Genomic DNA, 141,917 nt, shown 5'->3' on the forward strand with positions numbered 1-141,917 from the left:
GTGTTATGATATAAACATACCTTTCCAAAAAACAAATCTGATTATTTTTTTATTTTTTCTCCCGTTTTTCCACTATTGGCATATTATAAAGCAAATCCTTCCTTCAAAGTTAGTTGTATTTTGTCGGTCTGCAGCAAAACATTTGCGCTGTATGCTGAAATTCTATGTCAGTTTAAGGTGGGTACTGTAAGGATCTTAAAATGACTGATTTTGAATATGCACATAAGCCAGAAAAATTAAAACTAGAAATGTAAACCAGATGTGATACCAGTTAGAAAAGGTCAGGGTCATTGTCCTGGTTTTGGATGGATAGCATCTATCACACGTTAAAAGTCATTTGAGTCAAACTCATAAGGTCAAACTCCTTGCAACTCAAATGCATCAAAAGCTACAATATATTGCCAAAAGTATTCACTCACCTAGCTTGATTAATGAACTTAAGCGACATCCCGTTCCTAATATGGTTCAATACGACATTGCTCCCCCCTTTGCCGCTATAGCGGCTTCATCTCTTCTGTCCAAAGGATCTGGGGTTAGGGTTAGAAGTAGATTTGTGAGGTCAGACACTGATGTTGGGCGAGAAGGTCTGGCTCAGTCTCCCGTCTAATTCATCCCACAGGTGATCTATCAGGTTGATTTCAGGACTCTGAACAGGACTGTCAAGGTCATCCACACCAAACTCTCCTCCAGGTTTTTATGGACCTTGCTTTTTGGTCTGGTTCTCAGCCATGTTGGAAGAGGAAGAGAACATCTCCAAACTTCCCATAAAGTTGGGAGCATGGAGTTGTCCAAAATTTCTTGGTCTGCTGAAACATTAAGAGGTCCTTTCACTGGAACTAAGGGGCAAAGTCCAGCTCCTGAAATCAACCCCACATCAGAACCCCCACTCCCCCCTCAACCAAACTCTACACTTGGCATTGTACAGTCAGACTATTACTGTTCTAACAGCCACCAAACTCAGACTCATCCATCAGATTGGCAGGAGAAAAGTGATTCATCACTGAGAACGTACCTCTACTGCTCTAGAGTCATGCTTCACACGGCTGCATCTGAGACTTTGCTTTGCTCTGGGTGATGTATGGCTCGGATGCAGCTGTTCAGCCATGGAAACTCATTCAATGAAGCTGCCCTCTGTTCTTGACCTGATCTAAAGGTCACATGAAGTCTGGAGTGATTGACTGCAGAAAGTTGGTGATCTCCCCTAATATCGAAAATTATCAACAAATTCAAAACATATTTTAAGTGCAGCCCTGGCCATTTCGTGCTGTTGCTTACCGACTGAATTCAAACTCAACACTTCAACCAACTTTTTACCAGAACTGCAAGTTTTTACAAAAGAAAAAAGAGCGCGTGCCCTCTGAACTCTGTGAAGGGGGTGGAGCTTGGTGATGGCGCCTTCCTGGGTCTGTTTGTGATTGGGTAGGAGGAGGTAATGACTGTAATATTAATCTAAATGGCTAGAATGCATAAGAAAAGAAAACTTATTCTACTGAACTTTTATTGACCCTTTTTTTCTATCATCAATATACATCTATTGATTGATATATATCGTTATTGAGTTATCGTCCAGCCCTAATCTCCACACACTATGCACCTCAGCATCTACTGCCCCACTCAGTCAGTTTACATGTCCTGCCACTTCGTAGCTGAACTGCTCTCATTTCCAATCACTTATACTCTGTCATAATGCCACTGACAGCTGACTGGGGGATATTTAGGAGCAACTGGATTTGTTGCACAGGTGGCATCCTGTCACAGAATCACGCTGGAGTTCACTGAGCTCCTGAGAACGACCCACTCTTTCACAAATGTTTGTAGAAACAGTCTGCAGCCTAGGGGCTTGGTTTTGATTGTTGGGATGGGTGAGATAATACCTTTGACAATATGGTGAAAGTCAAAATCTGTAAAGCCGCTTGCCTACCATTACTATTACACGTGTGGATCGTATCTCTTTAATCACCATTAATTGGCAAAAATATGCAGTTAGAATTTCAAATCATGAGCTTGTATTTAAACTGCCGATTACACATATCTACAAAACTGGATATGAGGATGTATCCCTTGTCTTTAAAGAAAGTTTTTCTAGTACTAAGGCCTCCTCAATCTTGAAATGGAAATTTACATTAGGCAATATAAAACTAGACCAAAACTCAAACAAAAGTTCTCCTGGATCATTCTATACAGTATTTCATTCAACAACAATATTAACCAAGTAAGGAAAGTATCTTTTTGTGTATTTGGTTAAACATCTAAAGAAAATGTCAAAGAAGAAGAAAGAGCGCCAATAGGGATAATTGTAAAAAGATACTGAACATTAGGAGGTGTTTTACTGACAGTCACTGAAGACCATATGCACAGGATTGATCAGATCAGCACCAGAGTATGGTAGTATTGTGTATAACTCATCTTCAAATACATCTTTAGAAAAAATACATAACATTTAATACCAGGCACTGAGAATTATTACTGGAATATCTAAGAAAACACGTACAGCATCTTTAATGGTGGAAATGGGAGAACCACCATTAAACCATGAAAAGGGATCAGGTTTAAATTATTGGGCAAATTTAAAAGGGGACGAATAACATTATCCACTGCAAGAAGTGCTGAAAGCAAGCCAGGAAAAATACAAAAAAAAAAAAAAAAAAAATAAAATACAAAAAGGTTTGGTTGGAATAACAGCTCAATTGTACCATTTCTGATCATACATCCATGGTTACTTACAGAGCCAACAGTAGATCTGGAAAAGAAGGAATAAAAATATTTTGGATTCAAATACAGTCATAGTTAATATCATGGGTATGTTAAAATATATACAGATGCGTCAAAGAATGTAGCAGATCAGATTGATGTAACACATTGTTCCTGAATTTGGAGAGAAAGTAGGGTAAAGGATAAATCATCAATAATTTATCAGTTTACACGGGAGAAATGGTAGCAATACTATTAACTATTCAGTGGATTGAAGATAATCAGCCATTAAATACTGTATTTAGATACCAGTTCATCATTACTTAATATCAAAAACAGTTGTTACGAAAGCAGACCTGAATTCTTGATAGAAATACGACATTGTTTAGAATCAAAATAATTGGATTAGTTGTTATATTTGCAAGGATACCTTTTCATATTGGCTTTAGGGGGCATGCCAGCGCTGCAAAGAAGGCTACAACAGACATTTTAGTTAAAATAGACATCAAGTTCAGTCAAGCAGAAATAAAAAGTATCATAAAGAAGAGAATGAGGGAAAGATGGCAAAAACAGCTGGGAAGAAGAAAGAACATGCAGATTACAGAATTCAGCAGAGAACTGGAGGGGAGAAATTGTATCATGTCCCAGATTTGGAAACACAGGATTAAACATAATTTACACCAAATTTAGCAGGGGGCCAGGGTGGGGCCAGTGTTTTTTCATGGGGGCACAGAATAAAAGACTGGGGGGGAAAATAAACAGGTGAATATTATATTGTTTAATATATTAAGTGAGCCAAAGAGCCAACTGTGGTTCTTGAACAGCAGGTTGCAGACCCCTGATCCTACCTCAATACAGCTGAAGCTAAATTTGAAACAGCTTAATTTATGACTTATTGTTAGAGTAAAACTGTAAAGGTTAAAATACAATTGGTCCAAGTGACCAATCAGTTAAGGTATCTTTCTCAGCATAGATCTTCGTAAGAAATGTATTTAATATCATGTCTTTAGTACGGGGGCCATAACAAGGCCAGGACCAGTTCTACAGGGGCGCTGGCCCCTGTTGGCCCCTGTCTAAAACCGCCCCTGTTTGACAGAACGTGTTTTCTTTTGTGCGTTTTGTTTTTAGCAACATTCCAGTTCACACTCCGTACCAGCTGGTGGCGGTAATGCGTACTTTTAGTTTTTTGCAAACCGCCTAAAACCTTATAATAGAAGAAGTAGAATCCGAGGCTGACGTTTCCGTGGCAAACACCCAATCAGAATCACTTTACCCGATTTTCGAAAATTCAACCGCCATGATTGTTGCGTTTGTGTTTTAGGCTGCGTTCAGTCCGTCCGTTAGGTCCGGGCTGCTTTTAAGTAGCTGGTTAGAAAAGAAAAGGCGACTTTAGTGCATTGTTCTCAGGGAGGAAATTGGGTAAAGTATTACTTTACTGTGTTTATTGTTTGTCGACGGCTGTTTAAGGTTTAGGAAGTTCGCTGTGGTTTGTTTTGAGAAATCTGGCCGGACTGAGCCGCTCAGCTACTTTTAGGTTATTCAGGGTAGCTGTGGTGGTTCAACATAGCGAAAATAACTACAGGCAGCTCCGCTGGCTAGTTTTTATTCTGCTTTATGTTTGTTTACATGTATGTTTACCTATGGCAGCAGGTTTAAGTGAGTTTTATTGCATGTGGGGCGTTTGAGTGATCTGCACTAACTTCCTGTTTAGTTTTGTATTCACTTATGTTTGTTGTTGTTTTATTTTTATTTTTTTACTAAACTACAGGCTTGGATTTTACCTGCTGAATTTTTGCGTTATAGCTATAGGTTACCTGTAGGTTGATACATATATTGTTGATACAATATATCTTCCCTTTTTTATGTACTGACTTCGTAGTATTTCCCCCTGGATTTAACACCAGAATCAACCCTTTACTGAATAGATTTCCATTTGCTTTCACACTTTCATGCCTTACTGTAGGGATCATATCAGACTGTGTTTTGGTTCCCCCCTCCCCTCCCCTCCCCTCCCCTGGTATTTCTTGCTCATTGCATCGTTGGGGAAATGTTTTCTTTATTTTCCACTTGTCACTGGACTCCTCCCAACTGTGGGAATGTAACTGTCAGGGCTTGTTGTGATGTTGGAATGTTTTTCTTGTGTAACTTGAGGTTTTTGTTTTTAAATTGGGGTAAAGATAAGTCAATGCTTTATTTATTAATAATACAAATTTAAATTTACTTGAATTAGTCAAATGGCGAAATAGCTTTTGATCTAACAATGACAAAGTTAACCCAGGTAATAGATTGTTGATTAATACAAAATCAGATAAATAGCGGTTTAATTCTTAGTTTCTATGCTTTCCTGAATTTATTGAAATTTTATTTTTATTTTTTAGAATCCTAAAAAAAATATTTGTTTTTATATTGTTTATCTAGCACTCATTCCTCAAAAAATAGAATCTCAAGCCACTTCACTATAGTCTGTCCAATCGTACAGTTCGATTCAAAGGGAATTACAGACTTTCCACTCATCGTAGTTACAAAACAAAACGCAGTCAGATTTATAATTCAGTTACATAGTGTTTTTTTACTGACTTGCAGCAATTCCTCATACGCAGGATGCATGCAGTAACAGTGGAGAGGAAAACTCCCCTTTAACAGGGTTAAACACTGAAAGACAGGCCCGTGAATGCATTCATCTAATGGTTTTTCCTTTATCCAGCCATCTACCTATCCATTTTTTTTGTCTATTTAGTCCATGTTCCACATACTGTGTACCAGTTGTTCATTGCAGTTTAACATTTCTTTAACATTCATGGAAGCTGAGAGTTTTACACATGTTCTGTTTTATTTACTTCAGATACATCAACATGGAGTCCAAGTTTGCTGACCTGCGATGGCGGGACGCAAGTGTGTCGATGCTTAGGGTAAAGCAGTCCCGCAGGAGGTCTCAGTCCCAAAAGGAGAACCGAGAACGGATGGTGAACACTCGCAGGCAGCTGGGTAAACTCCAAGAACTGGAGCTCTCTTCCCTGGACGCCTCCATGGTTACCACCAATCTGTCAACTATTCAGGAGAAGACGCAGATCAATGCTAAAGCTGCTAAAAGTAAGACCAAATGTTTCAACAGTTGGCCATCTCTAGAGAGATTAGCCCCTCTTCCATTAAAAGCCCCAGGCTTTGTATGACCCTGGTAAACTAAAGCCTGGGGGCTTTTGGGTTTTCCTGTTTCTATTAGCTAGGGGCCATTTATGTAAATCAACTCAAATGACATAAGGGACGTTGTGATGAAACACTGCAGAGATGTGGATGGGAGACTAGACTGATCTTTAGAGTGCTATGAGTGTAATTTTTCCTCTGCCATACCTGGAACAATTGAGGGTGGTTTTTAAGTATAGTATCGTGGAGTTTTGATCACAGCAAAATTATTTGTATGTAAGTTAAAGCATAGCCTTTAACTTACGGCTCTCCCAGAGTGAGGTCGTCTCCTCCTCTTTGTCACAGAAAGCGAGCCTGAACACAAACACACACACAGTGACGAAACCATTTATAATTAACTCAAAATGCTGAAGACATCCTGCCAACATTTTCACATTTGATCTGTTATATGCAGATATTCCCCACTACTGTATATTTCAGACCATAAGGCACTCCTAAATGCTTAATTTTCTCAAAAATTGATGGTGTGCCTTATAATCTAGGGGGTGTTATCTATGATTACTTTATCTATTAGTAAATACTTGACTGATTGGATTTTTTTTTTGCAGGCCTCTTTAACACTAATTTGTGCTTTACAAACTTGTTCTCCCACAGCTACAGCACTAGATAGGCTGAAACGGCTTCAGAGCTGGAAAGAGCAGAAGGCTCTGAAGAAGGAGAAGGAAAGACGAGAAAAGGAGTCTAAAGGAGTTTTTAAGATTGGGCTCTATCAACCAAAGGACTCGTTTACGTTTGCTCCGCTGCCTGTGGTTCCACCAGCCTCATCGAGACCTAAGGAGGTGCTGATCTCCCTATTCTGAACCTATTTGGGTTGTTTTTTTATTTGATGAGCTGAGCAAAATAACTTTTGTGCATGTCTTTTGAAGAGAATAACTCATGTACCCAATGATGGTTATCTTTCAGAATAAGGGGAATACGGCTCCACTCCAGAACACCAGAGTCACACGATCCATGAAACAGGCCAGGCAGGAACCACAGAAGGTAAACAGTCATTTTCTCATGTTCATCCTTTATACATTAAATGAAACATGATGCATGTTTTATTGATCATCTTTTGCTAATATTCACGCAGCCTGTGGTGATACATCCAAATACTCGGGCAAACAAAGGTAAATTAGGTGCAAGCACCTCTTTTTTTTAAAATATCATCCTTTATCATCCAAAAATGTCAGTGTCTTTGTAGTAGACACATTGTAGAGTTATTGTAGTACTTTTACTTAGTAATTAAGTTCAAAAAGTGACTCAGTGTATAGACTGTTATGCATGGAGTGATGTATTTTTGGTTAGTTCAAAAACTAGATCAATGAAAGGAATTTTATGAAGAGATGTCCTCCTGTAAAAAATCACGTGGGACTCTGCTGACGTTCTTTAGTAACAAAAGCTCGTCGTTATAGCTGCCGCTGTGGAGAGCTGCATCCAATCATATTAAGGGAACCCTGCGAGAAAAAGGTACACAAACCACAGGGATAACTGCAGCCTTAAGATTTAGGGTGAAGCAAAGTTTATTCACAAGTTTTGGGGAGATTCACAGGGCATACACTGGTTTCTGGAGGTACCCGAGACATGGACTACATCTGTCGCGTTCCTTCTGTTGGGCCACTCCTCAACTGGGGATGGTATCACAAGTGTTTTATTTGGAGAAAATGAGGGTTTGCTTTGTATTTGGAAATCAAGGTCCCAGAGTATGGAGGAATTGTGGTGTTTGGTCCAGCTTTCTGAAACACAGGGACTGATGAGACTGCATTTCCCAGCATTCATAGTAGTGCCAGATACTCTGCTGACGTGCCAATAAGGAAGCACTCTTTATGTGTAAATGTTTGTGAACTTGCTGGTCAAGCAGAGATTTTTCATCATTTGCAGAAGTTTAGAAAATATTTAAGATTATTGTTGATGTTTCCAGTGATTTACAGCCAGAACCTGAAACCCTTTGCAGTCCCAGCTCTGTAGAATCTAAACCTAGAGACAAGTCTCTGATTCCATTGTCAAAGTGGTCCTCCAATGCAGAAGAAGATGCTGCACCCAGATCATTGCGCTGCAAGCTACCTAGCTGTGTACCAGGAAGAGCTTCTATGCACACTCCAGTCCTTTGACCTACTGGACTCCGTACTTAGAGAACTAGCGCTGAAGCTATATCAAATAATTTTAGTCCCTCCATTTCTAAAAATCCTCGATGCAAATTATCTGCCTCGAGTTTTCGTTATTGTTGAACTATTCAGAACACAATCTTCCAGCCAGCTGGTTTGTGTGTGTAGCACGTCACTCTCACTTCTGCTAATGATGGCCTGTGCAGCTGAAAGGTCGATGCCAAATGCATGAAGCCCACAGAAACACTGGAATAACCTCAAACTTTACGGAAAAGAAAACATGCCGTAGTGTGCGTACTGCAAAACCGAAAAGTCATCCCATAATAGCACAGCCGCTCTACTGCAACACCTGAGCAGGAAGCTCCTGCCGCTGCCCCCAGTGTCGATATTGTTTCAGTCGTGTGGTGGACGAGACTTTGAAGCTGCGACCAAGTATGGAGTCCATGTACTGTCCAGAAAATGCTTTTCAGACCGCTAATATATCCATTTCTGGTTGTCATGTGTTTTTTGATTAAATGCATTACATTTTGGGTATTGTTGTCATCTTTAAATTGGAAGGTTGTGGGTTTGATTCCAACTTTTATCAGCCCCATCATCCCGTACATTTGGTCAAGGAGCTTTGGGCCAACTGGCCCAGTGGGCAGAGTAGTCATCTAGGTTTGATATCAGCTTTCCCCTGTCATGTGTCAATTTGCCTTTGGGCAAGGCACTCAACCCCAGGTTGCCTATCTGCATATAGGTGTATGAATGTGTGCGATTGTGGCGATAGTCTAAAGCGCTGTAAATGATCAGTATGACTAGAAAAGTGCTATAAAAACTCACTCCATTTACTTAAAATATATCACTGTGCAAAATTAATCTAAGAACTTTATTGATCAGATTACTCTTTCATGATATTTTAATTTTAGATGCACATGAAGAGTTAACTGACAACCTAACTTTCCCTTTCTTCCCTTTTAGTCCAACCTCCTGCTGAAAGATTAACTAGGAGTCGTGCAGCTCCTGTCACACTTGCACCAGCTTCCACCAGGACCGGTGCAGGTAACGCGTCGCACATTATATGACCTCAGCAGCAGCTATTGTGTTTCCGTATTAGCATCTCAATCAGTGCCTGTGTGTCAGGCTATCCTGCTCCATCAGGGCCAGGCGGACGAGCTTTATCAAGCAGATCAGCCAACAGGCCTCCTGTTACGAGACCTCCTTTGGCGAAAGACAATCCTAAGGCCAAATGTGCAGGTACACGTTACACAATCACAGGCTCTCTAGCTGGTTGGTACAGGGTCAGTTTGCTTTTAGATATTTCCTATAAAAAAGTTTGCTCTAGGAAACTAAAAATCGGTTAAATCGGCCTCTTTTCAGATGTGAGAACCACAAGGAGCAGAACTGGTGTCAGCCTCCTGTCTGCCCCTGCTGGAGGAGTAAGGAACTGTAAAGGTACATCATATTTTGCCCCATGGATCTGACCTGTATAAAGACTGATTAACAGGTTTTATTTAGTATAAATTCTTGGATTTACATCTCTGCAGCTCCTAGCATCACAGCCCAGCCAGATGACCACAAGGTCAGTGTTTTCTGTCAGTGTCTCGTAACGCAGGGTTACGTTGGGGTCAAAGTTTGAGAAACAATCATTTTTATTTTTGCAGGATATTGAGCTCATGGAGCCTCAGGTCCAGGAACCAGAGAAAAGAATTTGTCCTCCAAGCCCAACTCGTTGTCCTGAGAAGAAGGACATGGTGGTTAACCAGGCTGAACAGGAAGCTGACCCTGCTGTGGATTCTTCTTCATTCGCTCCACAAGGCTTTGTCTTTCAGGCCCCTGCTGGCTTGTTGTCCTACAAGCTGGAGCCTTTCACCCCTCGTTCAGCAGATGCCTTCCTCACACCAAGGTATTCCACCACCGTGGGGGTGCGGGGTCATGGGATGCCCACTAAATCAGGATTAACATCTGCATGTGATGTTGGTACCATTAGAAAAACTGGGATGCTTTTTTTTTTTTTTTTTTTTTCCTTATAGAAATTGAGTTTTCATTTGTCAACTTGTTCTAATCTAAGCGTTGTGCTGTGATTGTTTCCACCCAGTTCCAGTTTCAATCTTCCACCAGCCCCAGTATTCAGTGGTGAGCCTCCAGCTAAGCCCAGTCCCACAAAGACTCCTCGCTGCTCTCCTCTTCATGCCTCTCCAACGTTTGCCCCTTCAACCTCAGGCAGTCCCCAGGAATCCAAGCACGATGTTCCTTACTTCAGGTAGCGCTGGTTTCAAATTCAAATCTTTACATCGCTATCTTCTCCGTAGCGTGGCTGAGAAAATGAAAGGAGTTCTTTGTGGTTTGTTCAGATCAACAGTCTCCAATGAGACAGAGCGACTAACAAATCTCTGCCTGAACTGGGAATCCAAAGTGGAGGATGAGTCCATCCCAGAAGAGAGTGAGTGTCAGCTATTCACCAGAAGGGATATGGAGAACTTTGATTAACAGAACCATTTTCGCTCAGTGCCATTATTACTCTTGTGTGATAGTGAGAGACCAAATGCGCACAGCAATCGGCCAAGCAAGGCTGCTGATGAAGAAGCGTTTCAAGCAGTTCAGTGGTCTGGTGGATGACTGCGAACTGGGCCGTGGGGAGAAGATCACCACCTGCACCGACTTGCAGGGTTTCTGGGACATGGTTTATTTCCAGGTACCGGTCATTTGATAGAGACAAACTGGTTTCTGATTCAAAACAGCATCATAACGACACGTGTGGTACTTTTCAGGTGGAAGACGTCAACAGGAGGTTTGAATCTCTCAAAGAAGCAGAGGGCCGAGGCTGGGTGGAGGAACTTAAACGCCCACCACAACAGAGGAAAGTGATCAAGGTGAAAAGGCTTGAGTAACTTCAATGAAAGTAACAGTTCTGTAGTGAATGTTCACCAATATCAGTGTTTCCCCTACTATTCAACAAGGGGGGCTTGGAGTCCCCCCTGAACATGAGAAAATCCTCGTTATCTGATGCTGTAGCGCACATATTCTCTAGTTACTGTGTGAAAATAGGAAGTACCAATCTGGTGGCTTCACAGCGACTCCTTCTAACAGAGGGCTATTAGCACTCCAGTGTATAATATAGCTCAGTGGTAAACTGCCACTCCCGCCAGGGGAGAGAGCGCTCAGAGTCGCAACATAATTTTACCGTCCAGGGTAAATATTTCTGCGTTTAGTAAATGGACCCCATAAATGGATCAGAAACAGATCTCAAATGTACCATATTTTCGGACTGTAAGGCACATATAAAATTCTTTTTTTAAAATTGATGCTGCAATTTATAATCCAGTGGGTCTTATATATGATTACCATTTTGCTTACTGACCGATTTGATGTGGTACAATACGCAAAAAAATTCTGTTAAAATATGCAAGTACGACTGCGGAGCGGCTTCGTTGCTTACCAGAGCATTACGGTACACTGTGTCACTACCTGATCGGACCCCTGAGCTGTCTACAAGACGGCCTGACTGTAATGTTAAAACTAGAAGTGTAATCATATAAAGGCCTCCACATGCTCAGGTGTACATCACTCCGCGGAGGTCCGCGCGTACTCTGCACGAACTCTGCGCATTCAGGTACATGCAGAACTCAATTTTTACAACTGCGTGTGCAGTGTCAGACTATAAACTTCTCAGAGGCAAGAGGTTTTTACATCAAACTGTTTTATATGTGACACCAAGCTTGATACACTGAGCTGCTCCAAGCAGGCAATTGCAAGGACAGACACAGCATCACAGTCCCCTCTCTGTTCTCCCTGACAGGTGGGAGCCTGCTGGAAAAGAAACTCTAGGCTCTAGGAGCTCAGCTAGCTAATCACACATTTTACCATCTATTCCACCATTTCATCCCACTGGCAGAAAGTGTGGGAATTGTAGGAATTTATCACAAGAAATGTAGGCAACAGTACGCTGAACTATGAAGGGTAAAACATCCACGTAGAGTCAGAGTGGAGTCCACCAAGCTCACAGTAAGAGGACAGTACACCTGAGTATGTGGGAGTCTTTAGGCAGCCTGGAGAACGCACTAGCAACAATAAACCTGGTAAGTTAATTATATATTAAAGTTATGTTAATTTTGGCTATATGTTAGAAACAGAGCACTGTAGTCCAACTACTCCATCCTCCCGACAGAGATGGATAGAGAGCGGTGGACGTGGAGGGGTGGAGTGATGTTACACACTTGGAAAGAATATTTAGCGAGCCTTATAGTCCAGTGTGCCTTGTGGTCCAAAAAAATGGTATTCAAAGGATAAAACAAACACCTTTCAGCGCTTATGTTTAGCTTCCTTCTAATCAGCTTCTGCTGACTTCATCTTTAAACCACTCAGATGGTGAAAGGTGTTGTTTCCACCACCTGGTAACTCCTGGGTATGAATGGGAAACTGTCAGCTATTCACTTAAAAGCTTGGAAGTACAAAACCAACTGTAAACCTGACCTGTGCATTTGTGTCTGTTTCTGTTTTGTGTTCATTTGCATGTTTGGTATAGAAGGTTAGGGCTAAACCAGTGGAAATCTTAATTTTTCCTCTTATTTATTGTTCAGAAAACTTCAGCAGCTCCTGCCAAGCCAACAGGGAACAAGGCTGCAGCCAAATCTCGCCTGGCTGCTGTAAAAGCAGCAATGAGAGCCCAGCAGCAGGCAGCTGAGGCCAAGAAAGCAGGGAAGGATGAAGCCAACACTGACGACGCTGGTAGCAGTCAGCAGCCACAAGCAGAAGGTCCAACTGTTGTCTTTGATGGAGGTTTCTTCCAGGTGGAGAGCCCAGCAAAACCATCAAGTGAGTGACAAATAAAGCTTCACTTTATAGTTCCTTCTTTTGACTCCTCTTTACAGCCGGTGTACATGTGTGTTTTCAGTACGGCGATCCAGCTGCCTAACTCCTGCTGCCCCGCCCCGCGCTTCTCCTCAGGGAAGTTACCTCACGCCCAGAAGAGTCACTCGGCGGTCGCTTGCATTGGCCCAGACGTGTGTTCACGCTAACGCTTCCCCTGCTCAGCCTGGCCTCTCTGCTGGAAAACCCCCCCTCGCTGTAGAGAAAACCCCAGGACCAAAGTCCCAGCGAGGCACTCCTCAGGCCTCGCAGAAGAAGAATGACGCGGTGAAGCTCTCTCTGTGTTTCTCTGCGGTGGAAGAAGTTCTTTCAGACGAGGCCCAGTCAGGCCAAAGTCCCAAACATGCAGAAAGTTTCCCTAAGCTGGAAGAAGCTGCCTTTGCTGCTGAATTGGGCGCACACAAGCATGAGCTTCCAACTATTTCTGTAGAAAAGATGGACTTCAGACCATCTGAAGACATGGGGGATGTTTCACCAAGACTGTCCCAGACACCGTGCAAAACTCCTGCTCCAGTCCAGCTGACTCCTCAGCCTCCATCAGCCCTGAGTTTCACTCTGTCCCCCTGTGGATCTCCTGCTGAGCTGGTCCCCATGGAGGCCCAGCGGTCTGTCTCTCCCGCATCAGATGGGTCGGCCATTGAGGTACGATCCAGTTCTTCCTGTATTTATGAAGTCCTGTTCATAAACCCGAGTCTGAGAAGACTCACTGATAATTCTTTACCTGCAGGAACTTCCTGGTTTGGACTTTGAGCGTTATCTCCAGCCGTCACAGAGGTGTAGTCTGTCACCGGGGGACACTGTTGCTATGGAGATGTTGCCATCTGAGGGAGCAGATGTGGAGATGGAGAGTCCTAGAGGACAACCTGAAGAGCTGCTGACTCATCTGGAGCCAGGTTTGGAAAATGACTGAAAGATCACAGCATGACCACCAGCTGGTTAAAGCTTCACTAAGCAGGAATCCACCTCCATGCCCCCCAACTTTTACTTTGGCTTATAACCACAAACTTAAATGTCAGGTATCTATTTGTAGAAACAAAACTCAACCTCAAATAAATTTAAAACCAAAACCAGAGTTTGTGGTTTTAACACGAAAAAAATTGGGCTGTATGAAGACTAAATGTTTGATATTTAATCATAATTCCTGCTTATTGCTGCCTTTCTGATTGCTTTGGGGAAACAGTTTGTTCACGTTTTTGCTCATTTGTCATCACAGCACTGTCAACGGTGTCTTCGGTGTTTACTCCTCAGTCACCACAGGTTACTTTTTTCCCTTTTTTCTTTTCTATAGGAAACAAAATACTAACTTAAATCAACACACAACAGTTCTTAATGGTTTAGTTATGACTAATTCTTTCAAGCGTTTGTTTTTCTTTAGTTTAAACACATTTGGTTTATGTTTAGGTCCAGACGGCAGAGTCAGCCCTGCTTCTCTTCACCCCGGCCCTGAAGGACAGGATACGCCAGTCCACCTGTCCGAATGATCTGATGGTCTTCACCCCTCCTAACCTATAGAGTATTTCTGGAACCGTTCAGTTTGGATTTGTAAAAACATGTCAAATGTCTGTAAAAATATGTGCTTTTAGATATACCCATTTTAAAATCAGTAGAAAATCTCAGTTCAGTTTTACAAAGAACTTCTAATTAAAGTTTGATTTGCGAAAAGTCTCTGGTCTTAATACTTAGTATAAAATATGCAATATATGCTTTTCCTGACTTTATTGGGCTGGTTTTCATACAGTGGGCTGTTTATGGAATGATCAGAAGCTTTTGTTGTGTTAAACTTTATGACACAGACTCAGACACACTTTAATAATCCCAGGGGGAAATTGTTATGCAACCAGTTTCAAAGAAAACTAGAATTATTTAGTTGACTAACATTTTCAAAGACATTTTAATGAAGGGAAAAGTGTGGATGCAAATGCCTTTATTCCCTGAATAGAAGAGAATTGATTAGGATTTAGTGACATCTAGCTGCACAGTTGTGAAAGGTCAAGTATAAAAATAAGTCAAAGCTTGGTTTATTCTGAGCTGATTCAGAAACATGGTGCAACTGTGTCATTGCCACATTTTAAAACTAGATTTTCCACACTTTTAGATGGGTTCAATGTTAGGTTTTCTTTCTTGTCTTGCTGTACACACTAAGAAAGCGTCTCCACCTGTTATGCCTTGTATTCATACCTTCTCATCTGCAACTTCAAAAATGTTTCACTGGAGTTTTATGAAGGAAAAACAACGTAATGAAGAGAAATTGCATGCGTTTTTGCAAGCAAACCATGACTGCATTTGTTACACTACATGAAAGAACACATGAATAAGCCTTGATTTAAACTTTTCAATGCTAGCTGCATGTTTAAAGACATAAGCCCACCTTCCAGACACATTTTAAAAGATCTCACCAAAGTGGGAGTTTCCAACAGACATGAGCAGTGGGAACTCATGGGGAAAAGGTGATGGGCTAATAGTTAAAACTAAACTGTTCTCATGGTTTGAGTTTGTGTGGGATCAGGGATAGTACCTTTAGAACAAGGGAGATGATTGTAGATTTCAGGAGAAACGGGCCACCCCTGAGCATCCTTTTCATCAGACGGTTGTACAACAACAGTGTCTTCAGTCAGAAGCTTCTCCAGAACCGCTGGGAGACAGACCTCTACCTACCTGCTGCCATCAGCATCTACAACAACTGGTTGAAGAAACCCCCATGAGTTACACCAGAGTTTAATTTCCCTCTGGGATTATTAAAGTATTTATCAGAATCAGAAATACTTTAATAATCCCAGATTATTAAAGGGGATTATTTATTTTTAAAGGGGAAATTATTTTCGTTACACACTCCAGATATACAAACATAGATATAGATAGATCTAAAAAAAATAGTGATAATAATAATGTGCAAAAGAATGAATAAATGTCCATTTTGAGTCAGAATTACAGAGGGGGTGTCTGAATCTCTGAGGGAGGCGTTGTAGAGATTGATTACCACAGGTAGAAATGATTTCCTGTGGTGCATCTGGGTGAGAGGAGTCTTCTGCTGAAGGAGCTCCTCTGCTGGGTCAGTGTGTCATGCAGAGGGTGTGAGACATTGTCTAAGATGGACTTAAGCCTGGACAGCATCCTCCTCTCTGCCACGGTCGTCAGTGTCCAGCTCCCCCACAACATCACCGGCCCTCCTGATCAATTTGTTCAGTCTGTTGTCCTCAACCCACAGCCCACTGCCCCAGCATGTGACAGCAAAGAAGGTCGTGCTGGCCACAACAGACTCATAAAACATCCTCAGCATCGTCCCACAGATGTTAAAGGACCTCAGCCTCCTCAGAAAAAAGAGTCGGCTTTGGCCCTTTTTGTAGACCGCCTCTGTGTTTCTAGTCCAGTCCAGCTTATTATTAAAGTACACTCCCAGGTACTTCTACTCCTCCACAGTGTCCACAGGGACCCCCTGGATGGAAACAGGGGTCACAGGTGTTTTTGTCCTCCTCAGATCCACTATTAGCTCCTTAGTCTTTGTCACGTTGAGCTGCAGATGGTTCAGCTCACTCCAAGTGACAAGGTTGCCCACCACAGTCCTATATTCACTCTCATCACCCTTTTCAATGCAGCCAACTATTGCTGAGTCATCAGAAAACTTCTGAAGGTGGCAGGATTCAGTGCAGTAGTTGAAGTCTGAGGTGAAGAGGGTGAAGAGGAAGGGGGAGAGGACAGTCCCCTGAGGGGCCCCAGTGTTGCTGACCACCCTGTCAGACACACAGTTCTGTAGGCGTACATACTGTGGTCTGCCTGTCAGGTAATCAACAATCCAGGACACCATGGGGGCCTCCACCTGCATCGCCGTCATCTTCTCACCCAGTAGAGCTGCGGATGATGAAGGGATGAATATGAAGGCACTGGCCGGGTAATTCAGGAGTGAAGAACTGAGTTCTGCGAAGTGCTCTAACTCCCAGCGGGCGGTTGGATACAGATGAGTTACGGTTCAGGACTCTTTCAAGGCTTGGCGAGTCGTGCAGTTGAAGTCTGATGCCCTGCGTCTTGCACAGAAGCCACTTCCCAGACGGGGGCTGAGAGTTGGCGAGCTGCACACAGTGGATCACCTGAATGGGTCTACCACGGGCTTGAGCTTGCCCATGTACTAGCCTCCTCAAGGTCAGGCGTGAAGGACACTTTTTAACTGAATATAGTGGTGCTCCTTGCTTCTGGAGGGAAAGTGACCTGAACATGTTTCATCTGGTGAGTGACATCTGGTAGTTTCCCCATGGAACTGTTCTGAGGTGGAGGATTTTCCCCCTCCCAATGCGGGTCTACGGTGACAAAAGCATGTATTGTTTAACCCAATAGAAAAATTCAACTTCATTATCCACCGTTCAACCTCAAGAGGGCAGCAATAACACAGTTTGAAGACCAGTATTGCAGAACTAATTTCACATAATTTTTTTTTGAAAAATAAATAAAAATCCACATCAAAATACAACCCTTAAGCTTAGGTTTTATAGTATATCCGCAAAAAAAAAAAAAAAGGTTTATTTTGAGTTGCACTTTAAGGTCAAGCTGCTAAAAGCTTTACAACAGTCTGAAGTCTTGCAGCCTCTGACAGCTTTTCCTCCAGGCTTACCCTAAATTTAGCACAGTCTATCTTCCAATCAACTCTGACCAGCTCTGCTGTCCCTGCAGAAGAGAAGCATCCCTGCAGCATCATGTTTTTAGGTGGCGATGTGTGTGAAGGGTATTTTCTGATTTACTTATTTTTTTGTCTCATCTAACCAGAGCACCTGCTTCCACCTGTTTGCTGAGTCCCCTAAATGGTTTGTTATGTCAAACTGCAGACAGGACTACTGACGTCTTTCTCCTCACACCTTCATAAAGATGGATTTGTGGATACCAGACTGATGTCATGGCAACAGGTTCTGTAACCTCAGCTCTGGATCTCTGCAGGTCTTCTTGGAAGCTTCTGGGATTAATGCTCACCTCGTCTGTCAGTTCAGGTGGACAACCTGTTCCCGGCAGATAAGTTTAGCACACACACCACATTTTTAGATTTTTGTCTTGTCATGCACTTTTATGTCTTGAAAAAACTGTCATTGTTTTCCTTTCCATTCACAATTACACACTCTTTTATAAACTTAATGAAACTTTGAATTCCTTTTTGAGAACAAATCCAGGTAGTTTAAACATTAACCCATGATGCCTGAGGACAAAGTTAACTTTACTCAGATTTATTTGCCCATCAGAGTTTTTATTAAGCCGGACAGATCAAATAGAAAAAACTCTCAGATTGAGTTTTCTCTACATTGAAATTCTTTGCCATCTTGAACCTCCTGGGTGATCTCCATTTGCCTCGTAACCAACCAGTGATGGTCAACGGCCGGGAAGAAGCAGTCGTTAAAAAACCGTTGGACAGCCAGGCTCCTGCTCTGTACTTGATGGTCTCTAGGCCCTGTTCCGCTTATACTGACATCTTCATGCTCCTGGAAGTTCTCTAGAAAAATAAATAAAATAAAAAATAGATGTAATTAGAGCAAAGCTTTGCTGGTCTGAGTTAAAAGCATCTCTCAGATTTCCGAGGCAATCACAAACACCTCAGACATGGATTTAAAACAGTTTATAAAGGGTTTTTCACACAAACCCCAACCAGTTGTCATTTTTACTCTGACTACAACCTGTATAACACATTATAAACAGTTTCAAAATAACATAGTGTAGGAAGAAATGAACGAGTGCAGTCAACACAACTAAAACAAGCCAAACCTGCAAGCTGTGGCGACATTAGGTCTTGATTTTGGACTTCTTCATCCCCCACATCCTGCACATTTCCTTTCTGTAACAGCACATGGTTAGTTAGCTTATGTTTTATACTGATGCTAGACAAGAGTATTCTTAAAGATAATTCTCAGTGGGAGTTTATTTTACAAACAAATATACCCAGGGAAAAAAAAGGAGGGTGTCAACTTTTAAGTCTAATGGCCTGGGTAGCACCTTTTGTTGTTTCCGAATTAAATCAGGTAGATTGGAGTTTCTGACCTCCTCCACCTGTTTCTCATATGCTTCCACGTCAGGGGAGTTCTCTGTAGTGGCGCTGTGAGACGTGATCTGGACCAGACCCTGCCCCAGAGCATCAGGAACCTGCTGAAACTTTAGTTCTGCACAGCCCAGAAGTACCTCAAAGAATTCCAGGAACACCATCTATAATAGGGATCAGCACAAACCATTAGTGAAATCTACTGGTTAGAAATGCAAAGCTAATCCCGTTTTGCTCATTTTAAAATCCCTCCACTGTCTCTGGGAATTGACGGATGAGTTCATGCAGAGGCAGACCTCCAGCTCCACGCAGGACGGCTGCTTGGTGCAGCCTCCGTTCTCTGCGGTGATGAGCTCCAGTAAACTCGCTGTGGTCAGCTGATGATCAAACAGTCTGAGATCCTGGGAAGGAAAGAATACATCCGTTAACCCATTGCCTTCAACATGTCAGTGACTTTGTAGGGTAGACGCTAGTGGGATTAGCTACTGCTGAGGACAGTGGGTTTCCCCCCATTTTAACTCATGGGACCCTCTTATGTATTTCATTGGGAGTTTATGTTAAAAAGACAAATCACTGGTAAGTTGAAGGAAAAAATGCTGTTCAGATTTCTCTACAACTGGAAATTTAAAGTGTCAGGTTCATTTTTATTCAGCTCCTCTACTTCGATAAGTCTGAATAAAATCAAGTTCAACTACAATGATGCCTTTTAGAAGACTCCTAATGAGTAAATAATGAAGGCCTTAGGTTTGATAAAGAACATCAGCGAACAAACAGCATCATGAGGACCAAGGAACACAGCAGGCATGCCTGGCAGAAAGTTGTAAAGTTTTAAAAAGGGTTAGGTTAGAAAACAACAGAACATCTCATAGAGCTCTGTTCAATTTAGCATCTGAAAATGGAATGAGTATGTCACAGACATAAAGACATGGCCATCCACCTAAACTAAGGGAGGTTCAGAGAAGCAGTCCAGTCTAACCCTGGAGGAGCTGCAGAGACCCACAGGTGGAGAATCTGTAGGCAGGACAACTATCAGTTATGCACTTTACGTGGTCTTCATAAAAGAGTGGCAGGAAGAAAGCCTTCGCTAAAAGAAGAGAAGTCCCATTTGCAGTTTCCAACAAGCCATCTAGAAAAAACCAGCAACCACATGGGAGGAGGTGCTGTGTTGGACTAAAAAATAGATTTTGGCCTACAGGCGAAACACTGCACATCACTCTGAACAAAACTGTATGGGCTTCTCTTTGTCAGAATCAAGAGAAATACTTAGAGGTGATGGGGATGAAGCTAAATACAGAGCAATCCTGAAGGAAAACAGGCTGCGAGAGACCAACACGATAACAACCTAACCATCCAGACAGAGCTACGATGGGACGCTTTAGATCACAGCATGCTCATTTGTAAGAACCAATGAGTCAAAGCACAAAACTTAATCTGTGGCTAGATTTAAAAATCTACATTTCCAGGCGCTCTCCATCCAATCTGACGAAGTTTAAGCTGTTTGGCAAGGACGAGCAGACAAACATGTCAGTCTCTAGATCTGTGAAGCTGGTAGAGGCCTATCCCAAAAGACTGGCAGCAGAAGGCGGTTCTTCAGAGTGTAGACTCAGGGGTTCATCATAAAACTCCACACCACATTTGTCTGGTCTTTTAAAACAAAGTTTGAAAAGCCAGTTTCATTTCCCTTAGCATAACCCACTACTTTGTTTTGTTTTATCACACAAAATCTCAGTGAAACATATTTAATATTTCAATCATTAATACACTGAAACTGGGAAACTGGGTGAAATGTGAAGTGTTCAGTGTTTGTTAGCATGCAGCTTGTGGCACCTTGAACATCCACAGCAGCTGTCTGCAGGTCATGGATGGAAGGTCTCTGTGGGCTCCGTAGAGCCTGCAGAAATGATCAAAGATCTCCCAGCACCTCTTTGCCTTCTTCAAAGCCTCTGCTGTTAAATCTGGCCGCCTGAACAGGAAACCTGGATTAAAGCAGCTGTAGTTATAAATTCAGCTCAAAACTACACAATACTACAGTTAACATGCTTTTATCAGTGTGTAGGCAGATGTTGTCTATCCATTATTATTTTACCTATATTCAATAAATATGTTTAATAATTTGTTTTTTTATGTATTCTAATAAAACATTTAATTTGCACAGTTAATATTAACAAATTCAATATATACATATTAAAACAATGTTGATAAATAATACGCACTCTAAAAGGAGTCAAAAGCATGTCTAATTTTATATTTGTGCATACTTGTTTGGACATACTTTATGACTTTTTTTTTCTTGTTTAGACCCCAAAAAGTATTCATACACTTATCAATCCCCGGTATGATGTTTGGATTTTTTTCTATGAAATATAATCAGAATCAGAATCGGAAATACTTTAATAATCCCAGAGGGAAATTGTTGTTTCAGTACAATCGCCATAACATAACAACTATTCTATAGGAGATAAAAACAAAACAAAACAAGGACACATAAAAGATCAATTACATAAAACATATTTTAATGGTCCATTTATATAAATATATGATAATTTTCTTTTATATTTCTTTATTTTATTTCCCTGGTAAATGTTGTACTGCAACTATAAGTCTGCCCTTGTATAAATCGCCCTTGCACTGGTTGCTCTGTATAAAGTAAAGTCAGTACCTTTCACATTTCTCGCATTTGGAAGGATGTCATCCGTCATCAATCTGGACAGGCAGGCAGCCAGGCAATGCTTCTGTGACCTGTAAATAGAGAAGGAGCTGGGTTCCTCTTTTTATTTGTTTGATTATCATGCCTGCTTTATTTTTGGAAGAAAAAAACCTGGTTATTTTATTTTAATTTTAGACAATTGTATTAGAACATCTGCAATTAGTTTTCCAAACCCAGTTAGATCATAATAACATTTTATTGTCCTTAAGAGAAGAAATTCATTATTTTATAATTCTTTTCTAAAATATTTATACCCCTCAAAGTTTTGAACACAGTAAAGTTGCATAAGAAGCTGCTCTGGGGGGATTAAGGCGGGACATACAGCTGTGAGGAAAGCATGAGCTGCTGAGCTCACAGCTGAACCAAAACAAACAGGAGGACGCGTAGCTGCTGCAGTCACATCTGTTTAGTCAGAATCAATCATTTTATCTTTGAATGAAGAACAGCAAGAATAGCTTTGTGCATTTTTGAATGGCAGACAGGTGGGCTCTAGGTGTCACTTCACCCAATCAGCTCGGAAACTGCTGCCGAATGTCCCTCCTTTCCCTGAATGGATCCAATGGGAGCAGACCCAGATTGATAATGTATAGTGCTACACATTATCATTCTGGCTTGTCGGGTTAACAGAATACTACATTTATAGGAAAACTAATACTTCACATCACCACATTATTCCACAGTAACAGGTGGTGGTGGCAGCATCATGCTGTGGGGATGCTCTTCTTTGAGCAGGGACAGGGAAGCATAAAATCTTGAAAATCACTTCACAAGTACGTACTACATTTTGTTGGTCTATTACATAAATTCTGAATAAAACACAATAATGCCAAATACTTTTGCAATGCACTATATCTAGCAGAAGAGATTCCTTCCTTACGCCATATCTTTCCTGTAGATGTAATAGGCCACGATTACCAGACCTGTGAGAAACTCGTGAAGCTGCATGGATGTGAAAGGAGAGTGCACCTCTGTTAAACCTGCCTCTTCTGCAACACAGAATGAAAACACTAATACAATAACGCCTAAACATCTGTTGTAGTTTGTCGGTCCTGTAAATAACAGCGTGCTTCACCTCGGATGAAACGGTCCAGCTGTGCCAGTGTAACGCCGTGATGGTGGACTTTGCAGTCTTTGAGCAGACGCCAGAACTGCAGGCGGGACAGCAGGAAGATGTTGTCAGGAGGATAGGACCGGCCGAGTCTGCTGTAGAAACCAAATATGAGCCTCAGCTCCAAGTGTTGGCTCAGCACCGCACACTCCACCTGGTGACACGGCAGCCACAGCGTCAGGGAGGGGAGACGGGGAAAAGAAGTTGCAGAGCAGAGTTCAGGATGACGCCTGCGACAGCTGACCTGCTTGCGCTCAGTCTCTCGGTCTCTCTCTGGGATCTTGTCCAGGATACCTTCAATGTTGAGGGCCATGTGAGGTCCTATTATAGAGGAGTCGCTCTCCAACAAAGGAGGGGCCCCTGTAATGATCATTTTAAACAGTAAAAATTCTGAAACGTATTTTGAATGTGCATTTAAATGAGCTACTTATTTACCAAGAGGTGTTGGAGCTCTGTCTTCATTCAAGCTGGCTATCAACAGATCGTCATCAAACTCGCATTCAAATACACGGCCACTCCTGGCAGTGAGTTTGCCCTGAAATCCGAACAGTGCACACGTTTTTAGTATTTGCATTAAAGCATAAATCTTAAGAATTCCTTAGTGATAAAAACTGTTCCTAATAGATTTCCACAGACTGAACAAGATAGTTTCTTCTAACATATTTCTATGTATAGACATGGACAAATGTACTGGCAGCTCTGGTAGTTATGTGTAAGCCTTAAATTCACCTATTCCAGTAGCATAATCTGACATGGTTACGTTCGATCTATTCAGAGGGGGAAAACCCATTGAAAGAAATAACTGTATAATTAGTGTCACTTTCTACAATCCAACCGAACAGAGCTTAGTCTTGTCCTGTAAAATGTCACAAAGCTTTCAGCACACAGAAAGTGATCTCTGACTGTTCTGTTCAATTCAATTTCTATTCCATTTTATTTATATAGCACCAATTCGCAATGCATCTCATCTCAAGGCATTTTACAAAGGCAAATTCAATCATATCATTCAGACATATTGGACAAAGAGTCTCCTATCTAAGGAAACCCATCAGGTTGCATCAAGTCTTGACAAGCAGCATTCACTCCTCCTGAAAGAGGAGGGAGTTGGTTCCACAGGAGAGGAGCCTGATAGCTAAAGGATCTGCCTCCCATTCTACTTTTAGAGACTCTAGGAACCAGCAGCAGACCTGCGGTCTGAGAGCGAAGTGCTCTGTTAGGAACATACGGGGTAATCAGAGCTCTGATATATGATGGAGCTTGATTATTAAGGGCTTTATACGTGAGAAGGAGTATTTTAAATGAAGCCAATGAAGGGAAGCTACAATAGGAGAAATTGTCTTTTTAATTTTCATCAGAAATGCATGCTGCAACATTTTGGATCAACTAAAGGCTTCAAAACTGCATTTTGTGGACTTCCTGTTCATAAAGAATTACGATAGTCCAGCCTTGAAGTAACAAATGCATGGACTAGTTTTTCAGCATCACTCATGGACAAAAAAAATATTTTTAATTTTGGCAATATTCCGGAGATTAAAAAAGGAAACCCTGGATACATGGTCTTGGTAAAAAATAACATCAAGAGTTTTAACTTTATTACCAGAGGCCAATTAAATGCCATCCAGATTAAGTGATTTATTGAGAGGTTTATTTTCTGAGGACTTTGGTCCAAAGATTACAACTTCTGTCTTGTCAGAATTTAAAAGCAGAAACTTTAAAGTCATCCAGCTTTTGATGTCATCAAGACATGACTGTAGTCGAAGTAATTGATTGGATTCATCAGGATTTATGGATAAATATAGCTGAGTGTCATCAGCATAACAGTGGAAATTAATCCCATGCTGGCTTTCCACACAACCTCTTTACATTCTCCAGATTCATGTGCTCATCCATCAGGTTTTTCAGGAGTATTTATATATTTCTGGGGACTGAGATGTCCCAGGAAGAAAGTGAACTGTTTTTGTGTTGTGCTACAAACATATTATAACTACTATTATTTAGCATATCCATACCCTCACACATGCATGAACAGATTAGACCAGGTTGCTTGTGGAAAGTTTTCTCTGATTTGGTTTTCAAAGCTCAAAAATGCGTCCCAGACGGTAACAGAAAACAATCAGTTATTGGGGAGGCTAGGGTCCTTGACGGTCTTCTATGCCCTTGAGCAGCACCGTTGTCCATACGGACCTCAGGCCGGGGGGCTCGGTCCGAATGTTGCACTAAGCTGAACACACCACCCTCTGAAGAGGCATTCTGTCCTGCTTTGTGCTGCTACTGAAACTAACAGTGATGACCAGGCCTTCTTTGCGAGTGCTGTGGCGTGGCAGGTCAATGACAGGTCCTCTGAGGTGTGGACACCAAGGGATCTGAAGCAGTCCACACGTCACAAGTTGCTTCACGTACAAGTACAGCTCAAAAAAGTTTGAATGTCGTGAAAATGTTGGACATTTTTTTGTCAATCATGTCAGAAGCTGAAATTATTATAAAGATTCGTTGCAGATGGAGGGAACATTTTCAAGCCTTTCTTTGTTGTAATTTTGATGATGATGGCATACAGAGAATGAAAACCCAAAATAAAAGTTGGAAATATTCCACAGTATGTGTGCTGACTATACAAAACACTTCCTGAAATTAGTTACAAAAATACAGAAGTTTTTCCATGATATTCTAATTTCTTTGAGCTGCACTTGTATGTTCATTATTTATTTCATGCCAAATTCATCTGGGATGATCTTAGTCCCGCCTAGTCAAAGCACACGGTTCTGGTTGAAGTCCCCATCAAGCAGATCAAACGGCACATGTTTAAAGTTTGTGATGGTGGGATGGAAAATGCTTTTTTTCTGGAATCACTTCCAAAAAACTGGTTGGCATGTAGCGTTGAATGGTTGTTAGGGAGTCCTGGTGTCCTCATGACCATGGGTCTCTTTGCTGTGTTGTATTTAAACATGTAGACACCAAGAGGTCATGGATTGCTAAAAGACGCGAGGCCCCCCTGTTCAACTTAAAACAGTAGGGAATGTTGGGAGTACTTCATAATGCCAGTGAGAATAATTGGAATTGTTAACAACTATTATTTAATTATGAGATTATGCTACCTCAGAAAAATCTCAAGGTACTTTCTTTGTCTTTACCAGGGGTGCCAAAACATTTGCCAGTGCCTGTCTCTGATTTATTTCAAAGCTTCTGTTTTTCCCGGAAGGACACTACTGCATGACTGGCCAACCTGTCCGTGTTTTTTATCGCTCCTCCATTCTCCTGTGTAGGTCGCGCCACCAGCGTAGTAAAAGGTTCCTTTCCCGTGCCTCCGACCTTCAAAGAAATCGCCCTTGTACTGGTTGCTCTGAGCATACTGGGATCCATTAACTCGCTTCAAAAACCAGATATGTGTGCCCACACCATGCTGGAAGAAAAGTAGAGCCAGGGAGATTAGGAACTGAAACGTCAGTCGGGTTTAGATAAACATTGAACCTTGTAGCAAAATGACTGAAGTGTCCCATTAAAAAAGTGAACTGCAGATTATTTCCATGTCAGCTTTTAGAGGGACACCATCTAGCTCAGGGGTGTCAAACTCATTTCTATATAGGGCCACTTTGGCGTCATGAAGTCATTACAAGGGCCGGTTGCACGTGTGTAGACGATACTTTTCATTTCATAATTTCATTCCAGTTCACATAGAAGTATAAAAAATGCACAGTAACATAAAAGTAGCAACCTTAGGCCGTTTATACAGTTTATCTGCAAAAAACGTTGATATTGGGGTGAGTTACACTTACAGGAAGCACAGATTTAGCCATTTTATACACTTTCAAAGGATATATGCCTCTACTTTATTATTTTTGGCTCTTGAGGGCCGGATTATTTACCTTGACGGGCCGGATTTGGCCCGCGGGCCTTGAGTTTGACACCTGTGATCTAGCTACATGTGAGCTGGCAAAACAGTGTAACTTTCACACCTGTACTCCATGTTGCCAGTTCCCAACATACTGCTGTTCCACTTTCATCCAGGTCATCGTGCCGTCACCATGTCTCTGATTATTCCTCCACTCACCGGTGTAGACGTTCCCAGATGGGTACCTGCATAAGAAGACTTATCATCTCTGTAATATTAACTAGAAACTGAGCATTTGACCAACTTACCCCCTCTCTCCCCGTCCTTCTCTCTCGTTCATCACCCAGTCCCCTTCGTACCAAGAAGTCTTGTCCTCATTATAATAAACTGTACCCTAAATAAACAGAGAGTTTGGATCAAACTTCACATCCACCCACCATGGGGAGAAGTGCCAGGATAAATTTGAGCTTTTAATGTTTTAGGTGAAGTGTTTTGTTTTTACTTGAATTTGAATTTATTAATAACATTTTTACAAAATGAGGTTTCAATTGATTTTTAAAAACAAGAACTGGGAATACAAGTTTGAGTTTATTGAGGATTTTCTATGATCCAGAATTTCACACACAGACTCAGACCTGTACTTTATGCTTGGTCCATACATATTCAGTGGGTCTGAGATCATGGTCACTCCCAGAGGTGATTCCTAACCCCTATTGAAAAATAAAAACTTCTAGGAGTAGTTTTGCTGCTCAGTACTTTTTACTTCTACTTCAGTAATATCATTTGGAAGTATTTGCTACTATTACGACACTACAGTTTCTGGCTACTCTACCCACCTCTAGTTACTTTACTGAAAAAAGGAGAGAAAACAGGCACAGAGACACACTTACAGTTTGTATTAAAGTTGTCGTTTGTACCCGACCTTCATTGTTCTAATGTTGTTTTCTATCAGCTGAGCCTGCTGGGCCATTTGAAGGTCAAGAGGATGTATAGTAAACAGTAGACATCATCACTGGAAGTACTTTGCACTTTTCTAACCTTAAGTATTGCTCTCAAATGATTAATGTTGTAAAACAAAAAAGTGTTATTAGCAAATGTGTTTTTTCAGCTTGAATTTGTAATTTTGTGGGAATATAATTTATTTTTACTTGTTTTTCATTTTACACTTCGCTCCTTTTCACAAATTAAATCAGTTGTTTGGATGAATCCAGTCCAACATCCAGACAGTTAAAACTTGGGGCACAACTGGGCTTTCCAACGGCAGAATTGTGTCCAAAACACATCCAAACTTGCTCTAGAATGGATACGGTAGGTTAACTTCTTGAATGACCCCAACCTCAGCTGTACGGTCAGTATGAGGGGTCTGTTTAAAAGCCTGGTCTAAGCTGGGAAAGCAACTAATTTAAATAAGATGGAGAAATTCTGGGAAGAAGAGAGCTCAAATATCCAACCAGGACTGTGTCAGAAGTTTGATGATGGCTACAAAAGTGTATGAATTACTGGGAGTGTGCGTATAACTTTTAGCCTGTATCTATCATTCTGACCCTGTCTGGAGAAAACAAAATTAAAACGACGAACAATTACACAGTACAAAAGGTAAATGAGCAAATCCTACCTTTCCATGCCTCTTACCCCGGTGCCACTGGCCTCTGTAAGACACACCACTTTTGGCACATTTGTAGGTTCCCATCCCCTGTCTTATACCTCTGTAGACTTCCCCCACATAGGTGCTACCATCTGGCCACGTGAAGGTGCCCTGGCCCGTGGGCACATTCCACACAAACTCCCCCTGTCAGATTCAAAATTTTAACTCACTTGGACAATTCCATTTCCTCAGTGGAAATACAGCTATTGAATCCATGTGTTGGATACGCATTTAGAAACGTAATCATCACAGTAGTTGCCACAAGCACCACTGCTAATTCATCACTTTTAGCGACCCTACCTCATATTTCAAGCCGTCCGCCTGGGTGAAGGTGCCAGGTCCGTCCATGACGCCTTCTGAGAAATGTCCCTTCACAAAACAATTTTTATGCAAATATTTAATAAAATACTTCGGCTGCTTTCTGTGCCACGGATTTAAATGCCAAGCTCTCTGTGCATCGGTCAACTCACCTGGTACTCATGTCCTCCTTGAAAAGATGCAACACCTTCTCCATGAAACCGTCCGTCCCTGGTTGCTCCCTCATACCTGTCAACCAAAAACACACAATATTCTACTAGTATTCTGCAAATCAGTAATAATAATAATAATAACTAATAATGATAATAATAATATTCATAATAGGCACCAGCCCACAAGGGATACACGTGTTAGATAATGGATGGATAATAATAATAATAATAATAATAATAATAATAATAATAATAATAATAATAATAATAATAATAATAATAATAATAATAATAATAATAATAATAATAATAATCCTATCAAATTGAAAAAAAAAAAAACTTTACACGCAAAGTTTTTCCTTCATTTATGTTAAGTTTACAATCATTCAGGTTACGTTTGTATATTCAGACAGGTGATATCAGGAAGCTGATAAATGTCCTGGCTCCGGGTTTGCTCCTCAGAGTCTGAGCCCCCCTGCAGAGCTTCAGCGGCTCTTTCCGGCGAACTGAAGCGGCTTTCCGGTGAAGACCCGAAGCTTTCAGCGCCTCCCGGCTTCTCCTCCATGTCCGCGGCCGGAAACGTCTCCTCGTTGCCCCGTTCATTGCCGAGAAGCTCCGCGGCCGCCTTCATTTTCTCCCACCGGCGTTCGTTTTCCCTACGTAACCTAGGCAACAGGACGCATCTCCATGGTAACGGCGCAGGAAGCTTCTGGCTACGGCAGCTGAAGGCGGTCAGAAAAGTGCAGCAGCGTCTTTTACGATTAATGAGCGCTAAAATAAAGTTCTGTTTCAGAGATGAGACACGAGGACTTCCAGTCCCAGTCTGATGGAGAAGAGATCGGTCGGTGTCCTGAATCACTTAAATGTTTCTGACCATCAATCAAATGACAACATTAAACCCAGATAGAGTAAATAAAAAGGCAGTTTTCCATTGAAAGTTGAATTTATTTAGGAGCATAAGCTATTAAAACCATCCTGACTACCATAAACTTATAGAAGTAGACAGTGTGACACCCTTTGCAGCAACAGTTGCCAGTTTGTAAACACTAGCAATGGGTCACATTACTGTGGAGGGATTTTACTCATTCTTAGCAGAATTACTCAATCCAGCACCAACATTGATGTCATGTCATGTTTAATCCAGACTTTGACTAGGCCACACCGAAACCTTTGTTGTTGTTTTTTTCAAGCCATTCAGGGTTGGGTTTATGGGTGTGCTTTTGATCCAGGGTCCCACTGCACCAAGGGTACTTGAGCCCAACCCCTTGTAGATTTTGTTGTAAATTTGTCTCAAAGCAAACCAAACCAATGGGTTGTATGTACCATAAATTCTTGCTGTGGTATTCAACACAAGTCAAGGATAATTTTGAAAGCAGTTTGCCAACATCTAGCAGTATTTATCCCAAATTGTGACTAATTTAGCCAATTTGTATACTACTAAACATATTTATATCTTTTGTGGCTATATTCAAATAGGTATGGGGTCAGCCTAATGGCCGTCATTCTCCTTTGAGATGGTAAACTAGGGAGAAATATCAATGGTTCCATCAGTAGCAAGTCCTCCAGTTACTAAAGGGATAAACTGACCGCACTGGCAGCGTTCAACCCATCCCGTTACCACAGCCGTATTTAATGTTTAATGTGTGATGTTCATTATCTGAAATAACAAGAAACAACGTTATTCACCAAGTTTGTGGGTACAAACAAGGAATTTGACTTCAGATTCCAACGCTGGTATTGTGTCAAAAAAAGTAAGAGTAAGCAAAACAACAACTACAGTCTAGAACACAAAAAGACATTGTTCAGGGGAAAATAACGTAGAAACAGGACCAGTATGTCCATATATTTTTTAGGGTGTCTATGTTTTACACACTATCCAGTAAGTGGAACTTTCTCCCATGGATGCAGTCTCCTAGTGTCTTAATGCAAAAATGATGAACCCTAACCCAGGCCACCAGTGGCTTAGATGTTCTGCTTTTTTTTTGTTGTGAACCTGTGAATGAATTGGTTAAAGTTCTTTTTGAATTTTACTGGTAGGCCAACCACTCCTGGGAAAGTTCACCACAGCTACATCTTCTCTGTGGATAATTGCTGTCTCTGCGGTTTGCCAAGGTCCCCAAAGCCTTACTAATGACTCAGTCGCCCTTTTCAGACCTATTGATTTCAGTGACGTTGTTGTACATGCTTGAATTTCTTTAGATCAGGGTACGATTTGTTATGTAAATGAAATAATCCATTTACTGGCCTTGAGTTTATTCGGGTTATCTTTATTACTAAACTTACCGATAGTCTGAAACATTTAAGTGCTTGTAGAGCCTCCTTTAGCAGCAAAAACTTAAAGTAGATGGTTTTCTGTGTGAGGTTTTAGGTCTTACATTGGCGGGGAGGAATATTAGCCAACACTACTTTAGTTTGCATTGTGGTTTTAGCTAGCCTACTGTTGGTTAGATGCCCTCACATTTCCCCCCAGAATAACTTGGTACATAGAAGCATTCATGGTCAGCTCAATCACTGCAAGGTGTCTAGGTCCTGTTTGCCAGAATCCCAATCATCATCCTTCCTGACAGATGCCTTGGTGTACTGATATGCTTCATCTGGTTTTTATCAAACTCCTCTGCTTTGATCTCCCAAGATATATTCTTAATCTTAAAGCAAAGTTATGCTGCCATATTTTTTTCAGAGAAAAGAGGCTAGCTAGGCCCAGTTCCAATACTTCCAAAACTCACACTACACCCTACGTTCCTCTATGAAGTGCTTATTTGGTCGAAATGCACACAAGTGTTGGGAGTGTGCAGGTTACAAGCGTGCAAAAATGGTGGAATTGGGACAGTATAGATTATGTCGTCGACTTGCGCATCAATAATGGCTGGAACCATTATTTGTGCAAGAATCCAAAAAAGGTTTAAATATACAACAACTGGACTTCTATTCTGAAGCTGAAGACATTTCGCTTCCCATCCAGGAAGCTTTTTCAATTCATAATGTCTGGATTAGTGTAGAGCTCAAAGCTTTATAGCCCTGCTGGCGAGGCCTGGTTAGAGTGTGGCTTCACATGTAGATTCACCTGAAACTGATCCATGCTTTATGGAGAATAAAGTGCAGAAACCAAATTTTGAGGAGATCGGGAATGGCAGAGCAACAACATTTATTTTATTATTTATTTGCCACAAATAAAAAATTAAGGGAAAATACTATTAAAACACATACCCAGAATAAATCTAAAAGGGCTAAAAAAACAGTATTTGTTGTGTGTCTTCAATCAACGATAGCACCTTGTTATGACATTGTTTTCTTTTATTACAGACAATAAAGGAAACATAATAATAAAGACATTTGATATTCTTTCCTAAACATTTGTTTATTGTATTTTTACAACTTCATTAGCAGATGCTGTGAGGTAAAGAAAAGCAGAGCTGACAGGAAGCATAGTTGCTAGCTCACTTTTTTCGGAAACACAGCCATAAAACAAATTGACGTGCAAAATATAATTTCTGCATTCCTACATTTTAACTTGCATTCATCAAACAAATTCAACAAAGCAGACAGAATAAAATTAAACCAGCTGCTTATTATTTAGGGAACACTTTTTTACTTGGCATGGTCGTCAACTAGTCTCCCAAACAGATCTAGTATTTTATCTGCTTGCCTTAGAGAATTGTGCAGCTAGGCTCTGCTCATCGTTCTCTCGTTCCCACACCATTCCCTAAGGTCCTCTCTTGCACTTATATCACGCGTTCTCCTTCTTTCACCCACCCCCAATTCCATAATTTATATTATTTCAGTGCAAGATAAATACATATGTTAGTATTTAAACTGTAGTGTTTTATGCTTCCTTAAAATAAGCATTAAATTGGATTGGAAGTTCAAAATAATTTAATACATTCCTATAAAAGAAAAAAAGTAAAATTGTTATAAGCAAAAATAGCGATTGTATGCATTTTAAGAAACGTTAGCTGGACATCAGTCATGTATTTAAGGTGGCAGTACCATATTAAATGTAAAGGTCTTTTACATTCAAACCTAATTCACAACATAGTTGGCTGTTAAAATGTTATAGCTCGATCACCATAACCCCATTCTTTTCTTGAAAAATGCACGCTTGGCCTAAGTGTTGGCCGAGAGCGCAAAGAGGGTGGGTGAAATATCACTCCAGAGAATCGAGACAAACTGCTCAGGCGAATCCATCAGCGGGAAGGACAAAGTTGTGCGAGTATTGGGACTGGGCCATACTGGCAATCCTTTCCAACCACTCTGTTCAGTCTTTTACACGCTCCTGTCAATAACTTTAACACGCTAAGGCTTATATATCTGAGATGCAGCTCCAGATTCTATTTCATATCAGCATTTCTTCGTCTTACCTTGGGCATAATCTGCCCCATTCAATTGATAATCATCCAGAACGTTTTGCACTTGTGAATGATCACTCTCACTGAGGAATGACTAGGTTATTACCCTTTCAAGTTCAAAAGCACCTAGATACTCTCTCCGATCCTTCCTGTTGTCTCTCTGACAAGACACAGTCAGAAACACACACCTGTATTCACATTTTCTTTTAGCAAGAACAATACGTCGTCGTTGTGTCATCTCAGTTTAACAGAAACAGGATGCATGTCATTGCCAGGTACATTGTTTATTGGGTTTTATTTCTTTATATACAAAAATCAAACTATATCAACACTGGTCTTAAAAAAGAAAAAAATACCAGTAATTGAAACAATACAAAAAGTATGGGGGTAGTCTATGAAAGAACTGTTGGTTTAAAGTGAAAGTATCAGAAAGCTCTTGGTTTATGCATGGGCTCAGTCCTGTGAGATCATTTCCAGGTTGGCGAGGTGTCTCATGGTGGGCCTGCCATGAGGACAGTTCCATGGATGCTTAATCTCGCCCATGTGGGTCACGAGCTTCTTCATCTCGCTGACACTCAGAGCTGTGCCGATCATCACCTGCAGGTGGACACCAGCAGAAACAAAGAAACAGGGTTTTGACATGCACCTTTGGGAAAAATGTCAACTGTACACTGCAATATAAAAATAACATCTATAAAACCTTCAGCGAAGCTATGGTTTAACAAAAGCATTTTACAGCTCGAATCACTCTTGTCATATATCTAAAATGAACAGTTGTAGTGGCTATCTACATTATATGCCCAAAAGTATTTGTTCATCTGCCTTCCCACTTCCATTCTTAGTCTGCAGGGTTCAACGTTGTGTCGGCACACCCTTTTGCAGCTATGACATTTTTCCAGATGCACATTTGCCAGGTCAGGCGCTGACCACAGCAAACTCCCTAATCAATGTCTTTACGGGCTGTACTCTGTGCACTGGTGCATGGTCCTGCTGGAGCACGAAAGGGTGATTACCCCGGCGTGAAACTGTCCAAAAAGCTTAAACATTAAGGATTCATTTGCCTGGAACAAAGGGGCCAAGCCCAAATTCTCTAAAACAGCCTCAAAACACAGTGCCTTCTGCATTGAACTTTACACCAGAACATATGCAGTCAGACAAGTTCTGCTCTCCTGGCACATGTCAAAACCAGGCAGATCAAGTGGAAAGAGTCATCACTCCAGAGAATATATCACCGCTGCTCTAGGGTCCAGTGGCAGCTTGCTTCACACCACTGTACCCTCACTTGGCTTTGAAGGAGGTGACCTGTGGCTTGGAGGCAGCTGCTTGGCCGTAGTCACCCACTCCATGAAGCTCTATGCGCTCTGTTCTAAAAGCCACATGAAGTTTGGTGTTTGATGTTTTACACCTGTGGCCATGGAAATGATGGCTGAGCAAATCCTTTTGGCCATATATAGTATGTGTTTTAAACAATTTCAGCCTTACCATGAAATCAATTGAAAGTCTGTGACAGAAATTATTCACGTTTATACTTTTTCTTAAAATCTATGTTTACTGAAAATTAAATATAACTGTAAATGGCATTTTTTGGCTTTTTCTTAACAGGAAAATGATGAAAAAAAAGAGGAGCTTTGTGTTAAAAGTGAGCTGAACTCAACTGATTTCCGACACGCCCTGGAAGCAAACATCTGCCGGACTCTGGAGGGGCGGCACATGACGCCCGGGCTGTCACTCAACATGAAGATCAGCTCTTCAACGTCTCCAGGGCCGAAGGTCCAGTTTTTGCTGGTGGGCAAAGAGACCAGCTTCACTCTCTCCATCACCTGAGCTGAGGTAGTGAGACGACAGTAAGAATATGCAGAAAGAAGCGTTCCTGCCTGGAGATCCTTGACAACGGTCCTACCATCTTCATCGATCAGAAACTCAAAGCCATTCTTCTGGAAAATCTCAACGTTCTCTATGAGCACATTCTCGCTGACGGCGGTGAGGTGAAGCTTCTGTGGGCTGTAAGCGTAGAAGTGTAACACATTTATTAGACACTCTGGCTCCATTACTAAGTGCAGGGCAATACTTACACAATGAGTTTCTGTCCTTGGAGCACAGTGTGCTGCTGCAGCATCTCAAAGTTGTATTTCTCATCGGTTGCGTGCTGGTCAATCATGAAGATGTCCGACTTCAGTTTGGTAATGATGAAGCCCAGGTTAAACTGACCGATGATCTCCATTTCTTTAAACATTTCCTTACTAAGAGCACAAAAATAATGAACACCATTTTAGAAACTGCACACTACGCCCACTAGGTTCAGTCAGACCCTCGTAAAATATTCCTGTGTGTAAACAGTTTGCACGTTTTGTCATCATGTTACAACCACAAACTTTAATGTGTTTCATTAGACTCTTATGTGACAGACGAACACAAAGTGATGCATAACTGTGAAGTAATACAACAAGGATATGTTGTTTTCAAAAAATTTTTGCAAGTTAAAGAAAAAAATGCCGTGGTTCCCAAGCTCAGTGAGATTAAATTAGATTTATGATGGGGCTTTGACTAGGCCATTGTAAATCTTGAATAAGCTTAGATCTAAACCATTTGATTGTAGCTCTGCCTGTAAGTTTAAGGTTGTTGTCCTGTTGGAAGGTGAACCTCGGCCCAGCCTCAAGTCCTCTCCTGGCTTTAATAGGACTGCTTCTAGGATTTTCCTGCATCAACTCCCACCCATCATACCTTTAGCTCTGACAATCCTTCGTGATGCAGCAGATGAAGCCAATATTCCATAAAAATCTTTCATTTGATGGTACAAGTACTAAATCTGGCCCAAATGAAGTAGAGGGTCTATATATATATATTTTTTTTAAGAAAAGCATGTTACTTTACTGAAACTCCAAGATGGCCTCCAGGTTTTAAGATGGCTGTCTCGTAAAATAGGAAAAGATAGTATTCAGTGTAAAATGTGTATAAATAGAAACCTGCCATTGATCGAAACGTTATATAGAATGTATTTTGATGGGAAAGTTTTATTTTTGACATTATAGTAAAAAAAAGGGCCACCAGCTTTCAAGATGGTGGTCATTGCATCAATTAAAATAAGTACTTTTGGAGCTGTCTTGCAACATTGTTCACAAATGTGCTGCTTGTACAATCTTATGGAATATTGACTTAATCTGCTGTGCTAATTGTGCAAAATGCAAACTGAAGGTCCCGTGAGGTCTGGCTAGTCTTTAGGACGACCCTTCCACCAATTGCTCAGAGTCGTCAGCAGTTAAAATGTGGCTGCAAGACCGAATGCTGAAAGCGATGCAAATGCTATCGCCTCCGCCTCAGGTGTACATGGTTTGCTTGTCTGGTACAGTCATACAACTGCACGTTATTTTACATTATTCTCTAAATTAACTGCTGTTTTTTTTGACATGAACATTTTATCAGATGGTAAGGACTAGTTGCATACTTTTTAGGTTCTCATGAAGTGATTTTTGGTACACTGAACTTGAACATTTTGTTTTTATCTGAATATGCCTCATTATCTTTTAACAATTGCACAGTATTTTTCTTCTTCTGGTAAGTCTTTCGCTTCTGCTGTACAGCTAAACATGAAGTGGTGGTGTCTCCACCTCAAGAGTACCTGCTCCTACATGCTTGGTGAGCCTTCTACATGGATTGTGACAAACTGTTAATGGGCCTTATTATGGCTTTCTTGCCACAATAGCATTTTCGATAAAGGCCAGATTGGTGGAGTGCATAATTAATGGTGGTTCTGTCAACACATCCTCCTACCTGAGTAATCCTGCTTTAAACTGACCTGTATGCGGTGTTCCTTGGTCTTTACGACGCCGTTTGTTAATTAATGTTCTCTGACAAACGTCTGAGGCTTTAACAGAAGTCACACCATACTGCGGATTAGTAAATTTACCTAATCTCTCTCCGGAGCTCGTCCTCTGCACTTTGGTTTTCTCCTGGGTTGATCTTGGCCCTGAAGCGTCTGTAATGCAGCTTCTCCCCGGCCCTCTGTCTCTGCTGTTCCTGCAGCCTCTTCATGCTTGCTGTCAGGTCTTGCAGAGAGAAATGCAGAGGCATGGTCCTCCTCTGTATACAGACAGGGGCGTCCACCATGGAAGAAGGTGTTTCTGAGTCTTTTGAATGGGTGTCAGATATGTGTTCCGCAGTGAAATGTGGATCATCCGTTCTGGCTCTTTTAGCCTCAGGGCTAATATTAAAGTCCTGAACAGATGAAGATGCTTCTGTCTGTAACTCTAGCTCCTCAGGGGGATTTTGGCTTATAGATGAAACATTTTCTACGCTCTCAGAAGCTTTTTCAGAGGAGTCTGAATTCTGCAGACCTGGTGTTTCTACTGCAAAGTCACCACTGGGCACAGCACTGTCTTTATCAGACTCCTCATCCTTGACTGCCACCCCTCCAAACCTGAACGCATCGAGCACAGACCTTCCCTCTGTGCTGCGTTCAGGTGTGTCTGGTTTGGGTCGTACGGGCGACTTCACACATGGGGTGCTGGCAGGTTTAACAGAGTCCTTAAAGAAACACTGCAGTGTTTTCTGGCTCGGCCTGCTGCATGAACCTTTTTGCACGCTTGTCTTACTCCCAGAGGGGGCGCTGTTCTGGTTTGAAAAGGCAGCTTTAAGGGCGGCCAGGTTCATGGCTGGCTTTGGACTTGGAGTCACATGTCGGTTGTTTTCTACAGCTTCTGCCTTGTTTTCACCAGAAAAGAGAACTTCTTTAGATGCAGATGCTACAACAAGAGAGAAATATAAGAGAAACCTTCTGATTAAAAGAGGTAAGATAAAAAGAACACCAGAGAATTATGCAAAGCAGTGTTCTCACTCGGTGTTGGTGTGTAGTTCAGGCTGATCTTATTAACTCCACCTTCATACATAGCGATGAGAGAAGTCTTAAGGATGGCAAGTAAGAGTTTCTCCTCTTGTAGGAAAATCTGCCGTTTGTCAGGTGTTACATTCACATCCACACAGTCTGGAAACAAGCAACAAAACATTTACATTAGAGAAAAGAACCCACAGGGTTCCTTACACTTGCCTTAAATATTTTTAAAGATTCAGATTTCCAAAGTTCTCATTTCAATGGATGGATGGAAAATGAATGCACGGTTGAAATTCAAACAATACAAACATGTTTTATACTCCAAACTCAGCTAATTCTATTTAGGACAGTTCTTCAAATACCAGCCAAGGTGGACAAGCAACAATGTTCCAATAAAATCAACTGATTTAATCTAGGACTAATTAATAGTCTCAGTTCCTTTGAATATCCAGCTCAAAGATTTTCTCAGGCCAATTACCAAGCACAGAAACCACGTCTCTCTGTGGTTTTGTATTATCCACCAGGCCCTTACCACGAACATAGAAATGTACCGGTGGGTCCTAGAGTTTCTAAAAGTAGAATGAGAGGCAGGATGTTCTTTTATCAGGTTCCTCTCCTGTGGAACCAGATCTCTGCCTTTGTCTATTTTTCAGACTCAGATTAAAAGTTCCTTTCATGATAAATATTAAAATGAGAGAGGTTTCAGTTATCATATCTCTGTAGTTATGCAACTATAGGCTTAGGCCATTTTGTCACTCTGCTACTTTCTCCTACCGCTCTCCAATTATGCATAATATGCAGTTATTGCTGTCCTTAACTTTATGTTATCCTCTCTTTTTTTTTGGCTTCATTGCAGTTGTATCTGTTTAGCTGTAACGCTATAGTGAAGCGCACATTGGCTGAGCTACCACTGCTAATAACCTCATTTCCTGTTTATATCAGTAACACACATGACCCTGTCTTCCTGTGCTAAACCCAGTCTCTCTCCTTGATAGAGCTATTGCAGTAGCTATAGCCGACTAACTTTCCATCTCACAGATTTTACTACTGGCTCACAGCTGATTCGTTTGGCTGTGTGTCTCTTCTAGTTGAAGCCACTAAAAGGGTTACTGCTGATGTTAACTCTTTCCTTTTTCTACTCCTGAAACAGTGCTTAGGTGTTTTTTGTGTGCTGTTTTTTCAAATCCCTGATCAGTGGCAGCAGATTGCTGCTCACAGCGATGCAGGTTCTGCAGGAAGTTTATTCCTCTTAACAGGAAGTTTTCCTTCCCACTGTCGCCATATAAATGCATGATATCAAATATTGCTGTGAAGTGAACAACTCACTACACTGTCATTACACGTCGGTTCAGGTTGTTTGTTCTGAGTGATTGCTGCAAAGACATTGATTTTGGGTTTCTTTAGATAGAATAAAAATAAATCAATCAATCAAAACTCCATATAACCTGAACCTGCCTGCATTACTTTATCATTAGGATGGAAACGGAAGGTATGTAATTGACTTTATGACTGGTTTGAATTGACCACATGTTTCTAACTAAATAAGTTAGTCACTAATTGCGCAAGTTCTCTTAATTAGTAAAATTAGAAAGGTCTGTAATATTCACCATAGGTGCACTTCAACTATGAGAGACAAAATGAGAAATTCACAATGCAGGAATGTAAAAAAAAAATATTTGTGAATGATGGTGGAAAATACGTATTTGGTCACCCACAAACAAGCAAGATGTCTGTCCCTCACAGACTTGTAACTACTTCTCTAAGACGCTCTTCTGTCCTCCACCGTTACCTGCATTAATGGCACCTGCTTGAACTTGTTATCTGTATAAAAGACACCGGCCACAGCCTCAAACAGTCAGACTCCAAACAGTCAGACTCCAAACTCAACCATGGCCAAGACCAAAGAGCTGTTGAAGGACACCAGAAAGAAAATGGTAGACCTGCACCAGGCTGGGAAAAGTGAATCTACAATAGGCCAGCAGGTTGGTGTGAATAAATCAACTGTGGGAGCAACTGGAGGAAAATGGACGACATTCGAAATTAGGGCTGTACGATTTTGCCAGAATCTAAATTGCGATATATTTCAGCCATAATTGCGATTGTGTTTTAATTTTGACCTTTCTCTGTGCTAACCACAAGCAACAAAAATTACCTGTAGATAAAGATGTTTGTAAACAAGGACTATTTAAAATAAGAAATTTTGCTTTTTTTTTATTAATCACAATATTATTATTCAAGGAAATATCTTTTAACTGATTTGGACATCATCCTTGTTGAACATAAAGTGCAAAGTGAAACCAACAAACAAGTCTATGTATTAAACAGTGTGACTGGTACTTAATGTTATGGTGAGATTTGGTGAAAGTTTCTGGTTAAAAAAGTATGATTATATAAACTCTAAAACAAATAATAAAATTAGATTATCTCACTGCTGCAACTCTCTTCCCTTCCATGTAGAGGCAAACTCACTTTAAACATATCACCGACACCTAAAGGATATGGCTTATCCATGAATTATTACATAGCCAAACATGGCAGACCTCTGTGATTTGGAAATTGCTTTTTTTATATTGCGATTATATTGCAAATGCAATTAATTGTGAAGCCCTATTCAAGACCATTGATAGCCTCCCTCGATCTGGGGCCCCTTGCCAGATCTCATCCCGTGGGGTCAAAATAATCATGAGAACAGTGAACAAAAATCCCAGAACTACACAGAGGGACCTGATGAATGACCTATAGAGAGCTGGGACCAAAGTAACAAAGGCTACCATCAGTAACACACTAAGCCGTGAGGGACTCACATCCTGCAGTGCCAGGCGTGTCCCCCTGCTTCAGTCAGCACATGTTCAGGCACGTCTGAAGTCTGACAGAGAGTAAAGGATGATCCAGAAGAGGACTGGGAGAATATCATGTGATCAGATGAAACTAAAATAGAACATTTTGGCACAAACTCAACTCGTCGTGTTTGGCGGAAGAAGAATGCTGAGTCGCATCCCAAGAACACCGAACCTACTGTGAAGCATGGGGGGTGGAAACATCATGCTTTGGGGCTATTTTACTGCAAAGTGGACAGGACGACTGATCCGTCTTAAGGGAAGAATGAACGGGGCCATGTATCGTGAGATTTTAGGACAAAAGCTCCTTCCATCAGTGAGAGCATTAAAGACGGAAACTGGCTGGTGCTTCCAGCATGGCAGTGATACCAAACACATCGCTCAGGCAATGAAGGATTGCCTCCATATAAAGCATTTCAAGGTCCTGGAGTGGCCGAGCCAGTCTCCAGACCTCAACCCCATTGAAAATTTGTGGAGGGAGTTGAAAGTCTGTGTTGCCCAGCGATAGCCTCACAACATCACTGCTCAGGAGGAGATCTGCATGGAGGAATGGGCCAGAATACTTATTTTCTACCATAATTTACAAATTAATTCTTTAAAAATCCTATGATGAGATAGATTCATTGTTTTTTTTTTCTCATTGTGTCTCTCATAGATGAAGTGCACCCATGATGAAAATTACAGACCTCTCTCACAATCAGTAGCTGACTAAATACTTTTTTGGCCACCTGGACATTGAATTTGATTGTTTTCTTAAGTGCATCAAGATGACATTTGTTGTAAATCAGCAATCACCTAAAAAACTGAATTCATCTGAAAGACGTAAATAAAATTCCACACTTTTTCAGACTGGGTGGGAAGCCTAAATCCATCAATTCCTTCATACCTTCTCCTTAATTTGTGTATTTTCTCACCTGAGGCAACAGTTATGTTCAGGGCAATGAATGGATACTGGTGTCTGTTATACATGTGATAGACTTCATTCACAAGTTTGCTGACCTACAAGGTAAAAAAAATAAAAAATAGTCAGATGGAAAATACAGACTCAAATTAAACACAATCAACACAAATTACCTTAATGGGGTCACAGGGGCGGCTGTTGATGAAGAAGAACTGCCTATCTGAGACGCTTCGCCCCACGCCGTGGTCCCCAGTGGAAACAAAGCCTGTGATTCTGCCCAAAGCATTTGGATTTAAAGCAACAAGAAAATAAAAAAAGAGTAGTTATTTCATGAAACGATGGCACTCACGAAAACAGCGGTTTGGATAAATCTCCATCCTTAAGTCCATATTCTTCCATAATATTCTCTGCAGGAGATACTTGCTGGAAAGGCAGAAGACTCTGAAGCTGCAAGGCACAGAGCTACAATTAGTAGCAATAAAGAACATTTGCTTCTCAGATAGTTTGACAGTCTTAAAATTGGAGTAAGATCAAAAGAACAAGAAAATAGCTAGAACCTGTTTTGGTCCAAATATGGCTCCGATGTTGTCTCTCATACTTTGGCTGCCGCTGGTGCTGAGGACAGTGCTGCGCTTTCCCTGCCCGTTTTGGTTGGAGCAGGTAATACGCACGCCTGTAGAGATGATGCAGTAGGCCTGCAGCACGTGTAGCATTTTAGCATACTCCTGAAAACAGCAATAGATCATTTCAGATTAACGATACAGCCAAATAAATACAGCCAGCAGTGCATTTACTGGCACTCAGATAAAAGCAAATAATAATAATAATAATAATAATAATAATAATAATAATAATTGAAAGGCAGCATATAATAGTAATATAGAAATGAAGGATTTACTGATCTCAGGGTATAATGGGTAAAAATGTGTGATCAATTGCTATGGTTAATTTATTTTTATTACTGCACCTTTAAACAACCTAGAGCTGTATGTTTTGAATTGGCAGAGAAAATGTGTCAGAGAAGAGGGGGGCTCATTTTTCAACTTACTGTGTAGATGTGTTATATTTTCCTAGTTTATTGCACAAAACCTTTTTCTGTCAGCAGAGAACTGGACCGGCTGCAGGAATGAAAAGCAATCTGGTGATCTAAACGACTTTTCATGTTTTTAGCTACTTCAGGAATAAATGCTTTGATTTTCACTTAACTAAGTGGCATATAATTTCACATCTTGATGCAAACCCAGCTAGAAGCTCCTAATTGTTTCTACCATAGCAGAGCTTTTAAGTCTACCTGTATATCAGGTGAGAGTCCCTCTACCATGTTCCTCAGAGGACCCTGCTGACGCTTATTAGAGTAAACCTCCACCTCATTTCTTGCTGAGTGAATATAAGAATCAAGAGTTTTTAATGATGTAACCATATTGACATTTTTTATTTTTTGATTATCCATAACTTAAAATCAGCCCATTCTGGGTCAGCGTTCAGATTTTGCTGCTAATGCGCATGTAACCTTTTTTTTTCCCAGCCTTCTTCTTCTTCTTTTGACTCATTGTCAGGTTATGGTGGAGTGGGTAGGTATAATAAAGCGGTCAGTTTTGTTCAATTTTCCGATCAGCTTGTAGCCAGTGTCTAGCCAGCAGCCAGAGTAACGCAGTTTGGAATCCGACCAATCAAATTGCACGACAAAGGAGCCATAGGTCCATGGTGTTACTTACAATGGGAATGCTTTTTTTCTACCAAATCTGTGCCGCAGCTCTAGGGCCTGTTTGATAAACGTGAGAGCACACAGAGCTGGCATGAAAGCCGTAATTTGATCTGACGTTGGATCAAATTAAACAGTAAACCACAAAAATATACATCTAAAATAATCAACAATGCTGGGCTCTGGAAAGGGGGCATGGGGGGGGGGGGGGTGTCCTAAGACCTCCCAAGCACCCCTGTCCCACATACTATACGGGTTGTGGTAGACGATGGCAGGGTGCAGGAACGATCTTCTCTAGAAGTCAGTATTGCAGCGGCTCTGAAGAAGCGTCTGACTGAAAACATTTGGTCTTTGTAGGAGACAGGGTTTTTGATACATGCCTTTGGTGCTCGACTAGCTAACTGTTCCTTTAATCCAGGCCAACAACAACCCTAACAACTCTTCATTACAGAGGAGTGGACCAGTTTCGGTCCAATCTGCTGGCGTAATGGCTTTAACGACCGCCCATTACTAAGGGGTGGACCTGTTTCGGTTGAATTTGCATCTTATCTAAGCCATTACAAGGCCTTTGTTTGGTACTGGTATAAAGCTTGTTATTCCACATTACTCCAGACTTTTTGAGAAAGCTTCCTGGAGAGGAAGCGAAACGTCTTCACTACGGAAAACCAAAGTCCAGTTGCTTTGTTTTTAATTTTTTTGGAATGACCATGACCTGGATGACTGAGAATCTTCACCAGCGACTAGCTAACTAGCATTTTACCATCCCGCTTTTCCCCACTGGCAGAAAGTATGGGAATAATAGGAGTTTGTCACAAGAAACGTAGGCAACAGGTAGTATGTGGGAGCCTTAAGGGGGAGTTCTGCCACTCTAAATACGATGCTCATTTCAAGCATCACTATGCTGGCGTTTGCTTGTTGAGTCATAATGACCATAGTTGAAGGTTAAGGGACTAGGTTAGCTTGTGGACTAGGCTCTTTCTCCATCATGATTGACCGGGACCCCAATCCATCAATGAAACACTGCAAACGTGCACACACATCCTTGTTTAATGTACATAGTGAGGACAGAGGCTTGACTTCCATAGACAGCCATTCATTTTCAAGCCTTTCTATGACCTGACCCTGACCCTAACCGTTACCGGTTTATCCCTAACCTAAACCTAAATCAAACCTTAGTGCTAAATCTAGCCCAGAAACAAGTGAGATTTTATTCAGTCATAAAAATGAGCCAAAATGTTCTTGCTTAGCTGCAAGTTTTTAAAGATTTTTGTCAACCAAAAAATGTATATTGTCAGACAAGTGAGAGCAAAGCAAAGGTTTTACCAAACCAGACGCATTTACTTCTGTTTTAAATTTAATTGGTCATTAGTTTCTTATTGCGTAGTAAAATTCTGTATCTTTTTTTTCAGACTGATTGCTCTTTTTTCCTGAACTCCTATCATCCACCAGCAGATCAAGGCATGGCATAAAAATCTTTAAGAAGTGAAGCAAGATACTGGATAGTCTAAGATCTTTTTAAAACCTTCCTGGCTGATTTTATGACTCAAATACCCAACTGGTATCCTAATTTTCCATGATATTGATGATTATCAAACATATACATGTACTCTAGAACTAGAAAAAAAGAAAGAAATGTAGTTCCACTAAAATGCAAAAAAAAAAAAATTATAGTATACTTGTCATTTATTCCAGACCAGCAGCCAACTAATATTCCAACACAGTCAAAATCTATAAAATCCACAAAGATGGTTTCATTTCTGACCTTCTTGATATTACGCTGGAACTCCTTGTACCTAACAGGCAGAGTGTGAAAAAGCTGCTGCAGAGTGACCGTGGTGCCGGGCTGCCTTGGACAGGGGGACCGCTGCACCAGGTGGCCTTTGTGGTCAAACACCAATTTGGTGCCGACTTGGCTGGAACCATGGCACGTAACCACACTGAGATCACTGCAACCAGAAGTTGGGAAAAGAAATAGCTAATAATCTGGGTGTTACAGGCAGCTTTGTTAGGAGAATAACCACGAAGAGTGAGGAGTTTACCTTAGAGCGCACAAAGAGCTCAGGGCTTCACCCCGAAAGCCGAACGTTTCCACATGGATAAGATCTGAGAAATCCTTCAGCTTTGATGTGTGATGCTTTAGTGCTGAGGGACGGACAGAAGAGGAAGATATAATCTGATGTATACAGGGTTCCTACACAGAATGTCATACTTCGCCAAACTGTGGAGGTTTGGTTTTATAGATGGAACCTGGAGAAACCTTGATTGGGTAGGTGGGTGGGTGGATAAATGGATGAAACATTTAGAAAATGAGTAAGGGGAAAAAATCTCGAATTCCAAATATTTTCCCATAATTAATAATAATAATAATAATAATAATAATAATAATAATAATAATAATACATTTTATTTAACAGCACCTTTTTGGACACTCAAGGTCACTTTACAGAAAATAAAAATGAAAATACAAAAATACAAATACAGGAGCATAAAAACAGTTATGGGGAGGGACAAGAGCAGTGTATTTACAAATAAGCGAGCTGGAACAGATGGGTTTTGACTCTGGTTTTGAATAAGGGGAGAGAGTCAATACTGCGGAGGTCAGGGGGGAGGGAGTTCCAGAGCTGGGGAGCAGAGCGGCTGAAGGCTCTGCTCCCCAGCTGGGGGAGCAGAGCAGAGTCGAGCTGGGGGTACACTGAGGTGGATGGAGGAGGAGGATCTAAGGGAGCGGGAAGAGGTGGCGATGTAAAGGAGGTCTGACAGATATGGAGGAGCAAGGTTATGGATGGCTTTGAAAGTATATAGAAGGATTTTAAATCGTATTCTGTGGATAAGGACAGAGGCGGTGCGCGAGGTGAGGGAGGAACGGAGGCGGTTAATGTTGCGAAGGTGGAAGTATGCAGACCGGGTAATGTTATTTATGTCTGACTGAAAGGATAGGGAGGAGTCGAGGATGACACCCAGACTCTTGACCTGAGGGGAGGGAGAGACCAAGGAGTTGTCAATGGGTAGTGTCAGACTATTGATTTTGGATAGGGTGGATTTGGTGGCGACGAGGAGGAGTTGGGTTTTATCACTGTTTAGTTTAAGGAAGTTTGAGGTGAACCAGTCTTTAATTTCAAGTAAGCAGTTAGTAAGGGACAAGGGGGGGAGTGAGGAAGTGGGTTTACTGGATAAATAAAGCTGGGTGCCATCCGCGTAACAGTGAAAATGAACGTTGAATTTGCGAAAAATACTGCCAAGGGGAAGGAGGTAGGTGATGAAGAGGAGGGGGCCAAGAACTGAGCCTTGAGGGACACCAGTAGTGACAGGGGAAGGGTGCGATGTGAAAGATTTGACTTGAATACTTAGAAAATACTTTATACTTTTCGTGATTTTAATGGACTACACAGGAATTACGAAGATCCTACATACTGAGTCCTTCAAAGTTAGCCTCTTCGACTCCTCGCCCATTGTCAGACACTTCTATTTGTTCGGCACCACATTCCTTCAGCTTGACATCTGGAGCAAGGAGAAATGGGACGTTATGCAGGAAAGACAATCCAACTATAATATCTTAGTTTCTTAGCACTTTATCAATAATATCAGTACACAGTATTGCCAAAGGTATTTGCACGCACATCCAAATAATCAAAATAAGGTGTTAAAGTATAATAATTAAAAGGTGAACAAAAACATACATCTGTTAATACAAAGTGAGCTACATTTTATGCCGGATTTCATGTCTAAAGCCCTTAACATTAATACCCTGGTTCTATTCAGAAGTGCTCCATGTACCCTGCTTACCAACGCTGGTTGCTCCCGCATCGACGCTGTTCTCCACCAGCTCTTTGACAGCTGTGGCCAAACTCAGAACTACTTGTCCTGAGCAGATCTGGTGCACCGAGTGCTTGTCAATGGCCCTTATGGCTCCAGCAGACTCAGAAGTGCTGAGGGGGGGAAAAAAACAACATCATCAGAGTGCTGCAGGTCACGACTAAACTTTTTTTTTCTCATATAGAAGAAATCTTTATCTGTCATTGCAATTGTACATTCAAAATAAATTTGTCTTCTGCATTTAAACCACCCCTTAGGGAGCAGTGGGCAGCTATCGCAGGGCCCGGGGAGCAATCTGGGGCTAACGGTCTTGCTCAGGGACCCACAGTGGCAGTCTGCGGGGATCGAACCCCCCATACGGTTGACAGCTGGTAAAATCCAGAGAATAGACTCGTTTAACTTTTACTTTTTGTCACTGACGAAATAGAAAGATTAACGGTTTTACTCTGATCCTAAATACAATCCACTGCAACCAACTGCTTCAGAAGTCACCCGATTAATAAACAGAGTCCCGTTGTTTCCCCCTGCAGGCCCCCCTCTCAGGCAGAGAAGCAGCCAAGAAGATCACCGGTAACTTTTGATGAGCTGCAGAGATCTGTGGCTCAGGTTGGAGAATGTGTTGACAGGAAATCTTGTGCGCTCCATACATTTGGCCTCATCCAAGACTAGCAAGAAGAAGGCCATCGTTGGAAGAAGTCCCATTTGCCACAAGCCACGCAGGACACACAGACATGTGGAAGAAGGTAATGTGGTCCGATGAGGCCAAATTTCAACTCCATGCAAAACCCTTTGTGTGGAGGAGAACTAACACTGCAGATTACCCTGACCAGACACACCCCACAGAGAAATATGGTGGTGGCAATGCCTGCTTTGGACATGCTTTTCTTTACCAGGGACCAGTCCTGAAAGAGAGCGAGTTAGGGGCTGTGAGAGACTGGAGCCTGAGGAGGGGGCTCACCTTCTAGCAGGAAAATGAGCCCAAACATGCTCCTGGAATTAAAATGGAATGCCGATCAAAGCATAATCATGTGCAAGTATGGCCCAGTCAAAGTTCAAACCTAAATTCAATTGGGAATCTGTGGCAAGACTTGAAAATGGTTGTGTGAAGATGCTCTCCATCTAATCGGAGTGAACTCCAGGGTGGGTCTGTGATAGGATGCCACCTTCTGGTGGGGGGTTGTTTTTCAGAAGCTGATGTGCTCTGGTGCACTGACTGCACACCAGAGCACAAAGCAATCTCAATAAAGACAGGGATGAGAGAGTTTGCTGTGGATGACCTTGACTGTCCCCCATAGACTCCTGGCCTCAACCCGATGGAATATCCTTGGGATGAATTGGAGCAGGGACTGAGGGCCGGACCTTCCCGTCCCAACATCTGTGTCTGACCTCAAAAATGCGCTGAACAGCCTGCCCAGAAGCAATGAAGCTGTTATAGCTTCAAAGGGTGGACCAATATCAGACTGAACCCTATGGATTAATAATGGGATGTCACTTAAATTCATATAAGAGTCAAGGCAGGAGATCGAATACTTTTGCCAAGAGTGTATTTTGCAAAGAAAAAGGCAGAGATTTCCATCTAGGTATACAGCAGGCAGGGACACATGTAAGATATGCAGTGAGCATAGGTTCTGGTTTAAGTATCTAATTCTGAGGGTGAAGACAAATTCACCATCATTTTTAAGTTTTTCTCAGTAAAAATATAAAACTAAAGACAGCTTATTCTTTTTGTGCTACTTCTCAGTCATGACTAGTGGCGGCTCCAGAGATTTTTTTTCTGCAGGTGCTAATGGGGGGCTAAGTATTATACTGAGGGTGCCATGAAGGATAACTTATTTTCACATTTCTCAACACACACAGACAGAAGCGCAATCAAAGGTGCACCCAGAACTCTGACATCTGCAACAGTAACCTAGGATGTGTATAATAAATATGTGGTATTCTGATGCTCAATCACAGCATACAATGACTTCACTGTATTATTTCCCCCCTGATGCATCCATGGAAATTTAGGCAGAAAAAGAAAATCAATATTTGCACAACACAGTCCTTTCAAAACAGCACTTTAAATGGAAAAAGTTAAGTGCCAGTACTCCCTTAATGTCATACAAATATGATGGGTAATAGTTTTCATATAGATTTATCTATCAGTCTATAAATCAATAGTTTAACTGTACAGAAATTACAAAAAAAAAAAAAGAACAAGGCCAGTTCTAAATCAAATCCACAGGAGCCGAGTTCAAAGTGTCAAGAAGGCACTTTTATTAACTTCAAAGCTCATGGTGTTAATATGGACATGAAAAATAGCATCAAAAGCTAAAAATATAAAACAAACAATCCTTAAAAAGATAAAGAAGGGATAAGTTTCAGACTTAAGATTCCAATAAGCTTATTACTGTTACAGTTTCCTTCTGTAACATATATTTCTTCCCAGTATACCAGCAAACCCATGCCACCTGATAAACTTACCTTTCATCTGAAAATATGTAACTTCAAAAACTCAATATATTGACCAGCCATACAGTCTCTGCATACATATTTAAATATGTATTCATATTTAACATCAAATTTTCCATCACGTAACATGACCTGTATACTCATCAGGCCTGAACTTGTGTAGTCGACTGGAGCAGAACAAAAATAAGCTGTCCCCACTTCCATCACACAGGGATAGATATGGAGTTCAGCGTTCAACACCATCATCCCACAACATCTGGTGGGAAAACTGGAACATCTGGGCTTCAACACACCCCTACGAAACTTTAGGTTACTTTCGTAACCCCGGTTCTCTGAGTAGCATGAGTGAGTGTCTCACATTGGGAACGCCTTCAGCGTGACCTCATCAGAAGCTCCTTTTACATTACGCCAGCCAGGATTGGCTGGAAAATAAGCCTGTCAGTGTCAGAGAGGGTAGAGTCCCTCCCCCCCTATATAAGGGGCTGACACTGCACTGACAGTTATTCAAAAACAATCACCTCTTCCTCGCAACGTTAGAGCAAGGAGGGTGGTTTGGTGAGACACTCACTCATGCTACTCAGAGAACCGGGGTTACGAAAGTAACCTAAAGTTCTCTTTCATAGCATTCGTTTCGTGTCTCACATTGGGAACGAAAAATATTCTAACTCCCGTATTGCTCAGCAGATCCCACACTACGTGCCTGCTGTCTCCATCATAGCTTTTTTTTTTTTTTTTTTTTTTTACTTAGTGCTTGTTGTCACACTTAGAACTGAATGAGCCAGTGATGGAGCTGTGACATCAAGTTTGTAAAACCGAGTAAACGTGTGAGATGATGCCCAGCTTGCTGCAGCACAAATCTCCTGCAGGGGTACTCCTTTGAGTAGAGCCCATGAAGAGCTTAAACCCCTAGTAGAGTGGGCACGCAGGCCCTCTGGAGGCTGATGTCCTTTTGAGCTATATGCCAAAGAAATTGCATCAGTTATCCAATGCGCAAGCCGCTGTTTTGAAACAGCCTTTCCATAATGATTTTTAGCCCAGGAGACAAACAGCTGGTCACTTTTCCTGACCTGATTTGTTCTCTTCAGATAAATCTGTAAAGCTCGCACAGGACAGAGACTGTGTAGCCTCTCTTGTTCCTGTGATGAAAAAGGTGGAGGATGAAAAGCCATCAACTCAATGGGAGAGTATGACCCCAACACTTTAGGCTCAAAAGCTGGGTTGGGAAGTAAAACTACTTTGGTCCCGTTCGGAGAGAATTTCATGCAAGATGGATGCACTGATAAAGCGTGAATTTCACCCACGCGCTTTGCAGACACCAGTGCCATTAGAAGTGCTGTTTTTAGAGCTACTATCTTTAGTTCCACCTGATCCATTGGTTCAAAGGGTGTGGTTGTGAGAGCATCCAACACCAGGGGAAGATCCCACGATGGAGCGATGGGTCTGGAAACAGGGAGCTTTCTGCGAGCTCCCCGCATGAAGCGGCAGACCAAGGGGTGTTGGCCGACAGTTCTCCCCTCAAAGCCAACGTGGCAGGCTGAAATTGCTGCTAGATAGACCTTAATAGTGGAAAATGCTTTTCCTTTATCAATCAGGTTCTGTAGGAAGGTTAGAATCACAGCCACGGAACACTGAAAAGGTATTTCTTGTGTTTCCGAGCACCATTTTTCAAAAACCAACCATTTGTACCCGTACAGAGAGCGTGTTGCAGGAGCTCTAGCATCCTGTATCGTTTCGATAATATTTTGTGGGAGCCCTACGGACTGTAGGTTAAACCACTCACGGGCCAAGCCCATAGAGCCAGTCTTTCTGGGTGGGGGTGAAAAATCTGTCCCCGTGCCTGAGACAGCAGATCCCTGCGTGCAGGGAGCGGCCATGGCTCCTGCCAGAGGAGCTGTGTTATCTCTGCTAACCAATGTTTCGCTGGCCAATTGGGTGCAATGAGGATCATTGTCAGACCTTCTGCTCGTACCCTGGCTAGTGTAGGTGAGATGAGAGCTATTGGGGGAAACGCATACAGCAGAGTGCGAGGCCAGGGGTGGGCTAGTGCATCTACCCCCAGAGGTGGGTTCCGATCGTGCAGGGAGAAGAACATGGGACACTGATTGTTCTCTTGAGAAGCAAAAAGGTCCACGGATGGCTGACCGAACCTCTGCCAAACCATCCTCGCCACCTCTGGGTGGAGCTTCCACTCTGCATATGTGGGATTCCCCCTGGAGAGAAGATCTGCGCCGCAGTTCAACACTCCCGGGACATGAGTGGCCCTCAGAGACAGAAAATGTCTGCTGCTCCAAATGATTAGTTTGTGAGCCAGCGTGTGGAGCCTCAGTGATCTTAGCCCCCCCTGCCTGTTGATATAAGCCACCACTGTTGTGTTGTCTGATCTGATCAGCACATGGTGAGCTCTCAAAATGGGAAGAAAATGTTTTAATGCTAGGTGAACAGCCATGAGCTCCATGTAATTTATGTGCTCGGACTGCATCTTTGGACCCCAGGTTCCATTCACCATTTGCCGTTCGCATATACCTCCCCAGCCTGACAAGGAGGCATCTGTTGTGACAACTTTTCTGTTCTGCACAACTCTCATTGGGACCCCCTGAGTCAGTGCATCTCTGTTCCGCCATGGGCGCAGCGCTGCTGTGCAGGCTGCAGTAACTCTCAGCCTGCGCTGAGGAGTATGTGGCTTTAACCCTTGGGAGGCTACCCATCGCTGGATTCCTCTCATGTGGAGACGTCCCAGAGGGATTACCACTAATGCTGCGGCCATCAGTCCCAACAGTCTTCTGCAGAGTCTGAATGATACCAGGTTTCCTCTTTGAAACATGGACAAACAGTTGACCATTGCTTTCACTCTGTCCTCCGTTAGGCTTACTCTGGCATGGATTGAGTTCAGAGAGAGACCTATGAAGGATGTTCTCTGAGAGGGCAGCAGAGAACTCTTTTCCGGGTTTATTTTGAAACCCAGATCCATCAAGTGCTGTTTTATCACAGCTGTGTGTTGTGTGGCTTCCTGGTGGGACGACGAGGCAATCAGCCAGTCGTCTATGTAAGTTGCCACACGTATTCCACGCCTCCTGAGCGGACCCACCGCTGCCTCTGTGCACTTCACAAACACCCTCGGGCTCAGAGAGAGTCCGAAAGGGAGGACAAGGTATTCGTAAGAATTCCCTTGAAAAGCAAATCTGAGGTATTTTCTGTGTGGAGGGTAAATGGGGATGTGAAAATAAGCATCCTTGAGGTCGATAGATGTAAACCAATCGCCTGGACGCAGGAAGCGTAGCAGAGAAGCATGTGTCAGCATCTTGAATTTGTATCTTCTCAGATGCTTGTTCAACGCTCTGAGGTCTAAAATTGCACGCATTCCTCGGCCGCCTTTCTTCGGCACGAGGAAATAACGTGAATAAAAACCTTCGCTGCTGTGTTCTGGTTGAACCAGCCGTATCGCTCTCTTTTCCAATAACGAGGAAATCTCGTCCTGCAGGAACCGAGCGGCTTGTCCCTCTGCCCGTGACTGAATTATTCCTCTGAACCCTGGGGGAACTGCAGTGAATTGCAGTCTGTATCCCCTCCTGAGAGTTCTTAACACCCACTCTGAATTTGTGCATTTCGCCCAACGGTGGATTTTCACTGTCAGCTGGCTGACTGGCCAGTCTGATAGCGAGCCGAGAGCGCCCTCTTTGGGTGTAGGGTCGTAAACAACCCCGTACTGCACTGCGCATGCGCGAGGCGTCTGGTGCGCCGTAGGGCTGTTCACGTTGGGGATGCGTCTCACTTCCTCCGAAAAGGAAGGGACCAGATCCCCAAGTGAAATTTTGTGTTTGTTTTTCAACATTTTTGACTGCGCCCTTGGTTCTAGACCTGGATGCGCCAGTCTGCAAGCATTTATTTCTTCGGAACATGAAGATGTGCTTGTGACACATAATTGGGGTTCGCTCTGGATACCCCTGCCCTGAACAGAGTCTTTGGACTTCTTGGCGTGATGAGCGGAATGGAACGTCCCCTCGGCCATACGCTGTGTCAAGCTGAACTCTTTGAACAGGCTCAGGAACGGAGCCACGGAGGAGAGCGATCCCTGCTCGCTCTTTCCATCCAAGGCAGGTGTTAGGCCGGTCGCTTCCTCCTCCTCACCACCGTGGTGGAGGTGGGGGGTGGTTGGTCTGTGCGAGGACCTTCAGGCTTTTTCTGCCAGTGAGCCTTGGGGGCAGGCGTCTTCTGTGCGCCTTGCGGAGCTCCATGAGCCTTTGGGAGCTTTGGGATCCTGAAAGCAGGAGGAAAGCGGGCTGCTGCCTGGGCAAAGGTCTGGCGCTGGGGGGGCCGGGGCCGCAGTCCCAGTGGCAAACGTGCGTCTGGGAAGGCACAGCTTTAGGGCTTCGTCGTCCCTTTTCTTCTCCTCCCACCTCTTTTGCATCGAGGTTACCGCCTCTCCGAACAGCCCTTGGGGTGATATGGGTGTGTCCAGGAGGTCCTCCTTCTCCTTAGTCGCCAGAGTTGTGAGGTTCAGCCACCTGGCTCTCTCCTGCAGAACCATGAGTCCCATGGATCTGCCCATCGCCTGGATCGCTACCTTATGAAGCTGCAGGCAGTGATCGGTTATGACGCACACCTCCTCCCAAAGCGCAGCGTCTGGAGCGGCGGTCATTTGCTCTTCCAACTCTGCTTGATAGGCCATCAGCAGAGACGACGCATTCAGAGCGCGGACTGAGAGCGCGGCTGCCCTGTAGGACTTATCAGTCAGGCTCGACTGAAAGCGGTCCGCTCTTGACGGAAGGGCGGGGCCTCCGGCTGACATGGAGGTCTTCGGGTGCAGGTGCGTGGCGACGGCCGGCTCGACGGGTGGTATTTGGCGGAGGCCGCTATTTTCCATCCCGTCGCAATCCAGGACCGAACTGCCGGCCACTGGGTGCTTCTCCTTAAATGGCTTGCTGCGCCAGGAGACGGCCAATTCTTCCAGGAGCTCCGGGAAAATCGGTAGGAGCTGTCTGGATGTTTTGCGGGTCTTCGGCAGCCTTTTCCCGTCGAAACGGGAGCGGGGAGCTTCAGATTGGACCTCTGGCCACTGGATTTCAAGCTTTGCAGCGGCGCGTTTGCACACGTCGTGCAAGTCAAAATCCAGCTCCGATGAGGACCCGTCATGACCAGGTTGGCCAGAGCCCACGGGAGCGGGTTTTGCAACCCGCACCGGGGGCGCGGGAGATGGGTCATAGTCCTCATCGTTGTCCGAGAAGGGCAGCTCCGACTCCCAGTCAGAGAGCTCCTCGTCCCCTTCAGGCAGCAAGCCGAGCTGGCTTGAAGTGAGACCGAGCTCGGGCATTCCCTGTGGAAGTGGGTCCACGGCATCGAGGATTTCTCCCCAGCTTGGTCCGGCTTCTGGATCGGTGGAAAGAGGACCAGCCTGGTCGGCTGGTTCTTGAGCGGATGCTGTAGAAGCCATCACCGGGTCGTTAGCGGACATCGTCGATTGACGAGCCAAGCGGCGACGGAGAACCTTCAGGGAGAACCGGCTACAGTGCGAGCACTCCTCCGTGGACTCGAGGGCTGCCTGGGTGTGTTTCAGACCCAGACATACCACACATGAAAGGTGGGTATCCCAGCTCGAAATTTTATTGCCACACGGGCAAGTCCGTCCCTTTGGGCTCACCTCCGCTTTCGCAGGGGATTTAACGATCTCCATTATTTCAGGGAGATTCGTTGTAAGGCTACACAAAAATTAGCTTTTGACAGCTAGGCTAGCCAGGCGTGACTAGGATGGGGACGGCGTTTCGGCCACCCGGGGTGTAGCTCGAGAGTATTGCTACTCTGAACCGATCAACTTACAACCGTGAGGCGGTAGTTGACTTTGAGTATTGCTACTCGCGTAATGGTATTTCTACCAGGATAGCTTCACCGTGATACCGAACCCAACTCGGAGCAAAGCGCCCAGCGATCGAGCTTGCGCGTGGATCTACGGACAGTTAAGCTAGGCTCCAAGAAAAGGCGGGACAGTATCAGAGAGAGAGCTAATCGGGAACTTCTGCTCGTTGCGAGAAGAGGTTTTTGAATAACTGTCAGTGCAGTGTCAGCCCCTTATATAGGGGGGGAGGGACTCTACCCTCTCTGACACTGACAGGCTTATTTTCCAGCCAATCCTGGCTGGCGTAATGTAAAAGGAGCTTCTGATGAGGTCACGCTGAAGGCGTTCCCAATGTGAGACACGAAACGAATGCTATGAAAGAGAACTGGCTGCTAGACTTCCTCACCAACAGACCTCAGTCAGTCCGGGTCGGACAGAACACCTCTGATGTCATCACCCTCAGCACGGGCTCCCCTCAGGGCTGCGTCCTGAGCCCCCTGCTGTTCACCCTGATGACACACGACTGCGTCCCCAGGTTCACCACCAATCACATCGTGAAGTTTGCAGACGACACAACGGTGGTGGGCCTGATCAGAGACAGCAACGACCAGGACTACAGAGAGGAGGTGGAGCAGCTGGTGAGCTGGTGCAGAGACAACAGCCTGACCCTGAATGTGGAGCAGACGAAGGAGCTCATCGTCGACTTCAGGAAGAACCGCCCCCACCACGCTCCACTGCTCATCAACAGTTCAGCTGTGGAGGTGGTCAGCAGCACCAAATTCCTGGGGGTGCACATCACAGACAACCTCACCTGGACTGTGAACACCACGTCACTGGTGAAGAGGGCACAGAAGCGACTGTACTTTCTGCGGAGGATGAGGAGAGCGCGCCTGCCCCCGCCCATCCTCACGACCTTCTACAGAAGCACCATAGAGAGTATTCTGACCAGCTGTCTCTCTGTGTGGTGCAGAGGCTGCAGTGCCTCCGACTGGAAGAACGTGAGGAGAGTGGTGAGGACAGCAGAAGGGATCATCGGGGCTCCTCTTCAATCCATAAAAGACATTTCATCGCAGCGCTGTGTGTCTCGAGCCCGTAACATCATCAGGGACCCCTCACACCCCCACCATAGACTATTCTCCCTGCTGCCCTCTGGAAAGAGGTTCCGCAGCATCCGCTGCAGGTCCACTAGGTTCTGCAAAAGCTTTTTCCCTGCTGCCATCAGACTGTTGAACTGCTAAACTGCTGAAGTATAAAAACGGACTGTGTACCACACTCTACTCGCTGATTTGCACATTTGTATCGTATCCTGCAAAATTGCTGCTGCACCTTACCCAGAAACGTACTGCAAAACTGTTTACAATGCAAATGTCTACTTTTAAATCACTGCTGCACCTTACTGCATATTTGTTTACATTTGTTTTACATCGTTTACATTTCAACTGCCTACTGTTCACTGCTGCACTTATCCGGAAGTCAATTGAAATTTATCCTGTAAGGGACTGCGATTTATCACTGCACTTTATCCTGTACTGTAATTCACTGCAAGGTATCCTGTAGAGTCACTGCAATCTTTCTGAGCTGTGTGAAAACGAAATTTCGTTCTGTATGCACTCTGTGTATACAAAATGACAATAAAGAAAGTCTAAGTCTAAGTCTATAGCCCCCTGGGTCCGTGTACCTGGCGCCGCCACTGGTTAAGACACACTTTGTCGTGTTTCACTTCATTGTTGTAACGTCACCAAATGTCGAGTTCAAAGGGAGTAAATACTTTTGGAAAGCAGTAAAATGTTGACAGCATTGTTAATGTCCCCTCGGCTTCGGAGCACTTCATTTTTTGACTTTAAACACAAACTGACCATTGCTTCAAGTTATAACCGAACAATTATTCTGGTGGGGTAAAACTAAAATGAGACGCCTGTCTTACCAAACGTCGGACATCTTTCAACGGATTTTCACTCGATCCTTACTATCCACACAGCTTGTACTCGTAGCCTAAATGGACCAGCCCACGGGTGGATTATTATTCGCCATGCTCAGATGAAGGTGGCTTGCTTCCCTGCGTGATAAACACAAAAATGAAGCCCTCGCGCGCCGTTCACGCATGTTGTTCGTGAGCATTACTAACGCGCAACCTTGCGCAGCTAGTCAAAAGTAAAAATGTGTAAGAGTTAAGCTCTAAATAAAACAAATATAAATAAATGCAGTAGAACCCCAAGTATGAAACAAAAAATATGCATGGTGTGTTAGTTTTGTTAAAAAACTGTTTCCTAAATTTCTGTTGAATTTCATCACCTGAACGCGTCTAATGTTAGGGCTCATGTCAAAATATCTGACCTCGTAAAAAACGAAAACAATGTTATGTTCGCCAAATAATTTACAGCAATTATTTTACCGTATGTATTTATATATCTAATGAAATACCAACATCGTTAATATTTTATTGTTTCGCGCAATAACTGGGAATGAACAAACCGGTATATCAATGGAGTGCAGGAATTTCATCACGGTCCCTTAACCGGCTGTTCCTCAAACATGGCGGACACTCGGCAGGGAGTGTGAGGGACTTTACCAAAGCTTTAATTTCTGACAGCTTCTCGCCATGTATATGTTTTAAAAGCCTAAATCTACCCCTTAGTTAGCGACTAACATGAGGTTAGCTGCTGAGGATGTGGTAGCATTTTAGAAGAATGTGTTAACTGTATTATGCCGCGTTTAAAATGTACAGTTCTACAGCGGAAAACGGTCTGATGTGCTCGGAGGAATGTTCTGGCAGCGGCAGCAACCTGTTGGTTCACCTCAACCTCAGGGCTGACCGGAGCCAGCCGGGGGCGGAGAGCAGCGTTAGCGTGCTAAGTTTGGAGAGTGAAGAGGACGAAGACGTCCAGTTTGATAGTAAGCAGCTTTGCTTCTTTTGTCTGAATGTAAACATGAATTTCATTTCTACCGAACAGTTTGTGACACTTCCATTTTTTTTCCTATCCACTGTTAGAATAAAAATTCCAAAATGTTCATCGATGCAGCGTGTCCAGATCTCGCGAGGCTAAGTACAGCTCGTTCCATGGGGACATAACTGCGACCTTATTTGAGAATATGAATCAATGTACGACAGTGTGGCGGTGTCCAGTTTAAGTTATGTTGATATAACAAATGTTGGGGGAAATATTGGGTGCAATTTGTCCTGTTTTAATTTGCAGGGCTTGTTCTAATTGTAGAGAGGACCCCTTGATGTTGATGCACAACCTTCATGTTCAATTATTGTATTTTCTGATGTGCAAGCGCTCTAAAATACTTAATTGTAAGCTGAAATCTGATTCATGTAAGCTAATGCACTGATTGGTAAACCATTACATACTTTGCATAATCAACTGGTAATCTGATGTTTCTCTTAAAATAACAACAAAATAACAGACAACTGTCCAAAATAATATTATTCATGTCAAAGTAAATAAGTGACCTTGTCTTAGGTATAATCCAGGCTAGTTTGACTAATGTTGGTTTTATTTAAATAAAGTTGTGGGTATTGTACGTGTTTTCTGTGTCACTACCAGCTAGGCCTTCATGCAGCGCATTGTGCTGATTGTTTGCTCTCTTTGTCCACTCACTCCTAAGTAGTGTTATTAAGCTGTCGGTTTTTGTCTCATTTTCTGATGCACTTTGGCCTTTTTGTTATTCAGCGAAGGGTTAGGTTAAGGATCATAGGTTATTTCAAACTAACATCCCCACTGTTATAAAACACTTAGTGGTTTATAACTATTTCTGTGCTTCATTTGTATGCTTTATTTAAAGCATAAAAACAACTGTGGCTAAAATCACTTTATGGAGACCTCATTAAAATGAAACAATAAAATAAGCTATGAATATGAAGACCCTTAGTAATTTCCCCACTGAGGCACCCGTATGGGATTACTCTATCTATTCTATTCTTTCAGTTGTAAATACATTATTAAAAACATTTGTTGTTGTTGTTTTTTTTTTTAATACATATTAAACATATTAAAAAGGTATAGTAAAAATTAAAATCTTTCTGTCCATTCGCCCGCCCATCCATCTACGCATCCGGAACCGCGATATAGAAGCACACGTTAAAATAGGGCTGGACGATATAGAAAAAAAGCATATTGTTAAAATAAAAATCATATTGATCGATATTGATGATTATGAACAAATTCAAAACATGTATTAGAATTGCAGCCATGGCCATTTTATACTGTTGCTTATATTTATATACAGAACACACAAACACTAAATTCAAACTCAACCAACTTATTCAACCAATTTTTTAGCAAAACTGCACAAAACATTATGAAGAATGCGTTCTCTCTGAACTCTTTAAAGGGGGCGGGGCGTTCCTGCATCGTTCCTGCGTCTGTGATTGGCTGGGAGGATGTAATGACTGTAGTATTAACCTACATGGATAGAATGCAAAAAGAATGAAAACTGTTATTCTATTGAACTTTTTATTGACCCTTTTTTCTATCATCGATATAAATCTATCAATCGATATGAATTATCGTCCATCCCTACTTTAAAACAAACAACAATAGTATTAACAGCTTTACAGTGAACCAGCACACAAAAACTACACGGTGATGGATAAATGGAAAATGTCAATCCTAAAATATGCAATAAAATGGACCATATTCGATATATGCCACAAACAAGAATGGCGAAATCTGCTCGAAGAAACGCTGCTGAACATTAACGGTTCATTTATTGGTATTTCTGCGGCGCAGTGCTGCGGTTCTTTGTGAAGAAAAACCTCCAGCCGTTGCTTAACCTGTAGGAGCTCTAGAACATTGTTCTAATGGTTTTTAAACCGCTACTCTTTAAAAGCTTCGGATGTCTTGACACCACTGAGCTGCTTACGACTAATAATGTTAAAACTTCTAGAATATTCCGTTGACTGCTTCTAGTCAGAATTTAGTATTAACATGAATAAGTAGGAGTTTCTATAATTTATTTTATGCCCCCACCCTACACACACACACACACACACACACACACACACACACACACACACACACACACACACACACACATATATATCCTCCACGATGAGGCCCCTCCTTCCCGTTTTGGCAGGCGGATCTGCTCAGCTTACTCGTATGCGTGTTATGTGGAGGGGAGGGTGGGCTGGTCTCCGCTGGACATGGCAGATAAGCTCAGCTGCTCGGCGCACTCCCTGATGTATAAACAAGATGAGTTCATTTCATGTACCGCGGTCGAAGGGAATAATCTTTATTAAAGCTCGGGGCACGTAGCTTTCTGCCAAAGGGGCTTCCGTTCTCCAACATGGACCTCGGAGAAAGAAACATTGTTGAAATGATTGCAAAAGTAATTGAAGAAGGTATGTGGCTAAACCTGTACACGTTAGCAGTATTGTGGCGTATTCCAAATATTCAATGAGCTGTGTTTGTTGTTCGCTTTCTATTGGATCGTTACTTGTTTCATTCTGTGTGTTTTGTCTTTGCACGCTCAGCTTCAGATTCGGAGGGCAACCGTGAGCTGCTGATGGCCAGCAGGCATTACCCGTCCATCCAAGAGTTTGCCTCGGCCATCCCCAACCACCTTCTCCTCGGGTCGCTGCTCGAGCACCTGTGCTGCGTCTACGAGAGCAATCCGGCACGTTCGCGTATGCTGTTCAAAGGTAGCTGCCCAAAAGACCCTTTATGCTTTCTAAGCTGTTTGGACGCTTTTTTTATACTTAAGATATAAGAGGTATATCTTAAGTTGTCTATGCTTGTCTCTATACTACTCTGACAGTAATTGGCCAGCGTTTGGCAGCCATGAACCTGCTCTCACCTTTGGCCATAAGTGATGAATTCAGCACCATTAGACTCCAGCACAACCGGGCTTTCACTGAGCTACTCAATGCTGCCAGTTCCACGCTCTATCCACAGGTAGCTACGCATCACCTGTATAACCTACTCTGAGCTTTTTCACATTTTGCCTCATTGCAACAGTAGACTTTGTTGTGTTTTACTGGAAGTTTGATGTGATTGACCAACACAAAGTAGTGCAAGGATTAACCTGTTTTGTTTTTATTCATGCATTTAGAATTTTCAAGATAAAGAACATTGGGGACATTGGTGTTGGCGTGAAAAAAGAAGAAAACCTGTATATATGCATACATTCACATTCTAAAATTAAATTTCCACCTAGATTTACTCACAGTATGTTTTCCATACATCATAGTTTAAATCAATATTAATCGATATGAGGTGCGTACACAATCCCGGTATATACCTCTTTTCTCCAACTCAATTTTCATAGCAAATGTCTCTCCATACCATAGATTACTTCTACAGTTCAATGCCATTGGTCCAATGTCAGAGGGTCAATTTGCTGCCATTTTAGGGTTATAGCCTTTCTGCTACTGGCTAAAGAACCTTAAACAGATACTTATAGAGGACTGTTTCAGGCATCTTACCCAGGCTTAAAGCCACGGTTCCAATGGCCCGCCCGTTTTCTCCTGCCCGTCTCAGCTCCTCCCCGCACGGATTACTTTTGATTCCACCGGCCTATAAAGGCCTGGAAAAGAGGGAGACACCTTCATCGTTATAAATGAAACACAAATAAGAATAAAAAAATAAATAAATACATATTTCCTTTCTATACCTGTACATACAAGATTTGAATTCTGGGTCAATTCAGGCTCCTTGCCTGTTTCTTCAGGTCCATTTTCTTTAGTACCTTAAACCACTGTTTAAGAGCCAATGTTCTCCATTAAATCAAAATACTGTAACTACTTTCAGCTTGACTTTTATTTCCCATCATAAACTGTGTTGGAGTATCTATCTGTGTAATTTCCAGGGCTTTTAATTTGTCTTCATAATTTGGAGCAGTTTGAAACAGTTTACAGATAAAAACGAAAATAAAATTGAAATGCATTTTTATTCAGCACATCTGAGTCGATTGTTTGAAATACCACCATTTGGTTGCAGTTATACCTCCAAGTCTTTGGTGGCAGTAACATAGTTAAGTGTTTTTTTGTGTTGGTCGGTTGCATCGAACCCCTCTAAGATGCATTGAAGTCTTTGGTTGTAGCACGATTGATGTGGTACGGATGCTTCGTCCTGCCACTACAGCTGTTTAATGAAGTCATGGATAAGTAGTTTGACAGTGTGAGTGAACGTAATGGGATCTCGTTTGAACAAATGATCTAATTTGCTGTTTGGAATTGTTGCTTTGGGTTTGTTCGCAGGGCCAACAGTGTCTCGGCACAAATGCACACAATCCGGCTGCAAGGTAACGTGTCATTTAGTTGTTTCTGTTGTTTCTTTCTAAATAGTTTTTCTGCGTTCTAAAACGCTGATCTGAACACAGGCCCAAGGAGGGACTCTTTCAAGCACAGACGTCGCGATATCTCAGTGAGTTTGAAGAAGTCTGTCGGCTTGGAAAAGGATCATACGGAAATGTTTTTAAGGTGTTACACTGTTCAAAGCCATTATCATCTTCATTCTTTCCTGATTTTCTTGGTTTTTCATTCCATGTTGAGATTTCATTGATTTTAATATAACTGTGATTTCTGTAACATAATTCTGCAGGTTGTGAACAAACTAGATGGCCAGTACTATGCTGTGAAGAAAATTCTCATCAAAAGAGTCTCAAAGGAGGACTGCATGAAGGTTAGCTTCCCCATATTTAAATATATGATAACCTGAAACTGCAGATTTAAATGGCTGCCACAGCCCACTCACTTTTCTTAATTTATAATTGTAATCACTTCAGACACTGTCATATTAGCCTTGAAAACCAAAATTACAACAATAGCTCCTTTTTCTTGGCAAGCCCCAGGATTTAAAGCCCCAGGCTTTGGTTTCCCAGGGTAAACCTAAGTCTGGGGCTTTTAGGTTTGACATGTTTCCATTTTTTTTAGGCCGCTATTGTAAATCAGCCTAATGACGCATGGGGAAAACTGCAGTACTGCTACATCTCCTTAGCCCTATTCTGTTCTGCCCGCTCAGCTCCTCACCGCCAGGCTCCACTCAGCTGACTCAACTCTTCCTCAACTTTCTCTGCCTTTCTTGTCTAAAAACATTTAAAAACTACTTTTGGTATGATGAAGAGTATAAAAGGGATAGGTTTGTAAACCCATCTTGTTACTGCAGCTAACTACTCTAAGCGGCGGACTGTTTTGCCTTGCAGCACACAACCCCGCTCCTTAAACAAAGACCCAGACTTGTTGAAAAGTCCTACCCTCAGAATAGGAGCCTCCTTCTGTTAAAGTAAAGCCGGGGGAAACTGAAAGCTTTTGAAAGCGCCAGGATTTTCAGGTCTGATGGAAACGGGCCTATTATTTCAGGGCTCTTCTTGGAATACTGTGTTTCACTCAACAGAAAGTGATTTTACCTTCTGTTCTTTTGAAATCATCCCTGGTTTTGGGCTAGAGGTGGGCGATATGGACTTTAAATCTCATCACAATATATTGTGGTACTATTGTGATAATGATAAAAGTGATGAGAAAAGAGTAGGAAATCCATCTTAAGAAGTCTGGATGGGACTCAATCTAATAGGCAGGAGGAGCACTTAGAAGAAGCAACTATTCTTGACACATCTGGAAGTTCAGTCAGACATAAACAGTTGAACACGATTCAGATTTCTGAATTTCTGAATTTTATGTCTAATGGATCTTATCTTATTTGAAAAGAAACTCCTAAATGATCCACCACTACGTGTATTTGGAACTCGTGGAAACCCAGCCTGGCTACCGCATTAAAAAGATTGTTATGGATGTACGTAATTATTCTTGTCACGTTCAATCATGGCTGTAAAAGACAAGGTGGGGCTCCTCTAAAGAAACAGCCTGAGCTACAATGGAAGGATCTAGATCAAAGTATGTTCATGTGCTAGAGTGGCCTAGTCAAAGCTTAAACCTACATGCAATAAAAACATCTGTGACAGGAAGTCAGAATTAGTGCTTATGAGCGCTCCATCAGCTCAGACTGAACCATGTCTCCCTTTTCTTCCACTACACAATAATTCACTGCTTTGTCTGATTGTCACAAAATATCTAAAGAATCTTACTTGTATGGTTGAAACATGGCAAAATGGGTCTTCCTGGAAGGCCCTGTATGTATAAGTCCTTGTTTGTTTGTTTTAGTCTATTTCTTTCTCTTCTGCAGTGGGTGGATGAAGCTTTACTTTTGAAATTTTCAAAAGAAACATTTGAGTTTAAAACTGATCTATTGGTGACCCTCCAACTAACTGGGAACTGTTGTGTACTGTAGGTCCTCAGGGAAGTCAAAGTGTTATCCAGCCTGCAGCATGTAAATATTGTAGGATATCACACTGCATGGATGGAACATGTTCAGCCAGCGGCCCGTGAGTATTTAGCTTCTGTTTTAAAACAAGTTGACCCTTTTAAACAAGATTTAGAATAATCTGTCCAAAAAAACCCACCTTTGTTGCAGATCCCGAGTCGCAGCTTCCTGCTCTGGAATCCCCTGGACAAAAAGTCGGGTACGATTAAAGTATTCTTTAACCGCATTGGCCTGTGCTCGGTCTAACACTGCAACGCAGTCGCATATACTGCTAATCTGAATTCTTTCATTTACAGTTTTGATGACAGCCTTGACAATAGCAGCACCAGCTCTTCTATAGTTTTCCAAAGCCGCAGCCAAGCAGGGGCAGGCGCTGCGTCGAGTGCAAAAGGAGCCCCAGCAGAGCCCCAGCCTGTGAGGACTTTAGTGTCAAGACAAGACCGCCAGATAGTGTGTCCCAAGGCGGTTCAGCGCGTCCCCGAGAACTACGTCCCCTGTGTGTTCCTGGGACAGGGAGAGCACAGGAACAGCTCCAAGTGTCCCGCCATGGGATGGGACCGCTCGCCCATGTTAGACGAGGAGTCCAGCAGGAGCAGCATCGAGCTCAACAACAACTCTTGCCTTGATCAACAGTGGGCTGAACTACGCACCAGAAGACCCTCTAAAGACGTAGGTGTCTGAAAGGGAGACTATCACGTTTTCCCCTCTTTCCTCCAGCTAAACCTCAGTAAAAATCTGGACGCTGTTGTTTGTGGTTGCTGTGTGCGTGCAGGTTCAGTTCCACCTGATGCTCTACATCCAGATGCAGTTGTGTGAGCGCTCACTGAAGGACTGGATCTCTGAGAGGAACTCCAGGCCAAAAGAAGAACAGATCTCAGGCTGTAATTGTCTTAAAGCTTTTTCTGGTTCTTCTGCACTGTCATCCTGTCCCACTGCACACTCACTTTCATCGTTTGATGTAACAATTTAAATTAAGTTATCCATTTTTAAGCTTTTTATAAATTGGCATTTGGTAAATGAAATGGCTAATTTCAGTTGCGCTCTGGTACAGAAAGCGTTTAAAGGCGCATCTTTGTGTATTTCACAGCCCCTTATGATTGCGTTGATGCTGAACACACGCTGAACTTGCTCAGGAACATTCTCCAAGGGGTGGAGTACATTCACTCCAGAGGAATCATGCACAGAGACTTGAAGGTAACATTTTCCAGAGATTTCATGTATCAGCATGTTCAGTGTAAAACTTGGTTTCTACAGCTTGATCACTTGGTTGTGAAGTGGAAAGAAAACACTGCATGGAGGATTGGAAACAACGTGTATATATGTGTGTGCGTTTGTCTCCAGCTCCTCCACGACTCAACGCGCTGTTCAACCAAAACAACTGCAGTTTCTACCAGCTTTGTATATGCAGGCGCTGCAAATATTTGGCCGTTCCTCTTTGCAAAATAGCTTGAAGTTAGATTGGCTGGAGAGCCTGCATGGACATCAATCCCCTCTTTCCACAGGCTCCTGATTGTATTCAGGTTTAGACGTTTGCAGCGTTGTTCTAACTCATGAACTCTAATAGCCATTGTCCCTCTTGGTGCATGAATACGGTTGTTGTCCTGCAGGCAAACCTCCACCCCTGTATCAGGTCTTTTTTGCAGCCTCTAAAGGGTTTTCTTCCTGACTAGCCGTTATTTAGTCAGGAACATTCTTGTGATTTGTGGAGGGAACTACTAATAAGCCTGGTCAAATTCTCAGTTGTTCGGGTCTTGGCAACCACAAACAGCCTTAAATCGGAGGCAACTGGACTTTTGCTCGGTTTTTCTGAAGATATTTTGACACCTCAGGGCAAGCCGCCAGAATTGACAAAAACTCCTGGATCACTGTCAAAAAGTCTAGAGAAAAAGTGAGAAAAAGTCCAGTTGCCTCCGATTTAAGGCTGTTTGTGGAAAATACTGTTAGTTGTCCTGTAGATCATATTCTCCCACCTGAGCTGTGGATCTATGCAGCTCATCCAGAGTTACCCCTGGCCTCTTGGCTAATTCCTCCACTCTTCCTGGCTTGGCCTGTCAGGCAGACAGTCTTGTCTTGGCTGGTCTGCAGTTAGGCCATCCTCTTTCCTATGGTTGGTTGATGAATTAAACAGAGTTCTGACTTGTTTAAAACTTTTGATATTATCTTTTTATTTTTTTACCAAACCCTGCTTTAAACCTCTCCACATATTCCCCCCTGACCTTTCTGCTGTGTTCATTGTAGAGATGTCCCGATCCAGGTTTTTACACTTCCGATCCGATACCGATATTGTTTTTGGACTTCCGATCCGATACCGATACTGGCCGATACCAGCCTATCCGAGCATGTATTGAAGTTTAAGTTAAGGTATTTAGCCTTAGTTGTAAGACTCATGTTGAAAAGGGTTTTAGTACTCTTGATAACATCTTGCCAGCTGAATTAGGTGAGATTGAGTAAAACACAATGATTGGTAACAACAACAAACTTACCCGTTTATTAAGAGATAAACACAAACTGGACAAAATTATGAATAGCAATCTGAAATTGCACACTGAACAGTAAAACCATGAACAGTTAAAGGTGCAAGTATTACTGTAAGTTGTAATAAAAATGCAAAACAGACAAGAGTGGAAAATAGTCTATTAACTCAGAATCAGTACTCTACTCCTGAAAAAAAAACACTGCTTGAAAATAAATCAGTGCAAATAATATTGTGAACTATTACACAAAAATGCCTTATACTCCCCAATCTCCTCCACACCTAGTCTCCATCTACACACTCCCTTCAACTGTTTGCCCTGACTGCTGTCCAAGCATGATGGGGAGATTCTTTTTTACAAAGACGAGCATTTCACTCATCAATGATGAGTGAGACTGCGCTAAAAAGCCTTTCGCTTTCAACGCTGGTGCAATGAGCACTGAGGAACTTGGCTGCTGTTGCTTCCAGGGTGGGTAGTCGAGCCTGATTGTCTCTCCAGTAGTGAAAAGGATTGTTCTCACATCCAAGTGGAGGCTCACTGAGGTAGCTCTCCAACTTAAACAGTGCCCCTGGGGTGATCTGCTGCTCAGACGGACCTACTGTGCAGTTCTCCTCCAGTATCTCGTCAAAGTAGCAGCCCAGGCTGCTGGTTGAGCTTCCAGCCTGCATTCCTGGTGGTTGCTTTGCTGTCTCAGCTTCAGCCACACCTTCTCTAGAGGGCATGGTCTTCAGCTCTTGTTCCATTTTCCTCACCTCTACTTTTACTGCCTCCTTTGCCTGATCCGGGTTGGTAGCAGTGAAGAACCTTAACATTTGGATAAAATGTAATAAAGATGTATCAATTATTTTATATTGTTTCAGTCAGTGTCCACATATTAATGTTCAATTACAACAAGTAACACACAAAATAGATCACATAGATCAGACAACTGAACAATAATAACAATAATAATAATCAGCACTCGAGTTGTAAAAAAAGAATGGGGACAATGTTTTTTTTTTTTTTGGAAGAATTTATAGCCTAACTAATATATTCTATTAACCTAAAGCACTATGCCTGGTCTGGTTGTTCCATGTCAGGTACGCCATAGTTAGGGACAAATTTCCCACTGGCATCAGCTTCATAGTCATGGTAGGACACTTTATTAATAGATTTTACAGTGGAGAATCTTTTATTTAGAAATAAAATGACCACTGTAGAGTAAAATATTTTAATTATTGTACTATAGCTTGTAACTCACTCAAATAATAATAATAATAATAATAATAATAATAATAATAATAATAATAATAATAATAATAATAATAATAATAATAAACACTTACTTGTCTTTGTAGCGTGAATCCAGCATTGTTGCCACGGCATAGAGGGGTTTAGTTTCCATGTAGTTAAAACGCGTGTGCACAGCTTCCAGTAAGGGAGCCTTCATGGTTTGAAGCATGCTGTATCGTGGTTCCAGGTGTGGGATGGTGCGTCTAAAGCCCACTTTACTGACGAGAGATAATGGCTCGTCATCCAGAATTATTTCCTCAGCAATGACTCTTGTTATCCCCTGGGCTTTAGCACTATTAAGTGGCAGCATGTCACGCTTCCCAAATGTTTCTGCTAGAGTTAGTTGTGTAGGACCTTTCTTTTTCTTGTCGTCGGTTTTCTTTAGAAACTCTTGATGTTCTTTATGATGATATTTCGCTAGATGCTTGATCATTATTGTTGTGTTAAAATGTCTCACAGCCTTACCACCACGCTTGACTCTAATGTGGCATGTTTTACACTCCACCTCATCTTTTTCGTCGTGCAGGATAAAATAATCCCACATCGCTGACATTTTCCCCGTGTGTTGAAGGTGTTCTGGAAAATGCGGACCGGATTAGGGGAACACTGCCGCAAAATAGTGGAATGGATTGTTTCAATCGGCGTAACTGGAAAATACGGACCGGATTTCTTAAAAACTGGATCGGCAGTCTGGATCGGCATTTTTACATGCCTTGCCGATACGCATTTTTTTGCCAATATCGGCGTCCGATCCGATCCGTGGATCGGATCGGGACAAGCCTAGTTCATTGGTCTCTCCATGATGCTATTAGTTCTCTAATGTTCTCTAATAAACCTCAGAGGGCAGAAACCGAACATCTGGGATTAAATAACACACAGGAGGGCACTATTTACTAATCCAGGGACTTTGCACAGGTTTCTTTTTAGGTGTGTGAAAGGGTTAAGTAAAAGTTGAGTAGTTAGATAGTTAGATTCTGGTGGTAGTTAGAATCTAGTAGCAAAGCTTTACAAACCACCACTAATTCTCCCTCTACATGATTGGGTTGAGAACAACAGAGTCTTATTTTTCCCTCTCTGCAGCGTTCCTATGGAATGAACAACGCATGTTTGTTCATTCCTTATGATTGTGTTGTTTGAGAAGACCGAATCAGTCTGCCACAAAGCAAATGTTTTGGCTCTCCCACTGGTTAAAGACAAAGTTACACAAGCTTTCAGGAAGGGCTTTTCTGACTTCCTCCTTTCCTCCTCAGGTATATTCCAGATAAATATGAGTCTTGCAGATATGCTGAAGTGTCTTTGGCTGCAGAGTTAGGTTGAACAGCTGCTCCCTCTGTTTGAGGAGGTTGAGCTTCATCAGCAGAAATGGCTTCCTCGTATCCGGGCTGTGGTTCAGGAACAGGAACAGGAACAGGCAGTTCTCCCCCGCTAGGCTCAGCTCATTGACACTGGCTCTGTATCTCAGCAGCAGGTCCACCAGCTCCTCATGACCCAGGCTGCATGCTTGATGTAACGGGGACAGCCCAGCCTGGTTCCTGGTGCTTGGCTGAGCTCCGAGCTCCAGCAGCTCATAGATGCAGCTGATGTCTTCCTCTAGGATTTTAGTCGTCTTTGTCTTCACTGCAATTGCAGCAATGTGCAGAGGAGTGTTCCCAGAGTGCTGCATCCTCTTTAAAAAGAAAAGTTTCATTTATTATATGCTTTAAAATTACATTCTTTAAGATTTGGAGCAATTCTGCATTTTAAACAGAGGCGCAATACCAACCATGTTGACTTGAGCTCCCTGGCTGATCAAACATGCTGTTATAGCTGTATGTTTTAACGTGTGAACCGATGTTTGAGCTGAGTCCAGCATCAGCTCCTGCTGACAGAACACCCTACATGCTCTGTGCTCTTCTGTAAGAAGCAGCCAGGTGAAGGCAAAAGATGGAAATACATTTTTATGAGCTTAGAAATGGTTCTAAGCACAAACCCAGAAGGTTACTGCATTTTCTTATTAGGGTTTGACAGTCTTAAGGTGGTGCTTGATCATTTTAGTTTAGAAATGTTGCTCTCAGAGGAGATTTTTGGTGTTGCACTGACCATGTCGTCTATTCCTGCTACATCTTCAGCCATAACCGCAGAGTAAAATCCATTACTGGAAATCTTGATTACTTGACGTCTCCTGTCTTTGCTTTGCTCCTCACACATGGCAGGTTATTGTAGGTGTGTGCTGCTTTCAGTCAAGGACATGTCCAGTAGCTTACATCTAGTCATTCTGGTTTCAGGTGAATATAGAAATGATCACTTACTTCCTCCTTCCTGTGTTTATTTTTCACAAACTACTTCTGCTGCAGCGCCTAGGGCCATCATGTTCAGCCTTCCTGCCACCTCTGATGACTCCATGCTGCATTCAGGGCCTGGTATGGGGCCTCTGGAGGAGTTTCCCTGTGTTGCTTCACTTGCTTGTACTTTTTGGAGAGTAGTTGGAACAAGATGGTTTTACAGTAACAACTAATGTATAACATGAACTAATTAGTTTTATTTAAACCAGAAACAATTACTCCTACTGCTGCAAAAATAATTCAACATAATGTCTGTTATTATCTACACAATTTGTGTTGACAAATGGACTAAGGCAAAATTAAGGATAAACATCAAAATAATCAATACATTTAGTAAAACGGTCTTATTGGGCAGATGCATTGCTTCTAGCTGGACGACTTTTAAAACAATCAGCTGATTACAGTGGAGTGTGGGTGACTCCTTTGTTTTCACACCTAGCTGTCTGTGTGTCTGTCACTGATAGTGTTACATTTATAATAATGTTATTTATGACATTAATTTAGAGTTATTTTCAATACAAACACTGGCTAAAGCTAAACTATATAAAAAAGAAAAAGTGCTTATAGCACCGAATGATTGGCCTTTTTATTCCACTCTTTATAGAGAAACACAAGTATAATAAGCTAATACTAGCTGACGTCAAGCCAGCTTAATGTCTAGGGCTTTTTACACAAGCCCCTCTAAGTTTCTAACTGTACTTTAAAAGTAACTTAATGAGATGTTTGTGTGGCTCCCTATTAGTTTTCATAGGTTGTTACTGTTTTTCACAATGAGAAATATTACTAAACAGGCAAATTTGTCTTTGTTCTGTGGATTGTAAAAGCGTAGGAGCCTTTATTTTCATCCAGCTGACCAGCAGGGCCCAGTAGCAGTTAAAGGTGCAGTAATGTGTTGCTCTATACCAGGGGTCAGCAACTTTTAAACCAGTTTTTGCCTTTGGTCCAGCTAGGCAAAATTTGTTTAAAGCTACAAAAGCTGCATGACCCTTAGACAAAAAAATATTTTTACAATATTTGCTGTTTTTACTAATTAGAAATGTTTTTAGGTTTTAAAATGAATAAAATTATGAAACTTTTATATAATATGTAATTATTACATTTTCCTTAAAAAACATTCAAATGTGATTGGAAATGACATTTATAAAAGCAGTGAATTTTCAACCCTAAAATTACTTACACTATTAGCGTAAAATTGCTAAGACTAGCATTTATTTGTTACTTTTAATATTTGAAAACAGGGCTCATTTTTGGCCCATTATTAGGAGCCAGAATGGAGGATCTAAAGACCACTATGTGCAGACCGCTGCAGGTTGCAGACCCCTGCTCTGTGCTCTTTAGAGCTAGAGAACGTTTCTCTGGCCTGCTATGCCCTCTCTTGATAGCTGGAGCTGAGACACGCTTAGTTAGGATGGCATGAAACACTAAAAACAGTAGTTGTTTTTTCTGCTTGATGTGTTGGCAACAATTTCTAAAATGATTTTGTGTTAAAACAACTTCATTTTGATTTGGTTAAAATTGTGGACAATACTCTTGCTTGGGCACTAATGTTTTAAACTGGTTGAATTTAATGTACAGGTCTTTGAAAATATGAACTAATAGACTGTTACGGTTTAAAAAAATTGTTGAATTTTTTTCTGTCTGATCTTAATTTCAAAGGTCTACTACAATCACAATGAGTGACATAATCCCACTACTATTTCATTGTTTCTCAATCTTTTTGCTACATACCAGTGGCTACAATAAAAAAAAAAATCCATTTGGTAATATCTACCTCAAAAATTATATCTCACGTTTTCTTCCTAATCAATAAAAGCATCTTACATGTGGACAAATTATGCAAACTCAGCAGATAATGTGTGAAGAGCAGCACAGTTAAATGTTTTGCCCCTGTGCCGCACATGACAATGCAATATGTTCACCTGCCACTTCTTTATATTTCTCCACATTTAAAGCTCCTCTCACATTGAACTAATCCTAACAGGTTTTTCTTTTCTTTTCTTTTCTGTTTTTTTTTTTTTTGGTTGATCTATCCAGCCGAGGAATATATTCCTTCATGGTCATGAGTGCCATGTTCGAATTGGAGACTTTGGGTTGGCATGTAGGGACATGATAGTAGATGGCCATAAAAGAACAATTTCTCCTGGTGGTGGTAATTAAAAAATTCTTTATTACAATGCATTTTCATAACATACCACTAGATGCCGCAATTTACTCCAAGTGGCTGTTTGTGTGTTCTGCAGAGTCCACCCATACATCAGGAGTTGGCACATTTGTTTACGCTGCGCCAGAACAACTGAATGGCTCTCATTATGACTCAAAGGTAATTATAATTCAACAAATCAGCTTAAGTTATCATTCATTCAGACAGTATTTTTAGTGTTTTGATTAGATTGTTTTATGAATGGAAGTACTGTTATAGATCCCATTCTTCTCTGCCGGTTTTATTAATACTAAGAGTGTTAATGTTGCTCTTGCAGTCCGACATGTACAGCATTGGGGTTCTGGCTCTTGAGCTGTTCCAGCCTTTTGGGACCGAGATGGAGAGGGTCCGAACCCTCGGGGACCTGAGAGAAGGGAAAATTCCAGATTCCTTCCGCCACAGATGGCCAGTTCTCACTAAATACATCATAAAACTGACAAGTAAAGACCCCAGTCTTCGGCCAGCAGCCAGCCAGCTCCTAGGAAGTGACCTTTTCTCCAATAAAGACATGGTAGTTTGGGATAAATATTTGCATATATACATTGTTCAGTTAATTCTTCTTGAAGCATCCAGTCATAGTTTAGGATTACAGTGCATGTGCATACAATGAATGCGTTTAGTTTGAAGCAGGCTTGGGCCAGACTATTAAAGCTGCAGTAGGGAGTTTTGAGAAAACTGGACTGAGAATTTGAACAAGCACACCTTCCAGGTCCATCTGGTTGCTCTCTGCTGCCTACAGCCATCCCTCCACAGCAGAGCCTGTCATGCTGCTTCAATGTTTACCTCTCTTTGTTTTCTGAGCAGATGCCACTTCAGAAACTGTCAATTTTCCTGTAAAGCAAGTTGGTACTCCACCATTTCTCCTCACTACTGCAGCCCACTGTCAATCTTGAGCTTGAATGACGGCACCGATGTCTGGGGGAGGGATGTGCGTAGTATGTACACAAGTGATTGACACTGCTAACGACCAATCAGAGCCAGACATTCCTCCTGGCTCTGATTGTTTTTTTTTTTTCTGACCAAGGAGTGGTGTATTTCTGCAAGTGGCTGTAGGACCACTGGAAGGGGTTGATTTTGTTTTTCATAGATTATCCGTCTGATGTTTTAATGTCAGGATGTAGTTACAGTTTTAACTAATATGTAAAAAAAAAAAAAATAGTTATACAGTAGTTACCTACGGCAGCTTTAAGGTCTCCCAAAGTTTCAAAAAGTTATAATTCCAAAATGTCAGAAGATTCCCCTTTTAATGACATAGTGATCTGATCAGTTTACTCCAGCATACGAAGCTTAAAGTCATGCAGAATTACCCCTCCCCAAACTATTGCTGAACACTGAATATAAGCTGGCTGAAAGGCTACTGCACATTTCCCTCACAAAAAGACAGGTTCTTTGTTGTGTTTGGGATATTACTGGACATGCATGGAGTAGACACCAAGCTCTAAATCCGATCAACATCGCTTGCTGTACAAGAAAAAATAACCTACCATCAGCTTGTTGTTGATGTGTTTTTTAAAGAACAAATCTGTAAAACTGTTCTGCACAATAGGCATTACTACTACAAACTACTACATTTAGCATTTGTTTTGCTTGTACCCCAATTGTGTCTCAGTTAAGATGCGCTGAACGTAATGCTCCAGCATTACCTTCCTACAATTTTAGGCAAGGCAAGTTTATTTATAAAGCACTTTTGAGTAACAAGACAATTCCAAAATACAGTTGAAGCACCTAAGCCTAAAAAATCGTATCAACTAAACCAGGCTGCCCAAGACTTATTGAACGTGTGGAAAAAAATTTTGGCTCTCACTCCATATATATCCTGTGCATGTGCCACTGAAACAGTATTTACATAAATATCACAGCGTTAACCAAAACTATTTCTTGAATGACATTAGTTCTTCATTGATCAAGATTCACTCATTCTGTGTCTGCTTTACTTAAAACTCAAAGTACAGCTGACATAATGGACCTACTTTCTGAAAAATTTGCACTTGGACATTCTTAGGGCGTTGATATTGTATTGTCAAATGTTCACGGGATCTCTTAAATGTGTGGGTGTGGGTTGAAAAGGTGACGCCCTGGCAAAAGTAACAAAATGAGCAATCATATACTATTTTACACAGTTAAACATTATGAATTTCAAAGGTCAAGCCACAACCTGATTCTGCAAAGAATGTGCTTCATTTTCCTACGTTTAAATCTGCATGCCAGGTAAAGTTGAGAATCAAGAATTTTTTTGCAACTGCATGAACTGTTGACTTTTGTTTTTGAACTACATCATTTAGATAATGTTTCAATTTGTTTTAAATTTTTGTGTAAATACCATGAAAGCATTGTATTTATACCTGAGGGTTATTATGCTGGCCCAAGCCTAATTTACAAGTTCTCAACTGTGATCCAATAAAGTTGCCCTTGTGTTTGGACTGACGACACTTTATTGCTGAGGTTCATCTATTAACTACCAACCAGTTGTAATATGCATTTTCTCTCTTTTTCAGGTAATTGTTGGCTTACAGAAAAGAGTCGTAGAGCAGGAGGAGGAGATAGTGCAGCTGAGGATGCAGATCAGCCGGCTTCAGAACGCAAAAGTCACTGTTAGCTTCACTGAATCGGACAAGACCTGAGCCTAAAAAAACCCAACAGATTGTCCAAAGCTGCTTTTTTTGAGCCACCGTTTTACTTGATTTGACTTGGTACAAGTGACTGCATGTTTGAGTAATGTAATTGTCTTTTTCATCTAGATATGATAGTGTTTTTTTTTTTTTGTTTTTGTTTTGTTGTTTTTTTACATTGTTTTTATCCAGCTGCTAAATAAAACCTATTTGGAGGTTTGAAGACGCTGTTTGTGATATTTGATTACTGTGATTTTGGTTTTAAGCCTCATTGGAAAGTGTTTTCTATAACCCGAGTCGGCTTTCTGTCAATGTAAAACGTATTTTAATGCTATTTTTTTTTTCTCCAAAAAACATTTCTAAATATGGATTTTGGCGATCTCGTGGCTAAAGCGTCCCCGGTCCTACCACAAGGCTTTGAATGTTACAAAGGCTGAAGTTAATGTATGCGATCGTCGCTGAAAAGACGATTTCATCGTGTTTCTGCTTTGGTTCTGCTGACATATTGGTGTTTGTTGTACCTAATGGCTTGTGGCGTTGTAGTGCATAAGGCACAATAAGGTCAGAGTTAAGAACATGCGTCGGATATTTCCGAAACACGTTCCTCACGGATATGTGCCGTCTGGACCTATCACAGACGCCGTTTCATGGCAGGTACCCGGATGTAGCCGTGGGGCAATTAGCTACGTCATTGTTCACCGGCGGACACCCGCTGGAAATAAGAAATGGCTTTAAAACCGCTATTAAGGTGTTCGTAACAGACTCAAGGTGAGTGCTGATTTGTTTATGAGGTCAAACGTTAGCGCTGGAGGAAAGCTGAGGTACACCGGTTGGCCCAGACCGCTGGGATTCGCTGTAGTAGCCCGACACCGGTTCGGTCTGTCATGTCGGAGAGCGACGCAGTCGGCGTACTCAGCCGCCGGTGCGAAGCCCAACCTTTTGTATTACGCCGGTTTTTAAAGCCCACCGGGTTTAAAGCCCGTAGAGTTTAAAATGCTGGCCGCTAACTTCTTAACTCGCCGCTGCTCGGCTACGAGACTCCTCTTGGTGTTCGGCGACAACTGTGGCTGCTAGCTAGCCTACTCGTTAGCCGCATTAGCAGGGATTGTGCCGCCGCTACGAGTTCCATTCTTCGCCTCCTTTATGACGGCGGCAGCGGGTAGCCGGCTGTTCGTCGCGGCTCGGGCTTTTACCACTGTTTGCTCAAATGTTTGCGTTTTTATCTGGGCCCCACCTCTTGGTCAGACTTCGCCTTACTGCGTGTTCTGTTTCGGTTTTGAAGGCGCTGCGTATTAAAGGCCTCGCTACCGTCTGCTAGCCAATGTGAGGCGGTCTGTTGGAGCAGGTGGGAGGGGACAGCTGCAGTTTAACGTGCTTCTAACAAGGAAATGTTCCCTCCTGGGTTGGGTGACTCCAGTGGGAGTAGGGGGGCCTCGCTTTGCGCCACTAAGAGCAATATATGTCAAGTTTAGTAAGTTTGAACACGTAAATGGAGACTCATATTCACTTTCCGGTCTTGGATGTGCCAAACCTCCTAGATGCTTTTACACAAATTAGCCAAGTTGGATTTTGAATCCAGCTGCTCGACTCTTCTTTCTTTTTTTTTAATATGATGAACTAATCGGATATAATGACGCCGTTTTGAACGCGTAAATATCGAACAGTGTGAAAGCTGCTCAAGGATTAGAGGTGTTCAGGTTATATCCAATGCAGTTTTTTTCTTATAGGACCAACCTTAAGGGACTTAATTCTCTTATTTTCAAACTTCGTAGCGCCGGAGAGAAGCTCAGTGAACGCCTTCAATCACTGCAGCTCATTCTGTCTGAGCCATCGGTTTATTGTACACTGGCAGTTTGACAATGGCGCAATCTATTCAGCTCTCTAGACTTGGGCCAGAATAAAAAAGACCCTCTGAGAGAATCTTGTTGCTGGCTTTTAGTGTTGCCTTCAGCCCGGTTAGCCCACAGACAGACCCAGAAAACAGAGCAACCTGGGTTTACCTCCTGGGCGATTATTAGCAGAAATGATAATGGTGAGCAAAAAACACCAGCATCACAGTATTAGCACAAATTATTATAACAAAGTCAAAATAATATACCCTCTAGCTGCTTTAGTTTAAAACAGAAAAGCAAAAATCTTTGCACAGCTAAAACATTCTTGATCAGTGATTCTGTTATCTTTACCGCACGCTTTGATTTTCATATATAGGAATAAAGAATGCCCTTTTATTGTCCCACGGTGGGGAAACTCAGGTGTGCCAGCAGCAAAGTGAAAGGCACTTGGAAGCATGCAGATACACACAAAGGTAAAAAAAAAAAATATCTAAAAACTGAATAAGAGTGCAGCAAGGCCAAATTTAAAAGTCGAAGGAAAAAAAATACTGTGCTGCAGCATACTCGGATTAAAACAAAATGTCTTAGTTTGATTGGGAAAAAATATACAAAATGCTCATGCAGTCTTGAATAAGAAAGCATGTCAGATAGTGAGGTCATTAGTTCCCCCTATTCATTAATTGTAAACTGAGGACTCTATAAACTCACCAGTCTAAAGCATTTTGTTTAAGTCTTTCTTGTGCTGTGCCCATATAAATCTGACCCCCTCCTGCACCTTATTTAGAATTAATTAAAATTGTAAGAGCTGCACGGCAGAAAATGTAGAAGTTTTGAAACTGTAACCTTTTTTTAAAACGTTTGTTGTATTTTCATACCTGGAACCGGCCAGTGCCTTAGTCCCAGATGGAGGAATGTCGGGATTGCCGGCCACACATCCTCCAAATTCGTCTTGAATACAGTAACACCGCAGGGGTGTGCCTTCAGCCTCCTTTTGTTGTTTGGAAACAAAAGAAGATGCGTACCAGAGGCCCGTGCCTTATTTCTGACAGCACTTGTTCTCCCTCTTGCCCACAAGACTGAAGAACAGCTTTTAAACCGTTGTAAGCTTCCATGTACAACTCTACTTTTTTCCCAGTAAAAAAACAAACAAGTTCTGTTAAGGATCTATGTCTCTTTTGTTATCAATATCTTATGTAATTGTTTCTGAATTATTATTTTTTTGCAATAACAGCTGAACTGTTTCATTGTTTTTTAAAAACTATAAGATAAGCGTTGATTCTATAACATTGGTCTTATAAAGTTGCCCAGTTAGTTCTGAAGCTGACTCTGGTTGTGTGTTTCTCTTCCACTGCAGCTATGAACAATGACCATAGTTGACAGACTGTCAGAAAAATCTGACCACGAGTCAGTCGGATTTACCCGATCCTTCGCCAGCGGAGAAGTGGGGATGGACGGCAGCTGTTCCAGCAGCTGGGCGATGGGTCCCAGCATGCCCGGCGACTCTCCAAGGCTCAAGTCTTCAGGGGGCTGCCTGGGTCCGACCCCTGGTGCTGCTGTCTACAACGGCACCCCCCCTTCTGTGGACCGTCCCAAGGACCAAGGTACAGGACAAGACGTCAATCTGCTGCTGCTCTCTGTATGAAGGGTGACGAGACGTTTCATTGTTTGCTGGCCAGAGCTTCCCGTCTAATTCTACGCGGCTCCCCCTCAGAGCGAACACTCAGACGCTGCAAGGCCGACATACGTTGTCAGGCTGTACAAATACACAAGAGTTTTCCTGGTCAGAGTCCAAATGCTGACTTACAATGTTTATTTATTTTAATGCAGATGTACAAAAGCTATATTTCAGAAATGGGTGTCTAGGCATTGCTTTTACAAAAGTACAAAAAAAGAACAATAGGTTGTGTTATTAATCAGGAATCATTCCAAAGCTACTCGCTTATGAGGCTAATGTTATTCCACAGTGTTGGCCCATGTGTGACAATAGTTTTTTGTGGGCGTTTTGTTCTCCTGCTCTTTCATTCATCCAGTTACATAACCCAGCTAGTTTAAGCACAGCAGCACAATCAGCCACCTAAGCCTCTGATGCCGTCAGTGGATGGAGATAAAATTAGAAACAAAAGAAGCGTTTGTGATTTTAGCTCTTGTTGTGTTTGGCCAGTGATGAGCAGCGAAGACGGCATCGACTCGCCTCAGAAGGTCCTGTTTCCTGCAGAGCGGCTCAGTTTAAAGTGGATCCAGGTTCACCGCATTGGGGCCGGCCTGCAGAACATGGGGAACACATGCTTCCTCAACTCAGCCCTGCAGTGTCTCACCTACACTCCGCCGTTAGCCAACTTTATGCTGTCAAGGGAGCACTCTAAAACCTGTAAGTGTGTTGCATTAGTGGAACAAAATGATTCAAATGAATGAACTTGGTTTTCTTCAAGAATTAGGCTGCTATGGTGGGATTTATTTTTAATTTTTAATGAAGTTGTATTTATCAATGTTGCGTTCTTCATTTAGGTCATGAGCCAGGGTTCTGTATGATGTGCACCATGCAAAACCACATCATTCAGGTTTTTGCCAACTCTGGGAACGTCATTAAGCCCATCGGTGTCCTCAATGAGCTGAAAAGTAAGTAGATGTTTGTGGTGCTGAAACGGAAAAACTCAGACTTATTGTACAGATCAGTCTGATATGAGAGATAGGAGGCGCTGTTGGACTGCTCCCCTGTTTATTCATGAAGGGAAATTATATAACTTTAAACTTAACTTTTCAGTGCTTTGTTTAATCACTTCCTTGTGGATGATTATTTTTGTTTGCGGATTCAGGAATTGCAAAGCACTTCCGCTATGGAAGCCAGGAGGATGCACACGAGTTCCTGCGGTACACGGTGGACGCTATGCAAAAGTCCTGCTTACCTGGAACCAAGTGAGTTCCTGCTCTTAGTTGGCTAATTATAGAGTGCAGCAGTATTTTTAGACATCAGATGAAAAACAAATGAAATATATTAATGCTGTATTCTGTGTTCAGGTAAAGACACTATTTATAGATTTCCCTTTACTATTGAGGGAAATGTCTTAGGAAATATTTACAAATGCATTTTTGTTAAAGGTACCATGAGTCCAGATGGGTACTTTTAAATATTTCCATCAAGAGAGAGCTGCTCTTTACTCTATTACATTTGTTGCATTTCCTAAAGAATTATAAAAAGTAAAATTACACCTACCTAAATCAGATTTAAAATTTCACTTTATGAACTCCCTTTATAATTTCCCCAACCTATGAGCCATTTTTGTGAAAGTTATTTTGTCATATTTACAAGGTACCAATCCTGGGATGTGATTGTGTTGCTGGTTCATTTTGGTAAATTCAGACTCCAGATAGTTACATGTGGTTTATGAAGTTGCTGTTGTTAATTCTCCAAATTATTTCCAAACAACACGAAATGGGGAACCTTACTGGACCATGGTCTGCTGCGTATCAGCACTTTACTTGTCCAGAAGACATTCAGGAAACTTGGATCTATGTGGAGCTGTACTTCCGTAGCCACATTTTAAGCTTCTGTTTATTAAACGGACACTTCAGGTCTCAGCATTTAACTTCCACCTGTCTCTGTGTGACAGATTGGACAGGCAAACGCAGGCCACCACTTTCATCCATCAAGTATTTGGAGGGTACCTCAGGTCCAGAGGTAAGTTATTGAGGCTGGTTTGTTTTGTTGACATGTTGTTGTTCCTTGTCAGGGATTCTTAATTTTAATTTGATGTTATTGGTTCACTTTTTCAGTGAAATGTCTGAACTGCAAATCAGTTTCTGATACATTTGACCCTTTTCTGGATATCACTCTGGAAATTAAGGTAATTTGACCAAATTCTTTGTCAACTTTGACAACCAAGTCTGTAATAATTCATCATTGCTTTTGAGATGGAACCCATGAAATGTTTTTTTTTATATATGTTTTCTCTCCTTGTAGACGGCACCCAGTGTCTCCAAAGCTCTGGAGCAATTTGTCAAACCAGAACAGCTCGATGGTGAAAACGCCTACAAGTGCACCAAGTAATGCTGGAAGACAAAAAAAACCTTTCTGTATTTCTAGGTTTGTGTGTCTGTATGGTAGTTAAAAAAATAACCTCTTTTTTTTTTTTTTTCCAGGTGCAAAAAAATGGTAACGGCCTCAAAGAGATTCACAATCCACCGCAGTCCCAATGTGCTCACCCTCTCACTAAAACGATTTGCAAACTTCACTGGAGGAAAAATCACAAAGGTACGGTGATACCGGGATATTCTATCAGTTATAGTTCTGGTCTTTTAAAATCTTAGCGTCAGAATAACACCAGAAAGTATCGGCGGCGCTGGCAATAAAGCATTACCATGAATCCCTCAAACAACTCTCATGTTTTCTGAATGTAAAGACAAATGTGAATAATAAAGAATAGTTGTCTCATCGGTCATCTAGATATCAAAATAAAATAATTCAAAGGTGTTAAAAATAGAATTGGAACACCCTTTTAGATAAATAAACCGGTTCTCACAGAAATATGCCGGCTAATGTTTTCTGTTGCTTTTTAGCTACAGTATTCATCATTTACACCATTGTGATGTTTTTATGAAGCATCAGTCCATGCTGCTTTACAGCAATGAAATGTAACCTGCGTGTCACCCTGCATGTTATAAGATAGTGGACAATCATTTAGTAGAACTGAGATTATGTGAAAGTCAACATCCCTTTTTATTTCTTAGTTTTTGCCCATCTCTATTCCTAATTTCAGCATTGTTTTTTTTATTTTTTTTTCTTGGCCAGGATGTTAAATATCCAGAGTACCTGGACCTGCGGCCCTTCATGTCCCAGTCTCAAGGAGAACCCCAGATCTACGGCTTGTACGCTGTACTGGTCCACTCTGGCTTCAGCTGTCACGCTGGACATTACTTCTGCTATATTAAGGTGAACGCTACAAACCTCTGTTCTCATTTACTAGAACGCTGTGTTTGCCGTGTGTGTGTGTGTGTGTGACATATAGAGGTATATTACCATAAACATACCTAGTCATAGTTCAGCTTTGCTCTGTTTGTGCTGAAACTTTATGCGTTTTATTATATTTAACATTTTCAACAGATTTTCAAAACTGGATCCAACTTGCCAGCTCTGTTTTCTTCTAGGCTAGCAACGGTCAGTGGTACCAGATGAACGACTCCTCTGTGTCTGTGAGCGACATCCGCTCTGTGCTCAACCAACAGGCCTATGTCCTTTTCTACATTAAGTAAGTAAACCATGACTCATCAGGGTTCGGATGTTAAAAACTGGAAATTAGGAGAACAAAACTTTAATTGTGGCTGAAAAGAAGCACAATAATATAATCCCCCTTCCAAAAATCCCAAAATTGAGAAGGAAATATTGATATAACTGCCAGACATTCATCTAAAAATGTATTTAGAGAAGTAATTAGAACGACTTACAATTGAAACAGATAAAATAGGGTAACTATTCATTTATTTTGGTGGGTTAGTTGAAGATTGTGCAGGCCGGTACATGGAGCAATATTGGCTGTACTATTGACCAAAACAGCAAATATGGTTGATGTTCATCAGTGCTCACAATGTTCTCTAAAGAGCTACATTTATATTGCTATGATCTGCGGTGTCTCTGCCTTTGGGGCCAGTGGGGCCCGGCTTCGCCAGATATCGCTGTGAAGCTTCTTTATAGTAATATAGTAAAAAGACGATTTCCCTTATCAATAAAATTCTGTTAGAAACATTTGTGTCTATTTATCTAAGTCTGCCAGAAACTGACAAGCTCAGTAGCTAAATCCTCTTGAGGCGCCTTGATGTTGGGGCCGGACCACCAACGTTTGTTTAAATAAGAAACATCTGAAATTGCAGTGTGCATGCCCAACACGCTCCCAGTAGACAGCCGTGGGGCACAAATCCTCTGGCCTCAAGCTCAGGTCGTCCAATCAAAATACTGGAAATAAACACATTACCTTTACATTCTGCTGGATAGTGTGTGACAATCTGGTGTTGGTTGTCCTTACTGCCTCATTGAAGGATTGATGTTAATCTTTTCTGTTCAATAAATGAACATTATTTGTAATCTATGTATAAAAATGTAATTACACATAGCCAATATAAAAAGGCATTTCTAGTGTTCTGGTTTATGAAAATGTATCTGTTTCATTTAAAATTGATCAAAGCCAGGTTGTATTAATCACAGAAAAATTAGTTGCTTCTAATAGGTGTTGACTTTTTGTGCCCCGCTTTATAAGTCTTGTCTAAGGTAATGTGTAGTTTTTTGTACAAGGAAACTTAAAGTGCTTTATTTGATCCTTAGTACATTAATTTAAAATGCAAAAACATCCACTCAAAAAAAATAATGTTTTTTTTAATATTCTGGTACTTGCGGTTATAAAACCTACCTATTTGTTTAGAGTTGTCTTTAAATGTTGATGCTGAAGTTTGTAGTCCAGCTTGTTTTATACGGTATTTGACCTGCTGCTACTATTCCAGTGTAATGTTTGGCTCTGCGATGTCCGCTGTCTCTGTAATGTTTGTTTTTTGTTCATGTACAGCACGTTAAATCGTCTGATTACTGAAAAGTGCTTTATGAAACACTTAATATCCACTTTCAGCCGCCACATACAGACAACAGGTAGCAAGAAATGCCATTAAGGCTGTGGTTAGGGAAAGGTGAAGTCCAGTTCCCCTGTTGGCTTAGCTGAGCAGCCAGACCTCAGAGGATTTCTGCTGCTCCAAAAACGGAGTAAAAATAAGGCTCATAATCTTAATGAAGGGACTGCACTGATGAAGTTTTGAGGTCCACTTTTTTGCTTAAAAACATCTTAAAACTACTTTTTCTAACAAGATAGTGGTATAAAAACAATAAATTTCTCCACTCTCCTCCTTACTGGTGACAGAAAGGCTTGTTGCATACAACCTCACCCCTTTAACAACGGCAGGGAAATCTGTTAAGTCTCCCTACCTCAGACCAGGACTTTTTACCTATGAAATTAAGGCATCAGGAGAGTTAAATTACAGCGGTAAATTTGTATCACAATCATATTTGTATAAATTAGAACCAAAGCCTGGAGCTCTCCACAAGCAGTGGAAAGGGGGCTTTAAATGGATGTTTTGGATGTGGAATTATCTGTTAGGTAAAAATTGTAAATAAGATTTGTTGCTGCACTTTCTTGCTGTCAGATCGTCAGATGTGAAGAAAGCTGGAGACCACAGCAATTTGAGCCATAACCCAGGTCTCTCAGGTCAGTCTTCTCCCCGGCCGGTGGTAACCCCACGCATCCACACCACCATCCACCACGGCGCCGCCGGCTTCATAGGTCCTCAGCTGCCACCACATATGACCAAGGTAAGGCTAACTTTCCTTTTCTGTCTGATGTTTGAGCGTTAGTTATTATTAAAGATTCAAACGGAATCTTCTGTTGTTTGGTTCTTCCTCCCTCAGAGCGCCCTCCATGTTAATGGCAATGGATCTCTGAGGGACTATCCCAGCAACTCTAAGGCCAGCAGCAGCGCGGTTGGAAAACCCAGCCATGGACTGGCTTCATCCTCAATCTCCCACTCAATCAGCCGACCCACGTCGATCCCAGACCAAGAGAAACGGCAGAAGCTTTCATTTTTTATTGGACAAGGCAAACAGAACCGACCATCCTCCTCCTCCTCGGCTTATAGCCATCCATCCTCTGCAAGCAGCTCCTCCTCCAGCTCTTTACCTTCCTCACAGTCTACCTCAGAGCCTCGCTTTGTTCCACGTCAGCTACACCACGTCAACGGCACGTCTTGCAGTAACGGGGATCAACCCGCTGGAGGCAACGGATCCTCTTTCCTGGTGCCGTACAGTCAAGAGTCTTCGGAAGAGTCCGACCAGGAGAACTGTACCACTCAGGATGTTGGCGGCTTAGCCAGGCCTCAGACTAAGGGGAACAATGTGACAAGAGATGCCTGTGCCTCTTCTTCTAAAAACACAAACGGTGAAACAGACGTGCATCATAACAGTAGTGAGTTGAACGGGTCAACCTCTGAATTTACTATAAAAAACCAAAACGGGCAATTTAACGGGCACCCTAAAGTTAATGGAGAAAACACACCTGAGAAGGTAAATTATCAGTGCATTGTCTTTAAAATGTGCATCAGCTCTGCTGCTATTTTAGTCTAATGTTGATGGTAATTGTCCCTTTGTGCACCCAGGTATCCATCCATAATCAGGACAGTTCATCTGTGAATGCTGTTGGCAATGGGCTTGGCCGTGACCATAATGAGCCAAGGTAAGAGGAATGTCCCTCACACTAAGTGCCTCCTGTCTCTTTCACTGTGTTGCGAGTTTAAAGGGACCTAGTCACACATTTTGACCAACAAAACATCTATTCATCCTCAAATAAAACTCACCAAGCGTTCGTCCTGATGGTGTTTATTCAGCCTTGTTGAGGCTGAAAAGGACTTTGCAGCAAACGTAAACATTGATGCGCCATCTGCTGGCAGTACCAAGGAACTATCAGAAAGCAAGATGGCCACATTTTGATGCAGCTGCTGTTGGAGCCAGCGGACCGTCCTGCTAAGCCTCTCAGTGAACTGACAGCTGTGGTGGAGCACCAAGCCAGCTGCAGGGTTACTTCACCTCTTTCTGCTCCGCTGGGCGTGGCTGACTGATCGCCTCCATTGCTTCTCCTTGTTTACTCATTGCTTTCTGGTGCAATATCGTACTTCTGGTCACGTCTTCTTGTTTTGGTAAATATACACAAAAGCGCTTCGTTCACCAGCCAATACACCAAAAACTAAGTTAAACATAGAAATGAAAGATAATAAGCCAACAGGGTGTGATCATTTAATCAAGAAACCTCTGGATGCAACCAGAGAGCTGCTGGTGTCATAGTAGGTGACTACACTATTTTAATGCATTTTTTTTTATCGATCAAAGCAGTAATGCATAGGTGCAAAATTGAAGAAATATGATTTTTACAAATCTTTTTTTTAAACAAAAATCTAAAAGTTATGCTGTGGACGATTATTCATTAAGTCGATACTTTGAAGAAACACCCTTGGTTACTATTCCAGCTGCTTGTCTCAACCAGCTTTGAGCATTTTTCTATAAAGTCGGCAATACATCTGTGAATGGCTGTTTTCATGTTCTCCCTCGGACTGCACGATGTTAGAACTACGATGGTGATAATATTGGTTGATATTGGTATGATGATGATTGCAGTCGTGGTTTATGCCCACGTTCTTCTCTCCTTTGCTTCTTCATCAGCACGTCCAATACTCTGTGACCTTTAGCATTTGGAGTAATGTCATTTTGTATCAGGTGTGAGCATCTGCTGCCCTGAGATTCTTTCCAACCGGCTAAATATTTTATTAGCATGTATAATGCAAATTTCTAACACTTGGAATATATTGGCCAAAAAATCAGACATGGCCATACCATTATAGGCTTAGTGCCTGTTACCCCCTACTACTAAGGAGCCACACCAGTAAGGCGCCCACCTATCAGTGGCCCTACATTATTTATGTATATTTGAAATAACCTAATTATGATTTACAATCAAAACGATAACAACAACAAAGATGACCCAGTGCATCATTGACTGCTGCTCCTCTCGTTCAAAATACTACAATGGGCTATTCCATGTGTGCACATAAAATGTCCTGGAAATGCAGCGTCCCACCTGAGCGAGCGGCGGGAGAGATCAGAACGAAGAAAGATGAAGCAAAGCTGCCGAAGTGGAGCTGAAGAATCGAGGAAAAAACAAGAAACAATATTTGTGCAATACCAAACACGACCACATTTTTCATTGTACCCACAATACTGAGGGGAAGCGGACAGGATTAAGAAGAGCTGAGGAACAAGTGGAAGTGGGTGCTGAGACCCTTCACATGATGATTGATGGTTGCTACCCATTGTCCCACCGGTTCTGACGGTTCCCTACAGGTGTCAAGCATCCAGATTGGGCTGTGGAGAAACTGCCCATTGCAACCAAAAATGTCCGACTGCGTTAGCGCCACATTTAATGAACAGAACGCAGGGCGTCCGAGGAGCTTTTCTCATGTGTTTTCTCAAAGAACTCATAAAACCAATTGTTCTTGGATGGAGATAGGAGAGGGAAACAAAGAACCTAAGAAATTCAAATGGCACACATGGATCCTAAATGGCTAATTTAGAAGATTGTCTGCACTATTAATACCTCTCTAAGATTTCTATCCTTCTGTTTGTTGCATGCAGTTCGGTGCAGCTGATGGTCACTACCTGTACTGCGGTTTGCTCAATGTTTTGGAGTGCAGCTGAGATGTGAATAACCCCTTTTACAAAATGCAAAGTGCTTTTTTGTTTTTCATTTACTCTCAGTAATGCAAGTGTTGATTTTCTACACCTCTGGACTCTTAGCTTTATTTTGCTACCATAAAGATAAACCTTGTAGTTATACAGATCTATTCAGTTCATTTTGGGCGTGGCATCAAGCAGATTTCTCAAATGGAGGCCTTGGGTTTAGGAGTCTTAGGAATTGTTTTCTAGATAAATTCAGTGACAGCAAAGTGTCAATGGCTGAGACAAAATATGATACTATAATAGCTTTTATCTATATCAAAATGATAATTATAGTCTGTATCTTAAACAAGGAGAGATGGATGGCTATTTTAACCACATTAGCCCCCCCCCCCTTCTCTCCCCTCTCTGCTCGTATCTCTGGGGCGGGACGACAGGAAATGTTGCGCTACCGTCTGGTTCTCAGTCTTGCAGCATGAAAATGGTGGCAGCCTACAGAATATTTCACTCTCAGGGCAGACGTTTAGGAGGACCCCTTCATAAAAGTCTGCCACTGCCAAGAATTATTGAGCTCCATGCAGTCCAGTGTGGTAGGAATACTGTACACGCTTTTAATTGTGATATATTTTGCAGCCTTAGTTCTGCCACAGCTTTTCAATTGGATTTAGGTTTTGACTTGTTCTAACACCATTAATCTAGACCACTGGTCTCAGCCTCAGGTCCTTGAGGGCCAGGGCCCTGTAACTATTAGCGGCTTCGCTGCTCCAACACCCCTGATTGCAACATGAGGTCAGTAGATTTCTGCAGAGCTCGACTGCGTTCCAGTGAGGCAGCTTAGCCATTTGATTCAGGCGTGTAGGGCCAGGGAGACATCTAGAAGGTGCAGGACGCCGGCCCTGGAGGATGAGCGTTTGAGACCACTGATAAACCCTCCTGTTGTCGCTCTGGCTGCGTTTAGGGTTTTTTGTCCCTCTCATAGCTGAGCCTCCGTCCCACTCTGCTGTGGTTTCTAGCCTCTAGCAGGCGATCTTCAGAAATACCCAGAATGTAGCATTATTTGTCCCCACAGTATTATGCTGCCACCACCATGTTTTAACCTTGTAGATTTTTACTTGTAAAATATAATTTATCATTTTCACACATAAAATGTCTGCAAGGTACTGCAGTTTGTCTAGTGTCTTATTGAAACTTGCGTTCATTCTCCAGTGTGTTAATTTTTGTTGCCTCCTGCGTTGCTTCCTAAAGCTGCCATTTGGACCACGAGGCTTTGCTCATCCTGCTCTGTTTGTTTATGTTCCCAGCAAAGAGGTCCAGGACCCGGCCTCATCCCAGCCCAGTTCAGCCGAGGACGTTCCTGCTGCTGCTAACGAAGGCGAGCCCCTCCCTGCTGCTGACGAAAGGGCTAACATGCTGCCTGAACCTCTTTCTCACCACACATCATCCTCTACTGTTGCCGCTTCACCCTTAGCTACTGCTTCCAAGACCCAGTCTCCTACATCTAGAGACTCTGCTCATTCTGGGGGTCCAGGGAACCTGTCAGCCTCATCCTCAGACCCGGCCTGCGCTTCAAGAGCTAACGGCATATCTGCAGCCGCTCAGAACCTTAGCAAAAGTGAAGGAGAAGAAGAAGTTAAGGATTCGTCGCAGACTAATGGTCCTATCAGCACAGACTGAAAGTAATCCAGAGAACAAAGGGCAGTGTCAGTCCAAGCCTGGTCCAGGTTCTAGATGCAATGAAAGGCAGTCGTCCCATGACAGGGAGAGGGACAGACTTCACTCTGACTGCAGCAGAGACAGGGAGAGACACTACAGGGACAGGAGTCCGCCGCGGGAAAGTCACAGCGATCGCCACCGGTACAGACGAGATTACAGAGATCACCATCGCTCCTACAGGGATCGTTTCCCTCCTGCCGAACGCAGCTACAGGGACTGGGACTTTGACCGGCGCAAGGAGCGAGTTGGCCTGCACTCCTGGGAGCACGATCGAGACCGACGCTCCTCCCATTACAGCCATCACAGCCATTACCATCACAGGTTTGATGTGAGCCACGAGAGGAGGGGGGTTCCCCATCTTCAGGAGTCTCACAGTCACTGGAGGAGGCAGCAGGACGGCCGCGACTCCCGGACGACGAAGGACAAAAGGAACGGGTGGCACAGGGACGGATACCAGTCTAAAGAACGGAGTTCCTCCCCTGCTGGTGCTGCTCCAGAGTCAAACAAGTCCAAGGTGTCTCCCTCTCGGGATCGCCTCTGTAATCTTGATTCAACTCATAGGAGAGATGATCAGAGTGATAGGAGGGCAGCTGCTCATCTAAGAAAGGAGCGAGACGACAGCTCAGAGGGACGGTGCTCAAAAAAACATAAAAAAAGCAAGAAAAAGAAGAAGTCAAAAGATAAAGACCGGCACCATGACAGCAGGTAAGTCCTGCTCACATCAAGTGCAGGGAAATGTTTGTCCTCCGAGCAGCACGCTGCTTTTTACTTCCAGTCCTCCATGCACCTCAGTGATTAGGGCGGTTCAATGCGATATCTGGCAGCTTAGATCATAAACAGTGGCGTAGACAGAAATTGCTTTTCAGCCGTGCCAAATAAAAAAGCCTGTCAAAGTTATTATTTTCGTTTCTGAGCCCAATGTCACTACAGTAACAGCTATCGTCGCCTCATCAATCCAGACGCCCAGAACAAATAAAACTGTTTTCTAGTTAATGGCAAACCTTTATTAAACACTAACAGTTAACAATTAAAAAGGGAAAATATGGTTGTCACGCTGCGTCTTTATGCATGATCCAGCTGCTGACTTTTCCTCTGTTCTGCTCCTGCTCTTGTAAATTGTTCCATTTCATAAACTTTGTCATCACCTGTCACAGCGACAGGGTTGTCATCCCAGCCTCCACCCTGAGCAGACATTACTCCCCCCGTATGGCTCAGGGTGCCTAAGTGCCAAGCCGAAGTCTGAGTTTGAAGTTGTTCTCCAAGCAGATGTTTCATGTTTGTACTCCATGCAGACCCAGTGAGGCATGGACTCCTGCTTTGCCTTTAACCCACTAGCATTAGTCTAAAGCCTACAGGAAATAACACTTATTTATGTATCGTAGCCCCAAATTCTGTATGGGCACGGCCCTTTAAGCTCTGCGCTTCACTGCCTCTCACTTTTCTACACAGCCTAAATGGCTAAAACCAATAGTCTATTAGGGAAGTGATTGTCCAGTCCCACCATCATTTATTGTCAGTGATACAGTGTTGAGGTGGTGAGGGGGGTGGAAACAATTCTTCTTTTCACCTCTGTGCTGTGAGCAATGGATAAACATCATGGGGAAAAGACAGACTCTGTAACGCTAACGCTCTTTTTAAAGAGCGAGGGAGAGGAATTATGGGTCTGGGCTGAAGCTCCCAATGTTATAAGATCCTATAAATGCCCCTTAAAGCACTCACTGACATTACCGTGTGACTAAATAGAGAATGTGCGTCTGAATTCATGCGCAGCCCCACAGCACGCCTACCCCGAAAACAATCCGGTGCTCTTCTGTTCCTCTGTGCTCCCTCAGAGGAAAGTGCCGTCTGCCACATGTGACAATATCCAGCACCACCTTACATGCTGACGGTTTCTCAACAAATGTGAAGTTTCCAGCGTCTCCGTGCGTCTGGCTTATTACAGCCTCTTAGGGGAATGACCGACGGTTTACTGAGAGCCAGGACACGAGGCTTGCTGTTGTCATGTTTGGGACAAGCATAAATAAAAAACTAAATTCTGCTTCGTTGCATTTAATTTTATTTTATGATGATTTTTATGATTTTAAGTGACAGTTTTTTTTTTTGTTTTGTTTTTTTTTTAAAGCCACCTCATTGGGTGGGCCCTGATACAAAGTGGGTGGACCTAAGCCCAGCCAGGCCCACCTGTAGCTACGCCCCTGATCAGAACCACTCAAAAGATTCTCATGATGAACCTGGAGTAAAAATATGACGCATCAGTGTTTAGACCAGATTAAAAAAAATTTCTAAGTATTCCCACAACTTTGACAATAATTTCCTATTATTGAGTAGGATGTTAAGTTTCAACTGGCCTGCTTGCAGTTCTTTATGTTGGTGTGTTGCATGGACTCTTCACTCCATGTCCACTCCAGATACATACATGTAGTGGCCATGAGGTTTTTAAGATTTTTTTTTTTTATAAAAACGTATTTAGCCCAGTGATTCTAGGTCATTCACGTCCCCTTTTTAGGCATGTCTGATTGGTCGACCGTTGATCGTTGATGCTTATTGTTCTGTGTTTCTCTCTCTCTCCTAAAGTTCCGACCTGGATTCAGACAGAAGCACTGAAACCAGGAAGAAGAAGAAGAAGCGCAGGCGGCACAGAGACAGTGATTCAGATTCAGGACGAGGCCACACCAACCGCAGCAGCAAAGACGGGGAGAATCGAAAACGGCATCACTCTGACATGAAGGACTCGAGGTACGAAAAAGACTATTTAGCGGGCAAACGTCAGCGCCCAGACTGTGGCCATGGCGGCAGGGACCACCCGTCCTCGTCGCATCATAATCCCCTCTCAAACGATTCAGCGCTCCAACAGCTCAATGGATACACAGGTACTTCAGAACTTTTAGGTTCACAATTGTTTATTGAAATGAAAAGGCTGTGAAAGTATATTTAAATGTTAGACTTGAAGAGTTTGCCCTGTTTCTTAGGAAACGGTCGAACCAATGGTGACTTCAACGGATGCTCCAGTGGCCTCAAGCAGTGACTTTGTGAGTAACCGGCCCACCGAATGACTTTGGCTTTGGCGTGTGAGTTAGAATTTAAGCTCCAATGTTTCAGTGCCTGTAAAGACGCCTGTTGTTTATTTCTCATTCCAGAGGACACCCCCCCCCCCTTCCCATCTGCAACATCTGACAACAGCAGAGGAATGAAATCACAACTTTTCGAAGTGGTGCTTCAGGACTAGTATTTTAAATGGCGCTTTTTAACAGTGTTCTTTTTTTCTTTTTTTTTTCTGGCGATTCTCCTGCGGTTCAAAAACAAAACCACAACATTTATGGTTAAAAGATAATAATATATAGTTATTTGAGTAAAAACCAAGCCTGGAGCTTAAACATCTCACTTGCTGCTCAGTGGAACTCAGGACTCAAACACAACACGAATCACTTATCCACAAGCTTCAAGTAAGAATGAAACAAAAGGGAGAATGTGTTGTCTACGACAGACTGCGCGTCACCATGTTGTTACCAAGATGTCACCATTTCTGCAGAGCTGCAATATTTTTGGTTTTTTAGCTGTTTTGTTGTCGATGTGATCAAACTAACAGAGCGGGAGATATTTATGAACGAAGCGGATGAGTGCAGAACAAGGGTTTGTTGACCGATACCTCCATGTTAACCCTGGACAGACTTGAGGACATTTCTCGGCTAGTGTTTTTATTTTTTTTATTTTATTTTTTTGCAGTTATGTCCATTTTCCTCGCCTAAGACTCCCTTGTTAAACCGTTTGAGTTTTCTCTCTAAATTGTGTTTCTCCTGTTTTCTTCTAGGATGTGGACCATTTGTGTTTAGGTTTTATTCTTTTTCTTTTTCATGAAAATACAGTTTGTGTCTTCTAGCATCATGAAATACTGTGAAGTTAAGTTTGAACTGTACTATCAGTTATTTTTCTAAGTAAAAAGCCTGTATCAGGATCCTTATGCTTTGTCTGTAGAAGGATTTGTGTTGATTTTGACCATATTCTCTGGGCCTAATATGGCTTTTGGGGTGGGGGGGGATTTCTTTCTTTGAGTTTCAACTTTGGGAATAAGTTGATCAAACTGCTGTTATATCTTTTTAATTTAGCATGTCTGAATTTATACATTGTATAAGGTAAAAGCCTTAAATACATTTGTTAATGTCAGAAATTGTAATTTCTGTCCTTGGACTTTGTTTACAAGCTGTGTTGAATGACAACTGGTGATTGATATGTTGGATTTATTGACCTTTTGTATTATAGAGAAATGATTGATTGTACTGAAGCCTTTTTGTTTAACAGACATATTTTCTAGCTCAATTTAAATGTAGGCGACACACTTAGCATCCATCCACCATATTCAGGTTTTGTTAAATAGGACACACAAACTGTTTGGCTTACTTTGGTCAGTATTATGCCTCGAGTCATAAATGTATTCTTAACAGTTTCCATATATGAAATAACCAAAGACTGGTTATGTTTGGCGAGTGGAGCTTTTTCACTCAATTCACATGCACACAAGCGTTATGAGCATGTACATTTTTGAAACCCGATTTCCCCAACTATCTTATCACCAAGTTAAATGTAACTTCTGCACCAGTTCGGTTCTGGCTGAGTTTTTCTGCTCAGTAATAACAGTGTAATGAGACTCATGCTCCAACAAGAGCTCGTAAAAGCCCCTTTATTCTGACGTGTTAAACTGTTGAACGGGTAATGGCTAAAGCCTTGATTAACACTACATGAACATAACGGGGGAACAACTGTACATTATATACTCTACACACTACATGTAAGTGGGGGGACTGCCTCTTGTGAAAGAAAAAGACAATAAATATAAAATAAAATAACTTCATGGCGAATATGGATTCTCAATACAAAACAACAGTTTATTTGTATGCCTCCAAATTTTAAGTGTCATCTCAAGGCACGTTACAAGACTGATTTTATTCCATCAAATCCCATTCGTGCGGTTTTAATAAATGAGAATTACAATGCAATAGTCAAATTGAATTCATGAAAAGCCAGTTGTAAAAGGTCTCAGGAAGCATTGAGGTATTTTTTTTATTTTTTTTACAGCAATCCCTCATTTTGCGCGAGTGCAACATGACGTGACTGTCTGTTTTAACTGGCTGGGGGTTGAGAGGAGAGCACCAGACCAGGGTGTACCTTCTACAAAGTTAAAGAAATTGTCAACGTTATTGCATATATAAAGAATAGCAAGAGAAAATAGTAAAGAACAGTGGTTGGTAAGTCTTCCAGTAGCCCCAGTCTGAAGCAACGTAACGACAGACATGGTTCAAGATAAACTGCTGCAAATTTAAGCTTTATCAATAACGTTTGAAGCCCAGTCTTAAAGGTAGATGGGCTGTTGCCTCATGGACATAAACAGGGAGTGCCGGTTCTACTTTTGAAATCCATAAACCATTGGTAAGCCGACACCCTAAGAGCATACGTGTTTTGTTAGAATCATATGCAACAATCAGTTCTTTAACGCTTAGTCTGAGTTTTGCATGTGGGAATTTTTTTCCCTCCCTTTGTCATGTCCAGCTTGGAGGCAAGCAGAATGGTACTCTGGCTGCTGTAGTTATGCAAAACATATTTGCTTTACCAAGGTAGGCCGATTCAGCCTCCATTGATGCCCAACCATTGATTTACTTTATTAGAATTAAGGTGTTGGGTACAAACTAATGCCAAACACGAGGGAAAGAGGAATAACAAGGACACGGTAAGAAAAAAAAAAAAAAAAAAAAAGGGACAAACAAAATGTATTGAAAAAAATTAAGAGCCAGACAACCAGCTGCTAGAGAAGAATCATCTTATGGCTACAATGGGGAAGCCGGGGAAAGCTCTAAGAATGCCAGCAAAGAGATAAAACTACAGAAGAAAAAATACAGTAACACCAGCAGCAAGAACATGAAACAAAAAATGACAGGGCAACCCTGCAAAATCTGTTGTGTAGGCCTGAGTTGTGCTCAGTGATGGAGAGCAGAGGTTACCAGCATCAGAGGAAAGCCTGAGACAGCCACCCAGGACTACCCCCCCCCCCAAAAGAAGAAAAACATGGCCAGGTGAGAGGACATCAAGCCCCTGTTCCATCCACAGTCAGCTAGTGATCTCACTCACCAACCAGGGGCCTGCAATGGCAGCGAGCTTAACTTGTCATGGAGCTTAGTCTGAGTTTTGCATGTGGCAATTATTTTTAAAATTCAGGATTTATCGAAAGCCAAAGAAGAGCTAATTTAGAAAACTATTTCTCTCGTTTTAGCTTTCATCAGAAATCCCTGCAGCAGTTTGCGTCAGCTGAAGGCTGCTACGTTAACCTTTGGGCTTCCTGAAATTCCAGCAGGTCAGCCTACAAGCAGCAAATGCCTAGACTAGCTTATGGTTCTGTGTGGGTAGGGTGCAAATACATTCATCAGCCTGGGCCAGAGGCGACCTGTTCAACCTTTTCAGCTGGAACAACCGGTGCAGGCATTTCTCTGGCTGCCGAGCTCAGAGACTATGCAGTGGAAGCTGTGCCACCAGTCAGGCAGTTATGGCAGGAAACGGCTATTTGTGGCAAAGTAAAGTGCTCTTTCCAGCTCTATCCCTGGGGGTTGTGATGCTGAAAGCCGACTCGTCCAGCTGGTTCTGATGCTTTCCAATCCTCCTTTTTTCATTTAACACTCAGATTCAATTAAATGAATTATATTAGGAACATGCATAAACTTTTACGTGTAAATGTGTCACAGGTGAGCCTTTTGCTCATTTCTAATTGTTGACCCTTGGCAGGTTAATGTTCCATAAAAGAAGTTCCTTTGTAAGGTCAGACACTGATGTTGGAGGAGAAGGTCTGGCTCTCAGTCTCCGCTCTAATTCATCCCAAAGATGTACTGTTGGGTTGAGGTCAGCACTCTAAGCAGGGCAGTCAAGGCCATCCACACCAAACTCTCTCCAAGTCTCCAAGAGTTCCTTTCACTGGAACTAAGGAGCTTGTGACAAACACACCCACATTAACGCAGCAGTCACCCAAGTGCCAATGCTGTGCTTGTGTCTGTCATATTATGAATTTACTGAATTCACTAACGGCTCTTACAGTAAGTCCAAGGCGTACCTTCAGTCAAGAAGGTTCTAATATGTGTAGAATTGCAGAGATTACATTTCACAGTATTTACAGGTGCATCTTCAAACATTAAGATATTCCGGAAAAGTGCAAAAAATTTTTGTCAGTCGTCTCAGAAAGTGAAACTTACTTATAGAGAATCATTACACACAGAGTGATATATTCCAAGCCTTTGTAATTTTTCATGATCATAGCTTATAGATCATTAAAACTCACAATTCATTTAGAATACTGTAAGGAAAGTTTATTGGAAACTAAAGGTGTCACGTTCTAATCAGCTAATGAACTCCTGAGCCTTTAAACGGTCTCTCAGACTGGGTCAGTAAGAGACACCATCATGGGGAAGACTGCTGACTGGACGGATGTCCAGAAGACAGTCATCAACACCCTTCACAAGGAGGGGAAGACACGGAAGGTCATTGCTGAAGACGCTGGTTGTTCACAGAGTTCTGGATCCAAGCATATTAACAGAACATTGAGTGGAAGGAAGATATGTGCTAGGAAAAAGGGGCACCAGGACAGGGAGAACAGCAATCTTAAGAGGATTCTCAAGCAAAATCTATTAAAGAATTTGGAGGAGCTGCACGTAGAGCGGGCCTATAGAGCTACAATGCACAGACAAATACTAGACGTGGGCTACGGGCATCTTACCTGGGCTAAGGAGAAAAGGAACCGGACTGTTGCTCTGTGGTCCAAAGTCCTGTTTTCAGATGAAAGTAAATTCTGCATTTCAGAATCTTCTGAACAAGGGGACCCTGATCTTCCTGGTTTCCCAGGAGCACCTCAGGGTGGATTGTTTCTGCAGCGTGTCTTTCCAATGTTGATTAGATGAGATGATTTCTCTAACCAGGATTTGAGTCAACGCAGTATTTAAAATCAGAGCAGCTTCTATCTTTTTTGAGGAGCAGAGATGACATCATCTGCATATTGTTTATTAATATTTGTGTAGACATTAGGCAGCTTCTTAATGTGAAAAAGAGAGTAAAAATGGGCTGGGCACAAGGGTATTCTAGGTATAAGAATATAATAGTTTGCTTTTGATTTGAAAGATATAATTTCTGCCAGATAATTGCTTTTTGAAGAAATTAAAATGTAATTTTTGCTAAATAATACCTCATGATCAACAAAGTAACGTCTAAAAATAATGTAAACAAACACCTCAGCTTATCAAAATATGATTTTATCTTATTTAAATAAAAGGATTTCATAAAATTCCAGCTGCAACGGGTCCAAAGTTTCCATACTGCTGCTACACCCGCATGTTTGATAGACAAGTTGAAGGTATTGGACCTGACATCTTTCTCAGCTTTTGAAGAAATTGGCATCGAAACCATAATCCTCCTTTGCTCTACGTTTGATGAGTCAGCAATGAGAAATTTAGGTATTAGAGCTCAGATCTCATCCATAAAAGCAATTACCATTAACTCTTGCAAGACTGATGAACCTTACATGTTAACTCAGTTTAATATTTGGACACTACAACTCCTGAGTCCTAAAACAGCCTGTAAGTGTATTTATCAGTGTATGTATCAGCTGGGCATGTTGTTGTTGCTGAATGCATTCTGAAAACTGCTCAATGATTCCCTTACAAGAGTCAAAATTACTGGTTGTTAAGATTTGGTCAATAAATGTTATTTTTTCTGCCCTTACTTGACAGAAAACTGAAATTAAAATGATAGTGAATAGAAACTGGGTAAATGCAAGCCCTTCATGAGCATCCAGAGGCGTCATTTTTGGATGTGGGTGGCATTGCTTTCTGCCCAGGGTGTCATAGTCTGTACGGTGCAAAAAAAAGTAAATTGTTCCCTCCAAAAAAAAATTATTGCTGATTTAAATGCACATTCAGTGAGAAGTGGGTTTCCACCGGTGTTGTGTAAAGTGTAAGCATTGGGAGGAAACATAACTGTCCTCCCCGGCAGGCTGATGGTGCTAACACTGGCGTGTGATTCCCTGGGAACCATTCTGTGCTAATTTAACGAGCTATTTTAGAACGTTTGGACTGCATTTGGCCATGTCTCCTTCATAGTATTGCTGTCTGAAAGAAACATGTACCTCCAACACCTCAGCTTCATCAGAAAGATTAAAAACTTCTCACTTATAATGAAAATTCCTTTTTATGGACAAAGTCACACGCTTTTTTGATACTCTTCTCTGGATATTTCTCAATGGAACCACAGACAGCTGTAAATTCAGTTGGTTCTTACAAGATAACCAAAATGACAAAAAATGGATGTGGAGAGCTTTTACCTCACAGTGATGGTATTTAGATCCGTTATGCATCAACTGGATCACTGTACACACAAAGGAAATTCTTTAAAACATGATTTGATATTCAGGAAACCTTTCACTTATTTGTGAAAGCACACAATAACACAATTTCATCGCTTTCTTGTCTTACGACCATGTATACAACACCTGCCCTCCTGCGACTCTGCAACAACAAGCAGGTATAAACAACGGAGCGATGCTCTGTTTTGTTTTTCGCTGCATATAAAATAAATATATTTCAACCTGGGAAATCTCAGTGAAATTGTAACTTTCGGCTAAGGTCAAGGGGGACGTGCATGACCTCGGCTGTCCCTGATTAGTTGTTACCTCATCTCAGTCATTCTCATGCCATCCATTAAGGGAAACAGTTCCCAACAACCCCAAAAAGTCTGCATCCTTTAACGAGGGATCTTATTCTTACCTCCTATTGTATTTATCAGCTGGCCATGTGTTGTCCCTGGGGCCTGCTGTGTTTAGCCTACCTGGAAAGGGGAGAGGGTGGGGACTGAGAGGAATAGCAAAATGGTCAGGGGTGAACACATTTTTAAAACTCTCTAAACATTCTTGACAGTTACTCAACTGCAGTTGATTTTCTGGCAAAGCTGGTCTTTTGGGACAGCAAGACAAAAGAGAGGCTCAGCTGTTGGCCCAGAAAACGAAGAAAAAAAAAAGCTCTAACCTTTGGGCTTTTTTCACCTTATATGCTGTTTTAAAATCTAAGACTCTTATTCCTCTAATTCACATTAACACTGAGGAGCATCGTTAACACCCTAACCATGCAGCCTAGCTAAGATGTTGGTGCTGACCAGAAAAATATCAGATTTTTTAATTTCCAATTCCAAGTGGGCCCTGCAGGTCAGATGAATTTGTTTAATTTCAGTCACCAGACATGTTTTCTGCATATTATGATCAAATGCAACACTGAGCATCACAGGACAAGTGTAACAAGATTATTATCTGAGGTTATGAGAATATTATTAGTGAATTTTACCAATGTTCTGGTTGTAATAAGCTCTAAAACCAGACTGAAAATCCTATCATAGGATAAAGAATCACATACTCCCAACTCCTTTGATTAGTTTTCCTAGTAATAAAAGAAAAAAATTTTTTTTTTAAACATTTGGTTGACATGAGGTCTAGCGTGCAAGTCAAAGGTTTAAATGAAGCTAATATTTCTTAGACCAAAAATAGTATTTAGCATTTACATCAGTGCTCCTTTAATCTGTGTTGTCATCCAGAGAAGGATTGTTAAATCCTAGTCTTCTGCATAGAGTCAAGCTTTTCCTCCATCGCTCTACCTTGATAAATCTCACTCCAAATGAGGAAAGTGTTTGCACACATCAGCAAATACCTTTAGCCATTTTTTATTCCACCTTGGAAATGTGATCTTGGGCAGATTTTAATGCAACAAAGTCTGCATTTGAGTAATTAAAGGCCATTGGATAGATGCTACTATCAAATTAAAGAGAAAGGCAAAACGGTGTTTATTAAAAGATGAATACTTTGTGTTGTACTTAACATTTTTAATCGTAAGATTTAAACTTTTCTGTAATAATTTTGCTGGAATTAAAAACTAAAATCTTCCATCTGCATCAGCCACCTGTGATGGTGGACCAAATCTTTCTTGAAATGCAGTTGGTGGTCCACCCAAAATTAGCACAGGGGCCACAAATGGCCCCCGGGCCGAACTTTTTACATGCCTGGTCTATGCTTTGTAGCTCTTTATGGTTAACCCAGCTGATTTTATGACCGTTCTACTACATTTTTCCTTTCACTAAACCTTCTATTTGCACAGAGGTCTGAACAGCCAGATTCTTTAGCAGTGATGTTTTGTGGCTCACCCTCCTGCTGGAAGGTGTCAGTGACTATCCCCTGAATCACTGTCAAGTCAAAAGTCTTCCCTGTGTGATTGTGTAGGATAGAACAAAGTCACAACACTTATCCAATTTTTGTCTTTTTCATAAAGGTTTATGAAAAAGACAAAAATGTAAACTCAGAATTCAGTTACAAAATTCTGAGTAACTGAATTCTGAGTTTACATTAGCTATGAGTTACAATAATCAACAATTAATATACCTCTTTGTGTTTAATGCATCCACATAAGTTTCCTTTTTATATTCAATATAACTGGTCTGAAGAGGACTTGCTTGGCAGGTTCATCCACTGAAGGGCTCTTTTTGATGAGTGACTGCTATTAAATGCTGCAAGGAAGCACAGGGACAATAAAATTGTGAAATACTTTCTGGAATATTTACTGATTGTTTTAACACATGGCAACTTCAAACTTTAATGACTTAATTTCACATGTAATATTTAATTAATTATTGACACATTTAAATAGCTACTTAGATGTATGTATCAATTTATAGTAATTTATTTCGTTAAAATGTGATCACAATTATGACATAACATTTGAATAATTAATATTCCAGCTATTTTCTGGGCGTGGGAGAATGAGTGGATGTGCACTGACCATCACACCTCTGGATGAATCTGCAGCTGAAAGAAGGTGTTCATTTGGAAGAATGACACAATTAATCAAAGTTACCTGGAACCTCTGGTCAGCCTCTGATTGGTGGAGATTTTTTTTCAGCTCTAAGGTGGTTCGAGGGAGGGCTGACAACAAAATGTGGGTTGGGTTAGAGTGGCACTTATAAAGTGCTCACTGGCTTCAACAGTCTGAAGAGGAGAAGGGGCAGCTGTGCCTCTGGGTCCCTCCACTAGTCCTGTGATGGCCGTTATAACTGCTTGTGTGCACAGGTCAGTAAAAACAGCGCTGCTGCTGCTGTCAGTGTTTTTGCTGTCTGAAGCTCTACCAGCCAGCTGGCTGCCAGGGAACTATGCAAATACCACCTCAGATGCACTGAGGTTCCTCAGCGACTACAACAGCACTGCAGAGGAGGTGTTCTTTAAGAGCGTGTTGGCCGGCTGGAACTACAACACAAACCTGACAGACTACAACTCCAAGTTGCAGGTAGGGGAGCCTGTGTGGTGCTCTTTCATTATTCCAGTTTTTAGTTTGTGAAAAGGGAATCAAACCAGTCTGCTCCATGAAAATGTGCACGCAAATATGATTAAAATATTGACTGGACACAATGTGTTCCAGTTCTGCAATGATTGCACTTTTTTGCTATAAAAATGATTTGTGCAGTGATGAAACTGAGCCTTGCTACAAATATTTTTTTTTTTTTTTTTTCAAGAATATGCTTAGCTTAAGCTGTGTTCATTGTTGTGTTGTGGAGGACATGGTCCATGTTGTGTTTTAAACATCCTTTGTAAGAGTCCCTGTAACTCCGGTGGCACAGATCACTTTTCAATAACTGTACCATGTATTAAAGAAAAGTTATGTGGACTAATTAAAAACATTAGCAATCACATTTTAGACTTTGCTTTCATTGTATTTCATTCAGCTTGACATCTGTTGTCTCATTTAAAGGTAGCTGCAAGCCTTGTGGATCAGGAGTTCTCTGAAGTCTGGAGCTTGAAGGCCAAGGAGGTCTTCTCTAAGGATGTACTAAACTCTCTGTCTGAGAAAGACAGAACGCTGCTTAAAAATGTCAAGTTACTGGGCACTGCCAACCTTCCACAGGCTGAGCGAGAGGAGGTATAGTAGTCTTTATGCACTAACTGCAATAACTTCACTTCTGGCCTATTTAAATTCCAACCTGTGCTTTCTTTATTTGTAGTTCAACACCCTCTGGACTATCATGGACAGAATTTATTCAACAAGTAAGGTGTACCCACTGCCAAACGTTAGCTGGAGCCTGGAATCTGGTAATTAAACTCTCCTTTCAGCTTACCCCTATAAGGGGTCACCACAGCAAGTATTGTCTACATCCAACCCTATCTTTAACGTCTCTCACACGAACTACCTTCATGTGCTTCTTTGGAACCACATCCAGAAAGGTGAACAATGCCTCAAGGCCATTTTTGGATAACCATAAGTACCTCAGCGGGATTAAAGATTCCCACACACTAACAAAATATGATGCTGGAAGCTTTTAACATGCAGTCATTGGGCCTTTGTGTTGTGATCTTAATTCATTTGGGAAGGGAACTTTAATGTACAAGATGAGGGTAAAATAACAACTTCAAGAGAATTGCTTGAAACAAAAATGAGCTTGTTGCAAATGCATGCATGGTTAGTAATTTCTGCATTACAGGTGTAGTCAGTGAACTGATCTTTTAAAATGGCACTGATTATAACTCGGACTTAAACAAGAGCTTTTGATCCACTTAAGTGTGCTGTTATACAACTGGGCATCATGATTTAAAGAAGCTCTGGAATACTGTCTCATGCACACTGAGGGGAAAAGGGCAGATTCCCTGTGTCTGTCTAGTGGGTAATTGTCATTCATCTCAAAGACCTCTCAGAAATCTTGGCCAACTCCAGGAGTTACAAGAAGCTGCTGTTTGCCTGGGAGGGCTGGCGCAATGCAGCAGGCGTGCCCCTTAAGCAGCATTATCCCAGGTTTGTGGAGCTCAGCAACAAAGCTGCTCGTGGTGATGGTAAGAAGTCAGTTTGCTTGGAATAAAATGGGAGGAGGGAGACCAGACAGCATGTTTTTTAAAATGCAAATTATTTTCAGGCTTTGAAGACACAGGAGCTTATTGGCGCTCCTGGTATGAGACTGAAACCTTTCAGGAGGATTTAGAGAAGCTCTACAAGACGATTGAACCGCTCTACCTGAACCTGCATGCCTTTGTGCGCCGCAAGCTCTACAACTTCTACGGTCCTAAATATATCAATCTGAAGGGGCCTATCCCTGCTCACCTGTTGGGTAAGCTGCATGGAGCTGATAAAAAGAATCCACTTCTAACAGATTTTTACAAGGGTATTTGCAAACATTTTAATGTGAATATTTCTCCTAACACTGAACAATTGCAGCTCCATACCATGATTAAGTCGCTTGATGTTTAGTGAACGTTCTTCATGGTGGTGATTCCTCCAGAGCATTTTAGTCTTGCACAGTAACTCAGAATGACTTAAGCATGCATCCATCCCAACCCTCAGGAAACATGTGGGCCCAGTCATGGAGCAACATTTACAACATGATGATACCGTTTCCTGGCAAACCCTTCCTAGATGTGACTGGCGAGATGGTCAGACAGGTGTGTGTGTTTTTTTTTCTTTTTTTTTCTTTTTTTTTCTCCTTATTAAATGTCTGCTTTCTGCAGGGCTATAATGCTACTCGCATGTTTCGTTTATCTGAGGAGTTCTTCACCTCTCTGGGATTGAAGGAAATGCCCTCAGAATTCTGGGAAAAGTCCATGCTTGTTAAACCTGCTGATCGGGAGGTTGTGTGCCATGCTTCTGCCTGGGATTTTTACAACCGTAAGGACTTCAGGTAAAATGGCTTTTTTTTTTTTTTTTTTTTTTTTTTTTTAAACATTGTTGGCTAACCCACTTTCTCTGCTACCTGTAGAACTAGTTGTTGGAAAGTCAACTCCATATGTCAGTTGCGTGATCCATGTTTGAACCTGTTTAGGATTAAGCAGTGCACCACAGTGACGATGGATGACCTCTTCACTGTGCACCATGAGATGGGCCACATCCAGTATTTCCTGCAGTACAAGGATCAGCCTGTAGGCTACCGGAGTGGAGCCAATCCTGGTTTCCATGAAGCCATCGGTGACGTCATGTCCCTTTCTGTCTCAACACCGAAGCATCTGCATGAGATCAACCTGCTGGAATCTGTGACCTCTGACGTTGGTAATGATTGTAGAGTAGCCTCCACTTAAAATGCTGACAGAGTACTGTCATCCTTTTATTTAAATAAGTGATTATTTGAGTGCGTTGAAGACTCCTGAATTTTTACATCTTCAGAAACTGACCTGAACTTCCTGCTGAAGACTGCTCTGGATAAAATAGCCTTCCTCCCCTTTGGCTACCTCGTTGACCTCTGGAGATGGGGCGTGTTTAGTGGAAGCACCCCTCCAGAGAAGTACAACTCTGCTTGGTGGCAACTCAGGTTTGACTCCAATAAAATGGAACTGACATTTCAAGAGTAGCTGAAAAATGCTATTAATAGGGTGACTATAAATCTTCTAGATAACCTCAGCTGGCACTCTGCCATTGTTGCTCTAGAACTTCACCTGGCCAGTTAAACTATGCCAGTGCATCCTAAATGTCTCCACAGAACAAAATACCAGGGAATTTGCCCACCTATCAGGCGCACAGAGGAACACTTTGATCCTGGAGCAAAGTTCCATATCCCTGGTAACACACCATACATCAGGTAAATATCTTCCAAATGTATGATGCTAATTGAATTGACTAAGGGGGGGAGAAATTGAGTAGGTGGTCTAGACTGTAGTTAAGAAGTCTTGGATACTCTTTTCTAAACCTTTGGTTCCCATTCACAAGCAGAAGAATGGACACTCAGGAGCCTTAATGTATGCAAGCTTTAAATGGGGACTCTGTGGTTTTTATCATTTTCAGACACTTTATGATGTACATGAGGATGACTACAGGCTGGGTTAGGAATGATCAATAGTTAGCATCTTTAAACAACTTTATTGCAGAAGCAAATGTAAACCTAGCTCTTGTATCTCAGTGGATGAACATGATTTGTGTCCCCCCCCCCCCTAAAGTTATTCTCTGTTACAGGTACTTTATAAGCTTCATCCTGCAGTTCCAGTTGCATGAGAAACTCTGCGAGGCAGCCAATCAGAGCAGCCCTCTGCACACATGTGACATTTACCGTTCTACAGAAGCTGGAGCCATTTTAAAGTAGGAATTGCATCTTTCTCTATTTTCACAAAATGACTAAATGGATTCTTTTCAGTTAAAGCAGTGATGTGTTAATTTCCCTCCAGGAAAGTTATGGAGGCAGGCTCTTCTAAACCCTGGCCTGAAGTGCTTCAGGAGGCCATAGGCACACGTGAAATAAATGCCACCTCTCTAATGAAATACTTTGAGCCCATAATAAAGTGGCTGGAAGAACAAAATGTGAATGAGACCCTTGGATGGCCTGAACTCAGCTGGGTTCCACCCATCCCTGAAGGTTACCCTGAGGATGTCCTTGCAGAAATAAAAGCCTCTGCTGCATAGATGCAGGAATTGCATGTTTCACATGTGCTGGTTCATCTGAATGGACTTGTTCATCTGGACATCAATGAAGCAGGAACTGTCAGGGCCAAATAAAAAGGAATAACTGGAAACCAGATTCCTCCCTTATCAGCAGCTCTACAATTGTAATCGGTTTGGAAAGCATGATGCTAATAAACTTTAGCTATGTAAATTAAAGCCACTCTGTCTGCATTCTATGATCACATTTTATGGAATAGAAATTGATATCATCATAGCTTAATTATTGGCTGAAGAAAATGGACATAAACAGCAATTATTTGAACCCAAAGTGGGTTTAGTTAGGTATAAATGAGGGAACAGCTGGACTCAAAGGCATTCGAAGCTACTTAATCAAGTCAATTTCCTGTACACTTTTTTTGTCCTCTTTGCTCAGATGTGACATGAGCAGGTTGATATTCATTGAATGGGAGAGGAGACACAAGGGTTTTCCCAGAGGAGGTGCAGGCAAAAGTTAAACTGAAGAGCGACAACATTTAAGGACCACCAGGAACCAAGGGTCATAAAGAAATGTTCCCCCTTTAGAACCATGCCTGAAAGAAAAGGACACTTCAGACAGAAATACTGTTTTTGTTGAAAATCTTGCACATCTTAAAATAAGATTTATCAGCATATATATATATATATATATATATATATATATATATATATATATATATATATATATATATATATATATATATATATATATATATATATAGTGATAGCCCAGTGATTGGAGCAGAGTACTTGAATCCCACAGACCATCACTCTGGGTCCCGGAGCAAGCACGCCACTCCCTAATGACTGGGTTAAATACACAGGACAAATTTCACTGGAATATACAAAGTTGGATAAGTATGAACTTCAGTAGGTCATCTTTTACTAAAGCTTAAACTGAAATGTAAGCAAGAAAGTTGATAAATTTTCTGTTTACTTAAAGACCCAAGGTGGGAAAACACTTTAGCCATGTGTCCACGCTCTTGCCACCCCACCCCCCCTTGCAGCACACACCCCAAAAAAAAAAAAAAAAATTTCAGCAAAATGGCAATTCAAAGTGCTTTACATGATTAAGACAAATGCATAAAGTACATCACAATGGAATAGGGAGGTCTACTACAGACTGAAGTTAATGTTTAGTTTTAAATGGGACAGTCAAATGCAACTCTAAACAAATCTTTAACTTTGATTTTTAAGGGACTTAGTTTAGCATTTTTGCAGTTTTCTGGGAACTTGTCCAAGATTAGTTGAATATAAAAACAGAATGCTACTGAGATCCGTGTGGTCTGCAAGACTGACAAACTTCTGACTGGGAGAAGACCCAGGACACGCTGGAGGGACTGTTTCTCAGCTGGCCTGGGAACACCTTCGGATTCCCTCGGAGGGGCTGGAGAAAGAAGTCTGGGCCTCCCTACTGAAGCTGCTACCCCCGCTACCCAACCCTGGAAAAGCGGAAGAAGATTGAGGGATCTTGTGATGTATTTAGGCGCTAAGCCAATCACTCACTTGTAGATTAACAGAAGTATTTTAAGGTCTATTCTCTGAGATACAGGGAGCCAGTGTAAGGACTTCAGAACTGGGGTGATGCTCTGCTTTCTTAGTCTCAGTGAGGACGTGGCCGGCAGCGGCATTCTGATCCACTTTTTAGGCAGACCTGTGAAAACACAGTTGCAGTAATCAATTTGACTAAATATAAACACATGTATTAGTTCTTGGAGACCCTGCTGAGACATTAGTCCTTTTATCCTGGAAATGTTCTTCAGGTGATCAAAGGCTGACTTTGTAATTGTCTTTAGATGCTTTTTGAAGGTTCAGGTGTGAGTCCATCACCACACCCAGATCTGAGTTTAAGAATGACTTTTCTCAGACAGAATGAGCACAAACTCAGTTTGCAATCAATTTGTTGAATTATCTCAATGTTTTAATTTAGCAAATTATTTAATCTGTCAAGCTAAAGTTTTTCTTAGTCCCTTTCTCTGGCTACTAGCAATGGAAAACCTCCAGTTAAAGAGATTGTTCAGTTTGCTCAAATTCAGTCAAAACCCTAGACTATAGGGCAAGGACAGGTAGAACACATGCTAGTGTATTTTAACATAAAATTACTTGAAGAATTACAACTGTATTAAAATATAACTATTTGCTGGGCTAAGCCACCATGTTTTAGAATGCTAAGACCCCTGGATGTTTCAACTACATGTAAATTGCTACCTAACTCTTGTCCTACAAATGAGAAAAATACAGATGCTTCTCAAATGATCAGTTAAGTGGTTTGTTTTATCTGGTTCAGGGCAAAGCAGCGCACCACAGTGCCACTCTTCACCATGAAATGGGCCACATCCAGTATTAACTGCATTGTAAGGATCAGCCCGTGGTCTACCAGTTTGCAGTCAACCCTGGTTTCCATGTCCTTTTCCGTTTTAACACCTGAGCACCTACACTAGACTAACAATGTCGGACTCTGTAATTTTCTCTGGTCCCCTGCCTGATCTGACCAGTGATGACATGTTTAGCTGCATGTCATCATTCAACCGCTGGTTGTCTAGGTGGTGTCCTGAAAACAACGTGGGCTACACTGATGACTGGCAAACTTTCTGGGAAAAACCTGGTCTGATCCGGAGAGAGGGCATCCATCCCACTTTGGATGGTGCAGCTCTTCTTTCTAGGAATCTAGCTGGATTTATTAGTTATCCAAAATGCTGACAACCCAGGGTCCAGACTAGGAAGCAGAGCCGTAGTTTACACACCTCTCTGCAGCTTCTGTACTGTTACCCACCCATTACATTAGACATTGAGTGTCTTTCCCACGGCCAAAAAAGCAGTTTAAGAACTGATCTAATTGGAGCAAATCATAAAAAACAGTACGACTCAACTTGAAATCAAACAAGACAAATGTGGTTTAAAAAATATAAGGTTTATCCTCCAAAGACTGTTAGTTAATGAATTTCTTGCTGATAATCAGATTAGTTTATTTTGTTTCAGAAACCTGGCTACAAGAGGATTCCGGTAGTATTTATTAATTATTTATTTATTTATTTAATTATTTAAATTTCCACATTCCCAGAACTCCTGGACAAGGAGGAGTAACAACTATATTTTAGTCTGATTTATTAATTAGTCCCAGGTCAATTAATAACTACAATTCTTTTGAACATTAACCCTTAGTTTCCCTCATCCAAACTGTTTTTTGTATTGTCCACCAGGCCCTTACTCTCAAGTTTTAGATCAGTTCTCAGACTTCTTACCTGATTTAGTTTTAAACACTGACAGTTATTATAGTGGGGGATTTTAACATTCATGTTGACACTGAATGTGATAACTTTAATGTAGCCTTTAATACTATCCTAGAGTCAACAGGTTTTGCTCAAAATGTGCATTAACCGACTCATTCCTGCCATCATACTATGGACATTGAACTGACAAATCGCATTGATTGCAAAGAATTTACAGTATTTCCTCACAACCCTGTCCTATCTGAAATTTTTTAAGACACTTTGAGTTCAATTTAACCAAGTTCACCACCCCTAAAAGAAGATTTCATTATTGTGTATGTTTTGTGTGTCCCCCTATTCATTTCTTCAGTATCACAGAAATACCCAGGAGAGAGCAACAATGTTGTTTATTCCCATTCACAAATTGACGTCTTTGTTGATGGTGTCACTTCCTCATTGTGTTTCGCATTAGACAACGTAGGCCCCTTGAAAAAGAAGATGATCATTCACAGTAATAAGATAAAACAAGAAAAAAGTAAGAAAAATTAAAAATTGCTTTCCCGGAAGTTATTCTGTTTGCACATGCGCAAAAGAGCCGATTGTACGGATTGTGCTTCCGGTACATATTGGGTAGTGATAACAAAGTAGCCACCTTAAAAACAGGAAGTTATTCATAGGAAGCTGGCTCCATGGTTTAACTTAGATCTTTGAAGCACGTTAGGAAATTCGAGAGAAAATGGCGATTTACAAATCTAGAGGAATCCTACCTAATCTGGAAAAACAGTCTACTGTTGTTTAAAAACCCTTTGTAGAGTTAGTGCAGCATATTTTTCATCATTGAGGAAAATAATAATAATCCTAGGTTTGTCTTTAGTTCAGTTGCCAAACCTACCCAGAGTCATAGCTCTGTTGATCCATCCACCCCCTTTGCTCTCAGCAGTAATTACTTTATGGGATTCTTCATAAATAAAATAGATTCTATTAAAAATAAAATCCTTGACATCCTTCCAAACATGATTACCTCGTCCTCAGTAAGTGAGGCAGTGTTGGAGGAATCGTTAAAACCTGATCAGTGTTTGGACTATTTAGACACAATAGAGCTTTCTGAGTTATCTAAAATTTTTGCTTCATCTAAAACTTGTTAGACCAACCCCAACCAAGTTATTTAAGGAAGTATTCCCTTTGATTAATGCCCCATTGCAGATATGATTAATCTATCCTTAGTAAATAGATATATACCACAGGCTTTTAAAGTAGCTGTTTGTAAAAATGTACTTAAGAAATCCTCTCTTGATCAAAAAGACTTAATAAATGACAGACCTATATATAATCTTCTTTTTCTAACTAAAATTCTTGAGAAAGTAGTTGCTAAACGAGTATGTGAACATTTACAAAGTAATTACCTATTTGATGAGTTTCAGTCAGGCTTCAGAACTCATCGTAGCACTGAAAGAGCTCTGGTGAAGATCACTAATGATATTCTCATGGGCTAAAATAATGGACTTGTGTCTGTACTTGTCCTGTTAGATCTCAGTTACATTTCATACAATTCATCACAATATTCCCCTAGAAAGACTTGAACATACTGTATGGATTAGAGGAAGAGTTTGTTTTGTCAGGATTTGTTTATCGATGAACTCAGAACACACACACGGGACTGAAATTGAGAGTTTTCATTGCCAGATAGATGGGTGATGGGTGATGAGGTCAGAGAGGCAGGCTTGCACAGAAACCGGAGTGAAAGTGATGGCAGGAGCTGACGGCCTGGACAGAGAGTCCAATAAAGCTGGGTGGCTAGGAAGGTGAAGTGCTGCTTGGTTAGACGATCACTGGAGACCCCAGGCACTGAGCAGAGCTTACTCAGAGCGGCTAGTCAGGTTAGCGGATCACTGGAGACAACGGGGTACAGAGCAGAGCTTCTCCAGAGCAGCTTGTCAGGTTAGCAATGGGGTACCGCGCGCGAGCTATTTTTAGAAACACAACGTCACGATGACGTCACATTACGTGGTACGCAGTTGGGCAAATTCCGGAAACCCGCCGCTGTTTTGCTGTAAAAGAGACGTGCGTTAGCCTAGGTTTTACTCGGTAAACGACTGCTTTTTCCAAATCTAAGACCATGGTTTTTAAACATTGTTGCTATGGAACGTGCAACAGCGACTCGAGTTACGCTGATCGGCCGCATATGAAGGATGTTTTCTTCAAGACTGCCAAGGAGAAATGTGTGCGCTTGGTACACCGGGGCGGTCGGCCTACACAACAGTTCAACCCGGAAAAAGTTACCAAATTCAAGTACATATGTAGCAAGCATTTTGTCGGAGGAAAGGGCACAACCGAAGAACATCCTGACCCAATTCCAGCGACATCAAGTCAAGGTAAGAGTATTTTGGTGGCCAACATGTTAATTAAGTAGCGCCTGCTACCATGACAGCATATAGGCTATCATGGTAGCAGGCGCTAACATGATAGCCTGCTACCAGGATAGCTTACTCAAAAACATTTCAAATGAGACAAACATTAAACATATACCCATTCCTGGACGGTGATTGCAAACAAAAAAAAAAAAAAAAAAAAAAAAACGGTCGACGCTGCCATGATCGCCGCGCAGGAAAAAAAAAACAAAGCTTACCGTTCATCAACTCGGCCAGTTTTCCAGTCTTTTTAAGCCCTTGAACCTCAAGCCATCGTTTGAGCTGAAGGTTGGTGTGTTCTTCGACAGTGCGACCAGTAAACCGTGTGCCTGGGACATCGTCTTGGGAAAGTTTAACGGCTGTAAAGTCGGTCATATCGCTGGTTCTGTTGCGCTTGTAATAGCTGGGTTATCCGTGCATTCTCTCCTGTGTGCCCTACCTAAGCGGCAAAAGGGGCGTTGCTCTTGAGACGGTGACGTCACGTGCGCGGTACCCCATTCACAGGATACACCAGGGAACAGAGCAGAGCTTCTCCAGAGTAGCTTGTCAGGTTAGCAGTTCACAGGAGACACCTGGACAAAAAGCAAAGCTTCTCCAGGAACGAGCAGCAGAATACAAAGACTTACAGAGGTACTGGCATGGAGAGGGTGTAGAATGATGACGGACCGGCACTAGAGTGAGACAGAGGGAGGCTTAAATAGGGAGGCTAGCAGGTGAAATGCATCTGACTGATTAATTACCAACAGGTGTGACTGACTGCAAAGGGAGTGAAGTGAAGGCAGAGTGGAAGGGGAGGGAGAAACTAAAAAACAATAAGTCAAATCATAACTAAAACTTAAACAAGGTGGAAAAACTGAAAACTAATGGTAAACAAAAGCCGAATCAAAACTAAACCATGACATGTTTAAATCTTATCTGTCTGACAGATTCCAGTTTGTTCATGTTAACAATAAATACTCTTCAAACTCCAGGGTCACTTGTGGAGTACCACAGGGTTCAGTCCTTGGGCCAATTCTCTAGCCAGTATTATATATATGCCTCGGATTGGTAAATCTATCAGACAGCATGGGATTAATTTCCACTCTTATGATAATGACACGCAGCTATGTTTATCCATAAATCCTGATGAATCCAATCAATTACTTTGACTACAGGCATGTCTTGTGTGGAATGTATTAACTTTAATCCGTTTTTTTTTTTTCACTTTTATGAAGGTTCAATATACTTTTATATGCTTCAAGGCCGCGCACGATTGGTCAGAGGAATAGAATGTAAATAGATTAGGGTAAGATGCGCTGTTGGTGAGCAAGGTAGCAAAAGAGAGAGTCTCAAGGCCAGGTCAGCAAGTAGCAGAAGTAGAACAAATCCATAACAAGAGAAGGTTTCAACAGAAGAACAAATCCATAAATGGTAAAGGTAGCTGTTAGGGAATAGAACCGATACTGTGTGCGTCATTTGTTGTGTGACTCTGTGAAATCCTCCTTTTATTTGAAATTAATAAAACAAGCCTGAACGGGGGAGAGAGTCAGAGTCGCGGCCCGCAGATGTGGCGGGCGCACCTGCTCACCCTTTGTGAAGGCGAAACTGAATTCTGTGTCCTGGCTGAGTTTTTGTTTTAAGTCCTGCACAACGAATTATCGAACCCGGGGAAGCAAGACTGCTTCAACATTTGGGGGCTCGGTCCGGGATTCGGGGTGACAGGCTGAATTGGACATTGGACTGGGACGAACGGAGATGGGACACAGTGGCCACAACAACAAAAAAAGGTAAGCAGAACCTATTTTATCGAATCTGCATTTTCGGCTTAGAAAAATATAGGCTAAATTTTAACGTGTCCCTACTCCTAGTAGAACCAAATCTGTAAAATTAATTATTTGGAGTGCCTTGGAGCAGTATTGAATAAGTTGTGGTTCAGAGATGCATTGAGAATTTTGAAAAAAGAAAAAGATTCTTGAGCATGGCGGCTCACTGCGAGTTCTCGACGGGGAATCGTATTTTGCTGGGTTAGAGGCCCGAGGACCTGAGAAACCTCAAATTCTGCATAATAGATTGAGAATAAGACCAGGCAAAATACACATGGCATGAATGCGGAGGGTTAACGGGGAGTGACTCTGTGAAAACTCTGATTACAGACGTATAAAGTTCTGACATAAAATGACAGAACTAAGAACAGAGTAGAAATTCATAAGTTGTGTAGGATAACACGACAAGAAATAAGTCCTGTGAGTTCAAGAAATCTTTTATAAAAATCCGTGACCTGACGTAGAAACAGGGAGACCGGTATAAAGCAGTGAGCTGGACACACACACACACACACACACACACACACACACACACACACACACACACACACACACACACACACACACACACACACACCCAGGGAGACCGGACAGGGATTAAAGATGAAGATAAAAATGAATGAGCTGTGAAGCTGAACACACAATCAGCTATAACAGACTAATTTAGCAGAAAACAGTGTGAATGTTGAGAAGTGTGACTGGGGAAGGACGCCAAGCGCGAGTGATTCCCATTGCTGCAGGGTTTTCATGAGACATAAAATTGAATAGCAGGACCCTGATGAAATAAAACATTTAGCTACATGGGTAAAAGAATACAATGCAGGTTTAAGGGGTGATTTAACAAACAAAAATAGCTTAAATTCCAGGAAGCTATAATTAATAAATGAGGAGATTTAAAGGGGGATCCCAGAGAAACAATTTGGGAGTTTTTTGGAAACACGGCGGTTAGACAAGGTTACGTAGAAAAAAAAAACGCGCAAGCTGTCTGTCTGATATCTTGTTTTTGTCATATCTTATCCAACATAATGTATCATTTAATGGGATCATTGCATGAAAGGAGAGACTGTTTGAGTCAGCAGCGCTTGAGAGTATGTGTGTGCGCAAGTGGGTCTGTGTGTGTAAACATGCGCATATGTGTGTGCGTATGTATGTGAGTATGTGTGGCTCAGAATAGCGCTGGAGCGTAAGAGATTTAAGGTGGAAAGTCACTGGGCGGAGTTGAGTTTACTCTCGAGGAACAAGTAAAAAGTGTTCATCACGGAGGGAGCATTTGATCCGGGTATTAGTGAAAATCAATAGGATTGTGCAGCATGGAAATCAGTGGGAGGACAGATAGATGTATTCCTGCACCTAAATTCTGACAAGACAGAAGTTGTAATCTTTGGACCAGAGTCCTCAAAAAATAAACTTCTTAATCACTTAATCTGGATGGCATTAACTTGGCCTCTGGCAATAAAGTAAAAAATCTTGGTGTTTTTTTCGACCAAGACATGTCATTTAAATCCCATATTAAACAGGTTTCCAGAGTTTTGTTTTTTCACCTCAGGAATATCGCCAAAATTAGAAACATTCTGTCCAGGGGTGATGCTGAAAAACTAGTCCATGCATTTGTTACTTCAAGGCTGGACTATTGTAATTCTTTACTATCAGGAAGTCCACAAAATGCAGTTCGAAGCCTTCACCTGATCCAAAATGCTGCAGCAAGAGTTCTGATGAAAATCAACAAGAGGGATCATATTTCTCCAATTTAAGCTTCTCTTCACTGGCTTCCTGTTAAATCAAGAATAGAATTTAAAATTCTTCTTCTAACGTATAAAGCCCTTAATAATCAAGCTCCATCATATATCAGAGCTCTAATTACCCTGTATGTTCCTAACAGAGCACTTCGCTCTCAGACTGCAGGTCTGCTGGTGGTTCCTAGAGTCTCTAAAAGTAGAATGGGGGGCAGATCCTTTAGCTATCAGGCTCCTCTCCTGTGGAACCAACTCCCAGTTTTGGTCCGTGAGGCAGACACCCTGTCTACTTTTAAGACTAGGCTTAAAACTTTCCTTTTTTGACAAAGCTTATAGTTAGTGGCTTAGGTTACCCTGCTGAGGAGACACCAGGGTCTATTTTTGTCACTCTGCTGAGTTCTCCTACTGTTCTCCAATTAGCATTGTTAGTTGTTATTTCAACTTTTAACTTTTTGTTGTCTTTATAATTTTTCCCTTCATTGTAGGTACACCTGGTCTGGCATTCTGTTAGCTGTGATACCATCTAGGGGAGGCATATTACCATATAACATAGAAAGGATCCCTGGATCAATGTGTGCTTCTGTGCTTTTTGTGCCTCTGCTCTGTCTTCTCTAACCCCCAGTTGGTCAACACAGATGATCATTCACACTGAGCCTGGTTCTGCTGGAGGTTTTCCTACCTGTTAAAGTGGAGTTTTCCTGTCCACTGTCGCTTCATGCATGCTCAGTGTGAGGGATTGCTGCAAAGGCATCAGCAATGCAGACGACTGTCCACTGTTGCTATGCTTTTTTATGAGACTTGATGCAATCTACTGGGTTTCCTTAGATAGGAAACTTTTTGCCCAATCTGTATGATTTGATTGATTTTGACTTTGTAAAGTGCCTTGAGATAACATGTGTTGTGAATTGGCGCTATATGAATAAAATTGATTCGAACTGCACCTGCTGGAGTCTGTACTCTGGAAATGACCACATACCCACATATTAAAGAGCTGTGGATGAACTGGCAACATTAGGCAAAGAGAGTAACTCTAATTTCTTAACTTAAAGGGAATGACTACTTTGGTTTCTTCAGAAACTGACCTGAGCTTCCTGTTCAAGACTGCTTTGGCTATCTCATCAACGAGTGGCGATGGGACATGTTTAGTGGAAGCACCTCTAGAGAAGTACAACTCAGGTGGTGCTAAATAAAAATTGTACTTACTTTTCGAAAGTAAAGGCTGTTTATGTCCGTCCGTCCGTCCGTCTTCTTCCGCTTATCCGGGGTCGGGTCGCGGGGGTAGCAGCTTCAGTAGGGAGGCCCAGACGTCCCTCTCCCCAGCCACTTGGGCCAGCTCCTCAGGAGGAATCCCAAGGCGTTCCCAGGCCAGCAGAGAGACATAGTCCCTCCAGCGTGTCCTGGGTCTTCCCCTGGGCCTCCTCCCGGTGGGACGTGCCCGGAACACCTCTCCAGGGAGGCGTCCAGGAGGCATCCTGACCAGATGCCCGAGCCACCTCAACTGGCTCCTCTCGACGTGGAGGAGCAGCGACTCTACTCTGAGTCCTCCCCGGATGACTGAGCTCCTCACCCTATCTCTAAGGGAGAGCCCAGACACACTACGGAGAAAACTCATTTCAGCCGCTTGTATCCGGGATCTCGTTCTTTCGGCTGTTTATGTACAATCATTTTTGTAGGGAGACTTTGTACCACAACCATCTGTGAGGGGAAACATTACCAGTTGATGCTGGACTATATTATTCCAGAAGTCATCCTGGCCATGCAACTGTCTCAAATCTTCCAAACCTTGGCCTGAGTTGCTCCAGGATGTCATGGGAACACAGGACATAAATAGCAGCTCTCTACTAAAATACTTTGACCCCACAGTCTGGTAGCTCGAAGAATAAAAATGTGAATGAGACCCTTGGATGGCCTGAATTCATCTGTGTCCCACCTATTCCTGAGGGCTACCCTGAAGATATTGATGAAGTACTACAAGCACTTTAAGTGGGATTTAAAAGGCCTTGCAGCCACTGCACTGCAGTTGTATGTTCTATATTTCAATGTTTTATTTTAAAAGCATCGCTCTCCACCTTACCTGAAGATGTCAGAGCAAGCCCTGGAGTACAAACTGAAGTCTTGGAAATATGATGCCAGTCTCCCAGGATTTTCCCTAAACAACTGCATTGTCCAAAAAATGTCACAGAGCAGGCCACAATGCCCACTGTAGCAATGACCAAGGCGGCTTGTAAATTTGTGTTGTTTTTACAATCCGTTAGTCCCAAGAAACCAACTAGTTAAAAGCGCAAAAATATGTGATCTATCCTGCAAAGACAAGTAGTCAAACATCCAGACAGAATAATGCTACAAGCCTGCTCAGGGCTACTTTTGAGGAGCAACATGCAAAGGAACCAGGGCTGTAATTGCAAATGTTTGTGCATTGAAGGTTTACAACTGCTTTGCAAAGGCTTTTATGCATTTTGAACCTTTTTACGTTCTATTGGCATTTGATGTGATAGGCCAACACAGAGTATTTGAGGAGCTAAAGGAAAATAATACGTGAACGTGTAATGGGGCGACTGATGGGTTGAGTAGTCGTCTTGCAGATTTACATCCACACAAGATAACTGTGTTTTACCTATTGTGAAGCAAAATCAACAAAGACAACAGATCTTATGTGGGACATGTTAACGCCAAAGTAAAAGTGGCTTCATGACACTTTAATTAATGGATCTATGTAAAAATATTACACATGTTTCTCTCCTATATTGGTATTACATTAAGCGGAGTACTAGCACTTTTACTTTTTTTTTCCAACTCAAAGCATTGATATAAAGTATTACTTTCCAACTTAAAGGGCCTCTCTTGTAGCCTTGAACAGGTTCTCCTCACAGGATTGTTCAACCATGACCAGCTTCCCTGTCCCTGCTGAAGGAAAAAGCTCATGGCAAGGTGCTGCCATCACCACGCTTCTTGTTAGGGTTTGTTCTCAAACAAATCTGAGGCCTTGACAAAACAGCTGTATTTATACTGAGATTAAAATACATCTAGCTGGGCTCCATCTACTATTTTAACGACTTTTAATTATATCAAAGTAAAGCAGTTCTGGAAAAAAAATAAAAAATGTATAACTTTTTATTGTGCCTACTTTCACAAGGAGACAAAGGCTGTGGTCTGTGGACATTTTCCAGCTCAGGGTGAAGCCCATGCTGTAGCTGAAAGGTGACAAATTGTGCGACCCGGTCGTTTGAAACTGTAGGCTATACGACAGCAATGCAGATTAAATCCAGAAGAGGGGGATGTTGGATCAGAACGGACCGGCTGCAGATGAGTCGCTATCAAGACTGAGAATAAGTTTTAAAGAAGCACCTCAGCTGGTAATTGCAGTAGGCCATAAGGGAGGCGAAGCATAATTTATTTTGTTACAAACATTATAATGCATTGAGATGACGTGTTGTGAATCGATATTTAGTCATACAGAAACTGTGTCCCTAAATGTAACTTTCACTTTAAACACAAGGAGGCGCTGTACACCGTGTTATGGATAGATGAAGGAGGGAAGGCGCGGACAAAAGATAACCTGTTTAATTAAAACTAAAGGAGTAATTTCACTATTCTAATGAAGGGGGGCTGCCTCCTGTCTGTGTATACCATTGTCCCCTTCAGTCCCGTCAGCTTGTACCCGTGCTGATTTGCATACATACACACACGGGCCTACATAATGAATACATAGCGGAGGAATTCACCCTATGGCCATATCAGTATTGAACGAGTTTTTTTTTTATTTAATTTAATTTTTATTGTTGTTTTAATTTCTATCTCATCCACCGCCTTCTACACAAAGTTCACCGTCCGACAGCGCCTTTAAATGACAAAGCCAGTCAGTGGGAGGCCGGCTGGCAGTCTTTCAGGAGGCTCTAAAGTGTGATCTGTAGACACTGTTAAGAAAACATTGCATAAAACATTAGGGAGACGGTCTGGCTGCAGGATTAGGCTTTTAAAAACACGCCGACTGCGCTCTGGTGCAACAGGAGGATGCGTGCCTCCATGCGGCGGAGGGGGTAAAACTCAGATGCGACTTCTTTTTAACGTGTTCACGGGTAAATGTTAAGAAAAAAAGAGTTAATGTTGGGGAGGGGGTGAGTGCAACGCGCTCCTGGCTGAAGGCTGGGTTTCATGGAGGCAGCGCTGGGAGCGCAGGAGGAAGGAGGGACGGCGCAGCCAATCGGAAGGCGGATTGCGGCTCAGCTCTTTATAACTCTGTGCCACAGGGGCTGAGCGATGCCATTAGAAAGTTCCTGCAGCTGGAAGAGTTTCAGTGGACTATAGCCTCAGCAACGCCCTGTGCGCCCTCGGAGCAACCACCCTGCTGTTTTCTGCGCTCTCCTCAAAGCAGCTCAGTCCAGCGGGAGAGGGGGAGGGAGGGATTCCTTGTTTCTTTTTGTTTTAAATAATTCCGGAGCGCTTCTTTCACCATGAGCGCCGGACAAAGCTACGAGAAGAAGATCGCGAGTATTCTGACAGATCTTCCCGGATCTATGAGCTGCCACCCGAGCTCCAAGGACTCTCCGACGCTGCCGGAGTCCTCGGTAACGGACATGGGCTACTACAGCGGACAGACGGCCCACGGCCACCACGAGTATTATCAGAGCCAGGCGTACGGACAGCCCATGAACTCTTACCACCATCAGTTCAATTTGAACGGCATGGGAGCGGCTGGAGCGTACGCCACCAAATCAGAGTATCCCTACACGAACAGCTACAGACAGTACGGACATTACAACAGAGATCACCTGCAGGCCTCACCTCCGGGCTCAGGTAAATATGGACGCATCCTGGTGAAGACAGGCCCGTTTTTCCCCTCTTGTTTTAAGTTACTTGTGCTTTAAAATATGTTTTTTTCCCCCAAGAAAGTCGTCAGAAAACTTTCTGACATTTTCGCTCAGAATTAATTTTGTAATTACATAAGACAAAAAACTCAGAAGAATAGAAAGATGCATATTAAAGGTTTCGTTGAGAATTACATTTGTGTATAGTTATAAATAAATGACAACTTTTTTAAGAGGCATGCTTATTTATGAAAGACGCTCAGAGGTCATAAAAGTGCTACAATTTATTTCTGAAAGGATAGTATTGCTTCGTTGTTCATTTTAAAAATGTAAAAAAGATTAAATTGTATGGAATTTCTACTCGCTGTTTTTATTTAATTTTTCTTACCCTCACTTGCATTTTTTTTTTGGTGATTTAATTTTTTCTTTTTACGCTTACGCCCCTATCTTCTTTTATTTGCCCCCCATTCAATCGTAAGCGTCCTTACCTCTAACTTTAATGAATATTTAATTTAATATTACTTCAATTACAAGGACTTAAAGAAAATAATTTTAAAATGGTGTGCGCAGAGGTTCGGCTTATGTTACTCTTCCTCTTTCTCTTTTATTTTCGACAAGCCGGTCATGGTGTGCGGTCAGTTTAATTAATTCGCTCGTTTCTCCTGTGAATTTGCAGTCAAAGAAGAGCCAGAGCCCGAGGTCCGCATGGTGAACGGAAAGCCCAAAAAGATCCGCAAGCCGAGGACCATTTACTCCAGTTACCAGCTGGCCGCCCTGCAGCGGCGCTTCCAGAAGGCGCAGTACCTCGCCCTGCCGGAGAGAGCGGAGCTGGCGGCCCAGCTCGGCCTCACCCAGACGCAGGTGAGCTGCGTGGAGTTGCTACTTCTTCTCAGGAAGCAAACTTCTTAAAATGATCAAGATTTAGCCTTTGATTAAAAAAAATATATATAGATAGATATAGTTAACATACTGATCTCCTTGTTTTTCCAGATTGTTTTATTATTTTACAGCTATATATAGTGTTTTCTTAAATTAGCAATTAATGCGCATGTGTTTCCCCTTCTCAGGTCAAGATCTGGTTCCAGAACCGGAGATCCAAGTTCAAGAAGCTGTACAAAAACGGCGAGGTTCCCCTGGAGCACAGTCCCAACGCCAGCGACTCCATGGCCTGCAACTCCCCGCCCTCCCCCGCCGTGTGGGAGGGCAGCAGCACCCCTCAGAGCACGCCGATCAGCCGAGCCCAGGTGCCGCAGCCTGCGCACAGCTCGTCGCCGCCCTACCTGGAGGATTATACCAACCACTGGTACCAGCAGGGATCCCACCTACAGCACCCGGGCACCGTCCACCACCCGGTGCCGCAGCAGAGCGTGGGAGCGGTTTACTGACTCGGACTCGGGGAAAGATCCAGCCCGCGTTTCTCCGGGCTCTCCCCACAGTGACTCTGCAGAGCCAGCCGTTCGAGGAGGCCGGAAACCAAAAAGCCCGCGTTCAATCTCTGGAGGACTCGCAGAGTGTTCTGAGCTGGTTTTCCAGCTCAGAAAAAGCACATAAGGGATTTCTAATCACTTTTGGCAGCATATTTAACAGGCATCTGGCGTGTTCTATAAATTATTTATCACCTCTATCATATACTTAACTCATTTTGTAAATGAATATGCAAAGTCTCTTTTTAAAAAAACGAAAAACAAAAAAACAAAACAAGTAGCCTGGACACAAAAATCACAAAACTGTGCTGCAACCAACCATGCATGGCTTTGTGGAGAACTTTAAGGAAATAGAAAAAGGAACTCAGGACATATTTATAAGGATTTGTACAAAAAAATACTGAAGGTTGTAAATAAGTGTTTATACATATAAATATATGCAGAACCACTATGATCATAATTGAACCAGAAAGACTGCACCATGGTGCTACCGGACCGTTTTTATATCCATGTACTGAGTCAAACTGTTGCCTTCCTGTCTGATGAATAAAGGTGTAAATTGCATGTTGTGTGTCATGCCCTTTTCTGAACAAGAACACAATTTAAAGCCTCGGCTGGAGATTTCAAGACACCGATACGTCTCACAATCGCCTTTGATGCTGTTGCAGAAACTTCGTTTTGATAATTTAAGAAGAATCGGTGACTCCTGGTGGAAAGACAAACTAAGGTTTTATTCCCAGAGTCCTTATTTGTCAACAAACCCGACAAACTGAGCGCGGATAATAATTGTTACGTTCGAACTTTTTGGGTTTTGCTTTGGTGCCATAGCTGCAGACATGCTGGAGTCAGAGGATTTAATTGCTGTTGTGCAGCCAGATAAGAGCGTGGTGGCAAAGAGACGCAGAGCGGTTGCGCACGCACGCACAAAAGTAAGTACGCACGCTCCCCATCGTGCGCGTCGCAGCGAAATAAATTGCAGAACTACGCTTTTTAAATATACAATTAAATTTTAAACACTACGTTTGAAAAGTCTTTGGGTGAAAAACATAATTCCTCTTCAGTTCTACGAGGAAAATCTTTACGAGGCGGGCACAGTTTCTCCTGTTCTAATAGAAAACTAGAGGAAAAACACTGGTATTAGTGTTTTAGACAGCGGGGATCACATTTAAAAAGGAGGGGGAAAAGAAAACGAAACAGCTGCACTCCTTCGAAGTCCTATAATTATTAATGTCTGATCGGGGCAGGCTGGTCATGCTGTATCAGACACGGTGAAAATTAAGAAGACGATGGAGGCACCGCTGATTGCAAGCCGGCCCACATGGACCACCAGTGCGCCATTACGCACGGAGAGAAAATTTAGGCAACCCACGGCGTTTTCTTCTTTTTTTTTCTTTTCGTTTCGTTGGATAATTATTTCTGCTGCTTTTGCTAATTGGAATGGCATGCGCTCAGCCGTGGAAGTGTTGCTTAGGAGACACTTACACCAGTGCCGTCTCTCGCAACCCACTCGGTATCAAACACAGACTTTTAAAGGTTGGCCAGTTCTGGTCTTTATTAATCCCTAAATTACGATCAAAACTGACTATTTTGTTCCATCGGTCCCGTCTAAACATCATCATTAAACCACCCTGACCAGATTTATTTAAACATATTTTCACCTTTATGTTTGCCGCCGCATTCAGACCCAACATTGTGAAATTTTTTTTATTTTACCTTTCATGTTTTAACATACAGACATCCACAAACGTCAGATGACTTGTCAACATTCCAGATTTTTAACCACAGTTACCCATCTACTGACATCTTTATGTGGATTTCCTTTCAACGTTTCCTTTCAAGCACTTTTATACGGACGTCTTCATGGAGACGAGGGGTCACCTTTCAGTTTTCACCCAATTTAGACATCTAGAACCATTGCCGCCGCCTCCTTTCCGTTTTCAGTCACCTTTAGTCACGTCGACAGCGTTTTACCTGTTTAGGTGGAAGACCGCATTCAAAGATAACTTGCTGGAGAGTGATACTATTACCTTTACTTCGTATGAGTCAACTGATTTTGAAGGGACCTGAAAACATGTCACATAACATAGTGGTGTTAATGTCAAGGCAACGCATTCCCTGCGATGACCTGCTTTAGCACCAGTAGATCAAGGCCAGCACACCTTTTATCACTGTCATTACTTCCATGGCATTTGACTCAATTATATAAAGCCATTCCTCAAAATCAGGTCATCATTCCTGTCTATCAAGTCAAACTTTAAAAGGCAACACCACCCTTCAAGGTTTTAACATGTTCATTAGAAGCCAACGATGAGGTTTAATTAGCAGGTAAAATGAGGACAAACATGACTATAACACTCAACTAAAGCTTTTCCCATCCAATAATTAATGAAAGAGAGAAATGATTAAAATCTTGTGTTCGATCCTAATTATGATTTATTTAAACTAGCACACTGTAAGCCCATGAAGTCCCCACACACTTATCTCCGTAATATTTGATACCAATATCACACAGAGCAATGGGAAAACATTGCTCTGTGGAAGTTTTAGAGAAAACGTTTCTGGCAAGGTTTGTCCTCCCTTCTGACTTGTAATATTCTCGGCACCACACTCCCAGCACATTTCTGCCCATCCAGCTACCAAGAGCTTAACATTTCACAGCTCCCAATTCCATGTCCCTAATGTCCCCTTCTTGTTTTATGCACCCGAACTCAACACCAGTTGTCTATGGCATCAGTCAGCAAGTAAATGCACCCAGTGCTGAGCTGACAAAAGCGGCATGATTACTATTGCCTTTTGATATCAATGAAATCTCATCACAAAGTACATGTGATCCCTCCCTTGGTGGCTCCCTCAGCGTGTGTGGGCCCCCCGGACTGTGTACCGCCGGGGGAAACATTTGTGCTGAGGACAAACATGCATTCACCACCAAGTGGGCTGGGGGCTGTCAGGCATGTCCATATAAGTAATCTCCGAACATTTCAAGGGTGACAGCAGGACAGGTTGTGGGAGTGTGGCTAGAGAATAGTTGAACTTAAGAATGACACTGGAAACGTTGCTGGAATTGTCATAGAAAAATTAATGCTTCCTTCTATTTAAACAACATTAGAATGTGGCTGAAAACTTAAAGGTGCAAAGACATTTACATAAAGACTAATGTGCAAATATGGTGGAAGAATAAGAGGTATTAAATCCATCAATTCAGATAATTCTAATTGTGACTGAGGTGGTTGACAATGCTGTAGTAAACACACAGTGAATTTGTGGGTTAAAACACAAAAGCAAAAAGACATAAAAATGTCCATCTACATATAACTGGCTAAAAACTAAGAAGTGATTGGACGACAGAAGTGTTTGTAGATGTCAAAATGTGGCTGAGAATGTGAACCGGTGAAACACATCTATGCTGAGGCGTCTATAGGCGTCTAAATGTGATTGGAATTGGTAGGGATAAAAGACATGTACATCAAGACATCGATTAAAGGTGCATAGCCACGTAAATTGACTTTTTTATTTATATGTCACTCTGGTTGCATACAAAGTTTTTATGATAGATTATCACATCCTGCAGGCATATTAGTTGTTATTTTGATGCTTTATGCTTTGCTTTTGCTCAATTCGTTCGTAAATAAAATCTTTTTTGTTTATTTACGATAATAACAAAAGTACATACTGCGCACGCACAACAGAGGTTAAAAAAAGGAAGCAGCTAATGGCAAATAGCATCTCCCAGTGAAATATTGAAGAAAAGTCCAAGATCCAGTGAAAAAAAGCACAAATAAATATGATTCCAAGAGAGAAAAGACTGTAATGTCGGCTGGGAATACAGTAAGAACATATAATATATATAATTAATAACAGTTGGTCTTCGACCATGCCAAGCTGCCGCTTTATTGTGAGGCATTGCAGAGGGTCACGCTTAGTCCGGCGTTATTTACAATTGATTTATAAATTAGGCAAACCGGCATTATGATAGTTCTGCAATACTGTCGCTAGATGTCAGTTTATATTTGTTAACTGCGCCTGAGAGCAAATACATTTTTGGCTCAAATGGAGCATCAAAACACTATCAAGATGGAGGCTTGGTGTATTTAACCTTATTTTATCATGATCAAACATTTTTTAGTTTTGTTTTTATAAGCATATTACGCGGCTATGTACCTTTAATGTCTACATGTGGTGAAAAAGTGAAAACATATCCACAGAGAGGCATCTATGAATGGTTGAATGGATTCGCCATGAATAGGGTAAGGGGACATCTGCATAGATGTCTATAGATGTGTAAATGGGCTTTTAAAGTAAAACTTAAAAAAATCATCTACAGAGATGTCTGGTCGAAGAGGAAATGGTAAAATGATGTCTATATAAAAATGTCTAGTCAACAGAGTTGACTAGCAAAGCATGGTTTTCAAAGTCTACCAAAATTTGACAGGTCCAATGGGATGAAACAGGTCCTTTCCCCCCAACATATTGTCCTGAAGTAAATAAATATAAGGACTCATCCACCTTGAACAGCCATAAAAAGAAATGTTCGTGAACATCTCAACACTTTAAATAAAGGCCTGTCTCTCGGGCCCCCTGTGACCCCTCTCAGAAGTCGACATCGCGGTGTTAGGACTTGTCTCTTGAGTGCATCAGTGCGGGTTGAGGCAGAGGTCGGGCGCTGAAATGCAGCCATGGAAAGACTTCCAGCAGCTGTCCCGCTGTCCTGGACTGGGCTGGTCCTCAGCTGCATTAGGATCACTCAGGCTGGTCATTTCGCTGTAAACCTGGGTGAAATGAAGGGAGGACCGCTCATCATGGACAGCTGTGGAGTCATGAACCCTGGCCGACCTTCGTTTTAGGCCATGCAGGACAAGTCCGGGCCGGAGCAGAGGAGAAGGCATGGCATGCATCAGTGTATTCCTGGTGTCCTGCTTGCTTGTAGGCCACGTTTGTGTGAGACCCTCTCTCCACACATCTCCGGCCTGTTTGTGCAGCATGCCCCCTAACCAGTGAGTCAAGGCTTATTTCATGAAACCACACATTCACTCTCTTCCATGTGGAAGCTGCTTACAATTACCCTACATGTCAGATCCTTCAAGTTAATAACAATAATCACCCCGGAGACCTGCTTTGCCATTCACCCATTCACAGCAACAGAGATTTAATAACAAGCTATTTTCCCTCTTATTGCTATCCTGCAATTAAAAGCCATCAGACAGCTCATATCTGATAACCCCCAGCATCCACATCATTGATACAGTCAGAGCTGCCTTTATCAGGAGCCTTCAAGCCGTCATGCCAGCCTTCCATCCGCTCCTCTCAGCTTGTCTATTACGCAGGGAAGGCCTTTTCACTTTTGCTTACGTGATAATTGGTCCCCCTCCGTTTGAAAGCTCCCACTCTTCTCTGTCCAACTCCACAGAGCCATTATTCTAATCTAGAGATGTGAAATTGCCTATAATTTTCCCCGATGCCCCCCTCCGTCAGCTTGGTTGAGCATACAGCCAGCGCTCGCCTCTTCTTCCAGCATGTTTATTAACAAGGCAACATAATGATCAGGAGCGAGGAGGTAAAAAGGGTGTACAAAGAAGGAGATGTTAATATGTCACAAAGCTGGTCGTTATGAGGGGAAAAATCAGCTCGGAGAGCTTCAAAACCTGGGCTACTCCGGTGTGGGCTTTGTTCTCCACAGAAGCGCCGCAGACGGCTGAAGAGCTGCTGGATGAGGGTGCGCTCCTCAGGCGAGGTAAGAGCTGAATGAGTTAGTGTTGTGGTCAGGAAGAGCAGCGGGAGTCCACTTTGAAATGTCGTTTTTGCTTGAAAAATAGCAGCTAAATCCCCGGGAAAAAAAAATGTTAAATGTATGTTGCATATTTTCTCCGACACAAAGCCGAGATACACAAGAATAAATGTGCCTATGCTTAATTTGCACGTCTTAAATGTTGTGCATGGGAATTCACAGTTGAAAAAAATATTTTTTTGTGGTTGTTAACTATCTTCAGCAAATATGTGCCAGCTTATAAATGTAATCTTCAATAATGGTTAGATTCTGATGGCATCCCTCTCTGAACATTTTGATTCAAATTTATTTTAAGATCTTTGTTGTCTAGCTTATAGGTGTTGTATTATAAACAAATATATAAACTTTATAAAAATTAAAAACTCTTATTTGAGAAAGTGCTTCTATGTTGGGGCAATTTTTTTTTTCATATCCAGCTATAACTAATTTTGAAGCTCCAACTTCGAAAGTGACTGTACTGAAAAACAAACTTTAAGAATTCATCGGTAAATTTAATGCATACATTTTATTTGGGTCAGTTTTATCCAACATTTATGGGAAAATTTTAACGGGTAGTAAACTTACTTAAGGTACTTTTTAAAATTTACTTGCTCTATTTAATTGGATAGAATTGAATAGCCAATTGAATAGGAATAGGGTGTTGAATATTAAAGAGTACAGACATATTTGGATTGTGACCCCGTAATAGTTTGAAAATGTTATGTTCCGAAATGTTTAAATTGTAAAAATGTTAGTTACCTGCTTTATTTTTGGTAGACATTTTCATTAGAAGTCAATTGAAGATATTGGTTCAGTCAATCTTCTTTTTGTCCAGGTATCCAGCAAAAAGACATTGACATGGGTTGTATTGTTGATGGGTTCTTTTCTGTATGAATGCATCACAGAAACTGTCATAAGACTCATGGTTGAGAAGCTTTCTGTGTTGAAGCACTAATTTAAGCTCATATTTATTTCTAGCTAGTTTAGCAGAAGCGCTAATGTTGAAGGTAAACTTGTAAGCAAGGTCAGCTTCTTAACCCTGAAGATATCAGGGATTAAAAGGCTAGCAGTGAAAACATTTTCCCTGACAATTGCAGCTAAACTCTGTTCCACATTGAAAATAACTTTTAAGATATTATCTTTAGTTATAAGCCAACTCATACAAAAGTATCAGCTAAACCACTGATTGTTGCATTTAACACGTCACTGAAGCGTTACCAAGACAAAGTTGTTAATGTTCATGGAAATTTAACTATTTTGAACATTAACGTCGCAATCTGATATGGTTCATGACATTTTAGATCATGGGTGTCAGAACTTTCCGTCATGTGGGCCAAAATTGTCAAATCTAAAGTACTCGAAAGCCAAAAGATGTCATCTTTACAAGTCTAAAATGACCAACAAAAATCACACACACACACACACACACACACACACACACACACACACACACACACACACACACAGATTTGGATCTACCGTGGTTTTGCACTCTTGCCATTTATAAACGTTTAGAAATTCTTTTTAGTCCCAGTTGAGAAAAAAAGCCTATTCTCTGCAATTAGAACAGGATTTAACTCTCTTTCTATACAGTACACACTTGTTGTATTTAGCCAATTTTAATACATTTGTTAAAAGCAATTTTTGGTGCACAAAAGTCTGCATTTGAGCAAAAATCGTTAGAAGTGGTTCTATATACTATTAAATTAAAGAGAATGTAAAAAGTGCAGTTATTAAAGGAAAAATACTTTGTCTTAAACTTAACATTTGTAACTAGAAGAAGATTTTAACTTGTCCTGTAATAATTTTGTCGTAGAGTAAAAATAAAAAGTCTTCACCTACATTGACAAAATGCGGTGAGGGCCGAAATCCTTTTTGAATTGCAGTTGGGGCCACACAAAATCAGTCCAAGGGCCGCAAATAGCCCCCGGGCCACCCTTCGGACTCCAATGATATAGATAATTCTTATGGCCAAAATTATACCCTCCAGAATTATTTTTTTATGGTGTAGCACTACAGTCAAACTTCCCTGCAAGCAGAGCTTCTTAACCAGCTCACTGGCAGCCATGCGTGTTAATGACACATCTCAGCTGTGCCGCTGTCAGGGAGAAGGTTATAACTTTGATGTACACACAAGAAGGATTAAATAGATTTAAAATTTTAACAAACTTTCATGTCTGCCTCCTGTGTTCCTTTTGAACATTGGGGGTCAAATCAGATGAGCGAGATAATGCTAATTAGCCGGAATTTAGCTAAGTAAGTAATACTTTTATTACTTGCTTGGAATTTCACGTCAGTGAGTTTTCACCCTTGAATCAGAAATACTCAAATATGTGTCTCATAATATACCAAAATATAATGTTTGCAACACGTTACACTAATTTATTGGTCATATTTTAAGAGTTTGTTTTAACAGTGACAGGATTGAAGTCGATGAACTCCTCAGCATCTCCTACTAATATCAGGGTAAACATCTAGGGGAAAACTGCTTGGTTTGTTATTCCTCTAATCCGTGTATGTGACATCAGACAAATTACTCCTAATGTTTGCCAGACGGCCGAAATGTTTGGGGTGATGAATGAAAAACATAAAAAGAAAGTCACTGGATGGCTCTTTAACGCACTTTTCAGCTTCATTAATCAGAAATCAGCTCTCCATTTAATCAAGAGCCCCAGCAAAGCAAAAATACCCAAATCTGAGTGTGATTAAACTACATGTAAGCAGCAAAATTAGGAAATCAGTGCGCAGTGTGGAGCAGGGATAGCCCGCTCGTTTGTCACTGTATTATGACAGCAGTGATTTTGTTGTTTGAGCTGACTACTCTTCCCCTCTCACGGGTTGGGAAAGAAAGATACTCGTTACCTTGTATTTCTTTTCCAGCGGAAGATGAAAAGGCTTCTGTCCAGTTCTAAACATGAGAGGAAAATGCCCTCCTCCGAAATCAAACTGCAAGCTTGATCGTATTTGAACTGATTAAAGGATTCAGGTTAGTGCGTAAAAGTTGCACCGAACTGAGCCACCTTACATAAAGTGGGCACCACCTTGGATTATGTAACTTCATTCTCGAATGCAGGAACAGACTAAAATGAAAGTCAGTGGATGGCAGAAACAACTCAATAAAAAAGGAACATGCAATCAGATATCTGCCACTTGAAACATGACCGTGCAAGTGGAGAAGGATAATCCAATATTCATTCAATCCCGTATCAACAACTAAGACTTTGCATAAGTATGCAGCAGTAAATCAATTCTGAATAACTCAAAGGTGAAGATTCTGGATGCTTTTGCAAGCCCTTAAAATTTAGAAATTTGTACATCCTGTAATCTTTAAAAAGTTATTTCGGGACAAGGACAGAAAATCAGATTGCACCACAATTAAAGCGCTTAAAAGTTTCTAGAAAAACAGAAATCTATCATACATTTAAATGCAAACTGCGCCCAGCAGAATAGTACATCAATGAGTTTTCACCGCGAGCACACTTTCTGGTGAAATGAATCCACGCACACATTATATTTTCAAAAGTTCCTTTATGCAGACTGTCTAGTTCAGCTGCAAACACTGAGTCCAAATTCAGGTGATGTGAAGCATGTTCAGAAAAAAACTGCAATGACACCTAAAAAAACATTTTTTGTGCATATTTTTTAAAATTTGCAGCAAATCAAAAAAAAAAAAAAAAAAGAAAAAAAAAAAAGAAAAGGCACGCACACAAGCAACCATAGCATTCATCCTTATCAGTATCAGTTCATGCTGCTGCCAGGACCCTGTGGGTTCATACGGGCTGTCCATTCACATCAGATGCGGCCTCTGCATGGCGTCCTGGTCCGGATGGTGGTGGTGATTCGGGTACCAGTGGCCAAAACTGTTCATGTAATTGTTCGGGTGCATCGGGGCTCCTTTGGTTGCCATGGAGACCTCCCAGAGCTGGGGTATGACAGGGGAGCAAGGGGAGATGGAGCTGGAGCTGTGGAGGTGCTCCCCCTCTGAGCCTCCGCCGTGCTTCATGATCTTTTTATACTTGGAGCGCTTGTTCTGAAACCATATTTTCACCTGCAAATGAGGAAAAAAGGAAGATGAAAACGCATAATTTTCATCGGAAGGGGGGAAAAAAACCTCAGTAGATTTCCCCAACAGATCATGGTTGCTGTGTTGTTTTTATAAATCCTACAGACCTTATGAGGTAAACGAGCTTGAGTGACACTCCAACCTTATTAAAACTGAGATCCCCTATTGTTGGTGGCTTTGTGAACTCGGCGGTGCGTGAGTAACAGCTGCAAACTGAGATTAGGAGAAGCCCCTATTAAGAAATGAAAACAAGCCCAGGGCGTTGGAGTTTAGCGGAACTGGATGCAAATGATTTCATTATAATTGACCTTTTATTTCAGCTAATGTGAAAATCACAGTCGATTAAAGCGCCTTGGTTCCACTCTCCCTTGAAAAGCGTCAGCACCTTGTGGGGAGATGGAGAATTAAGGGCAACAGCGCACTGCGGGAGGCGGCTCGGATAAAAACACAATTCATTCTCCTTCTTCCTATTTTTTTTTTTTAATTCGAGGGCCTGATAAAAAAAAAAAGCGCGCGCCGAGGACACCAGAAGATGCGCGTTCCACGAAGCACCTGCTGCTTTGTGGAACGCGCGTGCCCTTACACACCCGGGCGCGTGCACGACATTACCACCTATAGAAACCAGTTAAAACCCAGTTAAATAACTAAATAAATATATTTTTGTATTTTAACTAAGTGTGTTTTATTTTTCTAGTTATTTATTTGGGAGCCTCCCATAAACCCGCACTATAGTGACAAGCAGCCGCCAAATGAAGCCCAGCAAATAAGAGCCGCATTAAAGGATTGAGGAACAAGCTTGCGCCGTGGTCGCTGATAATCTTGTGGAATAAAGGTTTTTGTTTTGTTTTTGTTTTTAACTGCAAGCAGAACATAACATCCACTTCATAAATACGTATAGAGGCCTATAGGCTGAGTGATCTGATAATCACCGCGCTGTGCAGTCAACCCCTGCGTGAAAATAACGCCGCCGACATTGCCAGCTGGAGAATTAAAAGCACTAATTGGAGCCTTCGCAACCCCCAGACGTGCACCTATGAGTGAACGTTAATTAGTCACTCCACGGAGGACCCACCTGAGTCTGTGTGAGCCCCAGTTTAGCTGCCAGGTCGGCGCGCTCCGGCAGGGCCAGATACTGGGTCTGCTGGAAACGCTGGTGAAGAGCCTGGAGCTGCAAGCTGGAGTAGATGGTGCGAGGCTTCCGCATCTTTTTCCCCTTGCCATTCACCAGACGGACGTCCCTGCTCTCATTCATCACGGATTTGTTGAGCTCTTAGAAATCCAGAAAAAACAAACAAAAAACAACAGAAAGTTTTATTAGCCACATTTGGAACTTTTGGCTGACGGGCGTCATGCATGGCTGCAGGCTGCAAAGGTCACATTTAACCGTGGAGCCCTTCAAACAGAAAATGATCATCTTTGCAGATACCACACAAGCGGGAGTATATGGTACAGGCATAAAGCAGCTGGTAGGCCTACTTCACAACACGCGTTCTAAAGCGCTTACTTTAACTCCATCTTAGACAGAACTGTGATTAACAGGTTTTCACGGTGAATACCTTTGCAAGTCTAAAGCAAGTTTTCACAAGAAGAGAGGGGTATTGTTCTCATGCTGCATCCTGTGATGTGCAAAAACATTCACTCACATTTTAAGTAGGGCCTACAGAATTGGATGAAAAATTAAACAACGATAATATTGGACACATACACACGTGTATTTATATTATACACACGTTATATATATATATATATATATATATATATATATATATATATATATATATATATATATATATATATATATATATATATATATATACACTCAATGAACCAAAATTAATCCTGTGTGCGTACTGTGCGTAATTACGCTCTAGCACAGATTCTTGATGCTTTTTCTCACATACCCGTCCTCTCTAATCTGCTGTGGGTCAGACTGCTGGTGCTGTGCTGGTAGGAAGACATGTAAGCGGATGACGGGTGAGCGTTCATCGTGCCCGGGTAGGGGTATCCCAGTGGGGGTCCATAGGACGCGTTGCCAGGAAAGGGACCGTCGTGCTGAGAATGTCCCGAGACGTGGAGGCCATGCACGGGGTAGATGTGTGAGAGTCCCGGGGAGTGCTGCTGGTGTGCCGGGTGTCCGTGGCCGAATTCCAGGAAGGCCGACTTGGAGGGATCAGAGCCGTTCACACTGTCTGGCATAAAACCCATAGACATCGTTTAGCTAATGCGCAAGTCCGTAAAGCCGCCACTCTGAGGAGGAATTCATGAGTTTCTGTCAGAAAGCATAAGAAAACAAAAGAAATCCCACGCTTAAATCCAACGCGCTGTTTGCGAGGTAAATGTCGGCGCAGGACAAAGTCACGCCGGACATGTTTTTTTGGCGGGTGTTTTGGAAGGTTCAAGGGAATGAAAAGCGAAAGGTGTCCCAGGTTGAGATCAGAAGAGAAGCTGACATGGTTCTTCAAACGGATCCTGCGCGCAGTGCCTCAAACACGCAGCCCTCCGTCTGAGAGCGTTCTGATTGGTCAGCAGGAGTCGGCTGTCACCGGAGCTGCGCCATTAACTTCATTAACATGGGATCCAGCCAGGGAACACCTCCTCCCATTGATCAGCGAAAACATGTAGTATCAGCTCCAGTTGGAAAACACATCGCTCTGAGAGGACTGACAAACAAAATATTATTATTATTATTATTTTTAAAATAGAGTTTTCTTTTTTTATATATATATATAGAATCAGGTAGTAGAAGAATAATCCTTTTATGGAAAACTGTGGTAACAAATTCACAGGAGTTTCCGATAAAAAAAATCTAATGTCTTTAATCTTGAATTTTTATTTTATAAAAACAATATAAAATGAAAATAAAAAAACAGCTCTAGACTACAGCATTTTACTCAAATAATTATTTTGTTCATGCAAACTAGAAACGTGAAATTTTACGTTATTGTACTAAACAAGGTCATATATATTCAGTTTCTTTTATAAAGATTAATATTTGTAATGAAATCAAATGTTAACGATTGAAAAGTAGGTCCAACAGGAAGTAGACTCACAGGCTCAGGTATAAGCGCAGCTTTATTATGCCTACATGTTTTTTTAACAGTATGATGTAAATGCCAGCACCAACAGAGATGTAGGACTGAAAGTAAACATTGAATTAGGACAAATCAAGTCTAACAGAAAATGATGATCAAACCTCAGTAGTTTGAATTAGGGAAGAATATAATCTGGTTTTTTTTCTTGTGTAGTGCTGTTGAAATTTACAATTTGAACAAGATTGTCGTCGCTCCTTGTCACAATTAGTTCAGACATTTACTAACATCACGTTTACACCCTTTTAAAGATATTTCTTGTACTTTGGAAAAAAATCCTTTAACATTTTATTTCTTTAACATCGAGCAACGTCTGAAAACAGTTTGTAGGGATGTTATTCTGCTTTGTACTTTATCCGTGCAGCATTAATTACCACTAAACTGTTGAACTATTTATGCAATTAATATTTAATTAGTTGCATCATAGCAATCTAAACCATTGAGAATTATCACAGCTTTCTAGTTAACTTATAATCAGCTGCATTGCCAGTTTTATATAAAGCCACTTCAGGTATGCATGGGCATATATTTATTTTGTTATGAAATAAATTATTTGTGTATATGTGGCTTACAACTCATTTATCTCAATTGTTTTCCCAAAATATCTGGTTTCGTACCTGTTTCAATTTGAAAACTGTTCATCAAAAGACTCACACCATCATTGCCCATTCCTAAATGTTACAAATTTGATTTTGCAGTAAGTTATTGTAGATTTTTTCTCTCCTGTTAAACAGTATTTCTTTAAAGTTATCAGATCCATTGCTACTGTACTCAGGAACTGTTTCAGACCTTAACCAGAGCAGTACAAATTTTAACATCTAGTGAATTGAATGAAGTGAATTTCAGACTCCTTGATAAAAACAAATGTAATTTTTTATCAGTTTTAGGACCTTTTTAGCGGTTTTAGCACCTAGCACAGATCTTTGACGTACACACAAGCACCCTCCAGTAAATCAGAGGCAGCATTTATCTGTGCATACTGATGTTTTAGTTTATTACCTTCTTTCAAAGTCTCTTTAAAATATATGATCAAGTCTTAAAATACAAGGATTTAGGCCTTAACACAGCTGTAATGTGTGCATTTACACTTTAACTGAACGGCCAAAATGTAAAAATTATGAGCCACCAAACAATGCAAATAAAATGTTGTTGTAAACAATGCAATACTCACACAACTTGTCAGTTGTCATGTCAGAATTAGTATTTATAAATGAAACAAAACTTTATTATAAATCACAAACTTGTGGTTGCAGATTTGATCAAACATAAGCGTATATATCGGGGGGGCGACTGCAGTCACGGCCCCAAAGGATGCCCTGTGGCTATCTCCCAGCCTGGATTTGCTGTCTTTGGAGGGCCGAAAGAAACCACAGGTGGAGAAAATCCCCCCCTCCCAGCAGCAGGATCCACAGTCATATTGTGTCTCGAGTCGTTCAGATACCTCCTCTGCGCTCACATAAATCACTCTGCCCTCTATATGTGCTGCAGTAAAATTATAACCAGAACTCTGGTGGGTTGAGCGGCAGTGCTGAGCCGCTGTCCAACCCCGTCATTTTGGTCATGTCCTACTGAGTGCTGCTACTAGGAATCTGGTGGCATTAAAGAATGGTCTCCCCAAGAAGGGGAGGGGGTGGTTAGAGCAGTATCCAAGTGTTTAAGACGGAACTAAGCCACAAATTATTATCGCTGTGAAAATTCAGGCAAAACAAAAGGAGGGGAGCAAACGATTGTGGGCGACGACTTTCTGACTTCATCCATGAGGCCTTGAAGCTGTAACATAACCCCGTGGCTGTGGGAACGGTGGGAATATACCGGTACAAAGTAGTCTTTGCACTTTGTTTTTTTGATCAGGAAAACAGCAAGACCTGAGATTCCATTTTAGACACGCGGATGGTCCAAACAAAACAAAATAGTGCTCTTTGATGAGCGGGAAGTCTAGGGCGGCTATCCCGAGGCATCCTTGACAGCTGAAAGCACAGGAACCAGACTGCGAGAGCCAAGCAGAGTTCAGAGGAGGTGTTGGGACAGAGACACTAAGGTAAGGAGTTTTTTTTTCTTTTTTTTTAAAGCTTGTAATTATGTCAGAATTACGGGTGGGGAACAAAGATGAGCCCTGCAGTCACGACGCGGGGCCGTGCAGGACCGAGCCCCGGCCGTCGCTCTGCAACAGTCACAGTCCTGAATGCAGGTCAGACTTTCTGGCGTCTCTTGGCTGCAAAGTTGGCACGGTTAGTGCAGCTGCTGGAGCTGTGTTATGTAGAGGTGCACACGCACGTACACACACCCAACCCGCTTGAATTTGTGTGTGGATCTGCTTTGATGCAGAGTGACAGCATTCTTTGTGTACAAACTAAAAGCACATTCCCATGCAACTGCCGCAGCTGTGATCCTCCTCACTGGGACGTCATGTTCTACAAGTAACCCGCTTTTACAGGGGCCGAGCTCAGGCTCCTAGGATGGATAAATGTGCAGGCCCACATATCCTATGTGACACAGGGCATTATAAATGTTTCTAAAGCAGAGATGCATCACAGAAAAAGACAAACTATGAAAAACAGGAGGGTATCCAGTTAATCTCACCCAATCCTGGGGGATAAAGTCCAATTTGAATGAGTGTGAATGTGCTTTATGTTCTCATCCTTCTTGTCTGTTGTGTGTGGGGCGAAAAAAAAACTTGACTGGCAGTGAAACACACTAAACAAGGCGGCTGTCAGTCCTTTATGGATCAACAAAGCCAAGGCAAACAAAAGGCCTGACATTTTTCTATGACTGTTTTCTGCTGCAGGCGAAAAAAGCTGAGGAGCAGAGGAACAGAGCAGGAGCCGCAGCTAGGGCAGAGGATGAACGGCCCTAATCTCTCCTCTGGGCGTCTTCACGCAGGAATACTCATACCTCCATCAGCCCCAGTCCCATTCCTCAAGTGCATTCACTTTTCTGCAGAAATGGCTCTGAGTGACGGCTCTGCTGGCATGCAGGGTCGGGGGCTCGGAGAGTTCAGCAGAATCAGATCGCCAATAAGATGTGCACTCCTGCAAACTAATTATTTTTTTTTTTTTTACATGCTGACTCACCTGAGTAAAAACATAAATATGTTTTTTATTACATCAGTGATGATCATATAATGTTCTTCTGTGATCTTGCTTTACACTGTGAGTGGGAGAGGCTTATTGCTGAAGAATCTGTAGTAAAACGCTGCTCTTAAATAAATATAGTTATGGTAACTGTGTGTTTGATTTTTATTCAAAATATATTCATCAATCCAATATTTTGATTATTTGAATACTGTTTCCTCATAGAAATTATTACATTGAAGGAATACAAAGTTTGTTTACGTGTGTATACACAGCGTGGAAATATATCTTTAAAGGTTTTAAATGGGGTATATATGCAATGGTTTAATTTGGTGCATTCGCTTTAATATCTGATGGCAGACCTTTTTCTTTAAAATTAGTTTCTATTTTCTTCTTCAATAATTTTCACTATTAAGGCTTTTTGTTGCTAAACATTACTACTACAATTACTCATTGCACTGCTAATTTCACTCCTTTTTACACACATACACACACACACACACACACACACACACACACACACACACACACACACACACACACACACACACACACACACACACACACGTCAATGTTTTTTATAATTATTGTGGACCTTCCATTAATTTTCGACCTTTTCTATAGCCCAATCCTGACTCCAACTCCATTTAGTGTTGTAAAGCTTATTGCTGTTTAACACACTGTCACTACAGTGTGTGTGTGTGTGTGTGTGTGTGTAAAATTACTAAAACATCCACTAAATTGATAGAACTAACAACAGTATTTGGTATTGATAAGGGTTAAGGAGTTAATTAACTAATTAATAAAAATAATTATTAATATTATAATGTTAATAATTATATTAGACTCAAACTATACCTTTTACGCACCAAAAACGATGATAATAATGTCTAATATAAAAAGATCACAATCTTAAACCATTAAGGATGAAACAACCAAAGCCAAATAATCAAAGACACAAAATTGTTGATTGCAAAATAACTGCTATAATTTGTCGTGTTTTAGACGCTTAGTTTTTCCCTTTCGATTAAAATAAAGTTAAAACATTAACATTATTGCTTGCAAGTCTTAAGACTTTGTAAAAAAAAAAAAAATCTCAATCCGACCTTTGTGTTGGCCTAATCGTTGCCAGGCAGCGTCCTGACGCTCGACCTCGTATTTAAACTTTTCCCTGAATGGTTGAATCGAGGCCTAAAGGAAGAAAAAAAAAAAAAGAAAGAAAAATCTGGAATCCGTTTAACATAATTATAAACTTAAGTTCATCGTACTGAGCCTGGTGTCATGTGGGGGCAGCTGAATAACATGACGTCTAAACTACGCAGGGTTTGGTGTTCAGTAAAAGCTCTACATCGGTCTGATTTTCTGCTGCTACAGGTAGACCAGAGACCGCCGCGCTTCCCTGAGGCCGCAGCGGTGGAAGGCCATGGAGGGGACAGCGTTGGCACCGCTCTGGGGTGCACAAATAACTGTGTGCCTGCTCCACATCTGGAACAAAGAACCCTGTCTGGGACCATACCCTTGGTGTTTACAGCCCTGTTGTTTTTTCACACTCCTCACATAAAAAAAAAACACACATTCCAGACTCACCAGCTCAACATGGGAAAAAAAAACGAGGCTATAGTTTTCCACTGTAAATCCTGTCTACGCTATATCATGAGGCTGAGGTTTGAGAGAAAATGATTCAGCCGGGTGAGGAGACGGTGCCACAGGCCAGCTTGTGTGACTGTTGCTCCTCAGCTGAACTGGGGCAAAAACAAAGTGAAGGAGTGGCATCGCTCGTTGCTCAGTGGCTTTCAGAGGAGACATCTAAGGCCTTTGTCACAGCGTTTCAGCAGTAATTATTAAAAACATTCACCTTGATGACAGTCAGAGTTCAGGGAATATAAATCTACGTTATAGAAGTGAGGCAAAAAGATTATTTAAAAAAAAAATCCTTAAAAAGGCTGACCTTTCTAACAAGCAACATGTTTGGACAAGAAAGCAGCTCTGAATGTGTAAAAATATCGCTTTGTGTTCATGTTCTCTCTAGATAAGGTGAGCTGACAGGTGGAGGTGGTAATGTTAAACACAAGCATTTACCCAGGGGAACCGCACTCACATGTGCACACCCGATCAACACACAATGACACATGGCTCGAGGATGAAGACCGGTTTACCAGGTCCCAGGATTATCCATCTGAAGTTACCTGCCCCTTTGGTAACGTGAAGCCCCCTCTTTTTGTGGTTTGCAGGGTGTTAGGGTGGGATGCCAGGGGTTGATGTGGGAAAAAAAAAACACTTGGGAGGATGCTGCGTGTCGGCAGCAGGACGGGTCATCTCTGAATTGTTTCCAGGTTAAGTGAGATAGCTGAGGATCATTTACACCTATCTCCCAGCACGCATAACAAAAAAAAAAAAAAAAAAAATATTAATTTCTGCAGCAGAACCCAACTGCCATCCCAGGCTCTATCTTATTTAAATAACCTGCAGATGATGCACAGGTGATCATTTTAAAAGTGGATAAATATTTGGTTGCGCGCAGAGCGTTCAAAGCCGCGGGGTCAAAACCTTTTCTTTATGGCTCTTCAATGAGAACAACTTGACAGGATCAAGTTCAGCTCCTGACAACAAGGCCTGGCTCTGTCAAGTGTTAAGTTCCATTGTGACCTACAATGGAACACAAAGGCCCCACAGGACCCAGCGGCTAGCATGCTGCCTATCAGGTGTTCCCCAGCAGAAAAAAAAGAATAACGTGCCTAATGCATATCAAGATTTGTGCAACATTAGCTTTAAGTTATAAGATCTTAATAATGTTTTTAGGTTGTAGAAAGTAAAAGATGCCTTTAAGCTACTGATTACCCTAAAATCTTCACCCCTTCACCCCTGGACACCATCACATCCCTATAAATGAAAATTGCTTTAGTCATTTCTCATCAGCTGTGCTGGACAGCAGATTGATCTCTGAAGCCGTATATAAAAAAAACATTCAAAAGGCAAACATTAGAAAGTAAAATGCAACAATTTTATTGGCATCTTTTAGCTGATTATTTCTTAAAAAACACATTAATGTCTTCATCTTACTTTTGAATTTGTGTGGACAAAGTGAGCCAGATGATGAAAAAGACAGAAAATGGACTCCACTGTTATCGTAGTTTCCAGTACAGAAAGATATCGCTGGCAGCGGGCCTCTATGTCCTCATTTTTACAGATCTCTGGATCTTGATATAAATCCTACATGGATACATCACAAAGTAGGTTTTTTTAGTACTTATGTTCAAAACATCGCAGCAACGGTTAGAGGACAGTGTCAGCAGACATGAAGAATAACAATTGGCAAAGATAAACAGCTTAACCACATTTGTCGGTTGCCATTGTGAGTTTTATTTCTACATAAGTATTCAAGCAATTTTATGATCACTTATCTTTATAATATATGAAAGTACTTAACTATCTAGAATATAAATTGCTTTGTTATGGTGCAAAAAGGGGCAACTTACACAAAATGGTAATCAAAAAAAGGGCAAAAAGGAAAGTTGAACTAAAACCCAGGACGGGATTGTTAGATCAGTTGTTTTATTTTCTGGAATGATGTTTTGTAATAGAAACACAAATCTGTCAGGTTATGAAACCCATTGAACCCGAAAAAAGCGGCCTGTTACATCTGAGAACAGCAGGGGCTGTGAACTAAGATCATGGAGATCAAGAAAAGCAAAGGAACAAACATCTTCCTTCAGTAAGTGAAATGAAGCCAAATACAAGTTACCAGTCATATTAAGCTCCAAAGCAAATTAAAGCTGCTCCAGCGACCCTGACTTCACTGGCACATTGCGTCGCACTGCTTCAGGTGGTTAACCTTGTCATACTAAAGCGTTTGTCTCTGGAGGGCTAGACTGCTGAGGCCGTGATGGACCAGGCGTTCAAGAAGGACACGTCCCCGTTCCACACCCTTCACCCCGCTCTCAGATCACCGGCTTGTCAGCGGCTGCCTGAAGCCTGCCGCGGAACATCAAAGCCTCTGATGCTCACCCAGTCCATCTTTGAACCTCACCAAAACCACGCCCTCCCGGCTCCCCTTCCTGCCTGCATCCTGGCACCACCAGCTCCACAATGTTTAAGAAGGTGAAGAAGAAGAGAGGGAGAGTACAAGCAGAGAAAGTTCTTTAAAGATTTTGTTGTTGCCTTTTGTGTTTTTTTTTTTTTTTTTTAGTTTTTGTCTGACGTGGCGTGTCTGCTGCTTTGTTAAGGCGAAGAGACAGCCCAGGTCTGAGCAAGCCCATTTTTGGGAGGGAACTACCTCCTATCAGCTCTGGGCCAAGATTGATGGTTGTGAAAGAGCTACCTGAGGCGGAGATCAAAGTCAGACAGGATACATACGCCTCAGCATTTAACTCTTCCATCTCTTGCCTTTTCTGCACGATTCATGTCCTCTCTGCCCTCCGGGCGATGAAGGGTGTTGTTACCGAACATCACTGGACAAAAGCAGTTTAGTCTAAAATAGAATAAAAGTGGAATATAAACTTGACCCTGTGTATTTTTCTTTCCATTTATTGACTTTTCACCATTAAAGGTGTCTGTCTTTTCACAGCGCAAGAGTCTTTTCACCAAGGAGGCCAGCAGTGGAGGCTATTTGCATTCCAGCTGTAAGAGTGAGGACAATTAAGCCATTTCCCCTCCAATCTATCTCCTGCCAGCAAGCCATCCCGGGACATCAATAGGAAGCCCAGCTGCACGGCCCATGTGTGCCAGGCTTTGGGACGAGAGAGGAGAAGATTGGGGTTAAAACCTCCCCTGGCCCCAGATTGGCTCCAAACCTGAGTCAAGGCTCCGCCAAGCCAGCAGCTGCTGCCAGACAGAAGGTCTCACTCCATCTATGAAAGCACAAGTCTGTTTCTGGCTTTCACTCGTTTGTTATCTTTAG

At 41.9% G+C, this 141,917-nt stretch overlaps 8 protein-coding genes and 1 long non-coding RNA gene across 14 annotated transcripts; 6 read left to right on the forward strand and 3 right to left on the reverse strand.

The window, feature by feature from the left end:
• The first annotated feature begins 3,971 nt into the window (after nt 1–3,971).
• On the forward strand, nt 3,972–14,489 carry dlgap5 (discs, large (Drosophila) homolog-associated protein 5). Of its 3 annotated transcripts, XM_012849928.3 has the most exons (19): nt 3,972–4,110; nt 5,534–5,781; nt 6,487–6,671; nt 6,796–6,873; nt 6,965–7,001; nt 8,937–9,017; nt 9,099–9,212; nt 9,336–9,410; nt 9,503–9,537; nt 9,620–9,861; nt 10,054–10,218; nt 10,310–10,398; nt 10,490–10,650; nt 10,727–10,828; nt 12,536–12,770; nt 12,850–13,466; nt 13,552–13,717; nt 14,038–14,081; nt 14,226–14,489. In XM_012849928.3, exons 2-19 carry the CDS (start codon nt 5,544–5,546, stop codon nt 14,334–14,336), a joined length of 2,775 nt encoding a protein of 924 aa, XP_012705382.2. In that variant the 5' UTR covers nt 3,972–4,110; nt 5,534–5,543; the 3' UTR covers nt 14,337–14,489. The 3 variants fall into 3 exon arrangements, with proteins under 3 accessions (XP_012705382.2, XP_021164892.2, XP_035998308.1); XM_021309217.2 differs by lacking the exons at nt 3,972–4,110; nt 5,534–5,781; nt 6,487–6,671; nt 6,796–6,873 and having other exon boundaries at nt 6,899–7,001; nt 9,117–9,212; XM_036142415.1 differs by lacking the exons at nt 3,972–4,110; nt 5,534–5,781; nt 6,487–6,671; nt 6,796–6,873; nt 14,038–14,081 and having other exon boundaries at nt 6,899–7,001.
• Nucleotides 14,490–18,024: 3,535 nt separating this feature from the next.
• On the reverse strand, nt 18,025–29,238 carry rsph10b (radial spoke head 10 homolog B). The gene is made up of 17 exons (XM_021309218.2): nt 28,980–29,238; nt 28,585–28,660; nt 28,415–28,483; nt 28,085–28,258; nt 26,778–26,863; nt 26,594–26,714; nt 25,864–26,040; nt 23,079–23,178; nt 22,888–23,003; nt 22,608–22,797; nt 22,413–22,521; nt 21,488–21,567; nt 20,656–20,804; nt 19,125–19,229; nt 18,831–18,992; nt 18,558–18,627; nt 18,025–18,288 (listed from the first exon to the last, which is right to left on the reverse strand). The coding sequence occupies exons 1-17, from the start codon at nt 29,213–29,215 to the stop codon at nt 18,080–18,082; spliced, it is 2,229 nt and encodes a 742-aa protein (XP_021164893.2). The 5' UTR covers nt 29,216–29,238; the 3' UTR covers nt 18,025–18,079.
• Nucleotides 29,239–31,925: 2,687 nt separating this feature from the next.
• On the reverse strand, nt 31,926–57,390 carry pms2 (PMS1 homolog 2, mismatch repair system component). Of its 2 annotated transcripts, XM_012849930.3 has the most exons (15): nt 57,214–57,387; nt 46,979–47,121; nt 46,607–46,693; nt 45,235–45,337; nt 44,958–45,141; nt 42,051–42,218; nt 41,843–41,940; nt 41,667–41,766; nt 41,507–41,591; nt 37,762–37,908; nt 36,835–37,669; nt 35,003–35,170; nt 34,831–34,931; nt 34,586–34,755; nt 31,926–33,527 (listed from the first exon to the last, which is right to left on the reverse strand). In XM_012849930.3, the coding sequence occupies exons 1-15, from the start codon at nt 57,225–57,227 to the stop codon at nt 33,384–33,386; spliced, it is 2,547 nt and encodes an 848-aa protein (XP_012705384.2). In that variant the 5' UTR covers nt 57,228–57,387; the 3' UTR covers nt 31,926–33,383. The 2 variants fall into 2 exon arrangements, with proteins under 2 accessions (XP_012705384.2, XP_021164897.2); XM_021309222.2 differs by having other exon boundaries at nt 34,586–34,931; nt 57,214–57,390.
• A 430-nt stretch (nt 57,391–57,820) lies between these two features.
• eif2ak1 (eukaryotic translation initiation factor 2-alpha kinase 1) lies at nt 57,821–75,651 on the forward strand. Of its 2 annotated transcripts, none has more exons than XM_012849931.3 (15): nt 57,821–58,181; nt 60,769–60,936; nt 61,053–61,189; nt 62,494–62,537; nt 62,616–62,715; nt 62,837–62,917; nt 64,520–64,613; nt 64,703–64,751; nt 64,849–65,221; nt 65,325–65,433; nt 65,640–65,746; nt 72,654–72,768; nt 72,860–72,939; nt 73,097–73,330; nt 75,315–75,651. In XM_012849931.3, the coding sequence occupies exons 1-15, from the start codon at nt 58,007–58,009 to the stop codon at nt 75,438–75,440; spliced, it is 1,992 nt and encodes a 663-aa protein (XP_012705385.2). In that variant the 5' UTR covers nt 57,821–58,006; the 3' UTR covers nt 75,441–75,651. The 2 variants fall into 2 exon arrangements, with proteins under 2 accessions (XP_012705385.2, XP_021164898.2); XM_021309223.2 differs by lacking the exon at nt 57,821–58,181 and adding an exon at nt 60,474–60,636.
• A 382-nt stretch (nt 75,652–76,033) lies between these two features.
• usp42 (ubiquitin specific peptidase 42) lies at nt 76,034–94,060 on the forward strand. Its single transcript, XM_012849934.3, is given in 19 exon segments — nt 76,034–76,196; nt 78,615–78,861; nt 79,422–79,628; nt 79,766–79,876; nt 80,074–80,173; nt 80,869–80,936; nt 81,032–81,102; nt 81,219–81,301; nt 81,398–81,509; nt 82,047–82,187; nt 82,403–82,503; nt 84,437–84,602; nt 84,699–85,349; nt 85,442–85,518; nt 88,811–89,168; nt 89,170–89,927; nt 91,797–92,092; nt 92,192–92,251; nt 92,360–94,060. Coding segments are annotated over 17 exon segments (3,594 nt in total). The 5' UTR covers nt 76,034–76,196; nt 78,615–78,623; the 3' UTR covers nt 92,248–92,251; nt 92,360–94,060.
• A 7,195-nt stretch (nt 94,061–101,255) lies between these two features.
• On the forward strand, nt 101,256–105,835 carry ace (angiotensin I converting enzyme (peptidyl-dipeptidase A) 1). The gene is made up of 12 exons (XM_021309224.2): nt 101,256–101,560; nt 102,023–102,190; nt 102,273–102,360; nt 102,952–103,095; nt 103,176–103,367; nt 103,601–103,698; nt 103,765–103,934; nt 104,076–104,299; nt 104,414–104,558; nt 104,727–104,825; nt 105,197–105,319; nt 105,406–105,835. The coding sequence occupies exons 1-12, from the start codon at nt 101,318–101,320 to the stop codon at nt 105,638–105,640; spliced, it is 1,929 nt and encodes a 642-aa protein (XP_021164899.2). The 5' UTR covers nt 101,256–101,317; the 3' UTR covers nt 105,641–105,835.
• Nucleotides 105,836–119,049: 13,214 nt separating this feature from the next.
• dlx3b (distal-less homeobox 3b) lies at nt 119,050–121,600 on the forward strand. The gene is made up of 3 exons (XM_012849940.3): nt 119,050–119,601; nt 120,289–120,473; nt 120,680–121,600. The coding sequence occupies exons 1-3, from the start codon at nt 119,259–119,261 to the stop codon at nt 120,995–120,997; spliced, it is 846 nt and encodes a 281-aa protein (XP_012705394.2). The 5' UTR covers nt 119,050–119,258; the 3' UTR covers nt 120,998–121,600.
• Nucleotides 121,601–126,535: 4,935 nt separating this feature from the next.
• On the forward strand, nt 126,536–137,170 carry LOC118564396. Of its 2 annotated transcripts, XR_004931837.1 has the most exons (3): nt 126,536–126,764; nt 135,801–135,987; nt 136,735–137,170. It is a non-coding gene; the product is annotated as an uncharacterized LOC118564396 (long non-coding RNA). The 2 variants fall into 2 exon arrangements; XR_004931836.1 differs by lacking the exon at nt 126,536–126,764 and having other exon boundaries at nt 134,241–135,987.
• dlx4b (distal-less homeobox 4b) lies at nt 130,306–133,500 on the reverse strand. Its single transcript, XM_012849909.3, has 3 exons — nt 132,762–133,500; nt 131,933–132,129; nt 130,306–130,845 (listed from the first exon to the last, which is right to left on the reverse strand). Exons 1-3 carry the CDS (start codon nt 133,069–133,071, stop codon nt 130,585–130,587), a joined length of 768 nt encoding a protein of 255 aa, XP_012705363.2. The 5' UTR covers nt 133,072–133,500; the 3' UTR covers nt 130,306–130,584.
• Nucleotides 137,171–141,917: the final 4,747 nt, after the last annotated feature.

This window comes from Fundulus heteroclitus, chromosome 10 (assembly GCF_011125445.2).
Source record: "Fundulus heteroclitus isolate FHET01 chromosome 10, MU-UCD_Fhet_4.1, whole genome shotgun sequence".
In the NCBI taxonomy this organism is placed as follows: Eukaryota; Metazoa; Chordata; class Actinopteri; order Cyprinodontiformes; family Fundulidae; genus Fundulus; species Fundulus heteroclitus.

Coding starts and splice junctions, on each gene's coding strand:
- dlgap5 (XM_012849928.3), top strand. CDS start 5,544: ATGGAGTCCAAGTTTGCTGACCTGCGATGGCGGGACGCAAGTGTGTCG. Junction 5,782..6,486: donor CAATGCTAAAGCTGCTAAAA/GTAAGACCAAAT, acceptor GTTCTCCCACAG/CTACAGCACTAGATAGGCTG. Junction 9,213..9,335: donor TCCTAAGGCCAAATGTGCAG/GTACACGTTACA, acceptor GCCTCTTTTCAG/ATGTGAGAACCACAAGGAGC.
- rsph10b (XM_021309218.2), bottom strand. CDS start 29,215: ATGAAGGCGGCCGCGGAGCTTCTCGGCAATGAACGGGGCAACGAGGAG. Junction 26,864..28,084: donor GGGGTAAGAGGCATGGAAAG/GTAGGATTTGCT, acceptor CTGTTTATTTAG/GGTACAGTTTATTATAATGA. Junction 22,798..22,887: donor GAGAGACTGAGCGCAAGCAG/GTCAGCTGTCGC, acceptor CCGTGTCACCAG/GTGGAGTGTGCGGTGCTGAG.
- pms2 (XM_021309222.2), bottom strand. Junction 46,694..46,978: donor TGCGGGAGCAACCAGCGTTG/GTAAGCAGGGTA, acceptor TCCTTGCTCCAG/ATGTCAAGCTGAAGGAATGT. Junction 33,528..34,585: donor CCAGGGCGTGTCGGAAATCA/GTTGAGTTCAGC, acceptor GTCCACCTGCAG/GTGATGATCGGCACAGCTCT.
- eif2ak1 (XM_012849931.3), top strand. CDS start 58,007: ATGTACAGTTCTACAGCGGAAAACGGTCTGATGTGCTCGGAGGAATGT. Junction 64,614..64,702: donor ACATGTTCAGCCAGCGGCCC/GTGAGTATTTAG, acceptor CCTTTGTTGCAG/ATCCCGAGTCGCAGCTTCCT. Junction 65,222..65,324: donor CCAGAAGACCCTCTAAAGAC/GTAGGTGTCTGA, acceptor GTGTGCGTGCAG/GTTCAGTTCCACCTGATGCT.
- ace (XM_021309224.2), top strand. CDS start 101,318: ATGGCCGTTATAACTGCTTGTGTGCACAGGTCAGTAAAAACAGCGCTG. Junction 103,096..103,175: donor CAAAGCTGCTCGTGGTGATG/GTAAGAAGTCAG, acceptor AATTATTTTCAG/GCTTTGAAGACACAGGAGCT. Junction 103,699..103,764: donor CTGGCGAGATGGTCAGACAG/GTGTGTGTGTTT, acceptor TGCTTTCTGCAG/GGCTATAATGCTACTCGCAT.
- dlx3b (XM_012849940.3), top strand. CDS start 119,259: ATGAGCGCCGGACAAAGCTACGAGAAGAAGATCGCGAGTATTCTGACA. Junction 119,602..120,288: donor GGCCTCACCTCCGGGCTCAG/GTAAATATGGAC, acceptor GTGAATTTGCAG/TCAAAGAAGAGCCAGAGCCC. Junction 120,474..120,679: donor TCGGCCTCACCCAGACGCAG/GTGAGCTGCGTG, acceptor TCCCCTTCTCAG/GTCAAGATCTGGTTCCAGAA.
- dlx4b (XM_012849909.3), bottom strand. CDS start 133,071: ATGTCTATGGGTTTTATGCCAGACAGTGTGAACGGCTCTGATCCCTCC. Junction 132,130..132,761: donor CAGCAGATTAGAGAGGACGG/GTATGTGAGAAA, acceptor TGGATTTCTAAG/AGCTCAACAAATCCGTGATG. Junction 130,846..131,932: donor TGGGGCTCACACAGACTCAG/GTGGGTCCTCCG, acceptor CCTCATTTGCAG/GTGAAAATATGGTTTCAGAA.